The sequence below is a fragment of the Aethalodelphis obliquidens genome, unplaced genomic scaffold, assembly GCF_003676395.1.
Source record: "Aethalodelphis obliquidens isolate GAN/ISIS:26980383/991018 unplaced genomic scaffold, ASM367639v1 scaffold7, whole genome shotgun sequence".
In the NCBI taxonomy this organism is placed as follows: Eukaryota; Metazoa; Chordata; class Mammalia; order Artiodactyla; family Delphinidae; genus Aethalodelphis; species Aethalodelphis obliquidens.
In genome coordinates, this window is record NW_020837951.1 from 7940890 (window position 1) to 8082427 (window position 141538).

The 141538-nt window shown below is 48.7% G+C and overlaps 5 protein-coding genes, 1 long non-coding RNA gene, 1 other non-coding gene and 1 pseudogene across 12 annotated transcripts in view; 4 read left to right on the forward strand and 4 right to left on the reverse strand.

The window, feature by feature from the left end:
• The window catches only part of TTC16 (tetratricopeptide repeat domain 16), a 12775-nt gene extending 3606 nt beyond the window's left edge, over positions 1-9169 (reverse strand). The window contains 11 exon segments of the mRNA XM_027104787.1: positions 24-195; positions 356-498; positions 1018-1183; positions 2850-2991; positions 3372-3616; positions 4268-4482; positions 6660-6789; positions 6889-6989; positions 8205-8348; positions 8524-8614; positions 8942-9169. Of these exon segments, the coding sequence (XP_026960588.1) occupies positions 24-195; positions 356-498; positions 1018-1183; positions 2850-2991; positions 3372-3616; positions 4268-4482; positions 6660-6788 (1212 nt within the window). The 5' untranslated portion in view covers position 6789; positions 6889-6989; positions 8205-8348; positions 8524-8614; positions 8942-9169.
• Positions 8885-12176, forward strand: PTRH1 (peptidyl-tRNA hydrolase 1 homolog). Its single transcript, XM_027104107.1, has 6 exons — positions 8885-8929; positions 10363-10488; positions 10877-11096; positions 11361-11460; positions 11610-11676; positions 11744-12176. The coding sequence occupies exons 1-6, from the start codon at positions 8885-8887 to the stop codon at positions 11921-11923; spliced, it is 738 nt and encodes a 245-aa protein (XP_026959908.1). The 3' UTR covers positions 11924-12176.
• Positions 12122-18106, reverse strand: CFAP157 (cilia and flagella associated protein 157). Its single transcript, XM_027104788.1, has 9 exons — positions 17934-18106; positions 15716-15987; positions 14904-15057; positions 14204-14471; positions 13718-13848; positions 13369-13519; positions 12816-12979; positions 12468-12654; positions 12122-12193 (listed from the first exon to the last, which is right to left on the reverse strand). The coding sequence occupies exons 1-9, from the start codon at positions 18104-18106 to the stop codon at positions 12122-12124; spliced, it is 1572 nt and encodes a 523-aa protein (XP_026960589.1).
• A 5893-nt stretch (positions 18107-23999) lies between these two features.
• On the reverse strand, positions 24000-95639 carry STXBP1 (syntaxin binding protein 1). Of its 2 annotated transcripts, none has more exons than XM_027104793.1 (19): positions 95470-95638; positions 60393-60442; positions 58641-58722; positions 55176-55252; positions 54141-54219; positions 52902-53005; positions 51066-51214; positions 49223-49307; positions 48079-48209; positions 46502-46609; positions 45347-45407; positions 43940-44005; positions 43226-43306; positions 40926-41064; positions 40089-40198; positions 38955-39056; positions 36889-36974; positions 33454-33608; positions 24000-25953 (listed from the first exon to the last, which is right to left on the reverse strand). In XM_027104793.1, the coding sequence occupies exons 1-19, from the start codon at positions 95504-95506 to the stop codon at positions 25871-25873; spliced, it is 1785 nt and encodes a 594-aa protein (XP_026960594.1). In that variant the 5' UTR covers positions 95507-95638; the 3' UTR covers positions 24000-25870. The 2 variants fall into 2 exon arrangements, with proteins under 2 accessions (XP_026960594.1, XP_026960595.1); XM_027104794.1 differs by lacking the exon at positions 24000-25953 and adding an exon at positions 30749-31830 and having other exon boundaries at positions 95470-95639.
• On the reverse strand, positions 60958-61029 carry TRNAQ-UUG (transfer RNA glutamine (anticodon UUG)). The gene has a single exon. It is a non-coding gene; the product is annotated as a tRNA-Gln (tRNA).
• On the forward strand, positions 94532-104209 carry LOC113619675 (uncharacterized). Of its 2 annotated transcripts, none has more exons than XR_003432493.1 (3): positions 94532-94803; positions 99526-99619; positions 104077-104209. It is a non-coding gene; the product is annotated as an uncharacterized LOC113619675 (long non-coding RNA). The 2 variants fall into 2 exon arrangements; XR_003432492.1 differs by lacking the exon at positions 94532-94803 and adding an exon at positions 98870-98938.
• A 1083-nt stretch (positions 104210-105292) lies between these two features.
• LOC113619399 (transcription and mRNA export factor ENY2-like) lies at positions 105293-113861 on the forward strand (annotated as a pseudogene).
• Positions 113862-134086: 20225 nt separating this feature from the next.
• The window catches only part of NIBAN2 (niban apoptosis regulator 2), a 51359-nt gene continuing 43907 nt past the window's right edge, over positions 134087-141538 (forward strand). Inside the window, exon 1 of one of the 4 annotated variants that reach the window (XM_027104799.1) lies at positions 134087-134372. In XM_027104799.1, the coding sequence (XP_026960600.1) occupies positions 134318-134372 (55 nt within the window). In that variant the 5' untranslated portion in view covers positions 134087-134317. The remainder of the gene's footprint in view (positions 134373-141538) is intronic. The other 3 variants (XM_027104796.1, XM_027104797.1, XM_027104798.1) reach the window with 3 other exon arrangements.

The following is a 141538-nucleotide window of genomic DNA, read 5'->3' on the forward strand; positions in this document are numbered from 1 at the left end:
GCCCCGGCGTACAGCCCACTTACCTCCTTCTCCCCGGGGGCCTTGGCTTCTTCCTCTGGGCCTTCTGGCTGTGCCTGCAGGGACTGGTGAGTGGCCTCCAGCTCGTTGGAGGTCTCGAACAAAGGCTGCTCCAGCTTCCACGAAAGCTGCAGGGCCCGGGCCCTCTGGCGCTCTAGTTCCCGCTCCTTGAGCCGCCTGACAAGCCGTGACCCCAGAGCGCTGGGTAGGCCTCCCTGACTCACCCCACCATCCCCAGGACTGGATAGCGGCCTGAGAAGGCGATTAGGGCCAGAGGTGCCTTGAGCCCCAACCGTCCCCCAACTCTGGGCCCGCGGGCCCTCCTGGAGAAACTTACCCCACGATATCCTGAGGGGTGCCGGCCTGCAGGCTGTGCTCCACCACCCGCTCCAGCTGCAGCCTGGCCAGGTGGGCCACCTGGCTGTTAAGCAGCTCCTCCACTGACAGGCCGGGGAAGAGGTTGGCCATCAGTGGCAGCAGCTGTCAGGAAAGAGGGTGACCAGAGTCAGGTGTGGGCCAGGACAGGGGGCAGATGGTGTGGTGCTGCCCTGGCAGAGGAAGGGTTTACAGATTGTTGTTTTTTAAAGGGCTGGACCTTTTTGCCCCAGAACCATCAGGACATCTTGAGAAAGGAACTGTTCGGTGAGGGAGTGCTGGTGGTGAGCCTGACCCGTGGCTCTGGAGCCAGCCAGATAAGGGTGTGACCTCGGAGCTCCATGACCTGGGCCAAGGGAACTGACTTCTCTGAGCCTTACCCTCTTCCCTCTATGAATTGTGGGGTGATGATAATGTTACCTGTCCCGTAGGTACTGAAGAGGGTTAAATGGAGTGACGTAAGCTGAACTGGTTAGAACAGTGCCTGGCACATAGTAAATGCTCCAGCATTAGCAGCTCTTATTACTGCTACGAAACCAGGTTTCTTTTAGGGACAGGGAGTATCTTTAGGTGGCCAGAGGTACTAACTCTGGAGCCCACCCTCCTGGCCCAGCAGGCACACACCTTCGGTTGTTTGGGGTCAAGGAGCAGGACAGTGGCAACATCCTGGCGGGCCCCAAAAGTGTTCTGCGTGAGCTGCCGGCTCCTGGTGCGGTACAGGTAGTACTGGGGCTTCTGGGGGTTGTGCTGGATGGCCATTGAGAAGTGGTTCTCTGTCTTCTGGAACTGCCTGCAGGACACAGCAGGCCACAGGGTGCTCTGAGCTGGGCCACCTGGAGGATATGGAGGCTCCTGGACCCCAGTGGGGAGTTTGGGGAAAATCAGGCTGGTCTCTGCTCCCTGCCACCACGCCCCTCTTGATGGACCCAACACTTAAACATTAGTGTAAGATCCCAACATAAGTGGACATTTTTATGATCCTGGAGTAGGAAAGGCCTTTCTGAGATGTCATAAACCCAGCAGCTAAAAATGAAGAAATTAATTTGACTATGGTTAAATGCCATTATTGAGTAGCAAAAACACCACAAAAGAAAGCAGTAAATAGTGAATAATATTTTGCCATAGAAGGCAGATGATAAGCTAATTTTCCAGCCTACAAAGAACATTTATAACCAAAAACAAATTTTTTTTAAATGAACAATTTAAGAGCAAATGGGCAAACAATTTGTGCAGGCCATAATGGCCAATAAACACACGAAAGATGCTGTCCTGTGCTCACAATTTAAACATGCAAAGTCAATCCACTGCAAGAGAGCCTTTTTTTGCCTACCCGAATAGCAAAGTTGAAAAATAGTCTTAATACCCTGGGCTAGGGAGGTTTGGGGAAACCAAGACTTTCCTTTACTGGGGGAAGTTTATATTGGTTCATTGTTTTTGGAGAACAATTGGGTATTATCTTTTAAAATGTTAAATTTTCACACTTTTTAACCCAACAATTTAACTTCCAGCAATCTAACTACAGAATTACTAGTATGAACGCATGAAAACATGTCTTGGGTCTCATTGCTGCATTATTTATAATAAAAAACTGAAAACAGCCCAAATGCTCATCAGCATACTATCGTCTAAAGAAATTAATTGTGGTACCTCCACAGAATGGAATACTTTGCAAGCAATAAAAGAGAATGAGGTCGTCCTATATGTAATTGCCATGGGAAGTAAAAAACCAAGTCAAAAATCAGCTTAGTGGACTTCCCTGGTGGCGCAGTGGTTAAGAATCCGCCTGCTAAGGCAGGGGACACAGGTTCGAGCGCTGGTCTGGTAAGATCCCACATGCTGCAGAGCAACTAAGCCCATGCACCACAACTACTGAGCCCATGTGCCGCAACTACTGAAACCCACGCGCCTAGAGCCTGTGCTCCACAACAAGAGAAGCCACCGCAGTGAGAAGCCGGTGCACCGCAACAAAGAGTAGCCCCACTCGCCGCAACTAGAGAAAGCCCGCGTTTAGCAACAAAGACCCAACGCAGCCAAAAATAAATAAACTTACTTTTAAAAAAATCAGCTTAGCATGATCTCACTTTTGTAAAATGATAACAATTGTTAACATATGCATAGAAATCTATCTAGAGGACTCTACCAAACTTACAGGGGAAGAGGGAGGCGTTGGGACATAGATATTAGAAGGAACTTTCATGTTCTAAGTTACATGTTACTGAATACTTAAGTTTTTTTAATAAAAATTGCAATTACCATAACAATATTCACATAAAAAATGAAAGATTTTTACAGAAAACTTGAAAAATAAAATAGATATTTAGGAGACAACTGGGAGAGCAGAGGCATCTCGACCCCAGGATCCCAGCCGACCGGCTTCACTCCAGACTCTTCTGGCCCCTCCCGCGGCCTGGTCCGCCCCGCCCACAGCCCCCGCCCCACCCACAGTCTGCGCGCACCTTCTCCTCTGCTCGCAGAAGCCCAACTTCTCCTGCAGTAGGTCCATGCGCAAGTGGGCGCCCTCGTCCTTCGGACTCAGCGCCAGCGCCTGCTGGTAGTCCGCCTCAGCAAAGGTCAGGTTGCCCAGTTGGAAGAAGCAATCTGGAGACCGGGGGCCGGGGGCGGGGGCTGAGTGAGCCCCGCAAACCCACGGCCCAGGAGCCCCAGCCCAGCTGGCTCCACCCCCAGGGGGTGGGGCCTGCAACGGGGGGTGACACCCGCGGTGATGACACCAGCGGGCGGTCGCGGGCACCTGCAGAGGTTTTCCGTGCCTCTGGCCACCTTCTTCCAGCTGCCTGATCCCGAGCATTTTGAAGGGCTGTAGCCAGATTGTCTAAGGCAACGTTTCCCAAAGTGTGTCTGTGGGACACTGAGAATCCGCTTTCCCTCCTTCCCTCCTCCCTCCCTCAGGGCCCTCAAGCGCCCAGCCCAGGCCTTGGAGGGGCAAGGGGCTCACACCGGGCTGCCCGGCCCCCACTCACCCCCGCGGTTGATGTAGAGGCCTTTCTCCCGCTGCTCGTCCTTGAGCGCCTTGCTGAGCAGCAGCACGCTCTCCTGGTAGGCGCCCTGCAGGTAGCAGTGCACGGCCAAGTCGTTGTAGGCCAACAGCAGTTGGCGCTGCGCCTGCTGCACCAGGTCCTCCTGGTGCTCGGTCATCATGTCCAACGCCTTCAGGAAGTCCTCCACGGCGGAGTCAAACTCCCGGAGCCGTCGGTACATAATGCCCCTACGAGGGAGGGACATGAGGGCCAAAGTGCGCCACCGACGAGGGGTGTCCCAGAGAGAGGCTGCGGCTCTGGGCCCTCTGACCTGGGGGGAGGGGCTCCCACCGCGCGCACTAAGTTTGGCCCGTGGGGCTCCTGGATTGCTACTTAGATAGCCAGCTAGTCACTGGTAATTTTACTTTTCTTTAAAAATAGCTTCCCTCTTTCTTTTTGGGAGCTGTGTGAGTGCCAGCCTCTATGCTAAGGCCTTTTTGTACACAGGACATTTTACCTCCACTGTTTATATGAGAAAACCCAGGCTCAAGGAAGTGAAATGGCCCAGAATGAGGTGGTGGGTCCTTGTGGGGTGGCCCAGATTCAAACCCAAGCCTCGTCCACTGAGCTGGGCTGAGCCTGCCAGTGTAAACTGCTCAGCAGGCCCGGGGATCCAGGATTCCAGGGTTAACAGGCTGCTGCCTGCCCCTCCTCCAGAGGCAGTAGCAGAGACCACCTCCCATGATCCCTTGACCCCGATGGGGAGTAGGGAAAGATTGTTAGAGGCTAGATGGGGAAACTGAAGCCTGGGGAGGGTCAAGGGCTCTCCTGAGATCACACAGCACATCTGAGGCAAGGCAGGGCCTGGGACCCAAGACCAGCATCTCCCCACTCAGTACCGGAAGAGGAAGAGGCTGGGGTCCAGAGGGTTGTTCTCGATGGCACAGTTGATACACTGCAGCGCATGTTGCAGCTTGCCCTGCACGGCTAGGACGCCGGCTTCTTGGCGTGCCTCTTGGGCCTGGCCCACCAGCACCTTGAGCAGCACCTTGGCCTGTGGGTGCCTGGGATCCAGTAGCAAGGCACTGTGCAGGTCTTGATGGCAGAGGCTGGGCTGTGGGGGACGGGGGGGGCAGGGATGGCATCGGGGTGCAGGCCAAGCTGAACCTGCCCTGTTCAGTGTGGGGAGGCAGACCTCCAGGCCTGTAGGGGCCTTTCTCTGGGCAGGCCAGCACCATGCCACCCATCTTCAGTGGCTCTGCATTGCTTTGTGGGAAAATCCCATCTGAGGCTCCATCCCCACTGGCCCCTTTCTAGATATGACCTCAGGTGAGCCAGGTCCACCGCAGTGGTTTCTGCTGTAGAATGAGGTTACAGATGCCTCCTCCTTGCAGGACTTCTGCAAGGCTCACTTGAGGAGGGGGGAGGGTGTGGTCTCCTGACTGTGACTGTTGTGTCCTCCCTATACTCCCCTGTACACCTTCCCCGATGCCCCTGACCTTTAAGCCCAAGACAACTCTAACAAAGAACAGATTCAGGCCTGGGCATGAGCAGAAAACATCCCTAGGCAAATACCTTCTCTTGGGTGAGCAGGTCTGTCAGTCAGTCAACAAACAGTTTTAGCAAGCACCCCATGTCCTATAGGGTAATTGGTTGGAGGGTGAGTGAGGCAGTGTAGACACCAGGTGTGAGTGGAAGTCGGGAAGGGGAAGATGGCCGAGGCTGGGGCAGGGCTTTGGAATAGATGGACTTGAGTTCAAGGAGAGCACCACTGTGACCTTGGGCAAGTTACCCAGACCATCTGGACCTGTTTCCTCATCTGTGAAAAGAGGGCAGTGGGTTTTGTCTACCTCAAAGGGTTACTGCCAGCCTTAGAGATAAACATGAGTAAAGTGCTTAGAACGTGCTTAGGCATCGCAGGGAGCAGCTGAAATCCCAACCATCAGAAATAATTATCAATAGTTACTAGTCTCGGGACTTCCCTGGTGGCGCAGTGGTTAAGAATCTGTCTCCCAATGCAGGGGACACGGGTTCGAGCCCTGGTCTGTGAAGATCCCACATGCCGTGGAGCAACTAAGCCCATGCGCCACAACTCCTGAGCCTGAGCTCTAGAGCCCAAGAGCCACAACTACTGAAGCCCACGTGCTGCAACTACTGAAGCCTGCCCGCCTAGAGACCGTGCTCCGCAACGAGAGAAGCCACCACAATGAGAAGCCCGCGCACCGCAAGGAAGAGTAGCCCCCTGCTCGCCGCAACTAGAGAAAGCCTGTGAGCAGCAACAAAGACCCAACACAGCCAAAAAATAAATAAATAAATGTATATATATAAATAAAAAGAGCAATAGGAGCGTCTTAAAAAAATAAAAATAATTACTAGTCTCCTACCTTTGAAGGAGACTCTCCCACTGACTCACCTGTGGGACACAGAAACCCAGCCCCCAGCATAGGGAGGTTCATGGTTGCAACACCCCCAGGACACTCCGCCCAATCCAGCCCATCCCATTTACCCCATCCTGAGGTTCCCCCCACCCCACCCCCAAGCACCCAGGCCAGGCTGGAACACCAGGCATTGTTCTGGATGCCTCCGTTTCCCTCATGTTCACTGCGCCCCCCTGCCACCAAGTCAGTCTCGGGTCCTGCTTCCAAAGGTCTGTGAACTTGCCCCCTCCTTGCCACCCTCATGGCCATCCTCCTCGAGCCCCACTCCTATCCAGATGGATGGTACCCAGGCTTCCGGCCTCCAGGCTTGCCCCTCCCCCCAGCCCACATGCCCCCTGGCAGCCAGAAGGCTCTTTCTAAGGCCCACTGCCCCAGGGAGCAGCCTTTTGAGGCTCCTTCTGCCCCCCAGGAAGAAGTCAGAGTCCTCTGGGTTCACAATACCCTGCCCATCGCTCTCTCATCCCTGCAGTCCCTCCTCCCTTGTGACCCCAAGTCTCATATCTAAGGGAAGCCTGGGTGCCCCTGATGGTGCTTCACACAATTGGGAAGTCATCCTTTGTGTAATTATCCGCTTGGGGACGTCTCCCCTGGGCTGTGAGTTCCGTGAAGGCAGGGATGGCAAAGGCCTCTCACCTTGTGGTTTCCGGGGGCTTGCATAGGCCTGGCACAGAGCCAGGGCTGAGTGAGGATGGAACAACTACCCGACTGGGCCAGTGCCAGTTGGGGCCTCTGCCTGGGGAGGACAGGGCCCCCACCACAGCTTCGGGGCTGGCCGACAGCCCAGCCGCCTCCTGTCATCGCGGCGTCCAGACAAGGAGGAGGTCCACCCCCCTGCCCTGCCCCCCCGCTCTACCTGCTGGAAGAAGTTGTAGAGCCTGGCCCGGAGGATGTAGACATCGGCATTGGCGGTGCCACACTCCACCTCCTTGGTGACGAATGAGAGGCATTCACGATGCCGTTTGAGGGCCAGGAGACAGGCCATGCTGAGGGCGGAGGGCAAAGGTGCTCTGTCTGCCGGGTGAGAGGGACAGGTAGGGGACGCCAGGGAGGCAAAGGCCAGCAAGGACAGCCAGGGTGCTCACCATCGATAACGGAAGCAGAATTTCTCAGGCTGGAGCTCAGAGGCTTGAGAGAAGACGTTCAGGGCATCCAGAAAGGCGCATTGCTCGAAAAGGCACTGGCCCTGAGGACACAGAGAGCAGTCACTTCTGCTTGTGACCCCGGCCTAGCAGCACCCATGAGTTGAGGGATGGCCAGCATTGGGGTGGAATGACAAGGGACAGGGACAGAGCCCTTTAGATCTGGGAGAGACTTTAAGAGATAGAGACACAGATGGAGAGAGATCCAGAGCTGGGGAGACAGCAAGAGACAGAAATACACAGTTGATGACAGAGAGACAGCAATACACACAAAGGAACAAGGAAAAATAGAGAAAATCTGGGAGGTGGACCAGAACAGCAGATCTAACAGTAACAGGCTCCCACCTGCACAAGGGCTCCAGGTGCCAAGCCCTGTATTAAGAACTCGAACTCAGGGAATTCCCTGGTGGTCCAGTGGTTAGGACTCGGCACTTTCACTGCCGAGGATGTGGGTCGGGGAACGAAGATCCCGCCAGCTGCCCAGATGCAGCCAAAAAAAAAAAAAAAAAAAAACCCGAAAAACAAAAAACCTGAACTTATCTCACTGGGACCAGCTAACATTCCCCTTTTAGATGAAAGAACTGAGGCTCAGAGAGGTGACGTGACCTTTCCAAAGTCACACAGAAAGAGGACTGGACTCAGGACCCCAACATTCTGGTTTTAAGAATGTTTCTTTTTCAGAATTGAATAATTATTGACATTAAAAACAAAGGCATTAAATTTGTCAAAATGGAAAAAAAAACCAGGACTTTGTTGGGATTTTATGGTTTAATACCATCTTTGTTTTGCATTGCAAATGGGGGGCACTCTTACCTTTTTAGTGCTTAGAGCCTGTGGACTCTAGGCCTGTGCTGCCCCATACAATAGCCACCTGCTTCCCATGGCTATATAATTTCAAATCAATTCAAATTAAATACAATGTCAAAATTAGTTCCTCAGTCACACTCGCCACACTTCAACGTCTCAACAGTTCCACGTGGCTAGTGGCTACCAGATCGGACAGTGATCATCGTCACTACTGCAGAAAGTTCTACTGGACAAAACTGCAAAACTGTACCCAGCCCTGGTGGTAAACCAACATGGCAGGCGGGAGAGCTCATTAGCGGGGCAGCAGATGGGGACACAGACACAGGGACACGAAGGTCCCTAGGGAGTCAGGGCTGGTCTCAGGAACAAGGAAAGCCCCCCAGAGCTGGAGGAAGAGTCAGCAGGCCAGGGTGTGAGGTGGGGCCTTGTGGGCCTGGGGCAGCCCCAGGCACCTTCAGGTAAAGCACCAAGGTGAGCCGCTCCAGGAAGTCCGTGTTCTCTGGCTGGGAGGAGTAGGCCTTTCGAAGGTTCTGGGCGGCCGAGGAAAAGTCGCAGAGCTGGATGTAGGCCTCGGCTCTCAAGGCATAGAATTCTACCTGTGGGAGAGGGGACCCAGGCTGCCGTTCCCCTCCCCACAATCCGCCCTGAGGCTTGACACTCAGCTACCACAAGGACTTGGTGGCCCTGAGAGAAGAGGCCAGGCAGGTGTGACAGCGAGGGGTGAGTGTGGGGCCAGCAACTGCCTGTGCCCACCCAGGCCGTCCCCCTCACCAGCTGGGAGTCCAGGTGGAGGCCACGGGAGAAGAACAGCACGGCCACCTCCCAGTCTTCTTGCTCCAAGCACTGATGGCCTCGATGGTAGCTGCAGGGGGAGGGGGCACAGGTGGAGGGGCTGGCCCTGACTTGGGACCAGTCCAGGGCATACAGCTGGGGCTTCAGGAACGGGTTGGGAGGAGGGGGACTTGGGTAGGGAGACAAGAGGGGTAGACAGAGACCCAGGGAAAGGAGGCTGACATTCTTGGAGCTCATCCGGGCCAGCAGCCTTTTATCTGCTGAGGTGGAAGAGCCCTATTATACAGTTGAGCTCGCTGAAGCTCAGGGAGGGAGAGTAACTGGCCCAAGGCTGCAGAGCATGTCAGTGGCCATGCAGGGTAGGAACCTGGGATCCCATGGCAAGGTAATCACTCACTACTCCCTGACTTTGAGGGGCACCGTTAACCCTGCAGCCTTTGGTTTTATATCATCAAAGTTCCGGAACACCTGGCTGGTCCCGAAGATGTGCTGTAGGGTCCCCTTTGGCACTGGAATCACCCATGGCTTTGGGATGTGCTGTGAGGGAGCCTGATCAAGCCCCAGAGCATTCTGGAACCAAGAGACAGCAAGCTGGAGCAGGCCTCCAGAGACAGCCCCCACTCCGCTTACACGCTCTCCTCAGGTATTTTACAGGATGGAGGAGGGGTGGAAATGAGGCCCGGTAAGAAGCACGATCTGGGGTCTGGTGGCACTCCCACCCCTATTCCCCTAACCTCTCTCCAGTCCTGCCTCTGTCACCTATGGTCAAGGTCTCACGCTCACACTGGCCTCTGCCCTCCTCCTGGTCCCCCTCAGCTCCTACCTCCAGCTACTGACACCCAAAACTCTGCAGCTCAGGCCCTGCCCCAAGCCACAGGCCCTGGGGGTCCAGCAGCTTCTTGCATATCCTGTGGGACCCTCACACTCAGCAGGCCAAACTGAGCACCTCACCTGACTTCTGCCCCAGGTTTTCCCACAGCGGTGAGTCCACCTTCTCTGCCAACCACCCAAGCCAAAGATCTATATCCCATCAGTCCTTAAATCCTGTCTATCCCACTTCCTAAAGATCTCTTAGATCCCTCCTCTTCTCTCATCCTCTCATCTTGGCCAATGCCATCTCTGGCTATATGCCAGCTCCGGCCACCCCTCTGACCTCCCCACCAGCCACAGCTCCTAAGACCTCTGCTCTCTGCACAAGCAGCCTGGGACTTTATTGAATCGCACAATTGATCTTGCCTCTCCCGTACTTAAAACCTTTCTTGTGAACCCATACGTGGTCTCTTCTCCCCCGACCCTCTGCCTTTGCCTTAGCCTTCTCCCGCACCTCTCTGGACTCTGTCATGAGGCCCCTTCCAGGAGGACCTCCGGGCCTGGGCGGGCTCCCTCGCGGCCCTCACTTGCCTCCCGGCACCCACCCCTGACGTTGCTAGGCATCATCTCCAGGACGCCCACAGGCTCCGCCCCTCTAGCCACGCCCCCGGAATTCAAGGACTCCACTCCCTGGAATCCAATTTCAAACAGAGCCGGAAGGAGGTTAGCAAGTTTTTATCAGCTAGGGAGGCCGAGGTCTACAGCGGGAAAAGACTTGCCGGGTTTCGAAAGCGAGGCAGGGCCACAGCGGGGGCCAGAATACGGCTCCCTCCTCCCAATCCGGAGGTCAAACAAGGACTCCGCGAGCCCCACGACAAACCCCTAGGACTCGGTGGCGCGGCCCCGGGCAACTCGCGGGGGCGCCCGGCCCCGCCACTTCCGCCCCTCAGAAACATGGCGGCCGCGTGGCCCGCCCCGGATTGGACGCTAATGGCCGCCCCTGGATAGGTGGCGGCCGCGATTGGCCGAGGGCTGGATGACGTCAGGGGGCGGGGTCTGGGTCACGAATTGGGGCCGCATGGGGCTGTTTGGCCTCTCGCGCGCAGGGCTGTGGTTGAGTTGGGCCATGAGTCGGTGCGTTTTGGAACCCTGGCCCCCGGGGAAGCGGTGGCTTAGTAGAGTGAGGGACGGCAGCGTAGGGTAGCCATTGTCTCTTGGGCAAAGCCCCCCCGCCCCACTTCCCTGTCATAGTTTTATCAGAAATGGGTCCGATGCTCGGATGGGCTCCAAACTTCCAGGAGTTCCGCTCCTGCACTGGGGTGCCCTGCCCGTCCACCCCGGGGGCGCCCGTTTCCACTCGGCCTTCTGGAGTCGCCGGGGTTTCTTGGGCTCCTCTTCGTACCCCGAATCCACTCTGGCCCAGTTTTCCGTTTACCTTCCTCTGCTTTGGGTCCCGGAGGGCGCTGTGAGAAGGCGGATGGGGAGAGTTGTCGGGCCTTAGTTTCCCCGGTGTCGCCCGCAGGTGGCCGGCCTGGGGAACCCTGGACTGCCCGGCACGCGGCACAGCGTGGGCATGGCGGTGCTGGGGCAGCTGGTGCGGCGGCTACGTGTGGCGGAGAGCTGGGCGCGCGACCGGCGCTGTGCCGCCGACCTCGCCATGGCCTCGCTCGGGGATGCCCAGCTGGCCCTTCTCCGGCCATGGCGGCTCATGAACGTCAACGGGCGCAGCGTGGCCTGGGCCAGTAAGTTGAGGGCCCCAGGGGTGGGCCGCCCGGGAGGGCGCAGGGGCCAGCGAGGGGATTCTGGGCTGCGGCAGATCAGTTCACCTGGATCTCCAGGTGCCTGTTGAGCTCCAATTGCTGCCTGGCCTTGGGTGATTGTGAGAGCCTCAGTTTCTTCATACATGAAGTGGGGTTAATTGCGGCCCCTCCTCATGGGAGCCTTGAGTCGGGACAACCCCCCTGGGCAGATCAGCGGTAACCGGGGCCACCGTTTCCCTGTGCAAGCGGAGCTGTTTGGACTGACTGCTGAGGAGGTCTGCCTGGTGCACGATGAGCTCCACAAGCCGCTGGGGAAACTGGCTCTGAAGTTGGGAGGAAGTGCCAGGTGAGGCCCTGAGCTGGTCAGGGTGGGGATAGGGAAGCTGGCCTCCCAGCTGGAGTGGGATAGGGGTGCCGACCCCAGTCTCGGCAGGGGATGGGGTGAAGGGTGCTGACCCAAGGAAGCACTAACTGCTCCTCTCGTATCCCTTGAAGGGGCCACAGTGGAGTCCGTTCCTGTATTAGCTGCCTCGACTCTAACATGAGTTCTGCACTGGGTCGGGTGGGCCGGCGCAGGGCCCCCGACACTCCTCATCAAAGCTCCCTGGGCCCCTCTGGCTCGCCCACAGGCAATGCCACGGCTGCGGGTGGGCATCGGGCGCCCGACACACCCAGACACAGTGCAGGGCTACGTGCTGAGCTACTTCGCCCCTGCTGAGCAGGAGCTGCTGCCTCCATTGCTGAGCGCCACCGACCTGCTCCTGGACCACATCCGTGAGCGAAGCCAGAGGCCTTCGTCCAGCCCCTGACACCAGTGGACTTGGCTGCTTGCCTGACTGTCGTGCCCACACACCCAGCCACGTCCACAGAGGTGCCACGCCAACCTGTGGTATCTGTTTTTTATATAACTCTTCTCTGGGCTGCCCCAGGCTGCCTGTGGACGGAAGCGGGAACTGTGGCCGGAACAGGCCATTTGGGGGATAGGAGGTTGGTCTTCTCTCTGTGTCCTACTTAGAAAGTAGGGAAACTTTAGGAAGACTAAACTTTTTGAACCTTTTTGGAGAACCGGAGGTATGGATCTGTAAGAATAAAGATGCCAGCTTGGAAGCTGAGGCCTACTCGGGGGATTCCTGTGGTCCTGGGCCACAGGACCCAGCAAGCCCCCCTCCCAGGGGATGTGTGGGCATGTCTTAGCCCACTGAGGGCTTGCCACACCTTTCTTCAGTCCATTTTACAGATGAGGAAATGGAAGCTTAGAGGTCCAGCCACCTCCCCAGGGCCACACAGCTGCAGCACGGCAGAGCCGTGATCTGCACCCAGGGCTGGCTGCCATCCTGCCTCTGGCACCCTCACCTCAGGGCTGCTGTGTGCCCATAAGTTTCCCACACGGGTGGTATGTGAGAGCAGCCTGAGGTCCTCAGGGTTGGGTGGGATGTGGATCCGTCGAGGCACCAGGCCCAGGTCCCCTAGCTGGTAGGGTGTGATGCTGGACAGCTGCTGCAGCAGAGGCGCTGTCTTGAGTGGCTGGGTGCTGTACCGCCTGTGGGGAGAGGGCTGGTGTCATCACCTCCATTTCATAGATGAGGAAGCTGAGATTCAGACAGGCTCTGGTGAGCCAGGTTTCGGGCCCAGGCTCAGCTGAGGACAGCCCTTGGACAAGTCCCATAGCTCCTTCCTCTGAGGTCACACAGGGTCACTCACCGCTCCTTTGGTGGGCCACAGGACTGGCTCTCCCGGCGGGGGGCCACAGCCATCTGGGGACTCAGGACCACGGCCGAGCTGAGCATGACCAGCAGGTGCTTCAGCATCTCCTTGCACTGCAGCCGGAAGTCATCGAAGTCACCATCCTCCTTGTCGGGCTGCATCTGCCGGTAGGGGTGCGGGCGGGCCCACGAGGTCAGGCCCTTCATGGCCCCAGCACCCACCTCTGGGAAACTCCAACCGCAGTGCCTGTTTCCTCAGTGTTCCCTGGCTGTGGTGGGATACCCATTCTCCAAATGGGAAGACTGAGACCCGAGGCCTTCCAGGGCCTCAAGAGGACTCCATCCAGCTCCTTTGAGACCTTGAAGGGGTCTTTGAAGTGCAGAATCAGAAAAGGACAGACTTGCCAGGAATCTCACAGGGAATAGGCGGGGCGCCTGGCCTGGCCACCTCCGATGGCCCAGTTATCATCTCCGATGGCCCAGTTATCTTCAAGCAGTTTCTGTCCTTGGCTCCATCTCCCGCCCCCCACTTTCACCCACTTCCTGTTCACCTGCACAATGTCCTGTAGGAAGGCGGTGGCCTGGGCCAGGGCTGTCTCCAGGCTCGCCCGAACCTTCTGCTCTTCGGCCAGCTCCTGCTGTAGCCGCTGCCCCTCGGTCTGCTGACGCTCCAGCTGCAGGTTCAACTGTTCTCTCTGGCTCCTGGGCCCGGGACCAGGACAAGTCAGCCTCCTCCCCATTCTAGGGTGAGGGGCCCTCGGCCAGCCCCGGGCCTCAGCCTGTTTGACAGATGAAGCCTCAGGGCCCCTCTAGAGAGGGGGAGTCGCTGGCCCATGTCACGTGGCCACAAAGGGAGGGGTTCCCACCTGCTCCCGCCGCCTGCCCTTGTGCGGGCCGCACCTCAGTGCTTGGTTGTCCTTCTGCAGCTGCGTGAGGCTCTGCTCCAGCTGGCTCAGCAGGAGACGCAGCTGCTTGGCCTCTGCCGTGCCCTGCTGCAGCTCGCGGCACTTCTCCGTCAGCATGAGGATGATCTGCAGTGTGGGCAGGTGGCCGTGCCCTGGGCCCACCACGGGCCCTCAGCCAGCCCCGCTCCCCCGGAGAGGCCCGCCGAGGCCCTGGGAGCCCAGCACCCTCTCTAGATAGCAGCTGGGTCCCCGGGGTTGGGTTCGACTTCAACCAGTTATGGGGGCTTTAAACCAAATACAAACCAGAGATGGGGCCAGAGCCCACACAAGAAGGGCCCGATCGCCTCACAGCTGCCTCCCTCGAGATTTGGCCCCTGGGGTCCACCCCTGAGGGGCTGTATTTGCCCTGAGGACAGGGCCCCTAGGGTTCCTTCCTGCTCTCAGTGCCAACCACCCCATGATGCAGGCCTGGAGGGCACACCTTCTGGTGGCCTCTGCTGTGCCTGGCCATGACCTTCTGGGAGTTCTCCAGCAGCTCCAGCTGTCTGCACAGGTTGTCCTGGTCGCCCCTGAGCTGCTCGTTCTCCTGCAGCAGCTGCATGCCTTGGCGGGATATCTTGGCCAGCTGCAGGGTCATGGTGTTGTTCTCCATGATGGCCCGCTTGGTCGTGTCCCCCATCTGGCTCGTGGCCACCTTGCGGAACTCAGTGGCCACCAGGTTCACGCGCTGGATGATCTCCTTCTTCAATCTAACGGGAGGGGCGGGAGTTAGGGAGTCGGAGAGAGTGGGTACAGGCACCTCCTGCCTACGTGGGGGTCCCCAGAGCGCCTAGATCTCTACATTCTCTCCCCCAGGAGGGGACAGGGCCACAGGCAGGAGGCTTTTTACTGTAGACCCTTTGTACCATTTTGAACTTGATCAATGTAAATATTATTAATTATTAAATAAGTAGAAGTTAAGTCACAAAAGGTGGCAAAAGGAAGTCCAGGGATTCTTCCACACTGGTGTGAGAACTGGGAACCGTTTCTTCCCTCCACCGTAAATCAGCCAGGGTTGTGAGCAGCAGCAGGTCGGGGCGTCAAGGAGCTAGTGCAGCCCCCCAGTTAGCAGCCGGGGCTGTCAGAGGTCTGCGGCCCGGGCTGTGCTTGGCCCCGGTAAGGCCCGGCACCGGCCTGCCCACCTGTCCGCGTCCAGCACCGACTTCTTCTCCAGAGTGTACACGTAGTCCTTGTGTTCGTTCTCCTGCTTCCGCAGCTGGTCCTCCAGCAACATGAACTTCTCCATGACCTCCTCTTTCTGCAGCCGGAACTCCTCCAGGGCTGCCAGCTTCCCCCCTGCCCCACCGCAGGGCACAGGCCTGGTGAGGGGCCGCCTCGGGAGGGCAGGGTCCCAGGGGTCTTGAGCAATGATGCCCCTAAACTTGACGATCCAGTAGGGCCAGTCCCCTGTCCCCACACATGCCACGCATGGTCCTGCCCACCTTTATGGCTTAGTCTGGAATGCTCTTCTCCACTAGTCTTATAAAGCCTGGGGTTCAAGGAGCCTCCCTTGACACCCTCCTCTATTCCCATCTCATGAAAGTGACAGTGACAACAGTCACTGAATTTGAACACCTTCTCTGGATCAGGCACTCATGCTGTCATTGAAACTCACAACCACCCTTGCCAGCTGGGTGACCCTGGGCAAGACACACCCCCTTGAAGTGCTTCCTCACCTACAAAGTGGCCGGTGGTGAAGGGATTTCCTGCCTCAGGATTGCTTGGACAGTTACCATGGAGGATACACGTGGGAAGCAGCACGTAGCTGTTGTTACTCAAGGTAGACGTATTATCCCCATTTCCCAGGTGAGAAAACAGGGTCAGAGAGAAGTGCTAGCCCAAGGTCACAAAGATAGTCCGTGGGAGAGCTAGGGTTAGAGACCAAAGAAGCAGAGCCTTGGATTCCCCACCCCCGTGGCGTGTGCCCCCAGGCTCGCCGGCCAGTGCCCCTCACCAAGGATGATGTTCTCAGTGGTGAGCTGGTCCTTGGTCTCCTGGAACTCGTGGCGCACCTGGGCTAGCTGTGCCTCGAAGGCGTCCTTCTCCATCTCCTTGGCCAGCTGCAGGCTTTGGAGCTGCTCGTTGAGGTTGGTGATCTCATCCACCCGCTGGTTAAGCGTGCGCCTGAGGTAGGCCACGATCTCCTTCTTGTTGTTGGCCAGCTGCTCAAACTCCTGGCGAAACAGCTTCTCCTGCACAGCCAGCTCATCCCACTTCTGCTGGTACCTGAGGCAGGTGCGGGGCAGAGGTCCAGGGAGCTGGACAAGCCAGGCCTCCATGCAGCTAGGCTGCTCCCTGGACCCTCCCATATCAGGGCATTTGAGGTTCCAGCCTCATCTCCCACTGTGCCCCCTGATCAACGCTTGTGACCAAGCCAATGCCTGTGCTCAGCACTTTACGTTCATTACATCACTAGAATGTAAGGTCTGTGAGGGCGGAGCCCCTGTCTGTTACATTCACAGCTGTGTCCCCAACACCGAGGACAGTGCCTGGTACGCAGTAGGTACTCTGTGTTTGTTGAATCCACAACAACCTGTAAGGAAGTAAGTACTATGATGATTATACCCATTTCACAGGTGAAGAAACTGAGGCGCAGAGGGATGAAGCACCTCTGAGTTAGTAAAGGGCAAAACCAGAACTTGAACCCAAGTCAGTCTGACCCCAAAGTCGAGGCTCTCAACCATGATGCTTGCTGCTGGCTCTGCGCCCTCCTTAATACTTCCGGACTTTGCGATCCCAAGCCTTTGCACCTGTGATCTTCCTTATCCTCCTCCATTGAGTGAACCCCTGTGTTGTTGCCTCAGTGGAGTCTTCTTGGCCCTTAGCAGCATTTGTGGCCCTTTCTTTGGTGCCCTCCTGTAGGTTGACCCTTGTCCCACTGGGAAGTCAAGAACTGACCTCCTCCATCTCTGTATTTTGGTGGCCTGGCAAATAATAAGTACGCAATAGACATCTCCCAAATACATTCCATCTGGTGTCTCAGCTTGAGGGAAGCTTGTGCATTTTTAAGAGTATCACGTAAACAATTTTTTGGTTTCCAAAGGAATAATTGATAGAAGTTATTTGGAAAGATGTTTTACTTCACAATTGACTCAACCAGCATCTTTTTTTTTTTTAAGCCGCACTGCGCGGCTTGCAGGATCTTAGTTCCCTGACCAGGGATTGAGCACACGCCCTCGGCAGTGAACGTGCCGAGTCCTAACCACTGGACTGCCAGGGAATTCCCACAACCAACATCTTTTGTATGGCTACTGCACACAGGGCAGTGCAGGGTACAAAGCTGAATGACCTGATCTGTGGAGCAAGGAGGCAGCCTGGTGTGGTGAAGTCAGGGGCCAGGGTTCACATCCTGGAGCCTCTTCTTTGGGGTGCCTTCCTCTCCCTGAGCCTCAGTCTCCCCACCTCTATAATGGGGATGACATGAGGGCCTCTCTCATGGGACCATTTTAAGGACGCGGTGAGCGCCAGCACAGGAGGGTCTCAACATCAGCTGTGAGTACCTGCAACATCACCTGGGGAAGACCCTCTGCCTACTTGTCACCAAAGGGGTGTGTCTTTTAAGGGTCACCCTGAGACTGGGCTAGTGCATCATAACTGAGAGGAAACCAGTGTAAAAATAAGAAAAGTGGGCAAGTGAACGTGTCTCAGAAGAGTTAGAGAATCCCCCCTGCACCCACCACCACCCATGTCTCACAACCCTCCTCATTTACATTTGGGGAAACTGAGGCCCAGCATGGACAAGTGGGCTTAGCAGCTGGGGAAGCCGGTGGGGCCCACAGATCAGGGAATCATGGCACAGGCTGGGGGGAGGGGGCAGGCAGAAGGAGGGACACGTGGTCACGTGCCTGCCAGGGGGCTGCCATTTCCAATTCATCCCACTGATTGAACTCTGCCACCCTATAAAATGCATGGTCCCACTGGGCAGCAGTGAGACACGAGGGAGTGGTGCTTGCCTGGGGTGGGCTCGCTCTGAGACCCCGGAACTCTGGGGGCTGAGATGGAGCGGGAAAATCCATTTTGCCTCAAAGTGTTACCCAGGAGGAAACTGAGCCTGGGGTAGGATGGGGTCTGGACATCCCATGGGAGTCCAGGACATAGGTCTAGGACCCCCTGGCTGAGCCTGCACAGCGGCCAGCTCTGACCTAGCAGGACCACCCTACCCGCCCACCCACCGGGCCAGCCTGTCCTCCAGGTCGCGGATCTGGATGTGGTAGAACTCCCGGATCTCCTCGCCTATGGGCATTTCCATGGGCTTGTTGGCCAGGCTGGGATCCTTCTTCCCACCCTTCTTCTTCTTGACCTCGGGTTCCTTGGCCCCCTTGCCTGCCTTCTTTTTGGGAGCCATGGCTGGGTGGCAACCACTACTCCAGGGCCCCTTTAAGAGGCCAGGTGGTTGCTAAGGAAGTTGGTCCCATACATAGCAACAAGCTGAGGCTGTGAGGCAAGGCTTAAAGGGACCTTCCCTCCTCCTGGCGAGGCTGGGCTTCAGAGACCAGCCTCCTGCTCCGAGGCCAACGGCGTCACAGGGGCCCTAGGCCTGGGTGTCCCAGGCCATGGCATCTCAGAGATCAGGACGCCAGGCTCACAGGACGTTCTTTTGTGGAGACCCCTCCTTCCCTCAAGTGGAAATAAGTGACATGGGACTATTAGAGCGAGTCAGGGCCCTAGAAATCACCACCCTGCCCCTTTGTGCCCATTGGGAATGGGAGGGACTTCTGCAGAGCTCCCTCCACCCCCACCTCGCTCCGGGTCAAGAAGCCCCTCCCTCTGAGCCCAGCTTGTTCATTCTTTGGCGATGCAGCTACACAGCAAAATCATTCTCTCAGTTCACCCGAAGCCGGGTGGAGAGGCAGTATGGTAAGAAATGGATGTTTTCTGTCAGAGGCTCCCACGCTGGGGTCCCAAGATGTCCCAGTCCAGAGGCTGGTTCAATTTTCCACAAAGCTCAGGGGACGTGCGCCATCTGCCCCGTGCTGACCCGGGCAAACAAAAGCCTATTCTGTAGCTCTGGTCTGGGGTGGCAGCATCCTGGGTCAGGAGGGCAGTCGGTGACTGTTTGGCAGATGCCCTAGCTGGCAGCCATGTGCCCCAACCAGGCTCTGGCCCCTTCAGGCTACTTCTCCTGGCCCTCATCTCCAGCCAGCCACGCCTGCATGCCTGCTGTGTCCACCCAGCGCTTGTGAGCCGAGGGACTCCCTGGGACAGTGGCCGGGTCCTGTCTATCCCTGTTGTCCCAGGGCTCGGCAAAGGCTCAGCACTTAGCAAGAGATGGCTGCTGCCCCTCCCTAACAGTCGGACGGCTGGACGAGGGGCAGCTCAGTGTTACTTCAGCAACTGGGGTTGGTTTGAGCAGCCAGATCTTGTAAACAGTGGGATCCTTGGGATGGGTGCAGGAAGACGCGGAGGTGGGTGTTTGGCAGTGAGGCAGGCTGCAGCGGTGGCTGGTTAAAGCAGGCTCCGGTTCGGGTACTGTTTCTCACATCCCATGTAAGAGACATCTTACATCTTGGGCCAGTGGCCTGAGCTCACTGAGCTGTAAAATAGGGAGACCACGTTGTGGACTGAAAGTGACCTTGTATGTGAAGTACATGGTGCAGGGATCTGGCCCAGGGATGCAGTAGGCGCTTAGTAAGCGGCAGCTGCTGTTGCCATCAGCGGAGCAGGTGGGTGAAGCTCCAGCCTGCTCTGTGTGTGAGCAGCCTCTGGGATTTCCAACATCCCAGTACCCCCAGCCTGTGGTGGTCTGTCTTTCCCAGAATATCTGTTCCCTGCAGGCTGGGGCAGCCCTGGGAGGGCCGCCACACTTGTGCACGGGCTTCAGCCTTTGCACAGACTCACAACAGTGCAGCGAGTCCTGGGACTGCAGACGGGGTGACACCGAAGCCCCAGAGAGACTGACCTGGCCCAGCGCCCGAGACCTGGGGCCAGCAGGGGGGCTGCCCCTCTAGCCCAAAGCAATGCCCCCAACTCCGGCTGGACACCGCCCTTCCCCCACCTGAGCAGGGCATGGGGGGCCCCAGAGGAGCCCAGCCCAGGCAAAGCTTCTCCATGGTGCCACCCCAGTGCCCTTCCTCGTCACGCCTCTCAGGTTTCTTCCTTCTTTTACCCGAAGCACATCTCAGGAGTTAGCTCTGGGTCCCCAGCCCAGTGGGACAGCATGACCAGCAGCCCCCTCAGGCTGCCTGGAGCCCACAGAAGGCGTCAGCTTTGGGACCTGTACCCCCTCCTCTGTTAGCACCAGAGTCGCCCCTGGGGGTCGCCGGGGCCAGGCTTATAAATGCACTGCACTCACATGGCAAGAGTGACCAGTAGGGCTTCCAGGCCAGCCTTCCAGATGGTGGGGTGGGGAAGGAGATGCTCCAGGTCCAAGGATATCCCTTTCTGGGGCTTGTTTGGAGAGCCTTCCCAAAGCTCCCTATTCTGGGACCCCAGACTCGTCATCTTCCCCTGGGACACTTTCTCATGACTGCTTCTGTGTCCTGCTTGGGAACTGGTGTTGGTGGCCCGGAACTGCTGGAGCTGCCAGACGGCAAAGTCCGGCAGCCGCTCCGGCAGCCAGGTCTTCTGATAGGAGTGGGTACGGCGCACAGCAGACTGCAGCGTCAGCCCAGGGCAGTGGCCCGTGGACTGGGGGCTCTGCCGCCTCTAGGAGGTTCTGCAGAGAGGAAGCCCAGCCCCGAGGGAGACTGCCTGAAGCCTTGCCCACCTCTATGGAGCACACAACATGAGCGATTCATTCATTCAGGGTGTGTGTGTGTGTGTGTGTGTATGTGTGTGTGTGTGATATAATACCACCCACCACTAGTGTAAGCTCACGAGGACCCAGTCTCATTCGTGGCTACATCCCCAGAGCCTAGGGTGAAGGCTGGCACATAGTAGACGCTCAGTAAATATCTATTAACTGAGTAAGACAGCCTGCAGCCTGGGTGGGAGTTTGGAATGGCACAGTAAAGGAGCTCGATGGACCCTCCCCCCTGCAAAACCACAATTTAATTGGTGAAGATTATTTTTTAAGAAAGAAACAAGCATTTAAAGTGTCTGGAGGTAAAAATAAACTTATTTACAAAACAGAAGGAGTCCCAGATGTAGAAAACAAACTTATGGTTACCAAAGGCAAAGGGGGGGAGGGATAAATTAGGAGATTGGGATTAACATATACACACTACGATATATAAAACAGATAAAGAATAGGGACTTACTGTATAGCACAGGGAACTCTACTCAATATTCTGTAATAACCTATATGGGAAAAGAATCTAAAAAAGAATGGGCATACATATATGAATAGCTGATTCACTTTGCTATACACCTGAAACTAACACATTGTAAATAAACTACACTCCAATAAAAAATTTAAAAAATAATAAAGTGTCTGGAAATTGTTCTAAGGGCATACAGTAGATGCAGAAACATTTATGAAAATCTACAAAATCTCTGCAAGAATGAGTCGTGGTATTTGAGCAATGACGTACTTCATTATCAGCTGTGATATATAGTATTACATATAATAATATGATAATATGTAATAATAAAGTATATATACATATTTACTTTTTGCCCTGGATTTCTGGCACAGGGCTCCTAAAACCCTTGAAATTTCCTGAGTGAAAGGAGTGTCTTTTGCTATTCATAACAAGCCCCTTTCCACATACCTGAGTTTATTAGAGGGTTAGAACTTTCAGCAACTACCAACATTTAACATTTAACATTTATTTATTTATTTTGGCTACACTGGCTCTTAGTTGCGGCATGTGAGATCTTCATTGCGGCACGCATGTGGGATCTACTTCCCCGGCCAGGGATTGAACCCAGGCCCCCTGCACTGGGGAGCACAGAGACTTACCCACTGGACCACCAGGGAAGTCCCCAGACAACCCTGTTTAAATCTAGGCTCTGCCATGTACCAACAGGGGAACCTTGGCCAAGTTCCTCTGTCTTTGTGCCTTTGTTTCCCCACGTGTTAGTTGGGTTAATAATGACATCTAACTCCTAGAGTTGTTGAGAAACTTCAGCAAGATACGTATAAAACACTCATGTCTGGCACATAATAAGTGCTCAATATACATTAACTACAATGAGAATTATTATCTATATGATTTTGATTCCATGAAGCACTTTTAAGCCACTGATTCATTGTGTGATTGGGGCTATAAGGCAACACATCCATCCTCTCCAACACCATCCTCTCCTCATGGGTAGCCACTATCCTGACTTGGGTATATTTGTCATTCTCATGCACGTTTTTACACAGTTACATCATAGGTATCCATAAGTATTCTACAGTACTTTTTATGAGGTTTAAAAACCTTACACATTCTGTACGTATTCTGTAACTTGTTCACTCGACATTAAGTTTTTGGGGTTTATTCATGTTGATATATGTAGGTCATGCATTTTGAACTGCCTTAAGAGTAGTCACTGATTGAATACACAACAGTGTATCCATCCTCTAGTTGATGAACATTTGATTGTTTTTTTTTCCAGTGTGTGTGTTTACTCTTTTTCCCCAGACTTGGCTGAGAATCATAATCACACCATCAACACTGACTGAGTGCTTACCGTACTCACTGTAGGACCAGCTCAGCACCGTTCCTCCATGGGCATCACTCACAGGAGGGGACCAAGTCCCTCATCAAGGTCTTGTGGAACGAGGCCCAGGTGGATGTGACCCTGATGCCAAGGTCTGTGCTCCTAGTCACTCCACCATTCTGCCTCCCAGGAACGAATGCCTGGTGTCACCGAGTGGGTGTACAGGCCCCTCAGCAGGGTCTGGCTGAGACCCACAGGCTAGACCTGAAACTCCAGAAAGGCAGAGGGACTGGCTGCAGCTCACAGACTCTCCTGGTTTAGGATCGCCCAGTTACGGATTCAACACTCTATGCCTTGGTTTGTTGCAGAATACCCAGCCCATGCAAGAATATTTAACACTACTGGAGACTTTTTGGAGGAATGGTCTGCAGACTCCGTTTGTGCTGGGTTACAGGAAAACCAGGACTTCTTCCAGGAGCATAAAAAGGGCCATGCTTGTTTGCCACTGGGTGGTGGTGGTGAGGGGGTGGAATGGAAAGAGGCGCCAGAGACCCCGGGTCAAACGATGTCAGGAACAGTTAGAGAGACTAACAAGCCACTACCGTGGGCCTGGCGCGGACACACGGCCCCGGGGAGAAGGAGCAGACAGCACTGGCTTTGCTTTCATGTAAACTCAGTTTAGAACAATTTAGAATTGAAGAATTCTGATCTTGGATCTCACTCCAAGGCATTCTGGGTACCAGTGAGGCAACTACTAATTTAAGAAAATGAGAGTCTGATGCTTTCCTGCTGGAGTGAGCTTTGTGACACGCGGGATCTTAGTTCCCCGACCAGGGATCAAACCCATGCCCCCTGCAGTGGAAGTGTGGAGCCCTAACCACTGGACCGCCAGGGAATTCCATTCAGCTCCTTCATCTGTAAAATGGGGAGAGCACCCACCCAAAAGATAAGGTATACAAGGGGGCCTGACAAGGAGCAGGGACTCAATAAATGTCATCATTACCTCCCTTACGGCAAGTCTCACCAGACAATAGCCTGGCTGTGGAGATGCACCTTCCGCCAGCTGGCCCTGACTTGGATTTCTTAACAGTATGAGGGAGATCAGAATTTGAATGAGAGGGTGACTGGGGACAAAAGGGTAGAAACGGAAGTTCCTACAAAGAACCCCACACCCCTGCGCCCAGTATTCTAGCAGGTTTCCAGTATGACTCCAACCCTAACTTAAGGGTCCCCTCCCCACTGGGACCAAACTCATCACAGTCTCTCCAGGTCACCAACAGGCTTCATGACCGGCAGGATACACTTTTCAGATCTGGAAATAAGTTCATCCGAAGGCTAGATGGTGTGGCGGCAGGAATGGAGGAGGACAGCAGTAACGCAGATAAAATGACCTCATCACGTGCCCGAAATGCACTGGTACCACATGCTCGAGTGGGGCGCCACCTGCCAAGACAGAGACATTCTATATACAGAGACACAGGATGCTGGAAGAACTGCCTGGTCTCAGGCAGTGTAGAACACACTTCATGGATCGTCTCCAGACTCCAGGTAGCTCTAGATCCTAATGCAAGTAACAGTGAATGGATCCGGAAGGCTCCGAGCCACAGCCAGGGGTGGCTGGGCTCCTCCCCAGTGGACCACTGACAAAGCCTTTCTCCTTCCGCTCCCCAAAGTAAAACCAGGCCGCGAGTCACCCTGGACACCGTGAATGGGCGCTGATTTATTTATTAGACTCGAGTGCTTTAGTACAGAACAGTACAGAGATGATACATGTTTGTGCTTCAATACTTTCAAACACTGAGATTCTGATAATTTCAAGGTGAACAAGTTTCAAGACAGACTAGCTTTTTTTTTTTAAATATCCTTTTGATAAATTATTTTTATATAAATAACAGAGAAAGGAAAACCGACATGTCGGACAAACAAGGTCCTGAAGCATGAGCATCGATCGTTTGGTCAAGGGCAGGGGACAAAACAAGCAGTAACAAGAAGAAACAAACCAAGGCAGGTCCCTACAGTCTGTCCTAAGGAAATGAGATCTTGTAAGGGGGGGAAGGGAGACAGACCTGAAAACTAATCTGAGTGCAAAGGGGAGATTTCAAAGCCTTGAGAAGAGAATGCCACGATGCATCTAACGGGGCGGGTGAGGAGTATATTCTGAAAGGGAAGCGAGGGCCGCGGAGAACTAGCACACAGCACGTTTGCAATGACGATGCCACAAGACAGTAATATACACACACGGTTTGCAGGGGCTAAGGGGGTGGGTGGGGGTGGGCGCGGGACATTTTTGTGACTTCCACTGTTCATTATAGTTCACAACAGCAGCAGAACAAATAGTGCGCTCCCTTCCGGAGAACGAGCTGCTGAGTCCTGAGGGCGACGAGACGTCCTTCCTGCATTTGCTTCTTTAATGTCTGCATCAGAGCTAAGCCTTATACAGCTACGTTTTTATACAGAGAATAAAATGATCGTTTTCTCTTACAAGCACGACGACATATGACCCCACACTACACAAAATAAAGTATTAGCAAGTATCTTAAACGGAGGATAACCTGAGTGGGGTCAGGGTCTGGATAAATCCACTGGGCTACTCTTCAGGTGGTTTGAAGTGTCAGGGGCACAGACAGTGCTCTACAGGAAAGGGACCTCTGACCAGGAGCCTGCGGAACTCACTCTGCTCTGGTTCGCTCTACCCAGGCTGACCCTGCTGAGAGCAGCTCTGTCGGGGGTGATGCCTGGGGAAAGATGGCGTCTGGTCTGAAGGACCAGGTCTGACTGCTTCTCCAAGGGACCCAGGTCCCCGATGGGAGCTTGCTCCTCACTCATCTGGGGACAGTGACAGACCACAGAACAGGATCACAGCGCTGCGGCAGCGGCCAGGGAGGGAGCCACGACAGGCACCCAGCCTGACTTCCCGTGGACGCCCCCAGCCCCTACCTCCAGCACGGGGGAGGGGGGGAATGAGCCCCCTGGGGAGAGCAGAGGTCGACTCCAGCTCAAACCTCTCGAGATGTCACCTGAGCTTCACTTCCAAGCTTATCTGGATGAGAGCTGGCACTGAGGGGTAGGAACTGGAGTGAAGGTAACAGATTAATCCTCAGTTTAAAATACTCCAAAAACGGACATCTCAGTGATTCCCAACAAGAACAGGAACAATCCCAAACGGGTTTTTAAAAACACCCAAACATCTACCTTCCCATACGCAAGCAATGTGCACACGTCACGCTGGCTTATGTACAAGGTCATAAAATCATGGCCAATGGGGAGCAGGTGTCCATTCATCATCCTAAGCAGTTCAGAAACCCTCCAGCAGCGCGTCCCTCACACCGAACATCTCCAGGATACATCTAGAAGGTACTCTTTTTTTAAAAAAAACACAATGCATTATTTTGTTTCAAACGAGAAGAGGGCATCACCAAACACGAGAACGCAGCTGGCGACAGTGCCGGCCGGGCGTGCAGAGCTGGGGCAGGCGATGGAGGGAGAAGGGGGTCAGCAAAGGAACCGAGGCGGTCAGCGGTGGTCAGGGCTGCGAGCACTCTGGGGAGAGGGTTCGTTGTTTGGAGGCGTGGCTTATTTTTTAACTGCTTATTTCTTCGTCTGTTTTATTCAGTTTCTTCAGCGTGTCCAGCAGTTTCTGTGGGGTGAGAATGTGCGTGGATCCTGGAGGAAGGCAGAAAAGACCGTGAGCTTGCCAGCTCCGGTTTCGAACACTTTCCCCTTTCCTGCCCTGTTCTATCCCCAGAGCTGTAGCCGTGCCCCCTCCCCCACCCAGATGCAGGGAGGGGTTGGGGACTGGGGTTTGGGGCCTTGTCACAGTAGGCCTGGGAGGCATGTGAGGGCTGTGGATAAACAGAACACACCCTCTGGCTTGGGCAGGGTTCCGGGCTGTACCAAGGAAGAAGCCCGCCTCTCCATCAGTGCTCAGCGCTGCCGTCTGCCAGGGGACAGGGCAGCTGCACTTCTAATTCTCTCCTGAACTCAAGGTGAAGCCAGGGAGAGAAGTTCCAAACCACACAGCCGGGGAAGAGGCTGGGAATGGGGCAGGGGTCAGCAGGGGGGACTGTGTGTGGTAAGAGTGGTGCAGGTAGGGAGGAAGAAGTGGACGGGCAGAGCCCTGGGGGAAGCCACTGCCTTCCGGGAGCCCGCTGGCTGGGACTGCGTGGTGGGAGGGACCTCAGGTGTGAAGGGGGAAGGGCCGGGGTACCTGAGGCCTTACCTTGCAGAGACCGCGCATTGTAAGAGGTTAGAAATGCTTGCAAAAATTTAAGCTAATGGAAATAGATATACTTCTACTGCAAAAAGAAAAAAGAAAACAAAAAAAAAATGAAGTCCTTTTTCATAAGGAGAGAGAGAGAGATCTCGTAAGTGCAGTAAAAAAAGATGCATGGATCGTGTGGTTTGGACATGGACTTAAACAGAACAGGAGTGACTGGCGCGTGAGCATGAGGCCTGCATGCATGCAGCAGTAGGCTTCAAAGAAAGAGATCCCGAGAGAAGAGAGAAGAGAGAAGAACTGAACAAAAGAGACCCGTACTTGAAAATGTGCCTCCCTGGAGATGCGGCCAAGTGAGTGGGCCTTCACATGAGGAGGGGACCAGAAACCATGGGATGCCAGATTTTCCACCCTGAGGGCAGGCAAAAGAAGGCTCTGGCTGGCTTGCTGGGAGTGATTCCAAATACCAGGGTCCCTATGCCTTTGACCGCTACTTGCTCAGCTGACCTGTGACTGCTGGCACTGCAGCCTGGAGCCTTCCTGGTCAGTCCAGACCAGGAGAACACTGGTGAAGCCCTCTCTGGTGTGAGAGGCTTCTCAACATCCTGTTCTCTGCAGCTCAAGCCCCAGCCCCCACCAGGGCCTGCTGAGTGAGGAACCAGTCCCCAGCTACTTCCCCGAGGTGCGGAGTGGGATGCCCTGAGAGTGCAGCCTGCGCCAGCCCCTGCGCCCAAAGCTGACTCATTCTGCAGACTCGAGGCTCCTTTGGCAAATGTGACACCGGTTTCAGCAGTGTGTCCCCCTCTCCCCCGAAGACACTCATTTCTGTGACCTTATCAATCTTTCTACTAGTCCTAAAGGTCACAGGCTGCTCCACAAATGAGGAAACAGGGATAAACGTTACCAAATTCTGACCAGAACCACTGGCACAATGAAAGCCTTCCAAATCTCAACTCGATGCAGCAGTTTGAGTGTCTATACCTGAAAGACAGCTGCTGGGAACTCCGTGCGGGGGATTAGCTTGGGGGCTACCTAGGTTAAGGCAAGGCATGTGCCAGAGAAACGGTCCCTAACGTCCTCCCTTGCCGCCAAGGTGTCCCCTACCCTTGCTTATGTGCAGATTCAGGACTTGGAGGGAGGCCAGAAGGAGGTGAAGGAATCCACGCTTCAGAACTTCCGGATATTATCTGATTGCTGACCATCTGGTGTTCCCAATCTTTGACCGAAAGCAGAAGACTTCCAGGACCAACAGTATCAGGCAACAGTCACGGTCCTGGGCCCTAACTATCAATACCTGGTCTCTTGAAAGGATGCAGACCAGCTGGTGTTAATCCGAATCACCTGAGGGCCAATTCTTGCCACGCAATCAGCTGTATCGCTTCAATACCCTGGTCAAGCTTTTCACCACCACAAACATTGCAAATGTTCTCACTTGAACCCACGTGTGGCTGACCATGTAGGCCCTCTAGAACAGCAAGTGGGTTCTACTGCTCTGAGGGTCCCTCTTATTCTACTTAACTGCAACACTGAACCGTGAACGGTGGTCTCCAAAACAAAGTCATCCAGACTGTCAAAGCTGGGGGCCAGACACACTGACCTCTGCCAGGACAAAGTCCTTCCTTCCTCACGGACGCTGCCTGAAAACCACAGGAGTTCCCACAGATCAGCTGGTCGAGCTGTTCTGGCTTTGGCTGAAACAGTCCTGCTGACTCAGACTACTGAGGGCAGTACCGGTGAACGACAGGTTTAAATTGGCTATTTAAGAGCAGCCCAGGTGAGTTTGATGATCTGCCAGACGTGGAAGACAGTGGTCTTGCCCACCCACATCCAAGACGCCCAGCGTGGTGAGGCGTGTCCGCGGCACAGCCAGGCCCAGAAGCCAGGCCACTGCTCTCAATTCTGGGGGCCCTGTGGCTTCCTGCCCCAGGAGGGGATGTGTAAGGGAACGCTGAAAAAGCAGCTGGGCATTGGATCAGCTCTGCGTTCAGATTCAAATCTGAGTCCCACTGAAAAATGAAACTTATCTGACCCCGATCTAGAATAAAGCAAAGTACGCAACATAATAATAAAAAAAAAAACTCTCCCGTGTTAAGTGCTCTGTAATAGGTCTAAGCCAGCCTTTCATCAGCTCCTGAGGCCTCCTGGACATTCCCTAATGGTCAGTACTTTTAACATAAACCACCTAGAGCACCGAGGTGAAGATCTAATCAAAAGATTTCATTTCAGGGATTCCCTGGTGGCGCAGTGGTTGAGAGTCCGCCTGCCGATGCAGGGGACGCGGGTTCGCGCCCCGGTCCGGGAAGATCCCACATGATGCGGAGTGGCTGGGCCCATGAGCCATGGCCGCTAAGCCTGCGTGTCCGGAGCCTGTGCTCCACAACGGGAGAGGCCACAACAGTGAGAGGCCCGCGTACCGCAAAAAAAAAAATAATAAAAGAGATTTCATTTCTTAGACAGTTGAGAGAAATGATGGATTGATTAGTGGGCACTGAGCCAAGGCTTGGTGGCATCTGTGCACTTCAGTTATCCATGCCCACTCCCTTCAGCCCAGCCCTGGGGAGCCAGCCTCGGCTCCAGGACAGAGAGGGGCCGGGAGGAGAGAGCGGGGCCAGGAGGATGGAACACAGCACTGGTACCCACACAGGGCCCACCGCAGACGCTCGTTCACTGCTGAGCAGGGGAAACCCATCCCTTAAAAGCTAAGTTCCTGCAAACACCAATGTGGGGGAGGAGACCACCCAGCCTCGCTAACGCCCTGCAGCGTCCTCAGCTTTGGTCACCTGGACAATCGCAACAGAAGTGGGCAAGTCGGAAGGCTCACCTGCTTTCTGACCTCCCTGGTATGAGGGCTTTGTGCCTCACTTTTTCTTAACTGAACTCTCTAAAATCCAACACTGTTCAACAAAGCATTTCAGAAGCCAGGAGCAAACAGCCAGAGTCTGTTCGTGCTCGCTCTGCTCTGATGGCAGCGGAGGCCTCTCTGTTGGTTGAACATAAAACAGAGGAAGCAGTGTGCAAAGAAGAGGCATCTTCCAAAGCAGGGAGTCCCAGAATGAATCCTAGCAGGAGCCCCTGGGGTCTGGGTCTGTGATTCTTTCTGACTCTGCAAGTGGTCTGTCATTGCTCATTTGTCCTTTGAGAAGCCTCGAAATACATCTTGCAGCAAACGCCGTCCACCTACCTGCCATCTGCACAGGAACCAGATGCCTCTGATTACGAACCTACCAAGGTGCTGCTGAACAACGGCTGTTTTTTAAGTCACTTTTATTGACCACCCAGTGGCCTCGCTTTCTAGGGTGAAGGCAGCCTGGGCAGGATGGCAGGTAGCCCGGGGCCACAGCCAGCCCCGCCGTCCTGGCTCACGACCACTTGCTGCTTCTCATCTCCCTACTGCCCTGGGGCAGCTACCTCCGGCCCAGGCCTCCGGTGCAGACCTTTAGAGCCCTTCGTGGATGGAGCTTATTCTCTTCAAAAAAACAAGCACACTTCTGATGTTACCCAGCCAGGGTTCTGATGTGCATTCCCCCAAGGGTCGCCAGAGAGTGTGCCAGGGTGCGTAGGGCTGCCTGGTTTGAGCCACCAACGGAACGACTGCATTACAGAGCCCGAGCAGCCTCGGGCCCTGCCATCCAGCCGCCCTGTGTTCTGTGTGCTGTGACCCAGTGGGAACGGCCTCCCCCAGTCACACAGGTGCTTGTGGCCAAGCTGAGGCTAGAGTCCATGCCTGTCCGCTGCTCACTGACAGGTGACTCACACTCTGTAACTCACAGGGCCACGTTTCAGCCCGGGGTGGGGGTGGGGACATTTCTAGGGTGCATCCTCAACAGAGTAGACGAAGTCAGGTACGCAAGACGTGGCCTCATCACAGAATGTGTAATGAAACTAAAGAATGACTAATGGTGCAGTGAGGTCTTCAGGGTCAGTCTGCCATCTGAACAGGTCAGGGGAGATTTCCAGCACAAAAGAAGGGTGGAAAGAGAGAGGAAGGAATGAGCACAAGAATAAAACCTGGGTAATCTGCCACACTGACAAGGGGTTCCCGGGTAACTGAGATAAAGGCACAAGCATGGTGGGAGAGAAGACGCTCTTTAAAAACAGTACATAGGGCTTCCCTGGTGGCGCAGTGGTTGAGAGTCCACCTGCCGATGCAGGGGACACAGGTCCGTGCCCCGGTCCGGGAAGATCCCACATGCCGCGGAGCGGCTGGGCCCGTGACCCATGGCCGCTGAGCCTGCGCGTCCGGAGCCTGTGCTCCGCAACGGGAGAGGCCACAACAGTGAGAGGTCCGCATACCGCAAAAAAAATAAAAATAAAAAATTAAAAAATATAAACAGCACATAGCGTGGAGAACAGATTTCTACCCAAAGGCTCTCAATCTGACCAGGAAACTCCAATGAGAGAGAGGGGTATGATTCTCAACTCTTGAAAGGATCCACAGGAGAATTAAAATAAAAAGCAATTACTGAAAGAGCAAATGACTGTTAAGTGCTGTTTTTCCCAGAGGAACAGGAGACATGAGCTCTTTCCACCGGTGGCTGGCGTTCGCCATGTACAAGGTGGCTTATGACCCCATCACCCCTTAGAAATTGTTCCTCAGGATAAATGTCTGTCCTGGGAAAAAGGTATTGACATATCTAACTACCACTGACTGGGAGTCTACCCTAACGCCCTCTGCCAAGCTTTCCTCATGATCGTGTGCCAACTGGCATCTCCACTGGAGTTCTGCCTTGGACAGGACTGTCCCCTGAACACCTGTTGGTCTCACTCTCAAGTTCCCACACCACATCACAACCTGGAGGCTGCCTGGTGTTCTCTGCCTTGTGCCCACAAATTCACCCCGGGACCAGCAGGCTGGGGCACAGCGCCTGTGGCATCCCTCCACGTCCAGCTCCCTCTGGAGGACTGTGCACAGCAGTTGTGATTGTCACTGGTCTAAAGCCCAGAGGGCTGCAGCTGTCTGACTGGGCGACAGGTAACCCAAGGCATGAGCGAGCTGGAGCCCAGTGGGGCTCAGGGTAGGGTTGGTGAGGGCAGCATCGGACACATTTTCAATCGGTGTTAAGAACTGCAAGCATTTTCTCGTTAAAAGAAATCAAATAAATAATAAACGGAAAAGGGAAAAATAAAGAGTGACGGAATAAATCAAAGAAAACCCTTCGGAGTGGAAGAGTTTCTTTTCTGTAATAAGCTGCTTTTACTTTGTTTCTTTGGCTCTCACTCCATTGTTGGAGCCTGATCCTCAAAAGATACCCTAGAGGACTCCCGGAAGTCGGGGTGTCTCAGGTCCATGAGAAATTTGGTGGGAGTGAGAATATGAGTAGAACCTGCGGGAGAACAGAGGCCGGCTGACTGCTTGAACAAAGGTACGTTACCGGAACATGCCAACTTAGGCCTACGTTTTATGCAGCCAATGAGGTGCGAGAGAGCGAGACGCACGCGCACGCGCGGAGCACACGCCGTGCACACGCGGCGCATGCGCACATGGGCCACGAGGACGCCCGGCATGCACAGAGCGGGCGGGGCCACACAGCGGGCGTCAGCGGTCTGCACCAGGCCTCTCCACCGATCCGCAGGGGCGACCCTGTCTCCCCGGGTCTCCACCTCCCAACAGGGAACCTCGGGTCGGGCCAGCGTGGAAGAGGGGGTTACAGCGAAGCCTGGCTGTGACGGCTTCTGCCCAGGAAAGCTGTGTTTCAGCAGAGAGTTAGCCAACACGCTCATGCAACACGTACGCAAGCAGGGAACACCGAGAGCTCTGGCACAGGGTCCCACGTAGCCAGAAAGGAAAGAACACAGAGGGAAACGGTGACCAGACAGGGGAGGCTTCAGGGAGTGGGGAGGGGAGGGGGAGGTGCGAGCTCCCCAATGAATGGTGGTATCTGGAACGCAGGTTGTGAAGACAGTGCCAGCTCCATCTTGATACACCCAGGAACGGCCACATGGACTGGTCTGCAGAACCTGCTCACTCTGAGAGCTTGGGGGGCACTGCGCCTTGGTCCCCCCAAAGTGGAGGTATAAAACTGACACATCTTATTGAGATCGGGGCAAGGGCGGGGCCCAGCCAGGGCAGTAGGTGCTGATCACCTCTTGCCAATCAATGTTAAGAGGTACTCTGGGCAGGTGCAACTCCATTTTGTTAAGGGCAAGATGGGACAAAAGGAAGGCATCTGGAGAAAGCAAGATTTTTCTCAGCTCACTCTTCCTCTTCCAGCCGAGAAATTGGAGAAGCTCCTGTAGTCATGAAAAAGGAGAAAAATCTTCTCCTGCTGCCTTAAGTCAGCTCTTATAAGTTGCTTCCTTTCTTCTGGAAAGCCAGCAGGAAATAACCAGAAGGGGTATGACAGACCCTGAAGTAGCAGGAACTGGCTGGGGGAACCCTCAGCAGAGCGCAGGAGTCAGGCCAGTATGTTTCAGGCAGTATCTGCTCTCACTCCTCGTCTGTGCGTCTCCAACTGACAGGTAAAGGAGCCGGTAATCATTTACCGTCCGTTCACTGAGCGTCTTCTGGACGTGAGGCTGGAGGCCAGGAAACTGACACCACCCTACCCCCCACCCCCCAGCCCCGGGCCAGCACCAGGCCTAGCTCAGGCTGTAAGTGGGTGCTCTTAACCCCGTTTTCGTGGGTAAGGAAATAACAGCGTGGAGAGGAGAGGCACTTTCGAGGTGACCCACGTGGCAGTGGCAGAGCAGGAATATCAGCCTGGGTCTCTTGGAATCTGTGACCAGGCTCTTCCCACCACGTGGGGCTGCCACTCATCAAGAGACACAGTGCAGACATGAGGAAGGAACCCTTCGCTCGTCAGCGTCTGCCGTCCACAAACATGTCTAGAGACTTAAGTTTTTCAGGGGCAACAGAGAACCGAAGACAGAATGAAACACCAAAGCATGGAATGGAGTCCAAGTGCAATGAAGCGGTCCCTTCCCTCTAGAAAACACGCCCCACTCACCTATGAGCACTTCCCACTTTCCGTTGGCTTGGGTCACCTCGTAAGCACAGCGCATCTCATTCAGGCTCACGCCCCCCAGGATGAAGATGATGAGGCGAGGACCACTGCGGTACTCCCCTGGGGCCTTATTCTTATGCCAGTGCCCATAGCGGGCGCTGGGGCAGGAGAGAGGGGGAGGGAGAGGGAGAGAGAAAGATATTAACCATGTTTATCTGCATCCACAGCATTTATACTTCATACCTCCGTGACGTGTTACACAATTATTCTGTACACCAGTGACCGAAATAGAGTAGATGCTTAGCGAGTGTTGGCTGAACTGAACTGCAGTGCAAATTATCAAGCACTTTGGCTGCCGGGAGAAGAATCGCTATGAGCGCCTGTGCTGTGACCCCGTCATGCAGGCAACAGACGGGTTCAGATCGGCTTTAAAGCGGGACGTTCAGCAGCTTCACCCGCATGATGTTGGTGCCGGTGTCTCCCCCGAGTTGTACAGTTCTGGGCTTGTCTGGGACACTCTGCTGGAGGGAGCAGGGACCACAGAGTCCAGGGCCTGTCTGCAGCCGGCACATTGATTCACTGGACAGACGTGCACCAGGCGCCTCACTGGGCTGGGGCCGCCCCAGCACCGAGGAGCTGACCTGAGTGACATGCGGCTCTTGCCAACCAAGAGCTCAGGCTTAACTGGGGCGGGTGGGGCGAGGAGGGTGGCAGGAGGATGGGGGTCTGCATCGCGCCCCAAGGAGAGGAGCTCAGTGCCGTGGGAACAAACACGGGGGAGGGACTTCAAGTGCCGACTGGGCATCACTGGGGAAGCCTTCCTGGAGGAGGTGACACGGAGCTGACTCCTGAACGACAGGCATCTCAGGGGCAGGACAGTTCCCCAGGTGCCCCCCCACTCCTGGCCCCGGCTTCCCTCAATGGGCCTTCACCTTGTCCTTGGAAACAATGAGAAATTGGTTGCTTCCAGGCTAAGAAAATGGGGAAAACAAAACAAAAATCAAAACAAAATGAGGGGCCATCTCTTAAGAAGATCATATATATTTTTTCTTGTGTGGAGGATTACGTTGAGGATTTTAAAGTGTTAAATCAGCCTTGCATTTCCTCAAACCCTTCAGCAAGATGCATTGCTCCTTGTATATGCCACTGGGTTTAGTTTGCTAATATTTTATCTATAACATTTGCCTCTCTGTGCTTGAGGGAAGTTTTATTTAATGCCATTTTCAGATTTGCTTTTAGGATCATGTACCATAAAATAAGTGGGAAAGTTTCTTCTCTCTTTCTGTTATCTGCAAATGTGTTCATGTTGAGTGGTTTCTTCATAAAATACCAGAAGAATTCACCATTGCATCCATTTGGTTGGGAATCTCTTTTGTGGAAGTTTTAAAAGTAACTAAAAAGTTAATAGGGGTCACTGAGTTTCTATTTTTTAATTGTCAATTTTTGCAATTTATAAAATGCATGTGTCCATGTCATCTAAATTATCAATTAAATTCGGATAAATTTGAAACAGAACGAGGAGAGCAAGTCTTCTCTGAACAGTGGAATCTTTACCCTTCTTCCTGACTTAGGACAGCATTAAAGCCACTTTCCACATCACAAAGGCCAGCCCAGAGGACCTCACAGTCACTTCTTTTTGCCTGTGCAATCATGTTTGTCTGCCGTTGTCAACCAGCCTGGCTGTGGTACTGTGTGGGATTTTGTATTTCACGCCAATGCTGGCAATAAACATTTGGCCTCCACTGGCGTCATGCAGGCCTGAGAGTGACGACAGAAGGGGGGGCGGTGGAGAGAGAAGACGGGCGGGCAAAGTACTAGTATAGTAGAGGCACATGTATTGAAAAGTGTTACCCTGGGAGCCTGGGCCACACACACGAGGGAGGCAGAGAAGAGATTCTGGAGGCAAAATGTGTGCCTAGTGTTGAGAGTCCCAGGGACTGGCTGTGGAGATGTGGCCTGCAGAGCATAACAGGAAAAGCTTCTGGATGAACATGGCAAGGTGGTGAACAAGAGCAAGAGCTTTCGAAAACATATGCACAAGGCCTCATGGGTGGCCAAGAAAACACAGAGGGCTGGAGAACCCAGAGATGGAAGCATGGATTGCTGTCTGCCCACATCTCCAAGCTGAGAAACATCTGAGCATCACCAGGTACGTGGCAGAAACTCAACAGACCCAAGGCATCCATGTTTCCATCATCTATGTTTCCATCAAGGAGGAATCTGAGAAATGTGGCTCTATGCAGATGACGTATTCATCCCTTTCTTAATTACTAAAATTAACTAATGAATGAAAAGTGAAGACAGAATACACCAAGTGCCTACTCCATTCCAGGCTCTGTTCTAGGCACTGAGGATAAAACAGACACGAATCCCTGCCCTCAGGAGGCTGACATTCTAGTCGGGGGAGACTGGCAGTAAACAAGGTAAATACTAACAGCACACTAAGCGGTGGTGTAATCTATGGAGAAAAAGCAGGGAAGGGAGACAGGAAGTTGGGGTGCTATAATTTTTTCACTATTTTCTGTAACACTTTATTGAGAAATAATTCATGTATCATACAATTCGCTCATTTAAACTGTGTAATTCAGTGGTGTTCAGTATAGTCACAGAATGGTGAGCCATCACCACAATCAATTTTAGACCATTTTCATCAACCCCAAAAAGAAATTCTGTACCTATTAGCAGTCGCTCCCCATTCCCCAACCCTTACCCCCATCCCCAGTTCTGAGCAACCACCAATCTACTTTCTGTCTTGAGACTAGCCCGTTCTAGACATTTCATATAAATGGAATCATAGTGTGTGTGGGCTTTAGTGACTGGCTTCTTTCACTTAGTGTAATATTTTCAAGGTTCGTCCATGTTACAGCATGGATCAGTATTTCATTCCTATCTTTGGCTGAACAATATTCCATTGTATGAATATACCATGTGTTTTTTATCCATTCATCAGCTGACAGACATTTAGGTCATCTCCACTTTTGAGCTATTAGGAATAATGCTGCTAGGAAGACTGGTGTACTGTAATTTTAAACAGGGTGGTTAGGGAAGATGGGAGAAGGTAACAATTTATTAAAGACCTGGAGGAGAAAAGAGGTGAGCCATGCAGAGATACCTGGGGAAAGATCATTTCAGGCAGAGGGAAAAGCAAGTGCAAAGGTCCTGAGGCAGAAGTAAGCCTGGTGTGTTCGGGGAAGAGCAAGGAGGCTGGTGTGGCTGAAGTGGGGGAGGAGTAGGGAGTGAGGGAGGAATGGGAAGCCAGGGGCTGAAGGGCCTCATGGGCCGCTGCAAGGACTTGGCCTGCACCCTGGCTGTGACGAGAAGCAGTGGGAGGGTTCTCGAGGGTCGTGAGGCGTCACAGCAGGACTGCCGTGCGGCTGCCGTCCAACCAGACACGGTGCCGCTTGCTCCCTGCTCGCTTGCTCAGGGACTTGCACTCACCTGACCGCGGTGGTGCTGAAGGAGGCAGAGGAGCGGGTGGAGATGTACGGGTAGTGCTTGGTGTCAAGTCTGTCTTCAATGGTGTCCTGGAAAGAAGAGACACAGCTATCGACCGGCCATCTCTTTGCAAAGGGCTGACGCAATCAAGGTAAGACAATTCGAAGCACAAGTCACTCAGCCAAAACCATGGCCAGCTTTGCAACAACCAGAGCTCCCCTGTCCGCTGCCCACTGCTGGGCACCTGACGCTGAGCTCGGAGCGGGCGGACCAGATGCTCCATAACCAGCAGATACAATGAGATAAGTTTGTAGGTCTGCTCTTGAAGAGAAGTTTTTTAAAAAAACCTGCATTGGGCTTCCCTGGTGGCACAGTGGTTAAGAATCCGCCTGCCAATGCAGGGGACATGGGTTCGAGCCCTGGTCCGGGAAGATCCCACATGCCACGGAGCAGCTAAGCCCATGCGCCACGACTGCTGAGCCTGCGCTCTAGGGCCCCGAGCCACAACTACTGAGCCCATGTGCCACAACTACCGAAGCCCACACACCTAGAGCCCGTGCTCCACAAGAGAAGCCACCGCAATGAGAAGCCTGTGCACCGCAACGAAGAGTAGCCCCTGCTCGCCACAACTAGAGAAAGCCCAAACGTAGCAATGAAGACCCAACGCAGACAAAAACAATAAATAAAATAAACTTAAAAAAAAACCCGCATTATTTTTTCTTGCTTCTCTTCCACCCTTTTATGTTCCATGTGAGGTTATAAATGTCGCATCCTGTCCAATAAACTCCTGACCCTTGCCATCCGTCTTGAAGACACTAGGCATGGGCAGTCTCTCAGGCAAGCTGAGGCCTTACAGCCTCAGTTTCCCAAGGGCCTAATTATCTGGTGGGTGGATCCAGCTACCCACCCCCTGCTGCCGAGAAGTCTACACTCCTAACAGCTACCGTGTGAAGCCCACACATGTCTCTTTGGGGGACTGGGGTTGTGGGGGGAAGGAAAAGGGAGCAGAGAACAAAGGAGGGAATGAGACAGAGCGGTTGATCCACTCTGCCAAGCAAAGAAACATAATTGGTTTCAAGATGTCTCATGTTCACCCATCTTTCTGGTTTGTGGGTTTTAAAAATAGAAAGCTGACTCACTATATATACTTAAAATATATTTATTTTAACGTACGATTCAGTGGGAACACATGGACTGCTATGAATTAGCAAAAGGATCCTGGCCAAGACCTTTCATTCTCTGGACCCCAGTCCTGTCCTCCTGTCAAGGGCAGGAACTGGAAAGACCATCTCCAATTCCCACCCCAAAGCTCCCAGGGTGCGTCAGGAGTCTACACAGGGTTTCCTCGACCTCGAGCTACAAGAAGGGGAGGAAGGGACACCGCTGGGCTACCTGACTTTCACAGATACGAAACACCTACTATGCGCAAGGCTCGGTGCCAGAGGACACGTCAGGTGAGGGCACAGGACCAAGGTCTAAAACGATGAGCCAACACAGAGAGCAGCACACACATGTAAAGAGCATCCCTGACACATGCTGTGGGAGTCCAGGGAGGCCTCTGTGGTGCTGGGTGGTCAGACAGGTGGGCCAGTGTATGAGACTTTGCAGGAAGGCAGGATTCAGGAGGTGGAAAGGAGAGTGAGAACTCCAGGCAAGGGATAGCGCTGCACAGAAACACGATTGGCAGGGTCTCTGGCTGATGTGGGGGCTGAGGGAGGGAAGCAGCGGGAGAGGAGGACGGGCTGGGATCTCTTTCCAGAGGCCCTCCCGCCCTGCTGCATCCTTAGCGTGGCACTCCTTACTCACAGGACCTTCAGGTGCTGTGATGGGTTTGGTTCCTTCGGCTGCAGTACCATTGAGGGGTCTCTACTGTGGGGCTCAACAGTGTGGATCTGAGGATCCACATCTGACGGTCTCCTGGGGCTGCTCTGCACGAACCCTCCAAGGCCTGGGTGCAAATCCCCGGGTGTCACCCCCACCCAAGGGCAGGGGAGGCTGAAGCCCCCAGGCCTCAGGTGCAGAGCCCCGGGCCCAGCTGCCCTCGTGCCCTCGTCTCGGCCCACGCTGACCTCCATGATGTCTTTGATGATCGGGGTCCATCGTGAGAGCTGGTAGGTCTGCTCGCTGATGCGCTCCTTCCGCTCCGGTTTGCTCCTGCGACGCAGCGTGGACTGAAAGCGAACACACGAGCCGAGGCTCCGAGTCAGCGCCTGGGCCTGCGAGGCCTCGCTGGCCCCTGGGCTCCCTTCTGGGAGTCCGTCCTGGCAAAGACTAAGAAGTAGGGAGCTTTTCCTGCAAAAGCCCGGACGATGCCCCGTGGGCTCCAGCCCAAGAACCTGGAGCAAACTTGGTTCTTCAAAGCCAGGAAAAATGGCAAACGTGGGTCAAATGGATAAGTGCCATTTCTTACAAATGCAGGGAGTTAGTTTGTTGTCAATTATAGGAGAAAATACTGCTTTGGTGTGGCTTTGATTTTGCTTCAACAGCACGGGAGGCACTGAATGAATCATCTCTGTTCTCATTTGGTCCCTTTGTGAACAAGGGCCTGAAAAACGCCAGATCGCCCCCAGTCACAGGCCTCTGGTCTGGTGGCTCCGGAACAAAGCTTTTGACTCTAAGATCCCACAAGGAGCACACCTACAGCCCTGCTTTACCAGCACGGAGGCGTGAGCTGACTCCCTGCAGGAAGTGGGGTGCCTACAAGCAAGGTTCCTGGCGGGGGGCTCTGAAGAGTCCTGGAGCCCCCCGCCAGGCCTCTTCCAGAGCTCATTGCTGGTCGGGCCCCCCACACCTGACCCCACTGGGTCCTGAGTCATTGTCAGAGAAGCAGACCCAAAGGTGGCAAGGCGGCGTGGCACTAAGCGTTGTGTTCGCAACCTCACAGAAGATGCTGAGTCTAATGTCCTACAGCAGAGCCAGGCTGACTCAAGACTCGTGGGACAGGGCTGGTATGACTCCCATTTGGGGCGGGTTCACAGACACAGCTCAGCGTTGTGACTGCGTGTGCCTCCTCGATGTGCCCGCCTGGGCTCCTGGTGCTACGCCTTGATTGTATTTATACCTCTACACCTGCATCCCTCTGATTTTATGTTTTCTCTTTCTCAGTGTTGAGTGTGTGTACTGTAAGCTGCCTTAAGTCAGTCAGGGGAGAAGAGATGAGAGCTGCCGTCTCCCCCCTGCCTCCCCCCGAGGCGGGTGCTCACGTCCGTGACGATGGGCACCCCGAGGTGGGCCATGTTGGTGATGATCTCACTGTCCTCCGGGGGGATCTGGGCGTGCTGGATCAGCTTGTTCAGGTTTTCCTCGGTGATGCCTGCGAGAGCAAAAGCCCGATCGCCACACCAGCCCCTGGACATCACACACTGAGAAGCAGAGCTAAGTGCCTGGGGGGACAGTGCCCCTTTTCCTCTTCAGGATTAGTGGGAACCAATCCGCTCATGGCATCAAGGTTACTCTAAGACGAGACAAGATCAGGACTCAAATTCCACTCTAGCCTACAGGCTGTGACCATCAGCAGCTGCCCTTCATGGTCTACATTTCCATCCGTCTCCTGCTTCTCAGCCGTCACCACCACCCCTGGCCCACATCACAGTCAGCTTGGACAGGAGAGCCTCTGTGTCCATCTTTGGCACAATGGACACCTATGGACACTTATAGGCAGCAGATGTGGGTTAAAATCAGTTATTTAAAGGCACAGATTACAAATGTGGGGCAAGTTAAAAGTATCTAGCAGAAATGCTCTAATAAGCTGGCCATAAAGCCAATAGACTCTCCCAGCTGTCCCCACCCTGTCCTCTTCGAATTACGCTGTCCCTTGGACTAACTCCAGAATCACTGGGGGATACTCAGCCTCTAGTTGCAACTGATCTGCCTACATGACATTTCCCCAGATGTAAAGAGCCCCTCAGATCTTATTAAACACCTCTTTCCTTCCCTTTTCCTTGTCTTTTACAGTTTTCCACTTTGTTCTCTCTCTCCCAGCTGCCTCATTTTCCCCAAGAAAGGGCCTATCGCCCTCCTCTGTATCCCACCGTTCCTACCATTCTTCAAAAAGATGTAGAGAAGGATGATGCGGATTTTGTCGTAAGTGCTGACATTCGCGTCCAGCAGAATGGGGACAATGGCTCTCATGGGGTCCTTGATCTTCTCCCCTTCAGCATCCGTGCCCATCGCCAGGTCCTGCAGAAAACACACCGTGTTGACCCCATTTCTGGCAACAGTCTGGACAAATGGTAACTATTAGAAAACTGGTTATCCATAAACGTCTGGGATGTTTAGTTTGGTTGGGGGAAGGTCTTCAGCAGGTGCTTATCTCTCAATTAATTAATCAGAACGGGGGTAATCAGCACTGGTGTCTACGGCATCGGTGAGAACCGAGGAAAGCCCCAGGCTTCGCTTTCCAAAACCAGAAACCACGCTGATTTGCCATCTTGTTTAAAGGCAGGCTGTTCCCTCCAGGTGAGTTCCAGTGTACGTGTGCCAATTCCTCAGGGAAAGCCTCAATCCTGGTAGGTCCTCAAGAGGGACAAAGCCCTACAGAGGGATCGGGGCTTGAGGGGATGCACTTCCCACATGTGAAAAGCTTAATATTATAAGGTGCCTCCACCTGGCTGGACTCTTTCTGCTCCACTCCCTGTGGCACGGAAGGCTGTGCCCGCTGAGTTTTAACTACTCTAGGATTTTAACCTCTGTTTTTAATCTTCCAACCACTTTCAGGGAGAGGAGGAAAAAACATGGGCTCCCTGCAAATCCCACTGAAGGAGATGAAGGGGGAGGGGGTGCTAAGAGTGGGACTGAAGATAAAGAGTGAAGTAAGCACGGTCTATGGCCCCGCCCTCGCAACTCAGGCAAGAGGCGGATCCATTCTCAACAGGCCCGAGAAAGCAGCACATCAGTGTCAGCAAACCAAGAACGATCTGGTCTCGTTCTGAGACCAGCAGCTGCAACTTTCTCTGCAGCTCTTACAGAGGCTGCCGGAAGGTTGCCTTTTTTCTCTAAAGATCCCAGGAGTCCGTAAGGAGCATGATCTCAAGCTCGGGCCTCTGCCCAGCCTGGGCCAGAGGAAGGTGGGGCCCCTCTCCAAGGTCCTTTCCCAGCTCAGCGCAGCCTCAACAGACATCTGCTCAGCAGGACCTGGCTCTAACACTGTCTCAGAGTCAGATTTAATGTGACTACATAGCACAGGGAGATCAGCTCGGTGCTCTGTGACCACCTAGAGGGGTGGGAAAGGGAGGGTGGGAGGGAGGAGATATGGAGATATATGTATATGTATGGCTGGTTCACTTTGTTATAAAGCAGAAACTAACACCAGTGTAAAGCAGTTATACTCCATTAACGATGTTAAAACAAATAATAAATAAATTAATTTAAAAAAATTTAATGTGACTAGTTCAATGAATACCACTGGGCACTTCTGGAAAAATGTAAACTTCCAAGGATGAATCCCAACTGCATTTGCACCGTTCGCTCTAGGGATAACCTATCTTCTGGAGAGTCAAGTTCTTTTGGAGAGGACACCTTGTGTTTGCAAACATCACCCATGAAATTGATGAATTTCAGCAGGGCTACTTCCCCGTAGGAGAGAGTCCATGAATCAGGGCTGGTCTTACAAACCTAGCTGAGCCTGTCACATCAAACCAGGAGATTTAAATCTTGGCCTCACACTGAGAACTCGAGTTCTTTTTTCTGTGAAGAGGGACCTTTGGCTGAGGCTTCGGCGTCGTGGGATGACCTCCCCTCCCTTAGAAGCTGACCCCGGTTGAGAAATGTTATCATGTGTGAGGAATGTGGTGCCAGGATTAGTGACTCGACACGACACTCCTGGAAAATGTGGCAGCTTTGTTATGTCCCTTTGCAGACGAGGAAAAGAAAGCAGAGAGAAACAAGCACGTCAAACGAACCAGTGACAGGGACAGAACTCCGATCCCAACTGTGATCAGGGAGGCTGTGGGAGAATTTCTGACCTTCGGCTGCCCTACCCACTTTCAGCCTCTAGGTCTCCAAGCTGGTGTGGCTACGGCAGAAGGGAAAGACATTCAGGATACAGCCTTCAGCCAGCCCTGTCAATGTAGGGCTCAGCGCTGTGTACCTCTCTCTTCTGCCATTCCAGGGAGCCTTGGTAAGTCAGACATGCAAAATCCAAACGGCATGGCATTCCAGACCAATCTAGTCCCTACCATTGAGCGTGGAACTGCACTGGCTCCAGAGAGTCGAGACAACACGATCTAGCAGGCTTTCCCATTTCTATTTCCTATGATTCTGCAGGGTGTTCAAGGTCAGATGTTAAAATTCAGTTAAGCAAATAGATGGGCCTGGCGGAAAGAGAAGGAAAAGGCCCTACCTGTTCCACCCGGCAGAGTTTGTCCACGGTGCCTTGGTAATGCTTCATGCAGTCCTCAGCAAGGTGCAGGTGGGTCGAATACTAGGACAAAGCAGAGAGCGTGTGGTCAAGGGATCACTCGCTGATTTGCGCAGCATCTACTAACCACCTGCTAGGTACTGACACAGTGCTAGGCACCAAGGCGTCTCCAGCCTCATAAAGGTAATGAAATATGCGTTCAAGCAGTTCACAGACGCTGCTGGGTAGAGAATTGTGTGTGTCGGGAAGAGGGACAGACCACCTTCTACGAGAGTCAAGAGGAAGGAGAAATCCTTTATGGGGGTGGGGTGGGGTGATGGTTTCACAGGCACCCACAAATCCTTTCATACTCCTCCCTCCAGCAGGTGGCGCTCAATCCCCCGCGCCTTCGTGTGGATTTAGTGACTCGCTTCTAAGGCGGAAGCGATGTGTGACTCCCAGATCATTGTGACTTCCTCCGAGCTCTCCCTCTCAGGCCCATGGGGTGAGGAATTGGAAGGATACAGAGAGAAAAAGATGAAGAGGAGAAAAGAAAATCATGGGAAATGACCTGTCTATCCCAACCTTTCATTGTTTTCTAATAAAAACTGAAGATGACTAAAAACCTGTGGATTTCTCTGAATCAGCAAGGGTAGAGGAGCCTTTTTGCAGCTGCTTATACTCACGATGCGAATGGATCGTTTTGGATCGTCATACCTTGCTGAGCTCTTTCTGGTACTGGGGCATTTTCTTCAGCATCTGGGACAGGTCCCGCATGGTGGTCTATGGGAAGAGGGAAGCACACGGTCTCACTCCAATGGCCCCGAGCTAAGAGGGTGGGCAAGGGGGGGTGGGCGCAGGACAGGACAGCAGCCAGCACCGGACTCCCGAGTGCTCACTCTGTAACCCCCCCAAATGCATCTGTTAAACACAAGATCACGTGTGTTTAGATTACCACCTCTCTGGCTCAAAAAATTATTGATCCAAATACCATGACTGTGTTATAGGCGGGGAACTGACCTCTGAAATCTAGCAATTATGTTTTATTTATTGGACTAGAAAGTTACTGAGAACATAATTCTTGCCAGGAAAGAACAGTTTTTCGTCTGCATGCTGCTTTTCTGCATACTCAGCTCAAGCAATCATGGAATCAATTCACATTTCGTCTCCGCAGAAAGGACGTAGTTGTGTAGACAGGTAGGAAGAAGGGAGAAGGGAAGAGAAGGCTGGAATCTGCATCCTGACAGGTGGAAGGGCTCTGCTGACTTTCTAATTGGGTGACCCACCTAATCCCATTCACGTACCTAAAAGAAATGTATTGAATGACTACTACATACCAGGCACTTTTAGGTGCTGGAGATACAAGGACAAAAAAAGGATTTCTGCCTTCATGGAGCTAACACTGAGCAGAGGAGCCACGCTAAGTGAGTGGATTAGCACTCTTGGAGGGAATCATGAATGTGGGTGCAGAGCAGAGACACCTCCCTAGTCCTGGCTCAGAGAAAACGATGCCTGAGCCGAAGGAAAGGGACCTCATAAGGCAGGGCCGAGGCAAGGAGCACAGGCATGGCTTGAGCAAGGCGATGGGGGCAAGGAGGAGGGAGGCAGAGATGAGAGTCTGTGGGGCCCAATGACCTGGGCGCTGTAAGGCGTGTCCACGGTGGGGCTTGATTCTACTGGAATCAGGAAATCGCTTAATGACCCTAAGCCAGGGAGCAACACAGTCAGAGCGGCATTTCTCCTAAGAGGAGTAAAACACCTCTGATAAACAGGCAGGAGGAGGAGAGGCCCAGGTGAATTCGGATATAAATTCTAATGCTACCACAAGCTAAAAAAGGTTTTAGCAAGTTCTTCTGGCTTAAAGTGAATCATGATCCAGAACGGTAAACACTAATCTTCAGAGTAACAAGGAGAAGAAGCTCTATAAATATCAAAAGGCGGGGGGTTCAGATCTCAATTTTGAATCCAAAAATAAGACAAAATGGTACAGACGAAAAGAGGACCATGACCCCTCTCAGCCCCCAACTTACTAGTCCCGTGCTGAGGAGGCATCTTCCCCACCCCCAGAGAGAAAGCAGGGATTTCTGCTTTCTCTGGAGCACGGGAGCCTGAGTACGGGTTTACCTTCTCTCCAGTATTCATTCTCTTGCTGGAAGAAAAATCCTTCAGAGAACGGGTGACTTCCCTGGAAGACAGAAGGAGGCAGCTAAGCTTCAACGCGGCACCAAGTGTCTCTATATGATGCTATAGGAGTCATGCAAGATTCCTCCTTTAGGAATATGTGGCGGCTTTTCTTGCCCATAACGCATACATCTAAAGTGATTTTCTAAGAGGAGAGACAGATACATCATTTTCCTAATACTCTAAACCAGGGGTCTCCATAGTGGTGTGTGCAAGACAACTTGAGAGCAGAAAAGAAAATGTTAGGACATCTATTTATATAATTTTACTTCATCCTTTTCAAATTTATGTTTTTTGTATACGCTATAAAATATGCATATTAGTACAATAAAGCATCTATTTAATGCATGAATAAATTATATACTGGCAATGTGAATTAACATTTTTCTAAAGTTGAGTGATCCAAAAAGTTTGGAAACTACTTTTCTAAACAACAGAACTATCCCAGGCTGTAATAGTTTCTCACTCTTCCTTGTGAATTTCCTGCCGGATAGCACCAACTCAGCGTAGCAGAGTGTGTCTTTCTGCAAAAGCAGGCTTGTTATCTACAGTTTAAAGGTCTCATTAAAAACTTTCCAGTGTTAGAAACATTTTGAAACACTTTCAGAGCAAGGTACTGGTTTAGCACACGTATCAGTAAATACATCAAGGCTTGCTCAGAAATTTTAGGTATGACAACAGGGAGGAAGGGGACACACCAGCTATATAAACGAAAACTGAACTGTATGTAGTGGAGTCCGGATCCTTCAACAGAACAAACTGGTTTCAAGTGTTTAGTGTTTATAAAGCATCTTACTGAGAGAGCTACAAATGCTTTCTAAAAATCCTAAAAGCAACCCTAACACAGAATGGATTTTCTAACTTCATGAAGTCGGTGTAGCCTGAGCTCAGATATCAGAAGGGGTTCATCATCACCGGTTAGCACGTTGGCGACTTAGCAGAAGCAACGAATTCATGCACTGGTGAGCTCTGGTCAAGTTGCCCAGAGAACGCACACCGGCAACCGACAACTGTGATTGCCCGTGTCGGTGGGGTGAGCCCTGGAGCCTGGGGCAGGGCTGGCCGAGGCTAGGGGAAGGGCACAGGGTGGGCTCTTACTGGGACACCTCCGCGATGTGTTTGTGGCGCAGCGCTATCCAGAGGTCGTCATCCTCGTCCAGGAGCACTTCCTTCACCCTCGCTTCTCCAATGCCGCTCGTCTCATACCTGGAGAGGAGACGTCCCACAAAATTCATCCAATCCCCCTGGTTCAAAACAGGCAGATGGGGCTTCCCTGGTGGCGCAGTGGATTAAGAATCCGCCTGCCAGTGCAGGGGACATGGGTTCGAGCCCTGGTCCTGGAAGATCCCACATGCCGTGGAGCAGCTAAGCTCGCGAGCCACAACTACTGAGCCTGCGCTCTAGAGCCCGCATGCCACAACTACTGAGCTCGCGAGCCACAACTACTGAAACCCGCACCCCCTGGAGCCTGTGCTCCGCAACAAGAGAAGCCACTGCAGTGAGAAGCCTGCGCACCGCAACGAAGAGTAGCCCCCGCTCGCTGCAACTAGAGAAAGCCCGTGCACAGCAACAAAGACCCAACACAGCCAAAAACAAATAAATTAATTAATTAAAAAAAAAAAAAAGTAGAACTCCTCGTGGAAGGAGCAGGAGAAAAACCAAACAAACAACAAAAAATAACAGACAGATGTTCACAAGAATCTGTCTGAACATCAAGCAAGCACCCCAACCATCTGATGTGTCACTATCTGTGTCAGGTCTGCTGCATCTAAAAAGGCTAATGGTTTCTTAGGCAGAAAGAGACCCAAAGGTCTAATCAAAGTCAACTGACTTGAGGTCCTGGTTTAAAACCCCCAGGGTCAGTTGATATGAGCTCCATCAGAGCCACCTGGCTCAGGTGTGAAGTCAGGTTATAGGTGGGTTCAGAGGTACTTGAAAGGGAAAGGCGAGGATCACACTTGTTCCTGGTTGAAAACGGCCTGGGACACCATCCTCAAATGTGTGGGACCTAAACAGCATTCTGCAGCTGCCTGCAACTGGCCCTCAGCAAATTTTCACATGTGAAATCATGAACATCTAAAGGAAAGCAAGAATTACAGGTACCAAAGCTGAGATTCAGTCATATTTTTAGAACCTTCATTTTGAAACAACTATCTTTACGGTTAATGTTATAAAATAAAGGACATGAGAACAATATAGCCTGTTCCCACAGAAAGAAAAATAAGTTTTTAGAGACTGAGTTTCTGATGATTGCTACCGAGAAAAATGTTGTTTATAATGAAGCAAACTGCAAATAAGATTCAGTAGGAAAATCCTGTTGATATACTTTATTATCATCATATTTCATGATCTGTAGTTAAGAAGTTTCAACTCTGAATAAGATATGCTCTGACACACACAAGTCAACATATTAACACACCCAAGCCAGCTGTGAACTGAGGCGACATGAGCTGTGAAATAAAGATCGAAAGTTCTTGTTCTCTTTGAAAGGGAGAGGAGTTTCTGGCTGGTGGTGCAGCTGGACTTTGGGAACTCACAGAAAAGCTCGTGGGCTTATTAGCAAGACTGTATCAATGCATCGGATTTTCCTAGGATTAACGACATCCTTTTTCTTAAATTAGAGGTGTGTTTGGTTCATTTGAAAAGCTGCAGTTACACCGGGTGTGTGTACTTACTTGTATACATCATTTTCAATCGGCAGCAGGTCGTAACTCATAGCCTGAAAAGTCAATTCATGAAGGACGGGGGAACTGGGGTCGAAACCGCGGTCCAGGATCAGGAGCTGGGAGCGTGCCTTGTCTGGGCCCTGAAGGAAGGACACAGGGAATGGTTTCATGAGCCGCCCCATACAACTCCCGCTTCTCCGACTAGCACAGCTAACCCTCCTGTGAAAAGTGGCAGCAGGATGTAAACTCTGACTCAAACAGCACTAAGTCCATTTACTGCTGGACAAGGACACCAGCACACACCATGTGAGAATCCAATGTGCATATTTCATAATGAGGGCCCTTTGATGCAGATCCAAAACTGTGGCTGGGGTCTAAAGTGAGCTTACGAAGGGGAGCACCACCTATGTTCAGCTATAAACAGGGTGACCCATCATCTAGCCGGCCTGGGCCTGAGGGGGTCCCCAGAACCTGGGGCTGTCAGTGTTTTTTTTTTTTTGCGGTACGCGGGCCTCTCACTGTTGTGGCCTCTCCCGTTGCGGAGCACAGGCTCCGGACGCGCACGCTCAGCGGCCATGGCTCACAGGCCCAGCCGCTCTGCGGCATGTGGGATCTTCCCGGACCGGGGCACGAACCCGTGTTCCCTGCATCGGCAGGCGGACTCTCAACTAGTGTGCCACCAGGGAAGCCCTGGGCTGTCAGTTTTTAAATCAAGATAGTGATGGGATAGTTCTGTGTCTTGATCGCAGTGGTGGTTAACATGTATCTACACATGTGATAAAATTGCACGGAACTGCGCACGTGCGTGTGCACACACACACCCGAGCACGTGTACTAACTAGTGAAATCTGAATAAGGTCTGGAGATTGTAGCAATGTCAATCTTCTGGTTTTGATACTGTTCCACTGAGGGGGTCCCAGGAGGCAGGGCTGTAGGTGCTAACACTGGGAAAGTCCCAGCAAAGAGAAACAAGTTGGTAGCTCAGCTACACTGAACAGAATCTGTATTGCCTGCCCAAGGGCTGGAGCTCACTGCGCAGGAACAAGGGCGCTCACACACACTCTGTGAGCAAAGGAAGCCAGCTGTGCCCAGGCTGCCACACGGACACTGTGGTCGCTTGGTGAGAGAAGCACGTGGGCCAAGTAAGGCTTACCTCCCCCATTGTCGGGTCATCGGCTTTGTACGCGTCGAGCTTGTCCTGGATTAGCTGAGCCAGCAAAGCATTGTCCTTGTATTCCCTGACAAAGGAGGAGGGACAGAGGGTGAACGGCCCTGCCCCAATGGATGACACTGTCTGCCCTCAGGGAGGAAGGCAGGACAGAGCAGGAGGGTCAAGGGAGACACAAGCTTCATCCGTACTGTTCTTTTACAACGAGAGTATGTATACTCACTTTAGACGTATAATTTAAAAGGACAAATAAAATACTTAGCTCGGTGCCTGGAACATAAATGATTTTCTAGTTCCCTTTAAAAAAACCAAACTATCCAAATGGAAACAGAGGGAACATTTCCAAGCAGCTCCAGACGAACCACCGCACTTCGGCAGAGGGTCCGAACCAGCCATCCTTTTCCCATGATCAGGCTGTCTGAGCCTGACCCACCTGACTCTCACTTCCCTTAATTCAAATTCCCTTGGACCCTGTTTTGTTTTGTTGGAAGTGACGTTTCTGCCAGCAGAGCCGGACAGATACAAGTGAGAGCCTGTGGACCTCCCGCCTTGTCTGAGCTGGGCAGCGCTTCCTGGGCTCCTCCTGGCGATGTTTATCCTGTGGCTGCTGCCTGCCCCCTGGCCACGCTCAGCGCAAAAGCAGCTCTGCTCCCAGCCCTATCCCTCCAACGAGTGAACCCCGAGACCCCATTTCTTAGCTTCCACCAGGCTTCTGTCGGTGAGGACCCTAACGGAGGGGGGCGTCGTCCCATGGGCGCACATCCCTGCGGACAATGCGGTGAGGAGCATCCTTGCACCTCCTGCTCAGACCCTCCATTCCTCCTGCTGTGCCCTCCGCCCTTCTGGCTTCTCCCTGGGGGACTGTGACTCCCACTCATGCTCCCAGCCTGACACTCCCACACCACTGCATTCGCTCCCTGTGCAAATCCCCCAGAGGCTACCCAGTGATAACCACTGAAGGGCATGATCCCGAACTTGGCATCCAAGGCCTCCAGAGATGGCTTCACCTGGCCCCACTGCCCACACATACACCGCGCTAGACGACCAACCCTCCCCAAACTTGCCCTTTGTTGTCCAACGTCATGCTTCTGCTCATCCCAACTGTCCACACGAAATGCCCCCTGCCCCTCACTGATCTACTGAAATCCGAACCCGTCCTCCGGGACTGAGCTCAGATGCCACCTCTGCTCTGAAGCTGTGCTCGCTCCTCTCAGCTCAAAGGGCCCTCTCCCTGCTCTGGATGCCCAAGCCTACGGCCTGCACTGTCCTAAGGCACTGGTCTCACAGGCCTACATGGTAGGTGTGCTCATCCTACCTGCCCTCCCAGATCAGGGGTTTCTAAGCGCAGGGGCTGTGTCTTCAGGTTAAGTCCGCCTGTGAGACCAAAGGCACTCTCCAAAGGCACTCAGCACACAGCAGGTAAGTGATAAGTGAATGACCTTATCAAATCTGAGAAATGTGTCCTTTGGAGAATTATTCTCCTTGTATTTTATCTTACTCTGAAACATCTTTGGCAAGGTGGGTATTTGATTTTTAAGGTTAGGAAGAGATGAAAAATTGTAGGAAACCTGGATTGTAGTTACAGGGGGTTCACATTTAGTTATTCACTAACTGAATATATGTATTTCATGCCCTTTTCTGTATGTATTGGTATATTCCACAATAAAATTTAGAAAAGAGCAGAAACACTGGAAAATAATTATAAATGGAGACGCTCAAATCTTGACCCTCTGGAGACAACTGCCAGACGAATGGCAAGGCCAGAGGAAGCTCCCTGCTCGGGGACACGTGGGGGGGCCACCGAGGGCAGACTGGGGCGCAGCCTTACCCCCGATACCGCACGGCCGGGTACTCCTTCAGGGTGGCGCACAGAGTTGCGATCTGCTCCGCCAGGCGCTCCAGGATCGGATTCTTCATCTGAGCCTTGTGGGGACTGTAGAAGCTTTGGAAAGAGTCAGCAGAGTCCAAGGAATACACCTGAGACGGGGAAGAAATACATATATTTCCAGAACAGTGGACTGTCATATTCATCCAGAATGGTGAACCGTCAGAGTTTTTTCCAAGCTGGTAGTGAGGCTGGGTGTCTCAGGTTTTCATTTCTTCTACAAACACGGCTTGGGTGTCTCACTTGGGACTGTTAGTGACCAAACCATTACTGCCCTCAAGGAGCGTGCAATCTTGCAGGAAGAGGCAGACAACAAACATAATGAAAAGTAAATTTTATGGTATTTGAGAAATGGGTACATGTATGAGAACATAAGAAGCAGGGAGAGAAGCCCACAGGATGGACAGGGAGGACACGAGGCCTCCTTGAGGAGGGGCTGCTTGAGCCAGGGCTTGAAGGAGGTGCAGGGTTTCTCCCCAGCAGGCGGCTCCCTGAGGGCCCGGCTGGTGCCAAGGCCCTGAGGCAGGCGTGTGCCTGTGTCTGATGACCAGTGAGGAGCCCAGGAGGAGAGCAGGGGAGGAGGTCCTGGCACACCACACGGGCCATTCATTATAAGTTTGAATAAATAAGGGACAGGCTAGAAATTGTGCTGTGACTGTAGCAAATAAAGGAGCTCTGTATGGATTTAATAATTTGCTATCCTCATAGTATGTTCTAAGCATTTTTTTTTCTTCTTTTTTTTTTTTGGAGGGTCCTAGAAGACTAAACTTCCCTCTTAAACTATGAGGCTACCAGCTATCAGTATTCACTCAGAATCTCTATGAGGTAAACTACCCTGATCTGGAAAACCTGAGGTTTTAAAAAAAGGTTATTACGTTTCAAAAATATATGAGAAATATAGTATGGTTGAATATGGTAAAGTTGGATTTTGTTCAATCCAGGTGGTGACAGGGCTCACATACAGGAAAAGAATTCCTGCCCTCAAGCTGAGATTAAGCTTTAGGCCAAGTGAGAGGGCAAAGAGACTGTCTTTTTAAAATATTCACACTCTATTTTTTCCATCTCTTCTTACCCAAGAATCGGTCACTCTCTGGCATCTAGAAGCTGATCTATAAAGACCCAAAATGCCACAATCATCTCTCACCTCTACAAAATGCACAGAAGTTGTGTTATTTTTTGTTTCTTTGCAAGGAGGAGGCATTTTAACAAATTTTAAAATACTAAGGTATAAATTTTGTATGTTCTCTCATGATCAGCTTCACCTTTACTGGTTTAACGACTTTGTTTTTTTCCAAGAGGAGAGGTTTTGGCACTTGAAGCGTTAACAGCTCATGACGAAGGCTACCATCTGTTCCTTCCGCACAGGACAAGCTGAGGTTATCTCTCCATTAAAAACAGTCTCCTTTGCAGCAAACGGGTGTTGTCTGACCCCTGCCCCACCCCTCCTCCCAAGCTCTTTCTGGATTGGCTACTTTTTGCTTAGTCAAGGAGTCAGCCAATAGGAGTGAACAATGTGAGTGAGGATGAAATGAACACTAAGAAGGGCAGGATGGCTGCAGAAAGTCAGAAATAACTGGAGACTAACACGAGGGCATCTTGGGCAGACCCCTAAGGACTACTGTTGCCATTACATAAACGTCCGCTCACGACGCGCCATTCGGCAATCCCCTCCCCCACTCTCTCTATTGCACCCCTGCCCCACCCTCTCGCACGTGGCCAGAGTTCCTGCGAGAAGAGCCAGGATGTGGGTTTTCTAGGCCCTCCCCCACGCAGCCTCACCTGGGATTCATATGGGAGAAATGCAATGTTGATTTCCGTCAGAGTTCTGATGACTTTGGCTGCTCGGGATTTTACCAGTTCGTTAAACAGGGCGTCTGGACACGCTGCCAGAATGACAAGGACAGTAGGTTGTTTTCCTGCCCATTTGCTGGTTCATTTCAACATTCGCACGTGTCCAGGGAATTCTTTATTTTAGTAGGATTTAAAAAAGGTAAACAGAAGGTTCATCCTACCAGACAACCTACTACCTCTAGGGTATAAAAGGAATACAAAACCACCTACAAGGCCCTCAACGTATAACAAAGAAACAAATGGCAATAAAGACTGAGATATTGAGAGCTAATAAAAACTATTTTCTGACATTAAGAAGAAGAAGAAAAAGAACCAAGAGAGATCAAAAAGGGATCAGGAAAAGGCCTATAAGATAAATAAACACCACACATCTGAGATACTTATGAAAAATAAAATAAGTAAAGAAAAATAAAATCGTTGGGAAATGCGATGCAGACATTTCCCCAGGGCCTCTAAGGAACTCGGCTGCACAGGAGTCCCACTTGGTGGGGGGGGGGGGGGGACCACGATTTCTCATGACTCTTCCGGACCAAACAGTTTCAGGTCCCCAGAAATGTGTCATTGGTTTATTATTACTAATGCCATCTACCTGCTTTCTTTGCCACCCGTCTTCAAAGAGTATAAAATTATTCTTTGCAAGAACCTTCCCCCAACTGCTCAGTGGTGAGTTTTGTGGGGTTTTCCCCAGAGAGAACACAGGGTGAACTGCTATTATTGTGCACTCTACACTAGGTTCCATGCACAAAACCTCCACAAAGCAAGAAAACAGATTCTAGGACAATGATACACTTCTACCTGATACAAATACCACCAGATCAGAGTGTCTTTGTAGTTGAAAGGTAGATGGAAACACACTGACGTTTATAGTGATATCTGGAAGTCTATACAATGAAACACCAAGGCTGGCATCGGAAAATTCTTCTCAGCATTGAACATGCTAGACCTTAGAAGAGGAGCTATTTTTTTAATCAGGAAGGGACTGCATGACATAGTAGGTTTGTATTTGTGGGCATTTATTTTTATCTCTTATGCAATTTGTCTTCTGAAGAGAAAAAAAAGATCAGGACAAAAGTGGGAACCACCCATTTCTTCCCTGTTGGCCTGGCTTGGTTGGGGTAAGTCTGGCTGTGCAGGAAGGCCAGGGCGGCAGCTGACAGCTGTACTCACAGTCAGTGAAGAAGACGTGCGCAGCCCGGTACTTGGCAGTTGGTGGGTCCTTAAAGTCACTGATGAGAGAGTGGACAGACTGTGGAAAGGGAACAAAAGGGAACTGAATCTAATTCTAGAAGCAAATGGAACCTACATCTGAACGGAGTCAAATCCATGCTGGCTTCAAGCTACATGCACAAAATAGCAAGGGATTTCTGATGTATAATTCTAACTTATGTTCGGCCATAACTGAGCTCTGAGGATTTAAGATTAGGATTGTTTCAGAGTTTAGATGAACAAAAGCCTCCCTAGCTCATTCCAAAATGACAGCGTCCATTCTTTGGACCCTCCATAACTTGGGTTCCTAAGAAGAGACCCACAAAAGAGGTCAGAAACCTACCAGGAGATTCATTGCGATGAAGTTCTAGCAACTTAGTTGCATCTGCAGAAACTCATACATAAGCCAGTTTTCAAAAATGAAAAGAAAACATGAAAACTGGGGGGAATTTACATAGATTAAGACATCTAAGACAGAAGCAAGAAGGTGGGCCTTGCTTGGATACTGATTTGAACCAACCCCCCAAAATGATAAGACAGGTAAATTTGAACCCTAACTGGATATTGATGAAATAAATCTGGGAATTCCTTGGTGGTCCAGTGGTAAGGACTCTGAGCTTCCACTGCAGGGGACCCAGGTTCAAACCCTGGTCGGGGGAACTAAGATCCTGCAAGCCGCGTGGCGAGGCCAAAAAAAAAATCTGAAAGCATAAAATACCCAAGTTCTGGAGGCCGATCACTAGATAAAGTGATCTCCTACCTAGAAAGCTAACACGAGGGGAAATCGAGATTGGTCCAGCCTGGCTTTTGGCAGAAAGCTTAAGGAATGTACTCTTCACTCCTCACCGCACCCCACCTTCCCCGTTGGTGGATTGCATGCTTAAACAGAGCAGTGTGTTAAATGCGTGCTTAACCCAGAACCATCAGACATGGTGCCACCCAGACACCAAGCCAGCACGTGTAACCTCAGCCAAAGCTCTTCTGGGCAGGGTTTACCTTCTCAGAGGGAGTGATGAGGTACACAGCTTCCAGGCTGGGGAGCGGCTCTCGGCGCTTGTTGATGTCTTCCACAACTAGACAACAAAACAGCGGCCCATGGTAAATAAGAAAACAGAACTGGTGATCATAAAACTAGAAGCCATAGAGAGAGGCCACCTTCAGACTGGTGCAATAAAAATCTACAGTGGGGGGAGGAAAGACTCAACGCCCCTTCCCCAGAGTTACCACGTTCCTCTGTCTCACGAGGCTCAGGTGGTAGAAAACCTGAAACCTTATCACACTAAATACTTCCTATTTCCCATTTCAGTTTAAGTAAATTCCTTGATCTAGTCTTTTGCCTCTTCCTTCAGTTTTTTCTCATCTGTCCTAGATAATCCCAATTCCTTTAGAATTTCCATGTTGGCTTGTTTTTCAACAGTTAGATCGTTTTATCATTTTCCTTTGTATATCAAATGAAGACATTCCAAACATACCTTCTGTATAATACTGTTCCTTTCAATAGTTCAAAGACTAAACATCAAATTTTGTTAAAGCAAACCATGGGTGTTTGGTTTGCTGGTTTCTTTTACAGTATGTCTGCTACTTCATCTGCTGGGGAAAGAAGACCTAAGTCATCATCTCACTAGTCACCTGATAAAGCTTAGGATGCATCACCTATGCTACACTGTCCTCTGGTACAGAGCGAGCAGGAAATCGTACAGTGCCATTCTTCCTATGCAGGTGATGTAAGCAAATAAAAGCATCCCTTTAGAAGTATCCCTTGTAACATTTACAAAGACTTTTCACCCCAAACAATGTTCAAACTAATACCAAAATCTCTCAACCATCTACTTTACCAGGGGTTGTAGATTTTTGAATTTCATAGGCCAATAATACTTCCCCCCCCACAAATATTTGGGGGTGGCTAACACAGGCTTGCTGACTTTTAAATTTTGCAAAGTAAGGACATTTAAAAAAAACTTCTGGGATAGGGAAGAGTCTGTGGGCAGGAGGAGAGAGCTGAACCCTCATCTACCACAGGAAGTCAACAGATAATGTCTAACATGATGAATCAAGCGATACTCCTGTAAGCACTTATTTAGAAATATCAAAAAGATAACCAGAAGAAAGAGCAGAGTGGCTGCCTCTGGGGTGATGGATCCCAGGGGATGGGGGAGGAAGAAGGAGGGCAGGACGGTGCTGCTTCTTTGTTAGAAGCTCATTAGCTACATTTGGCTTTTTTCCTATATTTGCATTTTTTGCCTTGATAGAGGAAAAAAAAGTTTTAAAAATTCGGTGAGGAAAATAACTTTGTAAGCGCGAAACAGGGGCAAGTCCGGTCTTGGATCACTGAATGACGCAAAGTCACACCAAAAATTACGTACTCCTATTTACAGGACTATGTTTTTGGTGATAGATAAACTAGATTTGGAAATATGCTTTTATTTTATTTCTTTTTTACCTTAAAAAAATTTTTTTTGGCGGAAATGTGTTTTAAAAAATGATGAAATCACCAACCTTTAAATTACATTCATCTAGCTTAATGAAAACCTCAACCCTCCTTGCTCTTCCTCCCGTAATTGTGGTATGGTAGTAATTTTGACAAAGACCAGCAGTAGTCTGTGGGCCACATACCACATAACAGTTCTCTCCAGGGGAAAAAACTGGGAGCTGCACTGCAACAGGTATGTTCCACCCAAAGTTTTTTAGGAGGAAAAACAAAGGTTAACTTCCTTGTTTGAAATAATACCTCAAAATAGACTGCTTTTCCATCAATGCTGTTTCACAGATTAAACTACATGATCTCCCCTGAAAGGGGCTCCTAAGCAAGACTTGAGCTGCACACAAATGTGAAAAAGAGCTGGGGACAGCAGCCAGGAGGGCTGTGTCCTAGTCTCAGGTGTGACACTGGCCAGTGACCTTGAGCAGGTGATTTAACTTATTTCAAAAACCTATTACCGTGAAATTCTAAAGCACATTCCAAAGAATGAATTAAACATAAATATACAAATAATTATAAAGCAAATGCTGCACAAGCACCACCCCAGTCAGGCCACAGAACCCATCAGCACTGCAGAAGTGCCCTCCTTCACCCTCCCTCATCACAATTTCCTCCCTTCCCCCCAAAGAGAACCACCATGGTGACATGAATGGTGATCACTTCTCTTTGTGGTTAAGACTCACTTGTCCCTGCATTTCAAAGCAGTAGAGCTTAGCTCTGCCTCTTTTTGAACATTACGTAAATTAAAGCACATTGTTAAGGATGTACCTTGCTTCTTTTGCTCAACATTGTTTATCAGATTCGTTTGCATTTTGGAACGAGCCAGTAGTCAGAGTTCGTTCCTCTTCTTTGCTATGTATCAGCAGTACTCTGCTGTGTGACTATTCCACAACTTATTTTACCATTCTACTCCTGGTGGACATTTTGGGTGCTCCCACTTTGGGGCTACTATGAGTGATGCTCTGTGAGCATCCCGGGCGCACACACCTGGGTTGTCTAGGACACACATCTAACTGCAGATGTGCTGGCTCGTAGGATCTGCATGCCTCAACTCTCCTAGACTCTGCCGAGTGTTTTTCAAAGTAGCTGTACCAACTGACATGTGTCAGATCGGAGTTCCCATTTTTCTATATCCTGTCACTTGGCATTATCATATTTTATTATTATTATTTTTTACATCTCTGTTGGAGTATAATTGCTTTACAATGGTGTGTTAGTTTCTGCTTTACAACAAGGTGAATCAGCTATACATATACATACGGTCCCATATCTCTTCCCTCTTGCGTCTCCCTCCCTCCCACCCTCCCTAGGCATTATCATATTTTAAATACTCCAATCTGAGTACACAGCAGTATCTCACTCTGGTTTTAATTGCATTCCCCTGACCACTACTAAGGGGGCCAATTTTTCACGTATTTATTGGCCATTTGGATTTCTTCCTTTGTTAAGTGCCTGTTTAATTCCTTTGTCCATTCTTTTCTATTGGGTGGCCTGCCCTTTTTTTTTTTTTTTGATTGAGCCTTCCTTTGGCATCCTTTCACAGATACTTAATGGGCATCTAACACTGGATTGGGTGTGGGGGATTCAATGAAGAACAAGAAAGCCTGGGGTCTCTCTCAGGAACTTATGGTCCTACCACCCAGGTTGTTGGAAGATCTAAAGTCAAGCAAGATAGGGCCTTCCCTGGTGGTCCGGTGGTTAAGAATCCACCTTCCAATGCAGGGGACACGGGTTCGATCCCTGGTCAGGGAACTAAGATCCCACATGCCGTGGGGCAACTCAGCCTGCGCACCACAGCAAGAACCCACATGCCACAACAAAGACCCGACGCCTCCAAAAAAAAAAAAAAAAAAGAATGTGGTTTCATGAATAAAAATTATAAAAAAAAATAACGTCAAGCAAGATAATAACAGATAGGGAGGAGAAAGAACACCCTAAGAGAAGGCTGAGTGTCATGGGAGGGCAGAGGGAAGGCCGCTCACTTGTTATCCCCTCGGTCATGATGTCTGTCATCTTACAGCAGGAGGAAAGCATCCTCATGCTCAGCTGATCCACCACCAGCACCTGGAAACAAAGGGAACAGTTTACAGCCTGACGGGCACCTGCTATGATTATCTCCTCCGCTGACCCAGTCAGACTTCAGAAGGAGCCTGGAAACGCAAAACTCTGAGTTATCCATGCTCCCTACGGGGCCAGAAGTTTGCCGAGAGACATGCTAGCTTTTATTTCCCCACCAAACCTAAGCTTCTAGCAGAGTTTGCTCTCACTGATGTGACTTAATATTTTAAAGTTAAAAAAATTAAAGTTTTTTCCATGACAAAGAAAATACTCATAAAAATGCAAAAAAAGAAAGAAAAAGAAAAAATTCATCTACAGCATTCACACTCGGAGAAATCCATGTTAGAGTGTATTTTTTCAGGGCGTAAACTTTTTCTTAATGGGAGAATGAACACTAGTGCCACATTTATGGGGTGGAAGGAGAGGACTTCGTTGCAGACATCATCGGGATGGACCAGCACACGTGTCATCCTGGGAGCAAACTCTGTCTCAGTTCAGGTGGGAAGAATAAGAACGTGCCGTCCTGGTCTAAAAGCTTCATACCTGAAATTCTTCAGCCAACCTTTCCTTTCTCCATTCGGCCCACAGTGGAGAGAGGGAGCTAAAACAAAGCTATTTCTCCTATCCTTCTTCAAAGATAGAAACCCAGGCAACAGGTGCTGGAAAAATATGGGCCCGAAAGCATCTTGCTGTAGCACGAGGGCCAATCAGTTTTCATTTTATGAGGCAGCTTCCTCAAGGTTAGTTTAAAATTCACATGTCCACAAGTCCATTACTGATGGGAAGGGTAGGAGAGAAAGGCAGGCATAAAGAGTTCCCACAGCTGGCCTCCCACTCTGGGTATGAGGATGGATGCTCCGGCTAAAACGTAATCTCATGAGGTCAGGATGACACTTCAAAAGCCTCCTGGTACCAATCAGCTCTGCTGTTCCCAGGCCCGGTGAACTTTACTACAGGAAAACTCGGGAGCAAGAATGGTTGGCATAAGCCCTTCAACAACACACGGGGAAGTTCAAGTAAGACGGTGCGCTCTCCTGGTCACTGTGATGCCCGGTCCCAGACAACCAGATGGTCCTTCAAACAAAGACTTCCTGGATGGAGGACAGCACGTTTCCGACTTGCATCACCCACTGCCGGAACCGAGGCCATAATCAATTAGATTGACTTAAATACTTGTTTCAGGAACATGACAGTTTCCAGCATTGCTCTCAATGTTAAATGAATAAACAAACTTAGTTGTTTTGTCTTATGTAGCTACAGGCAGACGGGATAGGCCAGATGAGGGCTTTTCAGACTGCTGTGTGGGCTCCATGGACATGCTTTAGGGCCACCAGAGGGGCAAGAAGGGTCCCCTCTCGTCTCCCATAGCAAGCAGAATAATTCTACCTTCTACTTTACTCAGGTAAGATCTTGTTTGAATAAAAGAGTTCCACTTCTAGAATGCCTCACCAGGTGATCTTAAAGATAAGCTTTATGACCAAGAGATTTCCTAACCAGGATCGTATAAAATGGGAGGCACAGCAGATTACCTTTCTCTAGTCCAGAAGCTTTTGGTATCCTCTGGACACAGCAAAGGTCCTCATTCCCCGCCTACATGCCTCTCCCCAACTCTACTCCATTCTTGTTTTTCCCCATGAACTCACCTTTAAGGTCATTAATTGTGCTTTTCTACTTACCTTCCACTCTCCCTTCTTCTTTACCTTCTTTATCACATCATGCATGATCTCTAAAAAAGGAGAGAAAAAGGAAGGAAAGACAGAAGGAGGAAGGGAAGGGGAGAGGGAGGAAAAGAGAGAGGGAAGGAGGGGGGAGGTGGAAGAAAAAATCTAATGTAATTTCAAGGACTTCCAACCCCTGCCTATTAGACGAGGTCATTTTCCCTCCATAGGCTTTGTTCTCCTGAGTCATGCAATTCAACCAATCTGTCTACTGAGCCATAATCAATCCACCATAAAGACAGTTCTCTTCCTGCTTCCTTAATTCAGTTGTTCTCAAACTTTGTAGTCTCAGGACTCCTTTATACTCTTAAATATTGGGGACCCCAAAAGAGTGTTTGTGTATGTGGGCAAATATCTACTGACATTTCCTGTATTAGAAGTTAAACTGAGAAATTTTTAAAATATGTGTTAATTCAATTACAATAATAATAAACCCATTCTATGATAACATAGTTGCACTTCATTAAAATGCTATTTATATTTTTGTTTTTTTGGCTGCGTTGTGCAACTTTTGGGATCTCAGCTCCCTGACCAGGTATTGAACCTGGGCCATGGCAGTCAAAGTGCTGAGTCCTAACCACTGGACCACCAGGGAATTCCCAAAATGCTATTTATATTTTCCATAATAAAACAATTTTAGTGAGACTACTGGCATTGTTTTACATCTTTGCAACTCTCCTTAATGTCTGGCTTCGTAGAAGACAGCTGGGTTCTGCTTCTTAAATAACCTGCTGTGAATCATATAGCATCTGGAAAACTCCAGTGTACGTTTGTGAGAGAATAAGAGTGAGAAGGTAGATAACATCTTAGTCTTATTATGAAGATAGTTTTGACCTCGAATTCCCAAAAGGGTCTGGGGTTTGAGAACCACTGACTTAAGTGCATAAAATGCTATGACAATACCCCAGGGCACATGAGCCCCCGTCAAGCTCCAGAAACAGACGTGAAGAGCAGTTGTGATATCTTTCCAACCCTGAGCACATCTGTGGGATGCTCTCACCCAAAACCAACACTTTTGCAAGCCACAGTTTCTATAATGTCACACCACACACAAGTCTACCCGGTCATGGAGGATTCACAGGAAACAGCGCTCTGCTACTCTTTCTAAACCCAGATCAGCCACAGGCCTGGAAGGACTCAAGGCTAAGAGCTGTCATTAGCGAGTGTGCTTCCAGCATTTTAGGTCACCCTCCAGAGCACGATGGTTCCTGACTCTACTTCTGACTATCTGCAATAATCTGATGTGTCATCAAAGTGTTCTAAAATTTTTAAGAGCTCCTTACCTGATTATAAAAAAATACACACTCATTGCAGTAAACTTGGAAAACACAGAAAAGTACAAAGAAGAAAATACCATGTATTACTTGTATACTTGAAAAAAATCAAAAAGAAAAATCACTTGTAATCCTGCCAACCCCAAATGCATAATTAACATTTTAGTTTATTTCCTACTCGCTTTTCCCATGAACTTCTACATAGCTAAGATCATGTGGTGTATATAATTTCGTATTATGCTTTTTTTCAGTAAGAAAACTCATTTCTCCATGTTAATAAAAATGCTTCCTAGGATCTTAAATGCCTGCATAATAGCCCCTGGTTTAGTCAACAATTTTCCCAATAGCCATTTAGATTATTTCCCATGTTTCAGTGGGGTGAAAAACTGGGAACAAATATATCAAATAATAAGGCAGTGGTTAAGTCAATTAGGTTACATTTGTGCAACGGATACTACGTACCCATTAGAAATAATGATGTGGAAAATACCCACTCATTCACTCAATACCACTGTTTGCCAGTCGCTGGACCCAGCACCAGGGATGAACAACAGCAGACACTCTAGTGACAGAAGCAGACAAAACAAAACAAAAGGGCAATCATGGCTTCTCACAAATGCTCTAAGGTAAATAAATAAGGGCCGTGGTAGAAAGGAAAAAACCCAGTGTGGAGAGCTACCTTTAAGAGGGGATCAGAAAAAAAAAGATGAAAAAAAAACAAAAAAAAAAACAAAAAAACAGGAAAAAAAAAAAAAAGGGACTTCCCTAGCAGTCCAGTGGTTAGGACTCCAGGCTTTCACTGCAGGGGGCGCAGGTTCGATCCCTGGTTGGGGAACTAAGATCCCACATGTGGTGGGCAAAAAAAAAAAAAAGGGAGGCACAAAGGCTCGAGGTGGAAAAAGGAAAAAGAGCTTGACAGCTTCTTGGAACTGAAGGTGGTAGAAGCTGAGGCTGGAGGCCAGATCACAGGGGACCTTGACGGGAGTATGATTTTATCTGAAGGGCACCAGAAAGCCACCAAGGGTAGGGACGTCATCTGATGTGCAGTAGAGATGAGATTGGAGGGGGGCAAGAACTGAAGCAGGAGTACAGTCAGGACGCTTCTCAAGGGTCCATCCACGGCTGGTGGCAGTGGACATGGCGAGAAGAGGGTGAATTTGATATCTATTTGGACGTATAGCCAACAGGGCTAGCTGCTGAATTGGGTGTGGGGGGAAAGTAAAGAAAGGAAACAGGTAACTCCTAGCTTTTTGGCTTAAACAAAGAAATTGATGTAGAGACACAAAAGATTTAGAGGGAGGAAAGAACTGATCTGTAGGAGAATACAGAACATCCTTTTTTGATTAAAGATTGAGATGGCTAAGAGACATCCGAGGGGAGATACAGGGAGGGTAGCTGGAGCTTGAAAGACTGACTTTTAGCTACAGTTTAAAATCTGGGCATTATTACCACATAGAGGTAAGTTTGGAGAAAACCCCAAATGCTTGTAGGACCAGTAAGGTGGTTTGGAAACATGGTCTTTATTGACAAGCATTCTTGTGAAACAATAAGGATGAAGCCAGTCTAAAATGGGTGATGAGGAAGACAGACTATCTAGACAACTTTTTCAAGAGGTTTTCCTATAAGGTAGCAGAGAAAAGTATGAAAGCTAGGCAGGGTAGACAGAGAATGTGAAATCAAGGAAGGGTTTTTCTTTTTTTCTTTTTTTCTTTTTTTTGAAATGAAAGCTTTCCTTCAGTTATTTTTACTTAATACTAATTCTTTTTTTAAAATTATTTTTTATTTATTTATTTTTGGCTGTGTTGGGTCTTCGTTGCTGCACGCAGGCTTTCTCTAGTTGTGGCGAGCGGGGGCTACTCTTCGTTGCGGTGTGTGGGCTTCTCATTGCGGTGGCTTCTCTTGTTGCAGAGCACAGGCTCTAGGCACGCAGGTTTCAGTAGTTGTGGCTCGCGAGCTCAGTAGTTGTGGCTCGTGGGCTCCAGAGCGCAGGCTCAGTAGTTGTGGTGCACGGGCTTAGTTGCTACAAGGCATGTAGGATCTTCCCAGACCAGGGCTCAAACCCGTGTCCCTTGCATTGGCAGATTCTTAACCACTGTGCCACCAGGGAAGTCCTTTGTTTTTTTTAAGATGTGAGAAATTGGATACAACCCAGGGCCCTGGCAGTGAGAGCACAGAGTCCTAACCACTGGACCACTGGGGGATTCCCAATTACAGCATTTAAAAAAAATGGTATTGGCGATAAACCAAAAGAGAGGGGGAGATTGATGATGCAGGAGAGAGGACAGATCATTCAAAGACTGAGGTCCCTGAGGAGGAGGAAGGGGCTGGGGTCTGAGACACAGGAAGAGACCCTGACCTGGGATAGGAGGCAGGGCACCAGGTCCACCCAGTGGGGAGAGGCAGGGGACCAATGGTGGGCTGAAAGAGTGGTGGCAGAGGGGAGGGGCTTCCTCATTAGAAACAAGGTCACTGGCTCAGAGTAGGGACGGTGGTGCTGTATATGGAAGGTTTGAAGAAAGAGTATCACACGTCTTCCCAAAGATTGGGAAAGTGGATATCCTTTTAGTTCCCTGATGTACAGGGATCGAACCTGCTTCCCTGCAGTGGAAGCACAGTGTCTTAACAGAGGGATCACCAGGGAAGTCCCAAAAGGGGACTTCCTACAGAGATGTTTTAGCATTTCTCGACAGTTTTAAGGGCTAATTTGAGGTCCATGACCATAAATTTAAAGTAAAACCAGGCAGCTGAGTTGTGTGATTTTCTTTTTTCTTCCCCAGTAATGTTTGATTGTCCAGGTGTACGCCAGAAAGGAAAGACAAGTTGGTTTCAACTAGGGTTAGAGTTTCCCCAGGTGAATAAAACAGAGAGAGAAAATATTCAAAATACATGGCTCTGGGAAAAAGGTATGTTACAACTATTTTTTAAAGAATAGGGCTTCCCTGGTGGCGCAGTGGTTAAGAATCTGCCCGCCAATGCAGGGGACATGGGTTCGAGTCCTGGTCCGGGAAGATCCCACATGCTGCAGAGCAACTAAGCCCGTGCGCCACAACTACTGAACCTGTGCTCTGGAGCCTGTGAGCCACAACTGAGCTCGCGTGCCACAACTACTGAAGCCCATGCGCCTAGGGCCTGTGCTCTGCAACAAGCCACCGCAATGAAAAGCCCATGCACTGCAACGAAGAGTAGCCCCCGCTCGCCGCAACTAGAGAAAAGCCCTCGCGCAGCAATGAAGACCCAACGCAGCCAAAAATAACTTAATTAATTAAATCTAAAAACAAAAAAAAGGGGGGCTTCCCTGGTGGCGCAATGGTTGAGAGTCCGTCTGCCGATGCAGGGGACACGGGTTCATGCCCCGGTCCGGGAAGATCCCACATGCCGTGGAGCGGCTGGGCCCGTGAGCCATGGCTGCTGAGCCTGCGCGTCCAGAGCCTGTGCTCTGCAACGGGAGAGGCCACAACAGTGAGAGGCCCGCGTACCGCAAAAAAAAAAAAAAAAAAAAAAAAAAAAGGATATATGCATAGGAAAAAGTAGAAAATTTTAATGAAAATGCTATTTTTCTGTGGTAAGATTATGATCAATCTTTTAAGTGCCAATTTGTGCCTTCCTATGTCCTCCCAAGCTTTTTACACTGACCATGTATTAGGTATTATAATAGGAAAAATGCTCTGAAAGTAATGTGTCAGTGAACATCTTTGTGCCCAGGGCTTTTCTTTGCGCAAATTATTCTGTTAGGAGAGCTTTCTGGGTATGGAATGAATAGGTAAAGAGTATAAATATGCTGGGCTCTTGATAAATTCTGCTGAATTATTTTCCAAAAACACAATTTACACCCCCATCAGTATTCTGAGTGGCTCTCCAAAATAACATACTAACTGATAAAATAATACCTTGAGGTTTGTTTGCTAATATGACAGTGGATTAAAATGGTATATTTCACTGTCTTTTTTGTATTACCAAGGATGAACATGTTCCTTTTTTTCTTTTTTTTGCCATTACACACAATTAATTTAAATTCACTGACTTTAAATTCAAGTCACCTTTTGATAGGGGAAGACAGAGATATAATCAGAAAATCAAAACAAGGATCACAAGTCCTAAAGACTGGGAATACTGGTGCAGGTTCAAGCCTTCCTGCCTAGTGATTCCTGTTCCAAAATTCTCAGGGCCTGTATTTGTTGTGGGCATTGTTGTCAGCCAATTCTAATCCTGCCCTACATTTTTCTAATCCAATACCGAAAAGGAAACAAGGATTAGAGCCCATTTTAGCATTAAGAATCAAGTAGGTTGGGCTGCTTCCTCCCAAATAAGCCCTGACAATCACATGTCAACTCCCTTGTACGTCCTCTTTGTGTGGAGAGAAACAACAAAGCCTTCTGAGGCTGGTGTAGCCGGAGGATCTTATTTCTGCATTCCAAACCATGCATATCTGTAGCCAAAATGTCCACTCCACCACCACCTAGCCTGTGTATATGGGGCAGCTTCAGCTTCTCCATAATCCTGAGGACCATAGCCCTGGTGGACTGTGCTTCCCTCATGGCCAAAAGGCAAGAAAGCAGATTCCTTCTCAACCACATCCTGGGTAACTCCCAAACTCAACAAATCCCTCCCAAGTCCTGAGAAACACAGCAGGTGGTCTAGATTATCTGGGACACCTTCAGATGCACCCAGTATACCAACTGAAGTCCCAAAGCGCAGGCTCTAGGGATAGCTGCAAACCCCTCCCCCACCCCCTGCTCCCCCCGGGGAGCCCTACTCTCACCGCCCTGGCACCCGTGACTGCCCTCGGCAGTGACACATGTCAGGGAACCTAAGCCTGTGGCACACCAAAACATCTGAAATAGCATGACTAATACTAGATGGGCTGGAAGCTTGGGAGAAGTGGGAGCATCACCAAAGTCCTCAAACCCACAGGGGATTCCAATATCCTGTGCTCTGTAGTCCCAGAGCTCCATGCTGCCCTGACACACGCACCAGGAGTCTACTGCCCAGACACCAGCATGAGAAGTGCCTCTGCTCTGCTGAGGGATTTAAGGGAGTGTAAACTCAGGCCACAGCTGCCCTCCTCTATGACTGAAATTCCCTTTCACAGTACAGGGAATTTCTAGTTATTCCAGCTCAATCGTGGCAGTTCTTCTGAAAGGCACCCTCTTAAATAAACCCCATTTGTGTAGGGTATAAGGCTAGTTACTCAGGCAAAGGTCACTCCCACCCTCAAGATTAAGAAAAAATGCCAAGGGAAGCACTAAAGTTAGATAGACCAGGGAAAATCCAGGTTCAGGCATTTGTTAGCTGTGGACCTTGAGCAAGTGTAAAACGTTTTAGGCTTCAGTTTTCTCATCTGCAAAATAAAAATTGTAATACTTTAGTGACCAGTTGTGAAGGTTAACGAGACAATATGCCTGGTAAGGTGTCTGGCACATACGAGGCACTAAATAAAAGGCACCCACTGTGATGTCACTATAAAAATATGTTATTCAGGGGCTTCCCTGGTGGCACAGTGGTTGAGAGTCCGCCTGCCGATGTAGGGGACATGGGTTCGTGCCCCGGTCCAGGAGGATCCCGCATGCCGCGGAGCGGCTGGGCCCGTGAGCCATGGCTGCTGAGCCTGTGCGTCCAGAGCCTGTGCTCCGCCACGGGAGAGGCCACGACAGTGAGAGGCCCGCGTACCGCAAAAAAAAAAAAAAAAAATGTTATTCATACTGACAAGGAAATAAGAAAAGTACAACACATCACTTCCACCAATCAAGATTTTTAATATAATGTAAAAATCCTATTAAAAAGAAATACATATTTAAAATACAGTTTTAAAATAAACACAAAAATATTTAGATAGCAAACTCTACGGGTATTTAACCAAAAACTTCTAAACTTCTCTGACCCACAATAAACTAGTGAATACTCTGGAATAACGGCACCAATGCACCAATGTATATAAATCTTAAATGTAAATATAAAAATGAACAGAAGAACCCTTATACCACTTCTGAGGAGACAGAGAGTGACCTCTGTTTATCTAAGAAGAGATGCATTAATGCTGAAGCACAAGTCAGAGCCCCCAGAAAGTAAGATATTTCACGTCACAACACAGACACAGGACTGTATTTTTAAGTTGCTATTACTTAACATCGTTCTGAGAATTCACTTAGACCAGAAAAGAAAACGAGGTATAATATTGGTAAGAAGGATGCAGAGTTATCTGCCTGCAGAAATCATGGGAATCAACTGAAAAACTATTAGAAACATTAAAACCTTTAGTAAGGTGGCAGAAACAAAATAAACACATACAAACCAAGAGGACTTTCACATGGCAACAGTAATCAGACTCTAGGAAGGCAGCTCCACTGTTTCCCAGTGCATACCGGGCTGGGACTCCATGCCCGGGCGATTCTACTCTACACGCTGCTGGTAATTCTGCTCTGAAGCAACAGCAAGCCTGTTCCTCTTTCCCTGACGGCAATTCAGATATCTGAGGACGGCAACCAAGCCTCTTTGAATGTCTTGCTCTGTGCTGAAGATACTCCTTGCTAATAAACAAATGCATCTACCTAGGTGGAATAAGTAAAGGTTACACAAAACAGGAGGAAATGGTTCAAATATTTGAAAACAAGCCTTCCCAGTACTCACAAGATCCTTCCCTTAGAAAGACCCATGTACACAGAAACTACTGGCAACTAATTACAAACCACTTTAATTTTTTGCCTTATGATGTTTTTAATAATATAGAAGTAGCACATTCTTGTTGAAAAATTAACAATAGAGGGCTTCCCTGGTGGCGCAGTGGTTGAGAGTCCGCCTGCCGATGCAGGGGATACGGGTTCGTGCCCCGGTCCGGGAAGAAACCACATGCTGCGAAGCGGCTGCGCCTGTGAGCCATGGCCGCTGAGCCTGTGCGTCCGGAGCCTGTGCTCCGCAACGGGAGAGGCCACAGCAGTGAGAGGCCCGCGTACCGCAAAAAAAACAAAACAAACAAAAAAAAAACAATAGAGAGCTGTATAGTTACAAAGTGAAATTTCCCTCCTTACCCCCACTCTTGAGGGGAAACAACCCCTCAGGGTTTAGGGGGCAGCCTTCCAGATCCTTTTCCATGCACATACAGGCAAGCGTGAGACTGTAAACACATAAACCCATGGCTCCTTGGCAGACGCCTGTGGAAGTAAAATAACTTTCAATGATTCTACTTCTTTGGTGCTTAAGAACACTTACACTGGAAAGAACTTTAGAGACCATCAAAGGCCAGAGTCTAGGTCCCCCATTTTCGGATTGAGATGCTCCTGGAAAACACAGCCATCTGGAGTGGGCAAGGCCACCAACTGGTCACTCCAGAGTGAGCAGAAATAGGTCTCTGGACCCCCATCCAAACGCTCTTCGCACTACACATACTGTCTCTCAGACACCAGCACAGACTGGACTCTGCACTTGAACCTGGGTGTGCTTTTCTTTGTTATATTGCAATGATCACCTTGACAAAGTAAAGCAAAATAACTCTGATGGGTTTTGGAGCCAGATGGTTAAGGTTCAAATCCCTGCTCCTCCACTTACTAGCTGTGACTTTGGACAAGTTATTAAATCTGTGTCACAGTTTCCCCATCTATAAAATGCGGATGGCCACACATGCCTCATAGAGTTACTGTGAGGATTAAATTATTTAAATTATTTAATGTGTGTAAAGCACTTAGTTCAGTCTTAGAATACTTAGCACTGTTGGCTCCCACCAGCACCATAGGCATCTATTTTAAAGGTATCTGACCTTCCTAATAAGGGAGAACCCAGTGATTTCTAATTGGTTTCTTTTTTTTTTTTTGTATTTTTGTGGTACGCGGGCCTCTCACTGTTGTGGCCTCTCCCGTTGTGGAGCACAGGCTCCGGATGCGCAGGCCCAGCGGCCATGGCTCACGGGCCCAGCCGCTCCGCGGCATGTGGGATCCTCCCAGACCGGGGCACGAACCCGTGTCCCCCGCATCGGCAGGCGGACTCTCAACCACTGCGCCACCAGGGAAGCCCTCTAATTGGTTTCTTATTACTCCTCCATGGAGTTTGTGATGTGTCTCCTGTTCTCCCGTTTGTTTCTCTCCATTCAACAATGATGACTTATTGAACACCTGCTATGTGCCAGACATCATTTCAGGCACTGGAAAGACCACAATGAACAAGCTAAACAAGATTCCTGCCCTAAGGTGCCTAAACCTGATGTGGAGGGGAGAGACAGCCAATACACACAGGAGACAAATAAGATCATTCTGGAGCGTGATAAGTGCTCAGAGGAAATTTTAAAGGTTAATGAACTAGAATGTGGCGGGGGTATGGGAGAAGGTCCTCTGAGGAGGTGATGAGGAGGAACCAACCCAGTGAAGATCTGGGGGGAGAGTTCTCCAGGCATGGGAAGAGCAGGTGCGAAGTCCCCAAGTCAGGATCAAGGATGGGACAGCCTAGGAACAGAGAGACTCAGCAAGCTCAGAAGAGGAGAGAGTGGCCCAGGCTGGTCTTTAAGGTAGCAACAACTGGCTGAGGACTCCACAAGTCACCCACTGTATTCAGTTCCTTGAACACTAAGCCTCATTCATTCACCTTCAAACATGACGACTCCCCCCGCCTCCCTGCACCCACCCTCCTGCCCCGCCTCTGGCATCTGGCATAAAATAATGATTCAGCAAATGCCCGCAGGATGAATGAACCCCCTGAGTGGCACAGCTAAGCAGTGCTTGCTGGGAGTGAAACGGGCAGTTCTGTTCAAGGCTGAGAGAGGTGACCCCACCCAGGAGCTCTCCTCAACCTCCCACACCGCCCTCCTGGGGCCACCACTCTCCTGACACCCACCCATCAGAACCCCCAGTTCAAAAGTCTCAGAGACTCTTTGACAGGGATTGCTAGGGAGAGAGCTCTCTCTATTCTTGAGGAACATGACAGGTAAACTATGGCCATTCCGGCCAGTCCAAGTTCACAAGCCAGAAGGATCTAGAAATGTTTTCCCCTTAACTCTGCTTATTCAAATTCAGCGAGGAGTGTGCTGTTATGTGAAGGTACAGATACACATGTTCATATCCAAAGCTTCTGCTATCCTAGCATTTCTCTATATACTAATTTTTAACCAGTGTCTGAGATACCAACAGCCTTAGCCTAAATACTTTTAAAAGCTCTTATTAAAGAAAAAACTCAATCAATAATTTAGTCCCAATAAGGAAAAAGTACCCACATTTATTCAAGACTTACTATATGGAATACATTGTCCTATACATTTTCCATGTATCCTCTCATTTAAAGCTCACAGCAACCCTCAGAGATTAATATTATAATCACTCCCATCTTACAAAGGAGAAAACTGAGGCCCAGAGAAGTGAAGTGTCTAGCAATTGCACAATAAAATGCCCATAACCACATGAAGTCTATGGAGGACATTAAAAATATATATATAAATCAATTTCTTGATCTCCAAGAACTTGCAGTCCTGTTTGGGAAAGCAGACAGTACTCCTGAAGCATAAAAGTCAAACAGCTAAACGAAGAGCTACCATATGATTCAGCAATTCCACTGCTAGGTATAAGCCCAAGAGAAATGACAACACAGGTCTACGTGAAAACTTATACACGAATGTTTATAGCAGCATTATTCATAATAGCCAAAAAGTAGAAACAACCCAAATGTCGATCAACCTGATGAATAAATAAATGTGGAATATTCAGACAATGCAATATTAGCCATAAAAAGGAACGAGGTACTGAGACATGTAACAACATGGATAAATCCTTAAAATGCTGTCAAAGAAGCCAGTCACCAAGGACCACAGATTGTGTGATTCCAATTACATGAAATGTCCAGAATATGCAAATCTATAGAGGTAGAAAGTAGGTTAGGGGACTTCCCTGGTGGTGCAGTGGATAAAACTCCACTCCCAAGGCATGGGACATGGGTTCGATCCCTGGTCTGGGAAGATCCCACGTGCTGTAGAGCAACTAAGCCCGTGCACCACAACTCCTGAGCCTGCGCTCTAGAGCCCGTGAGCCACAACTACTGAGCCCATGCACCACAACTACTGAAGCCCACGTGCCTAGAGCCCAGAGAAGCCACCGCAATGAGAAGCCTGCGCACTGCAACGAAGAGTAGCCCCCGCTTGCCGCAACTAGGGAAAGCCCACGCGCAGCAGCGAACTCAATGCAGCCAATAAGTAAATAAGTAAATAAGTAAACAAATGAAAAGAAAGTAGATTAGATTAGGGGACTTCCCTGATGGTGCAGTGGATAAGACTCTGTGCTCCCAATGCAGGGGGCCCGGGTTCGATCCCTGGCCCCAACGAGCCCACCTGCTACAACTTAGACCCAGTACAACCAAATAAATAAATAAATATTAAAAAAAAAAAAAGAGTTCACATGCCACAACTAAGGAGCTGGCAAGCCACAACTAAGGAGCCCACCTGCTGCAACTAAGACCTGGTGCAACTAAACATAAATAAATAAATATTTTTTAAAAAGGGGGGGGATTAGTAGTTGCCTAAGCTGGGGTATGGGGGAGTTGGGAGTGATGTCTAAGGAGTACGGAGTTTCTTTCTGGGGTAATGAAAGTGTTCAAAAATGGATTGTGATGATGGATACACAATTCTGTGAATGTACTAAAAGCCACTGAATTGTACAGTTTAAATCACTGAATGGTATAATGTGTGAATTATATCTCAAGGAAGCTGTTTTTAAAAAGTTATCAGAGAATTTTATATGAAAACTTGTAACTCAAATAACAAATGCAGTTTTGCTTAGTATGGAACTGTTCCATAGCGTCTTCATCTGAAGACAGGTACTCTGGCTTACCGCTATAAAATAGGTATGTAAAATTATAGCTTAATATAGTTTTGTATCTAAACTGTATTTTACAAAAGTGAGAGAGACCAAAATAGAGACGTCAAATTGTCAGGCGCGGGGCAAAAACAGGGTACCACTCCCTATAAACGGCTGCATGACAATTGCTTAATCTGAGAATGTTTCCAATGAAGTTTGCTTTTTTTGGTGGGGGGGGCCGGAAAGGGAGAGAAGGGAGGAGGTCACAAGCGTTAGAATGCGTGGAGATGGGTGAACGATGGCTTGGTTGCATTGCCCTGGTGAGCACACCCAGACATTGCATAAGACGCAAATGTCCAAAACGTGGACTGCTGCCAACATCTGAGGGGAGTATGTGATGATAAATGCCTGCTATCTGAGAAACCAAAACTTAACCTCAGACCCATAAAGATGCTGGACAGTGTTACAGGAATGACAATTCACTTTCTCTTTCATGGGAAATCCTCATTTTTGATCTTCCTTTCTCCCTCTTTCACAAGATTTATAGTCAAAAGGTTAAGGAGCTAGAAGCTCTCTAAAACAAAGCCTCCTGGACCTTGGAACTTTGATTAGTAAAAAGCAAATCTCAACCTGGGGACAAAAAGAGGTTAGAGATAGGAGTTTCCGGTTGTACTTTAGATGCAACAGTCACTTCCCCTCAGCTCCAAAAGAGCTATTTTCTTCTTCCTAAGATCGCCTACAACATGGATAAAAGGAACTGTGAAGTTATCAAATATACACAAATAGAAAAATCAATCAAAAATGGGATCCAAAACAATTCATCTCTTTTTCAAATCAATAGCTTATAATAGTAAATACTATTTGGTTATATTACTATTTTGAAACAAAAAGACCAAAGACAAAAAAAAAAAAGGTGAAGTGGCAATTAATCTTCCAGGACAGAAAGCACCGTTTCTCATAAGCGTTGTTGAATAAGACTTTTTTTTTTAAAGAATAGAGTCTAGAATGAGGGCCATTTTTGTACAAGAGAGTGATAAGCATGCAGTTATTTGGGAAGCATTTTACATTTGAGAAACAGAGAGAGAGAGGGAAAGGGAGAGAGAGAGAAAGAAAACACACTGCCCTCATGCATTACCAACAGCAGCCGACCTTATCTGTTAATATTCCTTTTCAGCTGCCAGCTTGTACCTGTTTCTCCGCAAAAACCTTGTCCTCTTCCTATATAGACTCCATGACGACTGCAGTAATTCCTCCTTGAACTGCAGAAACGGAGACTAGGTATCTATCTAGATCCTGGCAGGAACCCAAGATGTGGCCAGTATCTTAAACTGGTACATGTAGCATTGAATGGCTCCAAATCATATTTCTTGACTTAAATGGGAGTGTCCCTAAGGACTAAAGGGTTAGGCAAAATACACTTTGGAAAAAAGGGGAAAAGAGTGTTTCATATAATTGCAGAAACCCAGAGCAGACAAAACATGGCCGAGTCTAGCGGTTCTCAAAGGGGAGTGATTTTGCCCACCCACCAACCCCTGCCGGGAACAATCAGCAATGTCTGGAGGCGTTTCTGTTTTTATTGTTTATTTTATTTTTTTTTGCGGTACGCGGGCCTCTCACTGTTGTGGCCTCTCCCGTTGCGGAGCAACAGGCTCCAGACGCGCAGGCTCAGCGGCCATGGCTCACCGGCGCATAGGCTCATACAGCCCAAGAGGTTAATAGTGCTGAGGCTGAGAAACCCTGATCTGGTCCATTTTATAAAGAAACTGAATCTCAGAGAGATCAAGTAACTTGTCCACGGGAGCGGTGGTAGAAATTACCGTACTTCCAAGGTCCAAGATTCTGACCAGCCCAATCTGTTCTGCTCTAGGGTTTAACTTGCTACACGTCTTCAGGTCTCAGCTATTTAAAAATGTGTAATCTCACACAGGAAGACAAGGCCACAAGCTCAGCCCCCCTCTGGAAGCATCAATGCAGCCATTCAATAGGTGTCCAACTGACACAAGACAAAAGCCTCAGGGAAGCTTCCGGAAGGCAGGAAGTACTCCCCACACCCACACGGCCCAACACACACAAAGGTCTAATTTCAGGAGGGCTGCTACCTTTTCCCAAATCCAGGGAACTGGTTACAATAAGATGCCAGGAAAAGAAAATATCCTGTTGGGATTTGGGCTCAGATCAAGCACAGGAAGAGGGTGGGGCCCCAAAGAGAAGAAACATTGAAAATCCAGAAGAAATGGCTGAGTTTGTGCAAATTTTCACCAAATATACAGACTGAGTGATCTTCTCAAGTCAGCCTTCCATACTCTAGAGAACAGATTTTGCTTTTTATGTTTTCAAATTGGCTTATTAGTTCTGCAATCCCATTATTTTTTGTTTTCCGTTGCCTTGGCTGGGCTAGTCCGCTTTCCACTTCGTTCTGTTATTTCACATTATGTCCCATTTGAACTCTTGGTTCATCATTTTTATGTTTGAGAGTGCTTTAAATTGTTTTCCCTGTCCCTGTCTTCTTCTAGAATAAATCCTTTACCTGAGCCTTTATGCCATGCTTCTGTCATTTTTCCATTTTCCATATCAAATGTTCACAAAGTTCCTGTGCAGAGTTCTTTTTTTTCCTGTTTTAATCACCAGACCGGAGGCAATTCTCTCTGGCCGTCTATTTGTAACAAAATGCATAGGTGGGCTATTGTCCCCTCCTCATTTACCTAGGCATTATTTGAACATTGCCCTCAGAATATGAGTTGGTTCTGTGTTGGGACAGTGGCCTTTGCCCAGACTTCCGCTAGGGGATGGGTACGGGAGAGCTGACCGGTGAAATCTGTCTCTCCGAACTGTATAATACAGCGAAAAGTTCTGGGCCAAAGACCACCCCACTGAGGGTGTATACTGGAATCTAGGAGGGGATACCGCGGATCAGAAACAACGACCTTGGGCTTCACTTGATTTCCTGCTTCAGAGTGAACTAATGAGCTAATTCAGCATGAAATTCCTGGATTTGGGATGTCCCAAATATTTTTTAACCTGCCTCTGTCTAATCAGGCTTTTGTTTGCTGCCAAGACAATGAGCCCTAGGGCTCTAGCAGGCTGTTTCCATTCTCCTTTCAGCAAGCAAGCAAGAAAAAAGTGGCCCAAAAAGCCTGCTGTTTTGCTATAAGAAACTAGGCAAACTAGGGTGTGGTGGTCCCCAGCCTTCGGCTGGTGGCCACTCCCCCGCACCCCCGTCTTCTTGGAATGCAGTTCTTACAAAAGATAAAGTCTTAGGTTTTTTTTTTTTTCTTTTAATTTGCGGTATGCGGGCCTCTCACTGTTGTGGCCTCTCCCGTTGTGGAGCACAGGCTCCAGACGCGCAGGCTCAGCGGCCATGGCTCATGGGCCCAGCCGCTCCACGGCATGTGGGATCTTCCCGGAGCGGGGCACGAACCCGTATCCCCTGCATCGGCAGGTGGACTCTCAACCACTGCGCCACCAGGGAAGTCCTAAAGTCTTAGTTTTAAATGCTGAGTCTTATTTTCTACAATTGATGTGTGGTAACTGACTCAGCAAGGCCTGGGAAAGTTGAATCCACCTGAAGTGGACTCCTAAGCCAGCAGCAGGGAACACTGAAAACCCATTAAGTGTACATGGTAGAATCCTCAACAGTTTCAGGAGCTGGCAGTGCCAGGTACCTCTGGAACTTAAAAGAGTGGGAGAAGGTATAAGGCATGTTGGTAGAAAGGAATTTAAGAAGCAGGTACATCTAGATCCCTTCTTCCACTTCCCATCACTGGGTGAATGTCCTTCTCCCAACACAGAAGAACACTACAAGTTTCCTCGTCAGAGAGCGTAGTGTGTACAGGACCTCTGGACTGGGCACAGGAGTCCAGTCCGGGACTGTGACTCTCACCTTGAAAACAGAGGGACAAATGGCTATATGTATGGATTGTTGAGAACTACCCTCCATCCCTTGGCCCTCTTCTTCCACTCAGACCCCAGAATTCTGGCAGCCAGACCTTTACCTACAAGGAGAAAGAGACTTCTTTGGTGAATGGAGCCCAAGAAGAAAAACCCAAAGATACTGACCTTGGGGATTCCCCAACAAACAGCCCACCCAGACCAGGCCCATCCACAAGGTTGGAGCTCCCAAGCCGTGTCTACTTCTCTCATTTTTAGTCACAGCAGCTAGTCAGGGTTTGCTATACATCTGAGAAAGTTCCTATACGGAAAATAGAGACCAAAACAAATGAAGCAACAACAAAAAAGCATGGAGGAAACAGACTATACAGAGTTTTGTTTTGGTTTTTTAAAGACAGAGACATAAAATAAGATACCACATGCATGAAACAAGAATAGAGAGCTATAAAAAAGAAAATTTCAGGGCTTCCCTGGTGGCGCAGTGGTTGAGAGTCGGCCTGCCAATGCAGGGGACATGGGTTCATGCCCCGGTCCGGGAAGATCCCACATGCCGCGGAGCGGCTAGGCCCTTGAGCCATGGCCGCTGAGACTGCACATCCAGAGACTGTGCTCCGCAACGGGCGAGGCCACAAGTGAGGGGCCCGCATACCACAAAAAAAAAAAAGAAAATTTCAGAGAGCTATTATAAAATTTTGAAGAACATGACAGCAGAAATTTTGAATTAAATAGGAGGGTAAGGCAAGAAATAACAAGTGCTGGCAAGGATGTGGAGAATAGGAAACCCTAATACAAATTTGATGGGAGTGTATATCAGTGCAGGCACTATGGAAAGCAGTATGGAGAATTCTCAAAATATTTTTCACATTAGATGTTAATTTAATATTTAATTAGTTTATAAATTCATATTTAATATTAAGAATACAACTATTATATGATCTAGCTATTCCACTTCTGGTATTTTTTTTGAATATTTCAAAAGTATTTATTCTTGGGAGTCTACTGCTAAGTAACATTGAATTCTCTTCTATGGAATATTTTGATATATTTATATTTTTCAGTTAAATATAAACCTTAACTTTTTTTTCAAGTTCTTTTACACTATAAGAATTGCCTCTCCTCCAATTTCTTTTTTTTCTTTTGACATTTAAAAGCTCTATAATAGTGAAATGATGGTTTTTAAAATTTGCATAAGTCATATCCATTCATGGCTCATGTTTCCCTTAATATACATTCTACGTTAGCATCAAACCAATGCAATAAAAACTCATTAATCCAAGCCCCATTCATTTTAAAGTCAATCTCCACTAATGACCTCTTACTTCTGCTTGTTTCTTTCCTCTCACCTAGAATTCCTTTTGGTTTTTTTGAATTTTTGAATTTTATTTTATTTATTTATTTATACAGCAGGTCCTTATTAGTTATCCGTTTTATACATATTAGTGTATATATGTCAATCCCAGTCTCCCAATTCATCACCCCAGCACCCCCCCCCCGCCACTTTCCCCCCTGGTGTCCATGTTCGTATTATATGATCTAGCTATTCCACTTCTGGGTATTTAACCAAAGGATACAAAAATGCTAATTCAAAAAGATATATGCACCCCCAAGTTCAATAACAGCATTATTTACAATAGCCAAGATATGGAAACAACGTAAGTGTCCACTCTATTAACAGATGAATGTATAAAGAAGATGTGATTAATCAACTATACTCCAATAAAAACTAATTAAAAAAAATCAAATTAAGAATCTGCCTGCCAATGCAGGGGACACAGGTTCAATCCCTGGTCTGGGAAGATCCCACATGCCATGGAGCAGCTAAGCCTGTGTGCCACAACTACTGAGCCCACGTGCCACAGCTACTGAGCCCATGTGCCACAACTACTGAGCCCACGCACTGCAACTACTGAAGGCTGCGCGCTCTAGGGCCCGCGTGCCGCGACTACTGAGCCCACGTGCTGCAACTACTGAAGCCCGCATGCCTAGAGCCTGTGCTCCGCAACAAGAGAAGCCACCACAATGAGAAGCCCACACACCGCAACGAAGAGTAGCCCCTGCTCGCCGCAACTAGAGAAAGCCTGCGTGCAGCAATGAAGACCCAACGCAGCCAAAAAATAAATAAATAAAATTCAAAAACAAACAAACAGAAAAGGAAGATGTGGTATACATATACAATGGAATACTATTCAACCATAACAAAAGATGAAATCTTGCCATTTGTGACAACATGGATGGACCTTGAGGTTATTATGCTAAGTAAACTAAGTTAGATGGAAAAAGACAAATACTGTATGACTTCACTCATAGGAGGAATATAAGAAACAAACCAAATAAATGAACAAACCAAACCAAACAAAAACAGACATGTAGATACAGAGAACAGAGTAGTGGTTAGCAGAGGGGAAGGGGTGGGAGGGAGGAGGGCAAAATGGGCAAAGAGGATCAACTGTAGGGTAACAGATGGATAACAGACTCTAAATTTTTTTTTTTAATTTTTGGCTGCATTGAGTCTTCACTGCTGCGGGAGGGCTATCTCTAGTGTGGCAATCGGGAGGTACTCTTTGTTGCGGTGCACGGGCTTCTCATTGCGGTGGCTTCCCTTGTTGTGGAGTACAGGCTCTAGGTGCGCAGGCTTCAACAGTTGTGGCACATGGGCTCAGTACTTGTGGCTCACGGGCTCTAGAGCACAGGCTTAGTAGTTGTGGCACACAGGCTTAGTTGCTCCATGGCACATGGGATCTTCCCGGATCAGGGATGGAACCCGTGTCCCCTGCATTGGCAGGTGGATTCTTAACCCCTATGCCACCAGGAAAGTCCCAAAACTCAATTTTTGGTGGTGAGCACGCTGTGGGGTACACAGAGGCAGAAACATAGTGTTGTACACATGAAACTTATATAATGCTATAAACCAATGTTACCTCAACAAAAAATAAATTTAAAAAAATTCAAGGGTGAAAAAGAGGGAGGCAACAGGACAGACTTCTGGGTTGACAGGTCATTCATTCACCAAAGGAGCAGGAGAAAGATTTATCATTTTGGAAATGTTGGTTGAAAAAATAAACAAAAAATGTATAAAATTAAATTAAATAGAAGGGTTGGAAGATAAAGCTGAGGAAATCTCCTGGAAAACACAGCAAACAGCCAAAGAGAGAAATAACTGAAGAGAAAAGATAAGAAAATCAGAGGACCAGTCCAAGAGGTTCAACATCTGAATAGTAGGAATTCCACCAAGAGAAAACTGAGGAGAAGAAATCATTGTGAAATTATTTAAGAAATTTTCCCAGAAGTAAACAGCATAAGTTGCTAAACTGAAGGGGCCCAATGAATATCCAGCAAACTGTGGCCCATGGGCTAAATTAAGCCTGCCGCCTGTTTCTGTACAGACCTTTACACTTTTAAAGGGGTGGGAAAAAAGAAGAAGTGGCAGAGATCATATATGAACCACAAAAACTGAAGTATTTAAACACAGGGCCCTTTATAGAAAAAGTTTCCTGAACCTGGTCTTGCACAATGGATAAGAACAGACAAATACCAAGGCAAATTACCATGAAAGTACAGAACAGTGGGGACAGAGTGAAAGTTTCAGAGGGGACGACATGGGATATGTACAAAAGATCAGGAAACCAATGGTTTCAAAAACTTCTCAAAGGCAACACTGGAAATTAAGATGACAGTAGAGCCATGTCTTCAAAATTCTAAACGCAAACAATTTCCAATGTAGAATTCTACACTCCTCCAAACCGTCAATGAAATATGAGGGTAAAATAGATATTTTCAGACATGCAAGGTCTCAATAAAATTACCTCCCTTTTCTCAGAAGCTCCTGGGAGATGAGCTCCACCAGAACAGGAGAGAGTAAACCAAGAAAGGAAGACACAAAATACAAGAGACGGGACAATTCAAAACAAGAGAGGTGAGAAAAATCCCAGGAGGATGGTGAATGGAAGTCCAGGGTATTGGGGATGCACTAGAGGAAGATTGCCAGTCTCTGCAGGAACGTGGCTTTATTTTTACCACATGTTTACCACGTCCAGGGCTCATTATTCTGTTGCATAGAACCAGGTTTCCCTGTCGCCTCATTTCATGTAGTGCAGATCTGCTGGTGATGAATTCTTTCAACTTTTTTGAAAGTGTTTATCTTGCTTTGTTGCTGAGGGATATAGTCTCTGGGTATAAAATTCTATGCTAATATTTTGTATCTTTCAGTCCTTTAAAGACAGTGCTCTGCTGCCTTTGAGCTTACATTGTTTCTGACAAGAAATGTGCTGCCATCTTTATCTCTGTTCTGTACATAATGTGTCTTTGCTCTCTGGCTCATTAAGCATTTTGCTTTTTATCACTGCTTTTAAGCAGTTTTGGTTATGATGTGCCTTGCTGTAGATTTCTTCACGTTGCTTATGCTTGGGTTTCATTGGAAGTCTTCGATCTAAGAGTTTATCGTTTTCATCAAATTTGGAAAATGTTCAGCTAATATTTTTTCAAATATTGTTTCTGACCCCCCCATTCTTTTCACCTTTATATATATTAGGCTCCTTGACGTTGTCTCACATCTTGCTGATACTCTCTTGTTTTTATTCCCCCAATCTTTTTTCTATGTTTCACTTTGAATAGTTTCCATTGCTTTGACTTCAAGTTCACTAATTTTTTCTTCTGCAATGTCTAACTTGTAACCCTAACCTTTAATAAAAAGCATTTGTGTAGAGAGATAAAAACAAAGATGGCAAGAGGTTAACCATTGTGAAATCTAGGTAGAAGATAGGTGGGTAATCATTACACTATTCTTTCAACTTTCCAGTATGTTGGAAATTTCTCTTAGTAAGGGATTGGGGGGCAGAGGAAGAATGAGTATTACCTCTCTATGAGAAACCGACCAGATCTTTCAGTCTCAGCGAAAGCTCGAAAAAGCTTATTACTCTAACTAGAGTTTCAAATTCCTTAAACGGTAAGTAGGAGAAAGAGACAGAGGACACCCCATGATGCAGTCAAAACAGTAAAGTTCAAGGTGACCCCTTTCCCCAAGATTATGTGAGGGAAAGTAAACCAGAAAACTCTCGGTGGCCACATGATTGCCTCATCTTAAAATCCTGAAGTACTTTTATCCAAAGGATGATGAGATCTGTCGACTGAGTAATTTTAAGGGGTTCACCTCACAGTAGTCTATTGTTAAAAGCCTATAGTGTGAAATTCACAGGGAGCAGAGGGGGACTCTTGTTCAGAGCCAATGTTTTATTTTCTTCAAATCCCTAGCAACTAGTACCGACAATATTGATGTGTCCAGAGACCAGGGAAAGGCCTCTTTGCTTCAACTCCTGGCTACGCCAATGCTCAGAAGATGGGTGAAGAAAAACTACGAGAGAAGGTCAGCGAGCCGTCTTCACCCTGTCACTGCCAGAGTAGGGGCTCTGAAGATCATCTAAGTGTAAAGGTTCTTCCTTTCCCCCTCAGCTGCCAAACAGAAGCAGCTTTGTTCCTACTGCCATTAAGGAAAGTTCACGAGGATCATCTGAAACTGGATTAGAATTAGCTGGGAAGTCCCGAGCTCCCTCTAAACACAGTACAAGCAGCCTTCCCGCCCTTACCATTGTAACACTCCTAGCAGCTTATCCTTGTCATTGTGAATCTACGCTGACACAGGACATAAAAATAATACTGCTTGTCCCCAACAGCCATGGAGAAGGAAGATCTGCCAATGCCATTCATCCAGCAGACTAGTACAACCTACTTCCTGCTCCGGATGAGGCTGGACTAGATGCTCCTACAATTCTTCCCAGACTGAAGATTCTATGATTTGATGGCATCTTTTTTTTTTTTAATGGGAGTATAGTTGCTTTACAATGTTGTGTTAGTTTCCGCTGTACAGCAAAGTGAATCAGCCACATGTATACACATGTCCCCTCTTCCTTGGATTTCCTTCCTATTTAGGTCACCACAGAGCACTGAGTAGAGTTCCCTGTGCCATACAGTCTGTTCTCATTAGTTATCTACTTTACGGATACGTCCGTAGTAGTGTATATCTGTCAGTCCCAATCTCCCAATCCGTCACACCACAACCCTACCCCTACCGATTTGATGGCCTCTTGACACAGCATGATACCCGAAATCCTCAGAGCCTTGCACTATGAGTGGCTATAATCATTTCCTCTTTCCTCCTCAAAACAATCCTGAACAACAAGGTTCAGACAGGCAAGGACTGACTTTAAGACACAGGGGAAACACCACAGCAAGAGTAAGTCCTGAAAAGTTTCCAACTGCCAAGCCCCCCAGCCTAGAGACTGGAGGCTCATCACTGAGTGAAGGCTCAGGCTTGCTTTGGGATGATTTGAGGGTGCACCCTGGGAGCCACAAAATCGTAGACACTGCTCTGCTAGCCTCCCTTCCCTCCTGACTCTCAAACCTGCTGGCTTCTCTTCCTGTACCTGGCTGTAAATGTCTGTGTCTCTCAAGGGTGAACCCAGGCCCTCTTCTCACCCTGCACCCTCTCCTCTGTGATCTGACTCACTCCTTTTTTTTTTTTTTTAATTTTATTTAATTTTTGGCTGCATTGGGTCTTCACTGCTGCATGCAGGCTTTCTCTAATTCTGGCAAGTGGGGGCTACTCTTTGTTGCGGTGTGTGGGCTTCTCATTGCAGTGGCTTCTCTTGTTGCAGAGCATGGGCCCTAGGCACGTGGGCTTCAGTAGTTGTGGCTCATGGGCTTAGCTGCTCCACGGCATGTGGGATCTTCCCGGACCAGGGCTCGAACCCGTGTCCCCTGCATTGGCAGGCGGATTCTTAACCACTGCGCCACCAGGGAAGCCTGCGACCCACTCTTGACTCTTTCCAACACCTGATGACGCCCCAACCCTAATCTCCATCCCAGACCTCCTGCACATCTGCCCTTAGACAGTCCATAGGCACCAGAAGCACAACGCCCGCAAAAGGAAACGTTCCCCAGCAAACCTGCTTCTGCTCCTTCTTTCATGTTTCAGTGAATGTTGCGGCCTTCCAATAGGTCGTCAAAGCTGGAAAAGTGGGAATCTTCCCCAACTCCTTCTCCTCACTCTCTGCTCCAATCAATCACCATAACCTGACACTTCTACCTCTGAAGACTCCTTCAAGTCACTTTACTTCTCGCCACCTGCCACTACTTCTCCATCCCCCCCGCCACCACCTCCAGCCTGGACCACCACCATAGCTCCTAATTGAACCCTCCATCCAGCCTCCACACAGCAGCCAGAGGTCTTTCTAAGCCATGTCTCTCCCTGACTTAAAGCCTTCAGTAGTGTCCCAGTGCTCCTGGAATAGGGATAAAGTTCCTTCACAAGCACAGGGAAGCCCCGGGCACCTCTCCAACTTCTCTGTGCATACTCCCTTGGCCCCCAGCTCCAGCCAGGCTCCAGCCTTCTCATTTTCTTGCCAAGCCTGGATATTTCTCTATGTGACTTACTGTCCCCCATGCCCCATCACCACCACCCTCCTCTTGGCCAGCTTCTCCACATCCTCCGGGTCTCCCTCAGCCTCCCTCAGTACCCAGGCCTTGTGGGGTGGGGCCTCCACCACGTGCTCCAACATCACCACACCATAGTGCCCCTCTCAGGGCACTTATGGCAATGTATTACCATTACCTGTCTGAATCCCACTAGGACCAGGTCTCCTTATACACCATTACATCTGCAGCTCCCGCACAGCTTCTCGCACATAGGAATGACCGCATAAACTTTGGCTAAATGAACAAAACCCTTGGTCCCAGAACCCACCAAAGCATGCTGAAATGGAAACAAGCCATAATGTATGGTCCTGGGTTTCTCTGGCATCTCAGAAGTCCTCCAAACAAGGAGTGACTGCTGGAGACTGATTCAAACCCATCTCTTCACAGCTAGGCTCCAATGATTTTTTTTTAAAAATTGTTTGTTTTTCTCTATTTTTCTCCACATCTCTCCAAATTTTTTAGCTCCCAAGAATAAAATAGGCTCTCCTAGTGCAATAATTACTTAATATCTCATTTACTTCCTACGAGGTCAGCTGTTAGGCCAAATCATTAGTAGACTTTTGAAGTGAAATACCATCAGCATGTAAGAAACAGAAAGAAAGGAATATTGGAGATCTGCCCTGTGAGAGCTTGCAATTTGAGCCATTAGCAGTTATTCTTACTTTGGAGCCCCAAAGACATATATTAAGATCAGATCGGTGTATATCAGAAGCAGATTGCTTTGTTTTAACCAACGCAAACTTTCCCAAAGAGGAATGAGCAGGCAACAGCTGGCTGTTATCTGGTGATTACTAGATCCTGTGTCTATCAAAGCTATGAGCAATTTGTTTCCTCGACTCTGCTAAGGACTTACTCATAACCTTGAGCAGACAAACTTATCTCGGTAATTATATCTGTAAAGTGATAATAACTCCTTATAATGACTCATTGTTTTCTGAGCAATTTTTTTTGATTATTATTTAATGCAAGCCTTCAAAGAATTCTGTGATGCTGGGATTAGAATTTCCAATTGAAAAAGATGTTAACTAACATGTCCAGGTCACCCAGCCACTAGGGGTTGGAACTGGGACTGTCAGCTGGATGTTCTGACTTCTAGCCTAGAACTCTTTCCACTCCACAACACTGCTTCGCGCCGACTTTTTTTTTTTTTTTTAATAATAAAAAAAAAAAGCCTGGGGGGCTTCCCTGGTGGCGCAGTGGTTGAGAGTCCGCCTGCCGATGCAAGGGACACGGGTTCGTGCCCCGGTCCGGGAAGATCCCACATGCCGCGGGGCGGCTGGGCCCGTGAGCCATGGCCACTGAGCATGCGCGTCCGGAGCCTGTGCTCCGCAACGGGAGAGGCCACAACAGTGAGAGGCCCGCGTACCGCAAAAATAATAATAATGATAAAAGCCTGGGGACAGAAAGCAAGTAAAACTCATACTTGCTGCAATTCAGATGAAGTCTTGGCTATCTCGCCCTAACTTCAGTGCTAGCAACAGCCCTTCACAGGAGAAACTGATTGAAGTAATCAAATCAGAGGCTCGCCTTGGGGACTCTCCAAGCACATCTCACAGAGGCGAGCCACAGGACTGGGGTTCACAATTTATGGCTGTTGAGTTGCCAGTGATAACTTCACAATTTGGCCTGACTACTCCACTAAAGAAAAGATTCTTCATTAGCAGCCAAACCCCTGTTTGTCTAAGAGGTGCTATGTGCCAAAAACACCAGAGGGAAAATCTTTTAGTGCATATTCAGAAAGCCCTCTTTGGATCCTGTGGTAGATAAGCTCTCTTACATCTGATGGGTGACACATGGATGATCCCCGAGTCGCAAACTGCTTCTCATCGAAATTTTATCCCAAATTAAACTACTTATCACCCTATCATAAGAGTGACATTTAGTCCAAAACAAAGAAGACTGTGTTTAGAAATAAACGGCAAGAATACTGCATATTAAAAAACTACAGGGGGGCAGTGGAGAGGGGAGGGTGGGGAGCCTCTGGGATTCAACCAAAGCTGTACTCAAGTGACAACTCATATCCTTAGATGCTTTTATTAGAAAAAAGTTAACCAAGCATTTGATTCAAGAAATTAGAATAAGAACACACACACACACACACACACCCCACAGAAGAAAGAAACTGAGTTTTTTAAAAGACAATTAAAATAGACAAATCACTACCAAGTATTTCCATGAAAATAATAATACTAACAGCGTAGAATGAGAAAAGAGATCACAACTACCGACACAGAAGATATTTTTTAAATTATACAAATCTAATTTAAAGTTAATAAATTTGAAAATTTTAGGTTGAAAGGCCTATTTTATACGAAAATATAAATTGCCAAAATTGATTCAAGAAGCTGAAGACTGAATAAATAAATCATAATTAAAAGACTGTCAAATATTTATCCTCTTCCCCCCCAAAAAGCAACAAATTCAAATAGTTTTATGGATAAATCATTCCTAACATTCAGGGAAAGGAATGTCCATGTTATTTGATCTATTCTGGAACATGCAAAAAGATAAGAAACTTCCCAATTCAGTTAAGGAGAGACAAACTCTGATGCAGAAGATCTGAAAAAGACGGGAGAGAGGAATTATACACACACACACACACACACACACACACACACACACATATAAAATACATAGTATTCAGCTGTTCATTCCAAATATTTCTTGAGTGCCCACTGTGTACCAGCATTGTTCTAGGTGCTGGGGATACAGAAGTGAACAAAACAAAGGCTATGCTCTCACAGAGCTTACATTTTGCTGGTGGAGACCAAGATTAAAAAAAAAAACAAAGAAAACAGTAAGTATGAAATGTCAGATTTGACATGGTGAGGGGGATGAGAAAGTAGGGGGAATTTCAATTTTATATAAAGTAGTCAGAGGAGACCTCACTGGTGAGGTGGCATTTGACCAGAGACCTAAAGGAATTAAGGGAACAAGCATGCAGATATCTGAAGGAAGAACATTTCAGACATAGGTAACAACAAAGGTTCCTGAGGTGGGAACATACTTGGAATGATCAAAGAACAACAAGAAGGCTCCAGTGCTAATGAATATAAACGTAAAAATAATAAGTAGAATTTAATAACACTGAAAAAGAATACTGCATGTCTAACAAGTAAGTTTATCTCAGAAATGCAATGAATGATTGCTCAATATTATAATGAATTAATTATATTACATTACTAGATTAAATAAGAAAAACTATATGATCATTTCAAAAGAAACTAAACCAGTAGCTAAGCCTGGTTTTAAAAACAAAACAAAAACTCTTAGTAAGCTGGAACTAAAAGGAAGTAATTTGGATGTCAACTTCCTTAGGGAAGCTTTCTCTAACGTCCCCAGACCTACACCAGACTAGTGCCCTGTATCATTCCTTTGTAATTCTCATCACAATTATAACTAACAAATTATTTTTATTAACTGTAAGACTACCATATTAGAATCCTTTTGAAAAATGAGGTGTTTCAAAAATATGATACTTTTAATTAATAAACTAGGAATGAAGATACAATGTGACCATTCAAAAACAATTTTTAAAATATAAATGAATTGTCTAAAAGGACACAGGATGAGAGTTATAACAAGAATAAGTAGTTTTTATTAAAAGTACACAGAAAAGGGCTTCCCTGGTGGCACAGTGGTTAAGAATCTGCCTGCCAATGAAGGGGACATCGGTTTGAGCCCTGGTCCAGGAAGATCCCACATGCCACGGAGCAACTAAGCCTGTGCACCACAACTACTGAGTCTGCACTCTAGAGCCCACATGCCACAACTACTGAAGCCCATGCACCTAGAGCCCATGAGCCACAACTACTGAGCCCACATGCCTTGAGCCCGTGCTCTGCAACAAGAGGAGCCACCACAATGAGAAGCACGTGCACCACAACAAAGAGTAGCCTCCACTCGCCGTAACTAGAGAAAGCCCACGCACAGCAACGAAGACCCAATGCAGCCATAAATAAAAATAGAAATAAATAAATAAATAAATTTTTAAATAAATAAAAATGGGCAAAGGGTTTGTGTAGACATCTCTCCAAAGAATATATACAAATGGTCAATAAGCACATGAAAAAATGCTCAACATCACTAGCTGTTAAGGAAATGCAAATCAAAACCGCAATGGGATACTTCACACCCACTAGGATGGCTATAATCAAAAAGACAGATAACAAAAAGTGCTGGTAAGGATATTATGAAATAGGAGCCCTCATACACTGCTGGTGGGAATGTACAATGGTGCAGTCACTTTGGAAAACTGTTTGGCAGTTCCTCAGAAAGTTAATTACCATATGTCCCAGCAATCTATTCCTAGGCATCTAACCAAGAGAACTGAAAACACGTTTCAAAAATAATAAGTATAACATAAATTCCTCCAATCCATGAACATAGTATATCTCTGCATTTATTTAAGCTCTGCTAACTTTCATCAGTATTTTGTAACTTTCAGCACACAGATCTAGAACACATTCTTTTAGATTTACACCCAAGTATTTCATGGTTTTTGTTCTACTATAAATGATACTATTTTAGATTTCAATTTCTAATTGTTCATTGATAGTATATAGAAATACAATATATTTTTGTAAATTGACATTGTGTCTTGCAACCTCGCTAAACTATCTGCAATTCTCCTTATCATACAGTTGCTCCCTTATTTGTGAAGTTAAGAATTTTTATTTTCACATTGCAATACAGCAAAGAAACTAGAATATTAAAAATTTGTTAAAACATCAATTCTCCCCAAACCAATCTATAGATTCAAGACAATTCCAAACAGAATCCCAGAGGAATTTTTTAAATAGAAATTGACAAGCTCATTCTAAAATTTATATGGAAAAGCAAATGAACCAAAAGAAGCAAAACAATTTTGAAAAAGAAAAACAAAGCTGGAGGACTCACAATATCCGGTTTCCAGTCTTACTTTAAAGCTACAGTAATTGAGTCAGAATGAGTGTTAGTGAAAGTATACATATAGGTCAAGAAATAGAACAGGGAGTCCAAAAATAGACCCACCCAAACATGGTCAATTGATTCTCAACAAAGAACAAAAACAGTTCAATGGGGGAAAAGGATAGTCTTTTCAACAAATGGTGCTGGAACAAATAGACACTCACAAACAAAAAAATTTACATATATACAAAAATGAACTTTGATCATAGCTCACAATATATAAAATTAACTCAAAATGGATCAAAGACTAAATATAAAGCCTAAAACTATAAAACATCTAGATGAAAACACAGGAAAAAAAAAACAGAAAATTTTTGTGAACTTGGGTTAGGCAGAGATTTCTTAGATAGGATACCAAAAGTACAATCCATAAAAGAAAAAATTGATAAATTGGACTTCATAAAAATTAAGAACTTCTGCTCTCTGAAAAATACTGTTGGGCTTCCCTGGTGGCGCAGTGGTTGAGAGTCCGCCTGCCGATGCAGGGGACGCGGGTTCGTGCCCCAGTCCGGGAAGATCCCACATGTTGCAGAGCGTCTGGGCCCGTGAGCCATGGCCGCTGAGCCTGTGCGTCCGGAGCCTGTGCTCCGCAACGGGAGAGGCCACAACAGTGAGAGGCCCGCGTACCGCAAAAAAAAAAAAAAAATACTGTTAATAGAATGAAAAGACAAGTCACAAACTGTGAGAAAATATTTGTAACTCACATATCTGATGAAAGAAATGTACCCAGAATACATAAAGACCTATCAAAACTAAAATAATAAGAAAACAGACAACCCAATAAAAAATATGCAAAAGATCTGGACATTTCACCAAAGAAGATACACAGATGGCAAATAAACACATGAAAAAATGCTTAACACTATTAGTCATTAGGAAAATGCAAATTAAAATCATAAGACACCACTACCTCTGAGAATGGCTAAAATTTTTTAAACTGACAATACCAAGGACTAACAAGGATGCTGGTGAAAAATGTAAAACGGTATAGCCACTCTGGAAAACAATTTGACAGTTTCTTATAAAGTTAAACACACACTTATCGTACAACCCATTAATCCCACTCCTAGGTATTTACATATCCAAGTGATATGTTCACACAAAACCTGTGACTGCTTCTAGAAGCGTTATAGAAGCATTTGCAATTGCCCAGAAAGTGAATAACTCAAATGCCCTTTAGCTGGGGAATGGAGAAACTGTAGTACATTCGTACAACAGAAGAGTAGTTGGCAATGAGAAGGGACAAACTACAGATATATGCAACATGGATGACTGTCAAATGCATTATGCTAATTTAAAGAAGGCACATTCAAAAAGCTACATACTGTATGATTCCATTGATAATGACATTCTGGAAAAGGCAAACATATAGGAACAGAAAACAGTTCAGTGGTTGCCAGGGCCTGGGGGTGGGAGGGCAAGATGACCATAAAGGGGCTGTACAAGGGAATCTGGGGGATGATGACCTGTTCTGTATTTTGATTATGGTAGTGACTATATGACTGTATGTAATGGCTGAAATTTGAAGAACTGTTCACTAAAAAGGGTAAATTTTACTTATGCAAATTATACCTTAATTTAGAAATGAAAAAATGCAACATGTATTTAATATATTTCAAAATATAACACTTAAATTATCTGTATGCTAACCAAAGTTTCTTTACAAAAAAAGTGTAAGAATGAATGAAAACTGCTTCAATGTAGGTGTCCTCTCAACTTCTAAAACATCCTATGACCCAGGACTCCATCTGAAAAAGCTATGTAATATATTTAATACACAAATTGAAACTACATTCTTTTCCAAAAGAATGTGATTCTTATAAACTAACATGAGGAGAAATTGCTAACAGCGAGGAAACAAGAAAAACAGTACATTTTGTAATCCTTGCATCTTTGAAACACACTGACAAAACTTCAGGGAACGAGTAAATTTTGGATTACAACATGGATTTACATAATTGAAACATCATCCATTAACATAAACTAGATAAAACAATATCTCGAAAAAAATGAAATTTTCGAGATTGAGACTGAGATATATACACTAATATGTATAAAATGGATAACTAGGGCTTCCCTGGTGGTGCAGTGGTTGGGAGTCCGCCTGCCGATGCAGGGGACACAGGTTCGTGCCCTGGTCCGGGAAGATCCCACATGCCGCTGAGTGGCTGGGCCGGTGAGCCATGGCCGCTGGGCCTGCGCGTCCGGAGCCTGTGCTCCGCAACGGGAGAGGCCACGGCAGTGAGAGGCCCACGTACCGGAAAAAAAAAAAAAAAACTAATAAGAACCTGCATAAAAAAATAAGTGAAATTCTAAAATTTAAAATAAATGAAAATTGATGACTAATAAGAACCTGCTGTATAAAAAAATAAATAAAATAAAATTCAAAAATTATTTTAAAAAAATGAAATTCTCGGGCTTCCCTGGTGGCGCAGTGGTTGAGAGTCCGCCTGCCGATGCAGGGGACACGGGTTCGTGCCCTGGTCCGGGAAGATCCCACATGCCGCGGAGTGGCTGGGCCGGTGAGCCATGGCTGCTGGGCCTGCGCGTCCGGAGCCTGTGCTCCGCAACGGGAGAGGCCACAACAGTAAGAGGCCCATGTACCGGAAAAAATAAATAAATAATAAATGAAATTCTCCTTTCTCTTACAATCTCTTTGCAAAGTCAACAGCAGAAAAAAAAAAAGAAAGAAAAAAAACTACATTTTATAGAAAGAAAAGAAAAAATAAGTGAAGAAATGAGTAGAACTGGAAACAGAAGTTGGGTCAGGTTACAAATCATCCATATATTCTTCAGGTCTATTCTTCCATTTTCCAGCTCATTTGTACCTCGTTCAAGAAGTTTACCGAAGACTCCACTTTCTCCCCCAAAACCCTGGCCCCCCAGGAAAGAAGTATTCTACCTCTTCTTGAAATCCTCTAACATTTGTACTGAACCTCTTTGTTGATCTTTTCATAATGATAATATTGACTGAATTTACTGTGTGTCAAGAACTGTATCAGACGCTATACCTGCATTACCTCATTTAATACTCATAGAACCACATAAGGTAGGTGCTATTATTACCCATTTTATAGATGAAGAAATTGAAGCACAAAAGGGTTCCATTATTTACCAAAGTCACACAGCTAATAGTGGTAGATCAGAATTTTATCCCAGCTAGTTCAAATCCAGAGCCCATTCTCTGAATCGCTATACATAAAGATTAAGTCATTCATCCAACATTTAAGCACTAACTCTCACACTAAAGACAGACTTAACAGAAAAACAAATATCGTATCTTAACGCACATATGTGGAATCTAGGAATCTAGGAAAATGGTACAGATGAACCTGTTTGCAAGGCAGAAATAGAGACACAGATGTAGAGAACAAACATATGGACACCAAGGGGGGAAAGGCGGGGGTGGGATGAATTGGGAGATTGAGATTGACATATATATACTAATATGTATAAAATAGATAACTAATGAGAACCTGCTGTATACCACAGGGAACTCTACTCAATGCTCTGTGGTGGCCTAAATGGGAAGAAAAAAGAGGGGATATATATGCATATAGCTGATTCACTTCACTGTACAGCAGAAACTAACACAACATTGTTAAGCAACTATACCCCAATTTAAAAAAGAAGAAAAAGAAAAAAAAGGAGTATACATATTCAAAAAAAAAACCAAACAAACCAGACAGACTTAAGAATAAGATGAGGTCCTACTCTCCCATGAAAGAGCTTCTGGTCTAGTTGGAGACCAACACAAAGAAGTGCAATACACTGGTTATACCTTAAGTATGTCAGGGGAGTGACAGGGAGGGCATCTCAGGATTGTCTGTGTCTGTCATAAGAGTGTGACACTGTGCCACATTTTAGTGTCCCTGTATTCCCCCATAATTCCTACCAGGCTCTGAACAAACCTTTGTTGAATGAACAGCTAACACCCATCTCCTCTACTTTTGTTGTGTCTGTACCTACCGCCACTCTAAAACTCAACTTAGAAAGATGTGACAGGAAGCCAAAAACTACATTTACCTTCCTCTCAATCATATCCTTAAGAACACTGATTCATTCCATGAATATTTATTGACTACCAACTATGACCAGCCACTGTTTTTGGTATGGGATACAGGGATGAACATATCAGATAAAGACCATTCTCTCCCGGAAGCAACATTCAAGTGGATGAAACAATCAAACAAGTACCAAAAAACAAAAACAAACAGACAAAAAACCCACCAACCAAAAAAACAAAAAATGAAACAATATCACTTCAGATCATTTTAAGTGCTATGAAGAAAATAAAATTAGGGAATATGATAAACAGTGATAAACAGTGAGGTGTTAATTTAGACCGGGAAGACCAGGCTGTGAAGATGACATTTAAACCGGTGCGTGTTGGTTAAAAAACATCTTTGTTTTACTCCTATTTTTAGAGGAAAAAGGCAAAGCTAGAAACTCCATCTGAAATTAGGAGTCAGAATTAACAGAATTCTTTGTGTCACTGACAAAGAATTGCAAAAATATTTTTTCTAAAATTTATACCTAACTCAATTGTTATAGAAGTAGAATGCTGTTCACACATTCACCAACTTTATGTAAAATTGGTTTGGTTTTATTTTTGTAAACAGTGGCTTTGCTTTATTTCAGGAAATAAATTTTGACCATATTGCATATTAATTTTTTTTTTTTTTGATACTTGCTTCTAAAAGTTGGGGGGAGCTACCTGCATGCACAAGGGTCACGGCAAAAGGATGCAAAAACGTTATTTCTGTAACACCTGTTTTCGGGATTTTGTTTTAAAAAGCACCTTATTCAAATATAACATTTAAAAGAATGTAACATAACAATCCACATTTCACACCCTTTAAAAAGCATACTGGAAGGAAATGGTATATCTAGAACAATGAAGAAAGTTATTTTTTACTAATGCTGCAAGGAAATGGACACCAGGTTTTTGAAAAATTAATTAACACTGATTTTGGCAACTCATTTAACTGCTCTGAGCCTCCATTTCTTTCCCAAGGGTAAAATGAGCGTGTTGACATTAAAGGATCCCTATGGGTCCTTCCAGCCCTAAACGCTTCGATTGGCCTTTAAAAATAGAAGGTATGTGATTCAGAACCTTTACCGCATGGGAAAGGCAGGTGATAATGATCGTGGACACTTTTTAAAAAACTTGCTCATTTGGGGGTTCAGTTTTTACAACAATTTTCTTCTGGTGTAATAGGTCAGATAAGGTTGTACAACTGGGAATATTTTCTATATACCAACGAAAGGAATAAGGAAGAAGAAACAATTATGATGCCTCAAAAGGACCATTACAGTCAAAAACATTTGACAACCAGAGAGAGCGAGCGAGAGGAATTGCTCTAATATGACAGAATCATTGGAAAGGAAACTAATTTCCACCATTTTTATTCTATTTCCTTTCTTATCCTCTCCCACAAAGTCCACTTTTAATTCTCTCAATTCCAAAAGAGGTAGCGAAAGTTACAGCAATCCTCTCACATTTTCTGTTAAATAAACAGCCGAAATATTGAAGAGGCACTATTTGCCCACACAGATCATCAAGCTTATTTAGCACTGGGGACGCCGTTTTCCAAATATCACCACCGTCAGAGCTCACTCCGCTGCAGCCCACACGCTCCACCATCCATTTTTTAAAATCCATTTACGTTGAGCCTTTCATCCAAACCCACGAACAACCATTTCCTCCCTGCAACAGTGGCTGGAACTGCCCGAAACCAAGCATCGGCTGAGTCCTGCGAACGGGGAGACTGCAGACTGCGGTGCTGGGCAGGGCCACTCCTCCCGCGCACACTAAAGCCTTCCTCGTCTCCCGGGTGATTGAAGACAGTTCAGGACCCTGATAAGACCCCGCCCTTGAAGCAAAGACCCAGGATCGGGAGGAGGAGAGAGGCGGCCTCAGCCCAGCAGAGCCAAGCCTTTGGAAAACAGGCTTCTCTCCAGCTGCCAGGAGTGGCCCAGGCTGGGCGAGTGGCGCGTCTGAGCCAGGGCGCGCGGAGCCGCTCCCAGGTGGGTCTCTGCAGCCGGGGACCGCGGCTCCGGCTCCCGGGAGGGAGGAGGAAGGGGGAGGAGGACGCAGGCCGGGATCTCGCTCGTCACGACTCACGAAGGAGGGTGGAAAAGAGGGAGGGACTGGAGAACGGGAAAAGGAGTGGAATCAAGGAGCTTAGGGAATAAAGGCGAGGAAAAGGAGAGAGGAAATGAGGGGAAGGTACTGGGAGTGAAGAATGGGGGTGCAGGGGAGGATAATGGACTGCAGGAGGTAAAGGCGAGGTGAAGGGGGAGGGATGGGGTGCCAGGGGTGAAGGGGGAGGGATGGAGCGATGGGGGTGGAGGGAGATGGAGGTAAAGAGGGAAGAGAGGGATAGGGCGAAGAGAGGAGGGGTGGGATGAAGGGTAAGGGATGGAGCAAAGGTGGGGGGGCGGAAGGGGAAGGAATGCGGGAAGAGAAGAGCTGGGGAAGAAGGGAAGAGGGCGCGGGCCGCAGGAGGCCGGGAGGGACTTCCCTCCGAGGAGGGCGGCGCCGGAATAACGGGACCCTCCCAGCCAGAAGCCCCGGGCCGAGCGGGGCGAGAGGCCAGCGCGGAGGCCAGGGCGCTGCGGGCAGGTACGGCGCCCGGCTTTTCCCGGGCAGCCGTAGCCGCCGCCTGCGGGGAGGACCCCGACTCCACTTACTCTCGCCGACCACCGCTTTGAGGCCAATGGGGGCCATCGCGCTGCGCGAGTCTCTGGGCTCCGAGCCTCCTCACGCGACGCCTGCGGACACCGCCGCCTCCCAGGGTCGGCGCGCTCTGCTAGCTGCAGCCCGCCGCCCTGCAGCCGCGCTCGGGATCGACTGACGCGCGGACTCGGCGCGGGGGCGCGGCGCGAGCCAGAGCGAGGCTACCGACCCGCCGGCGCGCGCGGGGGGGCGGGGCCGGACGGGGGCGGGGTCTCGCGCCAGCCGTTAGCGTCACCCGCTCGCCTCCGCCAATCGCACTGCGGCCCGGAGGCTCGGCCCCGCCCGCCGAGATGCGGCTGGAAGCGAGGAGGTCCCTGGCTGGTGGGAGAGCCACGCCCTTCCCCTCATCTCACGCGCCGCGCGCGGCCGGGACACCGCGCGCTCCCGGGGCGCCGGGTCCAAGAATCTTCTCCGCAGCCTCCGCACCTGAATCCCTGGCCTCAGGCTACCGACGCATTCCATCTTCCTGAAACGCCGCTATGGTCTGTCTTACCTCTTTCTGGGAACCTTACATCCACCCCTCACCCTCCCCACACCCCCGCCCACAAAAGGAACTCAGAAGCTAGATCTTATTACTAGTACCCACTCCCCAAAACGTAAGGTTTATCGACACTATCTCTATCTCTTTGGGTACCCATATCCATAAATCCACCATTCACTGAGCTCTTACATGCATCATCTCATTAAATCCTCGCAATAATTGGACATTATTTTTAATCTCCATTTTCAGATGAAAAAAAAAATAGGCTCGGAAACTGAGTACTAGATTTGCTCTCAGGTTGTGTTTCATTCATTAGCAAATATTTATTGTTCTCTCACTACTATATGTAAGCCACTGTTCTAGGCATTGGAGCTCCAGCCATGTACAAGGCAGACACCGATCCTAGTCTTTGGGCAACAAAAGTCTAGAAATATTTAGGTCCCAAATCGAATAGGAATATGCTGTGGGATGACTCTGGTCAGTATCTCCTTCCTGGAGTCCACATTTACCAAAGTGGTCCCAGGTCAGTTTTTGCTCGATTTAGTTGACAGGGGAGATTGCTTTTGAAATATGGGACAGGGCTCCCCTCTGGCTTCAAAGAAAAATGAGTTGAGCCAATTTAAAGTCAAAAAGGACAAGAGAACTGGTAGTCACAAAATCAATGAATACTCATTAAATTTTTGGAACAGCTCTGTGAGCTAGCTCCTTTATATTATTAATAAATATAATATTTTACAGATGGGGAAACAGACTCAGAGAAGATAAGTGCCTTGCTAGTAAGTGATAAAGATCTAATTTTAGACTCTGAATTCTGAACCATTATTTTATACTGAGCAACAACTAAAGAAGTTGAGGCCTAAAGGAGGACTTTCCTAAGGTCACACAGTGAACACTGGCCGAGCCAGGATGACGGGCCACGTGTCCTAGTTCAGCCACCAGCCCCAGGGCATGAAGATTTGACCATCTTCTCATCCTCAGTTCAGTCTACCCTAACAGAACCTTCATATGGCTTCCCAGAGAGGGAAAGTGTTCACCTGTCATCTCTTCATGTCTGGGCTCTGCCTTTTACCCAAGGAAGGTACTGATAGCCTTGAGTTGCATTTGGAAAAGGAGGAGATAGTTTGCAAATGTGAGGGGAACTAGGATGCACTTGTGATGCCACATGCTCCCTCCTTGACCCTCTGGCACGTGTCAATAGAGACTACCCTCAAGGAACCAGTATTCTAGCTGAGGAAACAGACAGGAATCAAGGAGTTACTGTTCTAATAAGTGCTGAAGCAGAAGGACAGAGGGTTCTGAGAGCAAATGACAGAGCACCTGACCCAGTGGACCAGGTAGGGTGCAGTCAGGGCAGGCTTCCTGAGATTAGTAAAAGGTAGCAAGAGGGGATGGGGAGAGTGTCCTAGGCAGATATACAGAAGGTGTCAGAAAGGAGTTTGACTTTTCCAGGAACAGAGAGGGACCAGTGTGACCAGAGGGAAGAGAGCCTGAGGGACAGAGTAGGAAAGAAGCTGCTAGAGGTAGACCTTGCTGCAGAACTCCAGGACTTTTGGGTGGCCTGGAACCTGCCTGGAGACCTCCTCAAAGGCCACAGAAAATAAAACATAGCAGCTCCTTATTTTCTGCGGAAGGATAAAAAAAGAAATTCTTTCCTGTGGATGTGTACCTGAGATGTTTAATAGGGACGGCAAAAATCAGAACAGATGTTGTTTTAAATAGGATGGTTGAAAAAGTGAGTAGGGTGACAGACTGTGAACTCACTCAGGAACCCCTGACTCAGGAGTGTCGGATTGGAATCTCTCTGGATGTAGAATGCAAGACCTGTTCCAAGACCTCTTGACATCTCTGAGCCTTGATTTCTCCATCTGTGAAACAGGGACAATAAAACTTCCAGGCTTCTCTAGAAGGGTGCCTCTGAGGACCCAGGGTGATGACCTGCACGATAGGATAAAATCCTCGCTCAGTCATCACACAGCACTATCCTTTGCACTGTATTCTTTATATGCAGTACGTTTGATACCCGCCAGGCACCACACAAAGGGCTCTCATGAATTTTCATCGAATTCTCACTATGGCCCCACAAGGTCGGAGCTATTTTTTTTTATTAATTATTTATTTATTATTTATTTATTTATTTTTGGCTGCATTGGGTCTTTGTTTCTGCGCGCGGCTTTCTCTAGTTGCGGCGAGAGGGGACTACTCTACATTGTGGTTGCATGGGCTTCTCATTGCGGTGACCTCTCTTATTGTGGAGCTCAGGCTCTGGGCGCGCAGGCTTCAGTAGTTGTGGCTCGTGGGCTCTAGAGCGCAGGTTCAGTAGTTGTGGCACAGGGGTTTAGTTGCTCCGCAGCATGTGGGATCTTCCCAGACCAGGGCTCGAACCGGTGTCCCCTGCATTGGCAGGTGGATTCTTAACCACTGTGCCACCAGGGAAGCCCCCGGTGCTATTATTATTACATTTTCCAGGGGCACAGGGAGGTCAAGTCACTTGCCCAAGGTCACATGGCTCTAAGAGCAGACCTGGGACTTGCGCTCCGACTTCCTGATGCCCAGAGGAGAACGTCCAGCGCCCAGGTGCAGCCGCAGTGCCCTGAGCTAAGGACAGGTTTAGATGTGTGGACCTCTTGCTGGGAGCGTATCAGCAACGGGAACCGAACCTCTTGGGAGTCGGGGCTCAGGCGGGTCCACTAACCCTTGCCCCTGTCCAGCCTGAGGGGGTCGGGTTGGGGGGCTGTGGCCCCTGGATGCGCCGGTTTGGTCCGCGGCCCCGCCCGCCCTCTGGGCAGGTGCGCTTGTAGCTGCGCATGCGCGGCCTGCAGCCTCTGCAGAACCCTGGTGCCGGCCAACTTCTGGGGGTGGGAAGAATCCTGTGATTTACGCTTCTGTCACGTGACGGCGGGGAGCTTGCTTGCGGCTTGGCCGCTGCGCCAGGAGCCCGGCAGGTGGGAGACGGATGCAGAACAGAGAGGGGAGAAGCTAGGGGGTCAGGGAATAGAGACAGGGAGCCTCATGGAGGGACAGAGAACGGGGGTGGGGGGCGTGCGGGGAGAGAGAGACAAACAACCCAGAGTAGGCAACTGGGCGGAGCAGGGAGAGACGGAAGAAACCGAGTACCGTGGCCTCCACCAGCCCTGATGGCGCGGACCAGCTGACTTGGGCCCCCCACGTACAGGGGCCTGTTGGAGAGCCCTGGGTGCAGAGTCTGGGCCTCTTCTCCGACAGTCTCGGGCTTGCACCTGCCTCCCTTCTGCTTTTAAGCTGCATCATCAGCTGCATTTTTTCGTGTTCACCCCCACCCCCACCTCCTGGTCTCTGGGCTTTTAGATTCTGCTGCATTCTTTTAGAAGAAGTTTCTAATGAATTCAAGATAATGTTAATAAGGTTCTTTACCTAGTACCGGGAACCTATTAAGGACCCAATAAATGTTAGCTATTAATATCATTAAAAATGGCATAACGAGTCTGAATACATCAGTGCTGAATACAGTTACAGAGCGTTCAGTCGGTTTCCTGTTTTTTTGCTGCTGTAGTTCACAGGCAGAGAATGAAAATGTAATTGTCTCCAGCTCAGCCACCCACTACCCCCCACACCTACAAAGAGCGGCAGGGCCTGGAGTGCTTCAGGTTGGTACATCCTTGCCGGAAAGAGTGAGTTAACAGTTTTTTGTGTTTGAGGTCGGAATACAATATGAAAAAGGCTTTGTTTTCAAAAGCGTAGGCTAGGTTCTCAAACTCAAAGGTGTGTAGGGGCCAGGCAGATGTAACACTACAGATGTGGCCAACGGCAAAGCACGTGCCTTGCGGGGAGTCAGGGCGGGGGGCAGTCCTTACTCAGTTCCAACCACTGGTTTACATGCAACGACCAAGGATCTTGATTGTAAACATTTCGGCATCCCCCAGTAAGTTGAAGTGTTGCAATGGATTAAAAAAAAATGTAGGGCTTCCCTGGTGGTGCAGTGATTGGGAGTCCGCCTGCTGGTGCAGAGGACACGGGTTTGAGCCCTGGGCCGCGAGGATCCCACGGGCCGCAGAGCAGCTGGGACCGTGTACCGCAGCTGCTGAGCCTGTGCTCTAGAGCCCGCGAGCCACAACTACTGAGCCCATGTGCCACAACTATTGAGGGCCACACTCGTGGAGCCTGTGTTCCACAACAAGAAAGGCCACCTTAATGAGACGCCTGTACACCATAGGGAGAGGCAGTCCCCGCTTGCTGCAGCTAAAAAGAGAGCCCGCATGCAGCAGTGGGAACCCAACGCAGCCAAAAATAAATAAATAAGTTTATAAAAAAAAAATTTAATAACACCACACTGGCTAAACAAAACACATCTGAGGGCCACGTCCAGTCCCCAGGTTACCTGCATGTAAACTCTGGGAGATTAATACCTCTTCTGGAAGGGGGAGGTTGGATTCCCCCAAGGCGCAGGTTCTGAGTAGCACTGACGTCTCTCCCATACACATGGAGTCCTGGAGCGCTCAGGGCTTTGGACAGGGGTGGTGGTGTGAATGCCTGGGCACCAAGCACTAGGACCTTCCCCCGTGGCCCTGAGAGCCAGGAATGCGTCCCTCTGCTTAGCCTGGCTCTGGGGCAGCAGATTAGGGCCAAGCACTTTTGAATGGACTGGTGAGCACTGTGGTGGCAGCCTCTGAGGACAGCTGTTGTGGACAGCTCAGTTTTGCCTGGACTGTGAATGTCCCATAGTCCTGATCCAGCCCAGGAACAAGGACAGAGCCACACAAAAATACCATCCAAGGGAAGTTTAGCAACCTCAGACAGTGGGGGCTTCAAGCGAGTTTTTTTTTTTTTTCCGGTACGCGGGCCTCTCACTGTTGTGATTCTCCCGTTGCGGAGCACAGGCTCCGGACGCACAGGCTCAGCAGCCATGGCTCACGGGCCCAGCTGCTCCGCGGCATGTGGGATCTTCCCGGACAGGGGCACGAACCTGTGTCCCCTGCGTCGGCAGGCGGACTCGCAACCACTGCGCCACCGGGGAAGCCCAAGCGAGTTTTATTTAATTTAGAGAAATAAAGAAATATGACATTGTTTACACCTTGGGTATCAAAGAACAATTCATGCCTTTTATGTGTTAAATTGCCATGGGATCCCAGGGGAAGAAGTTTTCATTACAACTGGAGAAATAATTTGGTTTAGATGTGGTTTGTTTTTGGCCAGTGGGGCCAGAAAGCTTCATGGAAGAGGTGGCATTTGAGCTGAGCCTGGAGGCTGAGAGGAGAGAGAAGATCAAATCCAACCAAAGAAAAGAGCATAAGCCCACGGTTAAACTGTGTGCGAGGCACCCTGGGGTGCCACAGCAAATAGAAACACAGTGGAGTATTTTGGAGAGAAACACAATGATGCTTATCATCTGTTGGACACTGTGGAACCTACTAGCTGGAAGTAGTTCACAGTTTCAACATTAGACTGCTACATTTCTTTCTATGACGTACATGTCTTTGAAGCTGCGTTTTCAGCAATTGATGTGGGAGAAGAAAATAACTCATGAAAATCAATGTGGAACAGGAGACTGAGGGTGTTAATGTCTGATGTGGTGGATTCTAAGGTCTGAGAAGGTGCACATATCTTATTAGTAAGGAGTGGTGGTTATTTTCAATTTATGGGTACTGTTTTTTCAAATGGCTACTAAGTTGTTAGGATATAACAGAAGTTGTTTGGTCCTGACTACTTCATAAACAGAGCTATTAGGTATTTCTTTGGGTCTGGGATGCTATGAAAACATACTGAGACACAAAGGCTGCCACGTTTGGAAACCTCTGGCATAGGCAAAGTGTGAATTCATTAATTCAGCAATATTTATTAAGCACCTACTGTGTGCCAGGCACGGTCCTAGGCATTGCAGATACAGCAATGAACAAAAGAGAAAACTCCCTGTAGATAAGAAACTGACATTCTAGAGGGGGAAACACCATAAATACATAAATAGTAAATTATATAGTATGTTAAAAAGGTGATAAATGCTATGATGATAAAAATAGAGTAGGGTGATCAGGATTACCTGATCAGACTAAGAACCATGGAAGGGATTAGAAAGATAAGTAAGGTGATTGCATGCAGGATTAGGCTTGGGTGGGGGTTGGAGAGAGATAGATTGCATTTTAAAGGGGATAGGCAGGTTAGACTTCATTGAGAAAACGTTGGATATGAGGTCAAAGTCAGGAGTCAGCTCTGGGCATCCCTGTCAGCACATACAATGTGATGACTCCAGGAAGAGTGACTCACATGACCCAGGGGGTTAGGGATTGGTCACGTAAAGGACACTGGGAAGAACTCCAGTTTAAGGCTGAGTGAAGGGAGCAGAGACCAGAAGGAGGCAGAAAGGAAATGGTCAGAGAGGTACAGTGTGAGCCAGGAGCGCAGAAAGACGGCATAGCTAACAACACCTCATGCCCCAGGGCTCTGACTAAAAATAAAAAACATCGGTGGGTCTGGTCATTGAGAGGTCACTGGTGACCTGGGCAAAAGTCAGAGTGCAGACAGGGAAGGACTGACTGAGAGGAGCGGGGGGCTATCCTCCAAACTTCTCCAAAAAGTATGGATTTATCTTTCTGCAAGGAAGACAACAAAGAGGAAGGGAATGGCTGGATGACCCACAGGGGATCAGAATCAAGCGAACTTTTTTGAATAGGGGGAAATCTCTCTCTCTCATTTTTAAATGAAACTTTAAAAAAACACAGAAAAGTAATAAAGCAAATTCCCGTATACTCCTTCTCCAAGAGTAAAGAACAGTAAAGAACAGGATTTTGTTTTAGAAAAATAGATCTGATTATATCAGGCGGATTCTTTTTCCTCCTGAAACCCCACTAAAATACTAGCAGGGGAATTCTTAAAAAGTTTAAATCCACGAGGACACAAAGAACAGGAAGAGAGGCAACGGGAGATGAGAGATAGTGACAAAACTTTGGAAGATGAACAGCACATGGTTGAGGGTTGATGAGTGAACAGAGAAAAGGAGGTGGAAATATGAACCTCCAGAAGGAGACTAGCCACTCAACCACGGAACCTTGGAAAAGTTCAGGAATCATTGGTACCAGGTACTTCCAGAGGTGGGAGTGAAAGGATGGGCTGAAAACAAAAGACTGGTAAAGAAAAGGATGAGTCAGACCACCAGATCCCCTCCACCACCCTGCCTAGTCAGGTGACAACCCCTCCCCAGCAGAATGGTAAACTATGATGATGGTGACGATGATGGTGACATGGTGATGGAAGCAAGTATATATGGGGCATACTGTGTGTCAAGCACTCTTCCAAGCTCTTCACATATATCAGTTCATTTAACCCTAACAGTCACCTGTGAGGTATTTACTATTATTATCTCCATTTTACACACGAGGAAACTGAGCCATTTGTCCAAGGTCACACAGCCAATAAGTGATAGGGCCAGGATTCAAACCCTGGCATGTGGGAGGTAAGGATAGACAGTAGAAGTCAGTGAGTACTCCTGTGGTTTGGACTCCATTTGTGTCTCCATGAGAAGCCATGAGGATGGGGATGGGAGGGGAAGAATATAACTGAGATGAATAAAAGTAGCACCACCCCCTCGGCACCCTGATGTGCCAAGTGCTTCACGCACAATATCTCTTTTAATCCCCTCCTCAAATCCTATGAAGTACGTATGATGATTTATATCCATCTTATAAGATGAGGAAACTGACACGTAATGCATTCTGGGGCACATAGTCAATTTCTGGGCAAACCAGGATTAAATTAAAGCCAGGTATGTCTGAGCCCAAAGCCTGAGCTCTTAACCACAGAGCTCTGTTCATCTCTAGATTTCAGAGCCTTTTTGAGCCAGCCATGAAAGTATACACTATGAGTCCATGCATATGAGGTTTCAGGAACAGTCTAATCTATGACAATAGAAATCAGGATAACAACTATCTCTTGGAGGTGGAGAGCAAAGAGCATTGACTGGGAAGAGAGATGTGGGAGGCCCTGGGTCTCTGGAAATAATCTGTGTCTTGATCTGGGTGGTAGTAACATGGGTGCATATTTATGTAAAAACCCACCGAGCTGCTCACTTAATTATGTCGTTTATTGGATCTTACACTTCATGTTTTTAAAAAAGGCTTCCTGGAAGACATGGCATTTGAAGTGAAACTGGAAAGCAGGACTTCCCTGGTGGCACAGTGGTTAAGAATCCGCCTGCCAACACAGGGGACACGGGTTCGAGCCCTGGTCTGGGAAGATCCCGCATACCGCGGAGCAACTAAGCCCGTGTGCCACAGCTACTGAGCCTGTGCTCTAGAGCCCGCAAGCCACAACTACTGAGCCCACGTGCTACAACTACTGAAGCCTGTGTGCCTAGAGCCCGTGCTCCACAACAAGAGAAGCCACCGCAATGAGAAGCCCGCGCACCACAACGAAGAGTAGCTCCTGCTCGCCACAACTAGAGAAAGCCTGCACGCAGCAACAAAGACGCAATGCAGCCAAAAATAAATAAATAAATTTATAAAAATTTTAAAAAAACCCAGAAACCTGGAAGCAGTTTAGACGATTATTATAATCATATATAAAATGCTTACCATATATCAGGCATGCCACTTATTGAGTGCTTATGATATGTTAGACACTGTGCTAAGTGCTATACTTATTATTTTATTTAATCTTTACAGTGGTCCTGAGGAGGTAAATATCCTGCCCATTCTACAGATGAGACAACTGAGGTTTCAAGAATGCAGTGACTTGCCTGGATCACACAGGAAGTGGCTTAGCCAGCCCAGGTTTGTCTTGTCAACAAAAATTCAATTAACAATGAAAAAGGAAAAAGAGAATTTTGTTCAAGCCAAACTGAGGGTTGTAACCCAAGAGAGAGACTCTCAGAAGCTCTGAGAACCATTCCACCTGTTAGAAGTCAAAGGCACAGTCATATACATTTCTAAGACAAAGGATCATACATCAAAATGACATACTGACAGTTTACATAAAGTTCATCAAAGGCGTGTAGTTCAGGTAAGCACAAAGTGAGCCGTAGGTCACCATGACCCCTTACAGAGTTGGGAAAGAATGCCAGTCTTCTAAGAAGTCACATTGCTGGCATCAGAAGAGAAGAAAAAAAAATGATCTCCACAGTCAAGTAGGCACTCCCATCTTTGAGGAGGTCTGGTTAATGCAAAATGCAGATGCACACTGCACACTGCAGGGGAGGGAGGAGGCCCAAAGTGACAGAGAGAGAATTTTAAGTTAAAATTTTCTTGTCCTGCCTTAAAATGTAAATTTTATTTAATCAGCCTGACCCCCAAGTCTAAGCTCTTGGGACCACCTGCTCCCACCTCTCCGGCTCCATGGAGGTGGTGGGACTTGGGTTACAGAGGATGAAGGAGGAGAAACCAGAGATGGCTCTGAGCAGAGGTGGAGGGTGCGTGGTTCCTTGCAAAGCTCTGTAATTAATTTTGTTTTGTAATTTTGTTTTATTTTATTTTATTTTATTTTTTTGACCGCGCTGCACCGCATACAGGATCCTAGTTCCCGGACCAGGGACAGAACCACACCCCCTGCAGTGGAAGCATGGAGTCTTAACTACTGGGCCGCCAGGGAAGTCCCTGTTTTACTATTCTTAAAGAGAGCCCCCCATATGGTCAAAGCTTCAGGCGCTGGCTCAGAGGGTGTCTGGGAGAACAGTTGCCCCATCATTAGATTGCAGAGTGTCACTTAGCAATACCTTAACCCCCATCCCAGCTCCTGACAAGGTGCCCTGAGGTCCTTCTCATCAGATGCACCCCTCTAGCACCAGTGTCTTGTAAAGCAGACCCTGAAAAGCTCTCAATAGCCTGAGAAAAGCAGGGATGCCCGGCCCTCCCTATTCAAACTGAACACAGGCTGTCTTTCTGGCCCCTCCAGCTTCTTGCCTACTCTCCGTGCCCCTCCTCCTTCCATCTCCTTTTGTCTACTGTCTTCCCACCTCGCTTTTCCTCACTCGCCCCTCTCCCTCACAGCAGCTGCCTTCCCACCTTATTCCACAGAGAGTCAGGGCCAAGAGCCTTCCCCGCCCTGGTACAGACTGAGCAGGACACTGAGCCTTGGGGGAACCAGGAGTCCAGCACTCAGGGTCCTGCCCTGTTGGGTCCCCAGCCAGTCACTTCTTCCCTTTGGACATCAGTTTCCCCACTTCCCATTTATGCATAACCTGGGTCCCGGGCTCCTTGCCCTGAATCACACCGGCTGCCTCTCCCTCTCTCTGAGTCAGGAAGCAGGTAGACAAGGGGGTCCACCTTGGGGACCTGACTCCCTTCTCACTACCTGCCCACCCTGGAGGTATCTCAGGTGCCGTCACGGGGTCAGCAGGGGAGGCAGGCTTTGGTCCTGGGTCTGATTGTCCAGAGGCTCAAGGTTTACTGCCCAGACTTTTAGGGCATCCCCATGTGGGGTCCCTTAGTGGGGTCCTCAACCCCCAAATCTTTCCCTCCCTCCCTTCCAAGCTGTGACCCTCCCCCAGCTGTTGATAAGGCCCTCCTTAAATGCATCCCAGCCGTGCCCTGCTTCGAGCAGATGTTTAATATACGAAACAAAAATAGCAGTTATTTTGTGGAATGGATCCCCAACAAGCTGAAGCCATCTGTTTGGGGCAACCCACCCTGGGGCCTAAAACTGCCTGCTGCCTTCCTTGGAAGAGCACAGCCAGCCCAAGGGCAGTCTGAGCACATTTATAAGCAGCTCTCCGCCCTGTTTTGTTGAAAGGCTGCAAACACCCCCTGTGCCCCTAGTCCTCCGGCTGATGGGGCCTCACGGAGGAGGAGAGGAAGCAGGACTTTGCATTCTGCATCCTGGGTTACAGCTTGCTTTTTCTTCCTTGACATTTCCTCTGATGCTTTAAAAAAAAAAAAAACCAAAAAAAGCACCACCAAAAAACCTCCTTTACTCTGAAGATGAAATCTCCTGCCGTGGGCACTCTTTCTCTAAAATCCACTTCTCACCACCCCACCACCCCTATTGCTAACCCAACTTTTGAACCTCGTCCTGCTAAAAGAGTGCCTGTCTCCTTCTTTGAAAAGCAAGTTCAAATCCTCTGCCATTGCTATGCCCTTCATCATTCCTAATTCCTGCATTTTCCCCTCTGACTGCTGCAGGGAAATCCTGGAATGATGTAATTGGACTCCAGTGGGGTTGGGTTTTGTGTATTTTTTTTTCTTCACTTTTCATCACCCAGGTAACACAGTACACTTTTATCGTTAAAAGTATCTCAGGACTTCGCTGGTGGCACAGTGGTTAAGAATCCGCCTGCCAATGCAGGGAACACAGGTTCGAGCCCTGGTCCGGGAAGATCCCACATGCCATGGAGCAACTAAGCCCGTGTGCCACAACTACTGAGCCTGCACTCTAGAGCCCGTGAGTCACAACTACTGAGCCTGAGTGCCACAACTACTGAAGCCCGCACACCTAGAGCCCATGCTCTGCAACAAGAGAAGCCACCGCAATGAGAAGCCTGTGTGCAACGAAGAGTAGCCCCCGCTCGCCGCAACTAGAGAAAAACCCGCAGGCAGCAATGAAGACCCAACGCAGCCAAAAATAAATTAATTAAATAAATAAATTTTTTAAAAAAGTATCTCAGTAAGGAAATGAATTCTTCATACTAAAACCACCTGGGACACAGTTAAAGTTGTGCTCAGAGAAAAATTGATAGCCTCAGGGTTTCCCTGGTGGTCCAGTGGTTAAGAATCCACTATCCAGTGCAGGGGATGTGGGTTCGATCCCTGGTCGGAGAACTAAGATCCCACATGCCATGGGGCAACTAAGCCCACGTGCTGCAACTACTGAGCCCATGAGCTCTGGAGCCCGCGCACCACAACTACAGAGCCCACACACTCTGGAGTGCACCACAACTAGAGAGAAGCCTGCGTGCCGCAATGAAAGATCTCATGTGCTGCAACTAAGACCCGATGCAGCCAAAAATAAATAATTAATTAACTAATTTTTAAAAAGAAAGAAAATTGATAGCCTTAAATACTTTTATTATTTATATTGGGTTGGCGAAAAAGTTCATTTGGGTTTTTCCGTAAGATGTTACGGAAAAGCCCCAACGAATTTTTGGCCAACCCAAATAAAAGCCCCAAAGCAACTGAACCAAATATTCAACCTAAGAAATTAGAAAAATAGCAATAAAATAAAAGAAGAGGGGAGAATGAGATAAAAGCTGACAGAAATGATATAGGAAAAAATATGAAAAAGATAAATAAAATTTGTTTGAAAAGACAAAGAAAATGAGAAAAATCTTAACTAAAGGCAAGTCAAAGCAAAGAGAGAAAGCAAAAATATGCAACTTTATCCAAAGATGACATACAGGGAATTCCCTGGTGGTCCAGTGGCTGTCTCCACGCTCCCAATGCAGGGGGCCGGGTTTCAATCCCTGGTCAGGGAACTAGATCCCACATACCACAACTAAGAGTTTGCATGCCATAACTAGAGATTCCACATGCTGCAACTAAAGGATCCTGCACGTGGCAACAAAGATCCCACGTGCCGCAACTAAGACCCAAGTGCAGCCAAATAAATAAATAAATAAATATTTTGAAAAATTTACAAAAAAAAAAAAAGGAAGACCTACAGATGGCCAAGAGGCACGTGGAAAGATGCTCAACATAACTAATTATTAGAGAAATGCAAATGAAAACTACAATGAGGTATCACCTCACACCCGTCAGAATGGCCATCAGCAAAAAATCTGCAAACAATAAATGCTGGAGAGAGTATGGAGAAAAGGGAACCCTCTTGCACTGTTGGTGGGAATGTAAATTGATACAGCCACTATGGAGAACAGTATGGAGGTTCCTTAAAAAAACAAAAATAGAATTACCATATGACCCAGCAATCCCACTACTGGGCATATACCCTGAGAAAACCATAATTCAAAAAGACACATGCACCCCAGTGTTCATTGAAGCACTATTTACAATAGCCAGATCATGGAAGCAACCTAAGTGTCCATCGACAGATGAATGGATAAAGAAGATGTGGTACATATATACAATGGAATACTACTCAGCCATGAAAAGGAACAAAACTGGGTCATTTTTAGAGAGGTGGATGGACCTAGAGACTGTCATACAGAGTGAAGTAAGTCAGAAAGAGAAAAACAAATATATATTAATGCATGCATGTGGAATCTAGAAAAATGGTACAGATGAACCTGTTTGCAAGGCAGAAATAGAGACACAGACATAGAGAACAAATGTATGGACACCAAGGGGGGAAAGGAGGGGTGGGATGAACTGGGAGATTGGGATCGACATATATACACTACTATGTTTAAAGTAGGTAACTAATGAGAACTTGCTGTGTAGCACAGGGAACTCTACTCAATGCTCTGTGGTGACCTAAATGGGAAGGAAATCCAAAAAAGAGGGGAGGTATATATATATATGTGTGTATATATACACACAAACACACACACACACACACAAATATAGCTGATTCACTTCACTGTACAGCAGAAACTAACACAACATTGTAAAGCAACTATACCCCAATTTAAAAAAATATGCAACTTTAGGAATGAGAAAGGCAGGATAAACACAAATATGGATGTCATTAAAGTAATGATTTAAAATATTGTGGTAATAAGTTGAAATAACCAAAGGAAATATGATTTTTCAGCAAAATATAGACTATCAAAATTGAGCTAGGAAGTAGAAAATTTTAACAGGCTAAGAACCATGGAAGAGATTAGAAAGATAAGTAAGGTGATTGCATTCTGATGGAGAAATGTTTCACATATTGAGGTACGGGGACGTCATTTTGGCTTATGCATGCTTCACCCTGAACTTTGTGTGAAGTAAAACAGCTTGACTCAAGGCCTGTCAAACACACACAGTACATCTACTTTCATCGTTAAGGTTAAGAATATCTGTGTGGAAAATGACAATATGGCATTCATGCTGACACTCACTTGGGGATAAGTTTCCCTTCCCAGACACCAGGGTCCTGCTGTCTCGCTGTGTACACTAACTCTACCTCTATTCAAACCTTGAAGGAATGTAGTCCGTTCAAGGTGATGTATGTTTTTTGTTCTGTAAGGCAGAAAACTATGCTGGAACCATGCTTCAATGGAGCAGTCCTCAGACCTACTGAGAGGCTTCTCCCGGGCTTTCATCCTCAGCTTGGCGCGAATCAAACTCTTTCCTGTTCTTTATTATGGATTGATTATTGATGATTTCTGTCAACATTGCTTGGCGTAGGCTGCAGGATATCAGAGAAACCCACCAGTGGTCACGTGGGGTCTACTTTGGACCAGCTCTCAGTACCAAGCACAAGCCCCTTGAGCTCCAGGCTTCACAGCACCCTTCAGGTGCTTGGGTGAGTTCTTCCTGGTATCTGACCTCATTCTGGACAGTTCTGAGTTGTTTTTAATTGAAGTAAAATTGATTTACAATATTGTGTTAATTTCAGGCGTACAGCAAAGTGATTCAGTTATACATACATATATATATATATATATATTCTTTTTTTTTTTTTTTTTTTTTCGGTATGCGGGCCTCTCACTGTTGTGGCCTCTCCCGTTGCGGAGCACAGGCTCCGGACGCGCAGGCTCAGCAGCCATGGCTCACAGGCCCAGCCGCTCCGCAGCATGTGGGATCTTCCCGGACCGGGACACGAACCCGTGTCCCCTGCATCGGCAGGTGGACTCTCAACCACTGCACCACCAGGGAAGCCCTATATTCTTTTTTAAAAAATTATTTTCCATTTTAGTTTATTACAAGATATTGAATATAGATTCCTGTGCTATACAGTAGATCCTTGTCGTTTATCTATTTTATATATGTTACTGTGCATCTGTTAATCCCATCAGACGGTCCTGAGTTTTATCTGAGCTGTTAAAATTTTAAGACTTGGAGTCTTAAGGGAGTACCAATACAATTCCTGGGTGGAAGGGACCTAGGAGGAATTTCCTAGGCAGGGACCTGGGGGGGATTTCCTACACAGGGAAATCCTAGAAGGAACTTTGGAGTAAACTGGGTTGGATGGCCTTATTTAATTTGGCTTAAATTGGAAAGATTGTGTACATATGGTCTGAACAAACTATTTGACAACAAAACAAGAAATTGAACCTATTTGTCTCTGAAGAAAAGGGATATTTGCTCCTTGTGGGCACAAGGTGTCCTCAGGCAACTAAGAACCTAGTGGAAGTATCTGAGGATTAATCCTGGTGATGAGTAGTGGTCCCACAGGGAAACCCATCATAACACTTTAAGTTATTTACGGCTCTCCCAGGGACACGCACACAAACTGGTCATTCAGTGCTCAGAGCCCCCGCTCTGGATTTACTGCCAGCTAGAGAAACTGAGATGCAGAAGAGCAGAACCAACTCAAGGCTGACACCTTGAGGACCTAAGCTCATAAGCAGCACACTTCTGACCTTAGAAATTGTTCAGACTTTATAAAAAGACAAAACTGAAAGAAAATGGGAAATCGTGCTTCTAAAGCTGAGCGGCTCCCGGACGGGCAGCCACCCACTGGAACTCCGACTGGCTTCATGTACAATACCTATGAAGCCCGTACATGCAAGTACTTGGTAAAATGGGAAGATCTAACAAAAGATAGCTTACCTCTTTAGTGGTCAAAATGGGGGAACGCTCGGGCTTCCCTGGTGGCGCAGTGGCTGAGAGGCCGCCTGCCGATGCAGGGGACACGGGTTCGTGCCCCGGTCCGGGAAGATCCCACATGCCGCAGAGCGGTTGGGCCCGTGAGCCGTGGCCGCTGGGCCTGCGTGTCTGGAGCCTGTGCTCCGCAACGGGAGAGGCCACAACAGTAAGAGGCCCACCTACGGCAAAAAAAAAAAAAACTCAATTGGCATAAAGCTCTTCTATGAGTGCTTCTCAACCTTAGATCTTCACCTCTTGGTAAACATCAGCTGTCTCCTTTTGAAATAATAGCAGGATGGCTTATGTGAATGCATGAGGGACTATATGAACCAACCTTACTCAAGGGAGATATATTACATTGTTGTCAGGGTCTTATTAAGGCACTTAAAGGAAATGACAAGTTGGTAGGTAATTTCTTTCACAGTGAGTTCTCAGGAGTCAAAGACCTTAAGGATCATGGATTATAACCTGGAGATTTTTTTTTTTTTTTTTTTTTTTTTTTCGCTGTAGGCGGGCCTCTCACTGTTGTGGCCTCTCCCATTGCGGAGCACAGGCTCCGGACGCGCAGGCTCAGCGGCCATGGCTCACGGGTCCAGCCGCGCCGCAGCATGTGGGATCTTCCCGGACCGGGACAGGAACCTGCGTCCCCCTCATCGGCAGGCGGACTCTCAACCACTGCACCACCTGGGAAGCCCGTAACCTGGAGATTTTGTCTATTGGAAAAGACATCAAATAAAAGATTCTTTGCAGCCATGTTGGAAAGGACCTTATCTGGTATTAATCCATGCACTGCCAAACTAAAAGGCATAGACTCGTGGATTCACATCTCTCGTTTAAAAAAGTCCCCTCTCCAGTGGTTAAGAATCACCTGCCGATTCAGGGGACACGGGTTCGATCCTTGGTCCAGGAAGATCCCACATGCTGCGGAGCAACCAAGCCCGTGCGCCACAACTACTGAAGCCCACATGCCTAGAGCCCGTGCTCCGCAACAAGAGAAGCCACCGCAATGAGAAGCCTGCGCACCTCAACGAAGATTAGCTCCCGCTCGCCACAACTAGAGAAAGCCCACACGCAACAATGAAGACCCAATGCAGCCAAAAGTGAATAAATACATTTATTTAAAAAATAAAAATAAAAAAGCTCCCTCCACCTGAATGGACTTCAACCCCTGTTTCTGACACCCAGCTTCAACGGACAAGCACCACCAAGCAAAGACGAGAAGAAAATGATAGCAGTAGCAGACAGCTAACCCAAGAGTCTGGAACAGGCCTGTAACTCCCAACCTTGTCAATACTTTTGGACTTTAAAAAAAAAATATTTGGGTTTCCCTGGTGGCGCAGTGGTTGAGAGTCCGCCTGCCAATGCAGGGGACGCGGGTTCGTGCCCGGTCCGGGAAAATCCCACATGCCGCGGAGCAGCTGGGCCCGTGAGCCATGGCCGCTGAGCCTGCGCGTCCGGAGCCTGTGCTCCGCCACGGGAGAGGCCACAACAGTGAGAGGCCTGCATACCGCAAAAAAAAAAAAAATGTTTGTTTATGTGTACATTACCTATACTCTTGACCTCATTACAGTCACAGTCAACAAGCCTTCTCCCCTTTCCCCCATGTTTTCTTTTTTTTTTTTTTTTTTTTTTTTTTCGGTTCGCAGGCCTCCCCCGGCTGTGGCCTCTCCCGTTGCGGCGCACAGGCTCCGGACGCGCGGGCTCAGCGGCCATGGCTCACGGGCCCAGCCGCTCCGCAGCATGTGGGATCCTCCCGGACCGGGACACGAACCCGTGTCCCCTGCATCGGCAGGCGGACTCTCAACCACTGCGCCACAAGGGAAGGCCCCCCATGTTTTCTTTAATCTTACAGCTTCTCCTGGGGTCTAGGTCTGGGCAGCCAAAGAATGTTGTAGGTAACGGTCATCGGCGCAAGGGTCATTTCGTTGCTGGGAAGGGACGGCCCTTGTCCGCGGTGAGTGGTTAGCAAGGTGAACAAAGATGTGCAGATAAGAGCAGCAATTAACCAAAAGTTGATAGAGAAACTGGAGAAAGAGAACTCCTCAAAGAGTTACTGAGAGCTAAATTAATTGAATGTGGCTGGAAGGATCAGTTGAAGGCACACTGTAAAGAGGTAATTAAAGAAAAAGGACTAGAACACGTTACTGTTGATGACTTGGTGGCTGAAATCACACCAAAAGGCAGAGCCCTGGTACCTGACAGTGTAAAGAAGGAGCTCCTACAAAGAATAAGAACATTCCTTGCTCAGCATGTCAGCCTCTAAGATTGAATTAGATTGTGTTGTTTTGTGGTTTTATTTCTGAAAGTAAAACTTGCCATAAATTAGGAATCAGTTTCCCAAAATGAAATCCTTTTTTGTATGATGGTATACAGTTTTCAGTAATGATGTATACAGTTGTATTGATTTTTTCCCCTAAATGTGTTATTTTAATAAATATCTCATGAATGAAAAAGAAAAGCTTCTCCTAATTTCTCTGTTGTCTTGCATGTGTATAGTTCACTGTCATCCTTGGAAAGGCAATGTTATTGTACAAATGTCACCGTCTCTTGCCTCCTCTGGCTGGATATGCTGGATCTGTCACCATTCCCCTACTGGGTCCTTTGTAAAATATAATGACCCCATAGTTGTGCCCATAACCAATTTTACCACTATGCTTAGCTTCACTGTGACTCACAGAAAAGAACTCTCAGATCACTTACCACGTTCACATCTTTACCCAGTCTTCTCCTGTCCCTTGCTTCTTCCTGACCCCACTAGAAACAATCCCAAAGGACACTGGGGGGCCCACATGTAACCAATCTGATGCTTATGGCCATGATATTAGTCAAAATGTCTTCACAAAACATTACAATTTGCAAGGTCAGTGCCACTTATTTCTCTTTCCCATCCTCTATACTTACTGACAACCTGTTATAATAAGGCTGATAGCAAATATAATTCTCCTTTATGCAATGGGATTAGAACTTGACATACTTGGATTAACGGAGGGCTCACTGCTCTTCCTACTTGTAAGGTCAATTTGACTGATTGGAAACTCCCATATACTAACCCATGGTTAGAAAATTTTGGTTACATACCTTCCAAAAAAGACTCAACACCTGGAGTACTATGTGCCTCTAAAGGATTTATATTTGTTTGTGGGTGTGATAACTGGCCCCGGGCACATGAATGTTTAGACAGTTGGAGAATGGGAGGAACCTGCCTGCTGGGATATTTGACTACTCTAATTACTATCTTGAAATTGCTCACTGGCTCAAACTCTAGCCCTGATGATCACAGCAAAAAACAAAAACCAAACAATCCATAAAACCCTCTCATTGGGTTTCCCTGGTGGCGCGGTGGTTGAGAGTCTGCCTGCTGATGCAGGGGACACGGGTTCGTGCCCCGGGCCGGGAAGATCCCACATGCGCGGAGCGGCTGGGCCCGTGAGCCATGGCCGCTGAGCCTGCGCGTCCGGAGCCTGTGCTCCGCCACGGGAGAGGCCACAACAGTGAGAGGCCCGCATACCGCTAAGAAAGAAGAAAAAAAAAAAACCCTCTCATTAGTTGAAGACTACCCTGATAAGGATCCCTCTGAATAGGAAGGTAACAGCTGTGTCCATTCTCAGGGATGTGACCTCCCTGCAGGATTCAGAAGCCAATATAACGACCCCCTCAGGGTTTGGGGCTCTTGGCTAGGAGTTGGTACAACTGACCTAGAAGTGATGATGAGAAATCTTACCCAAACCATCAGTAAGATTGCCAGAGCCTCTGCAAGAGCTATTAGGGACCAACAAAGATCTCTAGACTCTTGCTTATGTGGTACTTGACAGATGTATTGCTTTAGATTATCTCCTTGCTGCCCAAGGAGGTGTCTGTGCTGTTGTTAATACTGCTTGGTGTACTTGGATCGATACCTTGTCTCAAGGAGAGCTTGAAATTAGTAAACTGTAACCTTGAAAAAATCCTTCAAGGGCCCTCTAAATTTGTGCCCAGAGTTCCTTTTTTTTTTTTTTAATTTGTTTTATTTTTGGCTGCGTTGGGTCTTCGTTGTTGCGTGTGGGTTTTCTCTAGTTGTGGCAAGCAGGGACTTCTCATTGCAGTGGCTTCTTTTGCTGTGGAGCATGGGCTCTAGGCGTGCGGGCTTCAGTAGTTGTGGCGCACGGGCCTAGCTGCTCCACGGCATGTGGGATCCCCCCAGACCAGGGCTTGAACCCGTGTCCCCTGCACTGGTAGGCAGACTCCCAGCCACTGCACCACCAGGGAAGCCCGTGCCCAGAGTTCTTAATTTTAGTTTTTGTACTATTTTTAGCTGGCTTCCCTCAGAAATAGGCAGGTTTTTTTTTTTTTTTTTAGGCAGTTTTTTTCACTCTGCTTTCCAGACAATTGTCATTGTCATAATATGTATTATTAATCTTTTTCTGGCTATCAAACTACTCATGACATGTATCTGCTTGCTTTAAGTCTACTGCTAATAGCACAGGTAAAATGCTTATGTGACAATTTGATATAATTGATAATACATGTAACCTGTGTCTCCCAATCAGCATATATCTCTCTGCCTTTTCACTATATCTCATTAATCGCCACAGTGTAGATAACTAGGCAAATCTATATACATTAAAAAAAAGAGGCCTAGCACTGAGGGACATGAGGGATCCGGAGCAGGCAGCAAATCACCTGGAATCAAGGGACAGATATTTTAATCATTAATGCTTTCTATCAAAAGATTTGTGATCAAAATGGGAAATGATGGGGAAATTTTTCACATATTGAGGTATAGGGAAGTCATTTTGGCTTATACATGGTTCACCCTGAACTTTGTGTGAACTAAAACGGCTTGACTCATGGCCTGTCAAATGCAAACAGCACATCTACTTCAACAATTAAGGCAAAGAATGTCCCTTTCAAAGATAAGGATAAATAACTCCCTTTCTATGAAATGCATGTTAACATTCCCTTGAAGATAAAGTTCCCTTCCCAGACATTCAGGTCCTACTGTCTCACTGTATACATACTAAACCTTTCTCTTTTGAAAACTTGAAGGAATGCCCTGTCAATTTGATGTATGTTCTTTTTTTCTGGTGAGGCAGGAGACTGTGCTGGAAACCATGCTTCGATGGAGCAGTCCTCAGAGCTACTGAGAGGCTCCTCCTGGGTTATTTGTCCTCAGCTTGGCTCAACTCAAACTCTTTTCTTTATTATTGATTATTGATTATTGATTATTTCCATTGACAATTGCAAAAGACTCCAGGTCAGTAGAGGACAAACTAACATTAGTGCCTCCTAAGAAGATGCAATGGGAAATAGACAACATCAGCTATGTAGTGTTATAGTCCGAAATGTTCAACCTAAGTCCAGTCATGAAGAAACAGACAGACAAATCGAGATGGTGGGACATTCTGCAAGAAAATTGATCTGGACTCTTAAAAAAAAATCAAAGTCATGAAAGGGAAAAATAAAAGGTAAAACTGTTCTAGGCTAAAAGATAAAAGAGATATGACAACCAAATGCACTGGGGGGTCTTTGATTAGATCCTGGAGTTTAGAAAAAGCCAGTTAAAAGAACACTATTTGGACAGTTTCAGAAATCTGAATATAGGAAGTGTACTAGATAATATTATTATATCTAGTTCCTGTTGGGTGGGAAAATGGAATTTTCTTGGTTAGGACAATGGAATTTTGTTTATGTAGGTAAATGTCCTAAATCTTAGGAGATACTTTTTTAAAAAATGTAGTCAGGACTGAAGTGTCTAATGTTTGCATTTCACCTTTCAAATAGTTGAACAAAAAATTTTTAAGTGTGTGTGTGTGTGTGTTTGATCCAGAGAATCAGGGCCACTATGAATGATATAGAATAAGGGGTTGGTAATAGGGACTAGATCTCATGCAATTGTGGGTGCTGGTGGAACAGACTGTGCAAGCCCTCTAAACCTGCCAGTAGTTGGAAAGGAGAGATGGACGTGAAGTTGGGGAGAACAAGGACAAACTGAAGCTCACACCTGTCTCCCACCCTCTCCAACATCAATGACGCAGGTGACCTGCAGGAGAACTGGTGTCCTTACCACAGAGCTGTACACATACTTGGCCTGGGACTCAGAGAAACAAAAGGAGGCAACCTAGCAGGAACCAGGGAGGCTACGGGTCTGCCCCCAAAGCAACAAGGCAAGTTAGCAGGTCAGTGACAACCACATGCCAGCTACAGAAGAGCCTGAGACCTTTCATCAAAGTGCAAAGCATAAAAAAATGCCTGCTCCCTCCAAATCTTGAGCGAATTAACTTTATTGCCAACCTAACTTGGAACCACTCAGGGGAGAGAATTCTAGGAAACTTGGTTCCAGCTAAGTTAAGATGACACATTACCAAGTAGAGCATGTGTGTGTGTGTGTGTGTGAGAGAGAGAGAGAGAGAGGGAGAAAACATGTGATAAAATATTAACAATTGGTGAATCTAGGTAAAGAGTGCTGAAGTTTTTTTGTAGATTTGAAATTTTAAATAAAATATTGGAAGTGGAAAAAGGCACCAGGCCCAGATGGTTTCACAGCTGAGTTTTATCATAGGAACATGTAGAAAACTCCCAATCCATTTTACTGGCATATCCTTAGTACTAAAACATAATTTTTTTTTTTAAAAAAGGAAAACTATAGACCATTTTCACTTTTGGGTCTCCCCCCAACCCCCAGAAATAAGAGATTTTGTCACTAGGAATACAGTTAACTTAATTCATTACATAAACACATTAAAGGAGAAAAAACATGGATAATTTTTAACCAGAAAAAAACATTATTTAACATTGAGTGAGTGCCTATACCATGCTATACACATTAAGAACGCTATAATGGTTTGTACAGTAGAGCTTCTGCCCTTCAGAAACTCACAGGTTTCTTGTAATTGAGTGTTCAACCAATCAGAGGATGTAGAGGCTGAAATTGGGTGCTAAAGTGAAAACAGTTACATTCCAAATGGTGTGGCCTGATGAGGGCAAACGAGGACTCAGGGCTGAGACACTTGAGCTTAGAAATGAAATTTGAGCTCCTAGCCCTTTACAGACAGGAAAACTGAGGCCCAGAGAGGAGAAGAGACTTATTCAAGATCATAGATTGCCCATCCCGCCAGGTCAGCATCTACTTTAATTCCACAGATCCGAAAAGCAAAGGACTAGCAGAGACTATTTTCTAAAACCAGGCTGACCTCACCACCTGCAGGTAGCCAGCAAGAACCCCAGGACCCTGCGGGCCAGGACGAGGGCGATGACATCTGTATTTTTCCTTTTGCCCCAGGCTCCAACGTGGCTCAGCAGGCACTGTTACGAATCCTGGTTTTGTTTAAAATTTTGATATTTTGCTCACTATGGAATTTTTGGCCCTAATTTTGATTTTTAAAATATATTACATTGAACTATTATTTGTCTTGAGGACTGAGGTTTTGGCGCCCACCTCTTACACTGTGCACCCTAGACTAGTACCTCATTTGCCTCCTGTTCCCCTCACCTTATATTCCTAAAACTGGGAATCTTCAAACTCATCCTCATTTCCAACCCCCCCAACCCAGCACTGGCATCTCACCAGGGGACCTCACCTCTTCTGTAAGACCACAGATAAGAACACCCTCCCTCCCTCTCTCCCTTCCTTCCTTCCTTCCTTCCTCTCTCCCTTCTTTCCTTCCTCTCTCCCTTCCTCTTCCTCCCTCCCTCTTCCTTCCTTCCTTCGTTCTTGGTTCCTTTATGCCAGGTGCTAAGTTGACAGGGAGTGTCTTTGCTCTTAGGCAGTTGTCAGGTAAGGAGGCATCCAGAAAATAGAATAAAGTGTTACAAGAGCTTTAAATGGCCAAGAGAAGAAGGATTGTGTCGGGGCTCATGGGAGGAAAAGAATCTGGACGGTTCTGTGCCAGTTCCCATCCATACCTGCTGCCTCATCTATGTCTGAACCACAAATAACAAGTTATCAAGTGCTATGTGCCCAGCAATATTCTACAAGCATTGGCTTATTGGATCAATAGACACCCCTGTGACAGAGGTGCCACTTTTACCTTCATGTCCAAATGAGGAAACTGAGGCTCAGAGAGGTAAAGCCCGCATACTGCAAAAGAAAAAAAAACTGAATTGTAGTTATGTAAGGGACTATCCCTCTGCTTAGGAAATACACACTGAAATGTTTAAGGGTAAAGAACCATGATGTATAAAATCTACACTCAAATGATTCAGAAGAAATTATATGCACACGTACATATGCATGTGTAAATGTTTTACATGTATATACATACATGTGTATGTGCGTGTGTGTGTCTAAAATCCCATACTATGTGTATATATCTATATATTCTTATTATGTATGTGTATATAGATAGATTCCTATGATATGAAATACAGTTTAATCTGTGTAAAGGATATACAGGTGTCCTCTTTGTACTTTTTTTTTTTTTTTTTTTTTTTTGCGGTATGCGGGCCTCTCACTGTTGTGGCCTCTCCTGTTGCGGAGCACAGGCTCCGGATGGGCAGGCTCAGCGGCCATGGCTCACGGGCCCAGCCGCTCTGCGGCATGTGGGATCTTCCCGGACCGGGGCACGAACCCATGTCCCCTGCCTCGGCAGGCGGACTCTCAACCACTGCGCCACCAGGGAAGCCCTGTACTACTTTTATTCTTGCAAACTTTCTGTACGTTTGAAATTATTTCCAAATAAAAGGTTTCAAAAATTGTTCATAAACACGGTGGAATACTGCCCACCATAGAAAGGAAACTTGTAGATACACACAACACCTCGGAGTGTGTGCTGAGTGTGATAGGCGGGATGCAAGAGTGCACATTATATGACAATTCCATTTCTTTGCAGCTTAACAACAGGCCACAAGGATCTTTGGTGACAGAGATTAGAATAATGCTTACCTTTGGCGGAAGGGGGAACTAGGTGGGTTTCTTGGTCTGGAAATGTTCTGTATCTTGATCTGGGTGGGTGTCATGTGGGTGACTACATATATAAAAAGTAACAAGCTATACATTTAAGATTGTGCAATTTACTGTATATAACTTCTACTTAAAGAAATATATAAATAGTAATAATAAAAGATCACTCTAGCTCCTGTGTAGAGACCACCATAGTGGTCCAGACAGCAGAGAAACTATTTGGGAGGCTGTGTCAAAGACGGGGGTGATGGGGAGGGAGGATCAGCCTGGGGGAGCCACAGGTGGATTGAAATGAGAGAAAGAGGGGTCTTGAGGGTGAGCTCTGGTGGACCGACTGGGCGGTGGCACCAGTGACAGAGATGAGAGGTCTGGGAGAGGGGCGGGACCGCTGGAGCCCTGCCCAGTCTGCATTTCCTGGGGTCCTGCAGAAGTTGGATTTCCCTTCACAGTGGCATCCTGGTCACCACCAGGGGGCAATGGGTTCCTTTGTGACCGGCATGGCAGCCTGAATCCTGGAGAAGAACTGTCTGCCCCTGGGAGCAGCTGTGGAACATGGTGCCCGGATGGCCTCCAAGCCACCAGGACACTGTTCCCCTTGCAAAAGAATCTTGAAGGATGGGGAGGGAAGGAAATTAAATCCTAAAACCCTAGAATCTGAAAACTGTGACTCCAGCCCTTCCGTGGTCCTCATGTATCAGTGGAGCCAGGCTCCTTAAGACAGTCACAAGGTCTTGCTGCCCGTGCTGCCCCTCCAACCCGCCTGCCTCGACTCAACCCCAGCCCCTCCTCGGGGAAGAGAGGGGCTTCCTGCAGTGCACCCTCTCCCACACATGCTGTTTCTGCACCCTCTCTCCTCTGGGCATCCTACACATCCCTCAGGGATCATTTCTTCCAGGAGTCTTTTCTGACCCAAAATCTGGGTTTGGCTTGCCCCCTCTACTTCTCCCATCATACCCCTTTCTCCCTAGATTTTATTAGTCAATCTACCTGTCTGATTCCTCAACTCATCTGTGGCTCGAAAGCAGGGCAGGGCCTGGAACGGGCTTCCAGAGTATACGTTGGATGAATGAAAGAATGTATGAGTGGGTGAATCTAAGGTGGTAAGACAATAGCATCTCCATTCATCCATCTGGTGTTTTAAATGTGGATTCAAGTATGGACACTTCCACTTATGAGCTGTGTGACCTTGGCAACCATCTTAAACTCTCTGGGCTCTAGTCTCCTCACCCAGTTATCAAAGTTATTGAACAGATTCAGTGATAGGATGTTATGTCAGTCCCTTAGCTTAAAATCTGCACATAGTATACACTCAATAAAAACAAGACGATTTTTGTGTGTGGTTTAAAAATGTAAGTACACGCACACGTGTGTATTTAATTATATCTTTTTGAGATAGGCTATATCATAAATTGTGAGCTAATGCCAGGAGTGAAAATGGGAGAACAAGGTAAAATTTTTTCATTTTGTACTTAATATGTTTCTGTAGTTGAATGTTACATTAAACATGTTACAAAATTTAAATGAAAAATAAAATCCAATAAACATATGAAAGAATACTCAACATCATTACTTATTAGTCATAAGGGAGATGCAAAACAAAACCACCATGAGCTAACCCTACTCACTACCAGAAAGGCTAAATTAAAAGGCTTGACTACACCAAATGTTGGCAAGAATGTGGAGCAACTGGAACTCTCATACATTGTTGGTAGCGGTGTAAATGGTACAGCCATTCTGAAAAAATGTTTGACAGTTTCTAGTAATAGGCATACTTACCCTATAAACCAGAAATTCGACTCCTGGCTATCCAGTCAGCAGGAGAAAAATATATGTCCACAAAAAGACTTGTATGCAAGTGTTCACAGCATTTTTATTTATAATAGCCGAAACCTGGAAGCAACCCAAATGTCCATCAACAGGAGGATGGGTAAACACTTTGTGGTGTATTCATACAGGGGAATACCACACAGCAATAAAGGAATGAACTACTGATAGAAATAACAATATGGATTAATCTCGGAAACATAATGTTGAACAAAAGAAGCCAGATGCAAAAGAAGATGTGTTGCATTGTTGTTTAATTCCGTTTACGTGAAGTTCTAGGATAAACAAAACTGACTTATGGTGATAGAAGTCAAAATAGTGGTTACCTTTGGAGGAATGTGGACTGGCACAAGAGAACATTCTGGGGTACCGGAAATATTTTGTACATTGATCTGGGTGACGGTTATACCCATGTATACGTGAATAAAAATTCTTCAAGCTGTGCACAGATGTTCACAGCAGCTTTAACTGGAAACAACTCAAATGGCCATCAATAGGTAAATGGATAAAAAACTATGGTACATCCACACAGTGCAATACAAGACAGCAATAAAAAGGAATGACTATTAATACACACAACACCATGGATGAATCTCAAAATAATGAAGCTGAGTTTTTTAAAAAGTCAGACAGAAAAGAGTAAACTGTACGATTCCATTTATATATAAAATTCTAGAAAATGCAAACTAATCTATAGTGATGGAAATCATATCAGTGGTTGTCTGGATGCCTGGCAGGTGGGAGAGGGAGGGAGGAATTACAAAGGGACAGAAGGAAACTTTTGCGGTTGATGGGTATGTTTCTTATCTTTATTTTAGTGATGGTTATACAGACGTATGCAAACTCATTGGGAATTGTGCATCTGACATATGTAAATTAGGCTTCAAGAAATAAAAAAGAGCGGCTTCCCTGGTGGCGCAATGGTTGAGAGTCCGCCTGCCGATGCGGGGGACACGGGTTCGTGCCCTGGTCTGGGAAGATCCCACATGCCGCGGAGTGGCTGGGCCCGTGAGCCATGGCCGCTGAGCCTGCGCGCCCGGAGCCTGTGCTCCGCAACGGGAGAGGCCACAACAGTGAGAGGCCCGCATACCGCAAAAAAAAAAAAAAAGAAAAGAAACTGTACTTCTGACCCTCTTTCCCAGATTGGCACTTCCAGCCTCATCTGTGTCCCACGGGATCCTTCTTTCTCACCTGAAGAAACCCCCAGAGAATTTCAACAAATCAGCGCTCTGCAGCTCAGCTGGTGCCCTTGGGATGCATGGCTCTTTACAGCAAAGCTGTTCCATCCCTCACAGCCCAGCTCAAACCTTACCTCCTCCACCAGGAAGCCCTCCTGCCTTGTGCCACAACCTCCCAGTTCAGGGCTTCCCGGAGCTTTGGCTCAAAGCTCTATCATGTTACCTGCTACTGTCCACCTCGTACCAACAGAATTAGAATCCAGTGTAGACCACCTGTCTTCCACACGAGATGCTGACGGTCATCTAGAGCAGCTACCATTTGATGGGTATGCCAGGCCCTGGACCAAGCACTGTATGTACATTGTTGATCTCATTGCTTCCCTACAACAATCCCTACAATGATAGGGATTATTAGCTCCATTTCACAAAAACTGAGGCCCGGGATGGTGAGAGCCAGTTGGAGCCAGTCCTCATGGCCATCGGAAGGTTGAAGAATATCTAGACTCCACTCCTGCTCCCCTTGAGGGCAGCCACGGGCTTTCTTGGTGGGCAGAGAGGAAAGATTTGGCATCTTGGAAGTTCTTCAAAGTGACAGGAAGACAGCTGAGAGGGAGAAAGTCTCCCTGTACTTTATATTTATTTATTTACTTTTTTAAAGGAAGACTTTATTTAAGACTATTGCAATAGGAGTTATGACTATTGCAATAGGGGAGAGAGATTGGGCTCATTTCCTGCAGGTTACTTCATTTAAAAAAATTTTTTTTGCTGGGGGGGCTTCCCTGGTGGCGCAGTGGTTGAGAGTCCACCTGCCGATGCAGGGGACACGGGTTCGTGCCCCGGTCCGGGAGGATCCCACATGCCGTGGAGCGGCTGGGCCCGTGAGCCATGGCTGCTGAGCCCGCGCGTCCGGAGCCTGTGCTCCGCAACGGGAGAGGCCACAACAGTGAGAGGCCCGTGTACGGCAAAAAAAAAAAATTAAAAATAATTTTTAATTTTTCTTTACTTTTAATTTTATTTATTTATTTAATTAATTTCCCTGCAGGTTACTTTAGGCCTTTTACCTTAAAGTTTTCCAGAGCAGGAAATCCTTGGTAAAAGTAGGCAGCATGGGTAGAGAGCAGGCACAGGAAGGCCTTTTCCAGTGGCTTTGTGTTCTTATTAAACTGACTCACATTTATAGTCATGGGCCTTTGGCAGAGGGCTGGAGCAGGAAGGCTCCTGATTAAGGGGCTCAGACACCTTGGTTCTGCCTGGCTTTGCCAGTGGCTAGTTGGGGAGCAATGAAAATTTCTGTGTGTCAGCTTACCCATCTGTCAAATGGACCCAGTTTTGTCCTACCAGTGGGGAGTAGGGCTTTGGGGTGAAGGAGACCTGAACTGGAAAGCTGGCTTCCCGACTTCTCACCCTTGTGACTGACCTCAACTCTTTGAGCCTGCGTTTCTTCATCTGCAAAATGGGGATAATATTAGTGCAGCCCTCATGGGACTGTCAAGAAGATAACACATCCAAAGTCCTGGCCCCTTGCCTGGCACGTAGGGGTCACTTGGTGTCATGCCGATGTCATTACCATCATTATTACTAGGTATCAGTGCTAACGTCAGCTTCACTCCCTCGCCAGGGAAGGTTCGAGCCTAGTTAGTGAGACAATGTATCTTAAAACCACCTCGAAAACTGGTCGGTACTTCTGCAGTCAGCAGGATCCTCTCCACAACCATCTGGGCAGCAGAGGGGTCTCAGCCCCGGATTTAGGGGCAGGGGAGGATTTTGCTCCTGTGTAGGACTGGCCATCTCGGTGGAATGCTTGGCATCCCTGACCTTCAGGTATTAAATGTCAGTAGACCTCCTCCCACACCTCCACGGACACCAGACATAGTAATAATGAACAACACCCCCTTACACATATTTCCAAATGCCCCTGGGAGGAGGGGGCTGCCTCCTCGCCCAGAGCTCCCTGCACGAGTGTGCAGGTCAAAGCTTTTATAAAGGTGTCTGGTGGATGGGGTGATGCAGCCTGTATCAAGCCCATGCTGCACTTGCCAAGCCGGCTAGGGCCCTGGCACGAGACTGCCCTGGCCTGTTGTCACTGGACTTTGCTAATTCTCACAGAGGTGCCGAATGGGGTAGGATGGCGCAGTCCTGAAAGCTCCCTGCCCCTGGGTCCCTGACCAGTCCTTACTCATGCGTGCATTGGCAGGGCCCACACAAAAGCCCAGCTCTGGGCTCTCCCCATTAAAGCTGTCTCCCCCTCCTCCACCCACCCTCCTCTTGGGCCTCCTCTGTTCCTCCCTGTGCAATGGCTTCTGTCCTCCAGGCTGTGCCCCCCAGGCTGTGCCCCCCATGAGGACGTCTCAGTCAGCCCTGACATATTCAGGCACTCAGAACCCAGGATTATTCTCATTCTATCTAGAAGACCCAGAGGACAAAAATCAGCAAGACTTAAGGGAGAAGGGAAGGAGGGCCAGACTGGGGTGGAGGCGGCCCCACCCCGAGAAGCCCCGCCCAGCCTCACCACGAGCTTAATCCCTCAGAGGGCTGGGGAGGCACGGCCAACACTGCCATCCAGGCCAGGCTCTGAGTCACCAGTTGGTGAGAGGCAGCTTTGGCCCAGCAGGAAACCAAGCTTGACATGGAGGGGGTTGGGCGGAGGCTGGTGGAGCCTGAAACCCCTCCTGGCTGATCCTGGAGGAACTGGGGGTGACTGTCAATGCTGGCTCAGCAGCCAACATCTCTCCAGGGCCTGCCAGGAAGTCAGGAGCTGGCCAGGCTCGGGGTCCCTGTGCTTGGAGGCTCTCACCCTGGAGGGTGGGGTGAGATGGGAGTGTAGATTTGTGCACAAGTTACCACGACACAAGGGGTTCCTGACAAGGGACACATGACAGGCACGTGGCGAGTGTCAGGGGGTTGCTGGCTGCTACAATCATTTCATCAGGGCAATTTGTCACCATGTGTCAAAAGCCTCAAAAGGAGGTTTATACCAGCCATTTCACTTCTAGAAATATATCCTCAAAAGGTGATTAAGAAAACGTGTCCAGGGCTTCCCTGGTGGCACAGTGGTTGAGAGTCCGCCTGCCAATGCAGGGGACGCGGGTTCGTGCCCCGGTCCGGGAAGATCCCACATGCCGTGGAGCGGCTGGGCCCGTGAGCCATGGCCGCTGAGCCTGCGCGTCCGGAGCCTGTGCTCCGCAAGGGGAGAGGCCACAGCAGTGAGAGGCCCGCGTACCACAAAAAAAAAAAAAAAAAAAAAAAAAGAAAATGTGTCCAGTCATAGGTAAATAGTTTTTTGAGTCCTACAATGGAATATTAATTATACGGCCATTAAAATTAGTAGGATAAACAATTTATTCTTCAATTTATTTATTTATTCAATTCTTTTTAAATTAATTAATTTATTTTTATTATTTTTTGGCTGCATTGGGTCTTCATTGCTGTGGGCGGGCTTTCTCTAGTTGTGTCAAGCGGGGGCTACTCTTCCTTGCGGTGCGCAGGCTTCTCATTGCGGTGGCTTCTCTTGTTACAGAGCACGGGCTCTAGGCACGCGGGCTTCAGTAGTTGTGGCACGTGGGCTCAGTAGTTGTGGCTCACAGGCTCTAGAGTGCAGGCTCAGTAGTTATGGCGCATGGGCTTAGTTGCTCCGCAGCATGTGGGATCTTCCCGGACCAGGGCTCGAACCCGTATCCCCTGCATTGGCAGGTGGATTCTTAACCACTGCGCCACCAGGGAAGTCCCTCACGTGACATTCTTAAGTGAAAAACAAGTGGGTGAGTAAATAGTGGGCATAGTGTCTGAGAACTAGATGAACACATAGGAATGGGTTTGGAGGGATGGTAGTGTTTAGCACGATGTATGATCGTTCTGACACTGGCAGAGCCGTGTGTGGGCCCTATCTTTACCTCTTACTTGTTGTGTGACCTTGGATAGGTCACTTCACCTCACTGAGACTGAATTCTCTTTCCTTTAAGATGAGCGTCCCCTCAAAGGGCCTCCTTGACAGAACTGTAGTGAAGGTTCAATGAGGCAGAGGGTATAAAGGCCAGAGCTGGGTGCCTGCAATGAATGGGAGCTTTCATTCCCATTTCATTCCCATGGTCTTCATCATCTAGTTATTATTTCTCACTCCCTGCCTATTTGCTGGCACTTCAACACCCCCTTATCCGACTTTGGTGCTGTTGGGTCCAACTGGGAGTCATGACCGGTGGAGGTGGTAAGCACCCGTTTCTGGAGGAAGGCAAGCAGAGACTCTGTAGAAAGAACCAGGCTATCAAATGGGGAGTGAAGTGGGTGTGGCCACGGCAGGCATGCACATAGGCAAGTCTATGAACAAGCCTGCTGAGTCCCAGGGACCAGGTGGGTGCCCACCGTCACATTCCCCTCCAGTGCCCACGACTCACCCAAGCTACCATTATGTCTGACACTAGGGATGTTGTGTTGAACGAGGACATTCCCTGTCCTCAAAGAGGAAGAGCTATTTAAATGAGTAATCACACACAAAATAATCATGAATGTGCTGACTGTGACTGTGACGGAGGGAGTATGGGGCAGTGGGAGAGGTGGGGAGCTGAAGGGTCGTTTTAGCTGAGGTCTGAAGAATGAACGGTGCAGGGTGGGGCAAAACGGGGAAAGGGAATCAGTGTGTGTGGAAGCTGTGACGTAGGATAGACCATGGCTAGGTTGAGGATGTGAAAAGTCAGTACAGCAAGAGGAGGGCAGAGGGACAGAAGAGATGCTGGCAGGAGCCCTAAATGCCATGGTTAGGGTCTGACTTTATCTCCAGGACAGTGGGAGCCACAGGTTTTATTTTTGGCCGCGTGGCTTGCAGGAGCGGGATCTTAGTTCCCCGAACGGGGATCGAACCTGCGCCCCTTGCAGTGGAAGCGTGGAGTCTTAGCCACTGGACCGCCAGGGAAGTCCCAGACACAAAAGGTCTGAAGCAGGGGAATGGCATGGTCATCTTTGTGTTTTCGAATCCAGCTGGCTGCCCAGCAAGGAACAAATGGGAGGCTGGAGGCAAGGAGGCCGAAAGGGCTGGGCATTCAACCAGGTTGGTAGTCACGGGGGCCTGGACTTGGGTGTGGCGGGGGAGTTGGCCACCAGAGGAGCAAGAAAGGACTTTAGCTGCCGGAGGCCAGGTGACAGATGGAACGGACTGCAAGCTGCATCTCCTTCCATCACCCAACAGTTAATAAAGAGGGGAGGTCTGGGCGGGGTGCCAGGGTCCCTTCCGAACAACGAACAACGGGCCATGCCAACTGGATAAACAGTGGTGGACACATGATATTCCTTAAAAACAAGATCCTGATTCACTCACACTCCCTGTTGTTTACCAGAGGTGTTTGTTTTTTTTCTCCTGGGCTATTTCAGGTCCGACAGGTTTGTGGGGAGGGAAGAGTTGGGGCTCAGAGCCAGCTGGGAGGGAGAGGGACTAACAGGGCAAGGAAGGGACCTCCCCCTTCTTACCAGACCAGGAAGGAGCCTGGCCTGGGCCCAGCTATATGTTCTGGGGCAAATCCCTTCCCTTCTCCAGGCCTTTGTCCAAACTCTGGCTCTGATCTTCTGGACTCTCCCTTTCAAAGTAAAGTATTCTTATTCTTCACCTTTGGGTTCTTGTTTCTAAATGTGCTTTAGGGTGGGATGGGGTGGGGCAGCCCTGCAGGAAGGCAGCTTGGCGGAAGCCACTTCCTGAAGGACTGATGAATCAGGGTCTGTAGGTGGCATCCTTGGCCTGGCGGGGGGTGGGGGTGGGGGCGGCGTGGTGGGGGGGAAGGCAGGCCCAGCATGTTGGCCGGGGTGGGGGTGGGGGTGGGGGGGAACTTTCCCTCTCTGCTCCAGATCTGGACCATTCCTATCCTTTGTCCACATGCCTGTTATCTTCCACCAGGTTCTGGGGCCTGGGCCAAAGAAAGGGTGTGGGAGAGCCTGGTGGATAGAGATGGCACCCAGAGCCCTAGAAAAAGAGCAGAGACACTGCCCCCCCCACAACCTGCCCCTGCCTTGCAGAGTTGAGAAATCCTTCCTATAGAAAGAGCTCTTAAAAGTTAATAAGAAAAAAGATAGACCTTCCAATAGAAAAGCAGAGGATATGAATAATAATAACCACCCACAAATAGCCAAAGAATGTATGAAAAGATTCTTTATTCAAAACTAAAAACTGAACACTGAAACAGCCTCAAGTATAAAGGCGGGGGTTCCCAACCTTTTAGAGTTGAGAAACTCTCCTGATGTCTAACTTCCTGGGACCCTTTCCTCTTCCTCATATGGTGCTGATGACTATAATCATTTTTCTTTCCTTTAAAAAAGAAATAATTCTTCCCCCACCCAAAGATCATAACTGGCCTGGTCTGATTTATTACCTTATAGTGGAGAGTTGAGAACTTTTTTTTTTTTTTTTTTTGCGGTATGCGGAGCACAGGCTCCAGACGCGCAGGCTCAGCGGCCATGGCTCACGAGCGCAGCCGCTCTGCGGCATGTGGGAACTTCCCGGACCGGGGCATGAACCCGTGTCCCCTGCATAGGCAGGTGGACTCTCAACCACTGCACCACCAGGGAAGCCCCGAGTTGAGAACTTTTAAAGAATTTTACGATCTTCCCAGAATAAAGTTAAAAACCCCATGTTCTGGATGCTTGGGGAGACTCCCATCTCGTCCCACCCATCCATGGCAGAGGACCCTCTCTCTTCTTCCCTGCAGGAGTCTGGGAATAGCCCTCAGGCCCTGGGACCCGTAAGGACTCGTCACCCTTGCCTTTTCTCACACTGTCACCTTTACCTGGCATGACCTCTCCATGCCCACCTATCTATCTAGTGTTTAAATAAGGATTGCTAAGTGCATACAATGGAATACCATCTTTTAAAAATCCTCACAATTGGTGATTCTTCCAACAAAGTAGTTGCGAGGACCCTGTGAGATGAGGCGGGGAACGTCTGGTGTGATACCTGGATGTGGTACCCACTCCATAAATGGTAGCTATACCTGGGTCTTCACGGAGCAGACTTCTTGCCAATCAGGTCTCAAAGTGTCACCTCCTCCGAGAGGCCCTCCCAGATCACCTTCCTAGGTGGCACCCCCCCACACCTGTCACTCCATCCCCTGGTCCTATTATATCATCTTAATGCTTAGCACTCCCTGAAGCCATCTTATTTGTTTATTATCTTTCTCCCTCCAGCTCTGTGAGCACAGGGATCTTAACTATCTTGTTTACTGATGTACCCCCAACACCTACAATAGCGCCTGACGTAGCAGGTGCTCCGTATATTTGTTTTTCATTTTTATTTTTAAAATTTATTTAATTTTTTTGGCCCTGCTCTGTGGCTTGCGGGATCTCAGTTCCTCGACCAGGGCCACAGGCAGTGAAAGCCCGGAATCCTAACCACTAGGGCACCAGGGAACTCCGTTTTTCATTTTTATGTTTTTATTATTTTTAAAAAATTTTATTTATTTATGTTTTGGCTGCGTTGGGTCTTTGTTGCTGTGTGCGGGCTTTCTCTAGTTGCGGCGAGCGGGGACTACTCTTCAGTGCGGTGCGCAGGCTTCTCTTGTTGTGGAGCACTGGCTCTAGGCGCGCGGGCTTCAGTAGTTGTGGTGCACGGGCTTAGTTGCTCTGTGGCACGTGGGACCTTCCCGGACCAGGGCTTGTACCCACGTCCCCTGCATTGGCAGGCGGACTCCCAACCACTGCATCACCAGGGAAGTCCCTGTTTTTCTTTTTTTTTTTTTAAAGAAGATGTTGGGGGTAGGAGTTTATTAATTAATTAATTTATTTTTGGCTGTGTTGGGTCTTCGTTTCTGTGCGAGGGCTTTCCCTAGTTGTGGCAAGCGGGGGCTACTCTTCATCGCCGTGCGCGGGCCTCTCACTATCGTGGCCTCGCGGCCTCTCTTGTGGAGCACAAGCTCCAGACGCGCAGGCTCAGTAATTGTGGCTCACGGGCCTAGTTGCCCCACGGCATGTGGGATCTTCCCAGACCAGGGCTCAAACCCATGTCCCCTGCATTGGCAGGCAGATTCTCAACCACTGTGCCACCAGGGAAGCCCCCCTGTTTTTCATTTTTAAATCAACTTTATTGAAGTAGAATTTACATACAATCAAATGCACCCCCTTTAGGTTGTATAGTTTGATGAGTTTTGACAAATATGTACACCTGTGTAACCGTCAAGGCAAAGACCGTTTCCATTCATCTCAAAATTTTGGCCCTGAGTTTTTTTGCGGTCAATTCCCCTCTACCCTGCTACATTTTTATGTGTGTGAATTGAACTAATCTTGAATTAGAGAGGACTGGCCCTAAGGTCTGGGGAGAGCTATTCACATGTTTACAATGCCTTTCCGCTACTACGATCTTGTTTGTCTCACATGTGAGGCCATGGGTGCTCAGAAAGGCTAGGTGGTGACATGTGACAGAGGGTCTTCAAAGCCAAGAGGGAGAGCCCTCTGGGCTAGGGGCCTGGCACGCTGGGAAGTGTGTGGGTGCTCCAGGCTCACAGGCCTGTGTGCACCATGGAGCCTGGCAAAAGGCTGGCTTGTGGCCCCACCTCTACCCCAAATGGCCCAGGCCTCCAGGCCAGCTGAGGCGATGCCCTGCGGTGTTCAGATGTCAGCTACCTCCACCTACCCACTTCCCAGAGCAGAGCAGGCCTTTCCAGTCCCTATAGTTTGGGCCATGGGAAAAAGGAAATAAGGCTAGCGGCACCACTGGTGGCTCAAAGAGAACCAGACGCTGGGTGTCAGCTGACTTGGCCTCTGGCTGGGTTCTGCCTCCACCTTGCTGTGTGACCTTGGCAAGTCACTTTCCCTCTCTGGGCCTCAGTTTCTGTCTGTAGAAGGAAACTAATAATCTCTGCCAGCTGGACTTCAACTCCACCTGATAGTTCTCTGCTGCGTGAACACATTCTGCTCTTCAAAGCCTGTGCCTCTGCCTGTGCTTTCCCCACTCCCTGGAATGCTGTTCCTCAGTATCTGCTGTCAAAATTCTGGTTTTTCCAACTTGTAGTTCTGGCACTACTCCTTCTGTGATTTTCCTCAAGACAGAATGTTCTGTTCCTTCCTCCAGTTTCTCTATGCTCTCGAGGGCAGGGACTGTAATGAATAGTAGAATGGTGGGTTCTGTCTACTGAGATGACCCATCGTGTGCCAGGTGCTGTGCTAATCACTCTGCTATCTCATTTAATCCTCACAACAAAGCATCATTATCCTCAGTTGACGGATGAGGAAACTGAGGTTCGCAATAATGCCACTTGTCCTGGGTCCCAGAGCAGGTAGGACAACTTGCATCCTCTCTTTTCATCCCCAGCGTCTTGCAGAGGGCCTAGCGAGCAGGCATGTATCACTGAACACATGAACAGTGCCTAGATCAGCGGTCCCCAACATTTTTGGCACCAGGGACCGGTTTCGTGGAAGACAATTTTTCCACGGACTTGGCAGGGTGGTGCGATGGTTCAGGTGGTAATGGCAGTGATGGTTCAGGAAGTAATGTGAGTGACGGGGAGCAGCAGATGAAGCTTCGTTCGCTCCCCCGCCGCTCACCTCCTGCTGTGTGGCCCGGTTCCTAACAGACCACTGGCCTGGATCACATTAGTCAACTTCAAACTTACCTTCTGTGGCGTTGACAGGACTGAAGCACCCGTGCTCAGTAAAGTTAATTTTTATTACCATCATTTTCTGCCTATGTCACACTTACAATAAGAGCTGTCCAATTACAGGGTGGGGCACGCTGACAAGTTAAGTACTCAGTCACTGGAGTAAGCAAGCAGAAACTGGGTCACTCTTGCTATGCAGTACAGGAGGTCTGAGCATCAGCGGCCAAAGGATGACCTCTGCTACCCCAGTCCATGATTTGGGGATCCCAGGGGTTAACCTGTCTCCCCTACCGGCTTGGGGGATAGTGTGGGTAGAATTGAAACACATTCCCCTGCTACATGTGACCCAATCAATGCCCAGCCCCGCAGGCCCGGTACCCAAAGTCCATGCTGGTCCGTGGGTTTTGAATCTGAATCTTTTACAAACTGTAAAGTACTTTTTTTTTTTTCTATTTCTAACTTGCCCTGTCTCACAAACCACTTCCCAACTGAAGTACCCATATGCCGAGCCTGAAGAATGTCCGCGTGGCACTGGGACCAGGGGTGCCTTTGGGCCGGAGCCTTGCCTGCCACCTCCCTTTTCCCTGCACTATTGTGCAAGACAGGAGGGCACACCTTCTGGGGCAGGTCGGATCAAGGCCAGGGAACTTCCTGAGGGCTGGCGGCGGCGGGCGGGGCTGGGGGCAGGGGAGCAGGGGCGGGAGGAGTGCGCCTAGGCGTCGCCTACCGGTCCCCTACGTCCTCCTCGGCGTGATTCTCTTCCCAAGCGGGTCGGGGAGGGGGTGACACTCAGGCTGGAGCCCCCCAGACACTCCCGTCCTTTCCGATGCCCCCACCAGCCCCATCTCTTTCTTCGTTTTGATCACGGTCCGGTGCGCCTCCCTCTGCGTCTCTCCTCGGTCTCCCTTTCTCCGACCTTCTCTTTGTTTCCGTCTTGCGGGCGGTCCCGGCATCCCCGGCCCTCTGCCCCGCCCGCCAACCAGCCCGCCAGCCCTCCAGCCCGCCAGCCTGCCAGCCACCGACGAGGGGGCGGGGCTCAGATCCGGGGGCGTGGCCTGGCGGGGCGGGGCGGGCGCGGTAGGGCTGCTGGGCCACGGGCTGGGGCGCGAGGCGGAGGCGGTTCGCGGACTGACGCTGCTAGAGCCGAAGCGCGAGCCGGGCGAGGCCGCAGCCAGGGGCGGCAGGAGCGGCGGGAGCAGGGCTGGTCGGCTCCATGGCGCCAGTGGCGCCCGTCTGAGCAGCGCGGGCAGCGGCAGGCGGCGGCCGGATCGGGCCGCGGCTTTTACGCACCATGGGGGACGTGCTGTCCACGCACCTGGACGACGCCAGGCGCCAGCACATCGCAGGTGAGTACCGCGCAGCGCAGCGCGCGCAGGGGGTCCGGCGGGGAGCCCCCGGCCACGCCCCCATCCCGGCCAGCCTGCTGGGGTCTCGGGAGAGTCAGGCCCCGGGCAGGGCGGGAGTGGCTGGGGGACCAAGACTGTTGTCCAAGCTTGTTTCTTCTACGTCTGAGCGCCCCTTCCCGGCCCCTTCTGAGGCCGCCCTTCCCCCTCCTGGGGGGATTCGAACTCCCACCCACCCTTTGGAGCCCGGTCTCGTCGGATCCCCCAACTCACTACCGCAGTCGAGCTATGGGAGGGGTCGCAGCCTCCCCTTAACCTTGGGTATCCCCGCGCGGAAGCGGTCCAGGCCCACTCGGCCAGCGTGTCCTGACCTTCCCTAGCTGTCCGAGTCCCCCACTCGCCCTGGCCCCAGCCCCAGTACACGTGGCCGAGGCTTCTAGGGGATTGGCCCATCAAGGCCTGAGACTGAGCCTGGGGAGTGGGCTTAGGATAGATAGGATACACAGGAGCGGTGGGTCAGAATCCCTGTCCTTGGACTCCGGCACAGCAGGGTGCTTCTGCTGCCAGCTTGTTTAGGGGGCTGGTCAGGACGGGAGCCCAGCCTCCTCAGCCCCCTCCTTCAGCCGTCTCTGCACAGTGGCCACTTCTCAGAAGGGCAGCTGCCCCCTCCCCCCTCCCTGGGGAAGCCCAGGGACTGCAGCAGGGTCCTGGGTTCCTCCTCCCCAAAACTCAGAGAGTGGAGAGAGAGGGTGAGACCCTCTGGCTGCCTGGGAAACTCAGTTCTGCGTGAGGCTGCCTGGGTGGAACCCCAGCATCTGTTTCCCAGCCATGAGATCTTGGACAAGTCTCCTAATGTCCTGGCCCCTCACAGTTTTCTTCTCTTCGAAATGGGGTGAATGATTTCTTCCTTATTAATAGACTTAAGTGAGCTAATTCACATAGCTTGCTTAGCACAGCCTGGCATAGAGGAGACCCCAGTGCGTGGGGTGCTGGTCCATGTAGGATGGAGGGGGAAGCGTATGGAAAGAGGAGGCTGTTCCTCTTGGTTGAATCTGCCTTTCTCTGTCTGGTGGACCCAGAGCACAGTGTCCGCCTACACTTATCATGATGTGTCCTGCAGTTCTCTAGAGTTTCAGAAGCTGAGTTCTGCCACTCAGACCCCTGGAGAACAGAAACCAGGGGTCCCTTAACGCCGGGTTCCCACCCCAGCTGGGCACAAAGGTTTGTCCTGTGACTGTGGTTCTGGGCTCACGACCTGAAATTCCCCTTTGTGCCAGGCCTGGGCCCGGGGCCAGTGGTGAGGGTGATGAAGAAATGAGTCAGACCCTCTCCAGCGTCAGACCAGCAGGGGGTTAAGTCCTGGAATACTTGCTTGTAGGACAGGCCTGGACTCTGGGAGGAGGAAGGCCTGGGCGGAGTCTTCCTGTCCCCTCCCTGTTGGTGGCAGCCTCCTGGGCCTCTGTAACAGTCCATCCATTCACGACCTCCTGTTGGGGCCCCTCACCCGGCCTGGTTGGGGTGTGCTGCGCCTTCTTTGGTGGGGTTTTTCCTCCCTCCACACCCAGCTCTGGCTCTCCCCCTCTTCCCGCCTCCTGGGCTGAGAACTGCCACTTCACAGGAGAGGAGACTGAGGCCACAGAAGGTGAAGTGTCCTCTCCTGGACAGGGCTGGGTTTGTTTTGTGGATGCCAAGTTGGTGGAAGAGGGCTGTGCGCACTCAGAGCCTGCTGGCCTCTTTCTTCTCAACACTTCAGTGCTATTAATAACCCTCCTTAAATGCCTCAAATTCCTGGTCCAGACTCACCTGAGGGGGCTCCTGCAGTGCCGAGTGGGAGGGGAGGAAACCAGCGAGCCTCCAGCCCCCTCCCACAGAAGGGAGCTGCCTTGGATATCTCTGTTGTGGGGAATGGGGGTGTGCTTTGCCCCCTCCAGCGATCCTCGCATTGTCCTCACCCCACCCACGGAGCAGCTAGAGCAGCTAGCACTTTCCCGCAGGACAATTAAAATTCCAGAGCCCTTCCGACCCAGGGACCCAGGGCCGCCCCATAGCGAAGTCAGCTGTGCTCTGAGCTCCGAGGCCTGTTCCTGGTTGGGTTCTGTGGCTTGGCCAGTGGCTTCCCGAGATTTGCACCCGCCTTGAGGAGGTGAGCAGGTGAGTGCCAGCCTGCAAGTCCTGGCAGGGGTCAGGCGCGCTCCTGCCATGGTGCTGTTTTGCCATCACGGCGTCTTTCATCCTGAGATTTCAAAGCTCCTGGCAAGCAGGGGCTTGTTCTCACACCAGCGGCCCCGTGGGGCTAGTGGCAGGATGATTCTCTTCCTTCTTTCATGAGGGAGTTTGTGTGGAGGAAGAACCCTGGCCTGGGAGCCAGGAGGCCTGCGTAACCTAAGGCAGCCGCTTACTTAACTCTCTTCAGTCTGTTTCTCACTGTGACTGAAAGGGTGTCTTCCCTGTGGGCCATAGTCCCTTCCAGCTCTGAGGGCCTAACCATCCCAAAGTTTCCCCACAAATCTCCTCAGATTTGAGCCCCTCAAGGTCCCAACACTGACTCCACAGCATGTTAACTGGCATGACCTTGGGCCAGAATCTGAATCTCAAGTGTTCTTATCTGTAGAATGGGAATAATGAAACCTGGCCCAGTGCTTGGGGCATAGTAAGTACTTAGCAAACAACTGCCATTATTATTGAGATTGTTCTTTACTCTCTGTTCTTGAGAGTGACCAGGTGTTTGGAGTTTGAAGCAAGCAACTGTAGCTGTGGTTTAGGTCCTGTTTCTCTGAGGTTTGTCCAGTCCCTGGGGTCAGGGTTGATGCTGGTTTCTGGGATGCAAGAATCCACCTGGGTTTTTAGAAACCTTGATTACCTTCTGTGTTGGCATATGTGTGAGATGGCTGTGGGCTATCTGGAGTGGGTCCAGAGAGCAGTGAGGGGAGGACCCATATGACAAGGAAAGAACTAAGACGTGGAGAGGTGGGGGGTAGGGTTAGGCCAACTCACACCTTCTACCTGGCACAGAGGCCAGGACAAGAACAAGAGTGGAAGCGCCCACTGGCTTCTATCAGTGCTGTAAGAGGGGTTCTTTGCATATGGTCTGAGCCACGTAAACCAGGATGGAGCAGGTGAGGGAGTGAGCTCACTGTTGCTCGAGGTATGCAAGTAGGGGCTGGGTGCCGTGCCCTTAGCAGGAAACCTGGCCCTGCTTGGTGTGGGTCAGGGGGATGGGGGCTCTGCCTCAAGGACGGACTTGAAAGACTCAATCATTGCTCCAGAAATTCTGTTGATCAAGATGAAATTGTGGGGGCCAAGGAACCCCCCCCCCCCCGGCACACACACATACACACAGTGCCCTTAAGGTTTATTACCCAAGAGCGCTAGTACAGAAGTTTGCCAGGGCCTGTGCTCCTCCCTTCTGCCGGCCTCACCTTTCCCCTTGCTAATTCTTTTTTTAAATACCAGCTTTATTGAAATGCAATTCACCTGCCAGCCAATTCACCCACTTAAAGTGTACCATTCAATGGTTTTTTTGTATATTCACACAGTTGTGCAACCTTCTCCACAATCGATTTTAGAACATTACGTCACCCATCAGAGAAACTCTCCACCCATTAGTAGTCACCCTCGCTTCCCCCTCAGTCCTTCCCAACTCTAGGCAACACTGCTAATGTCGTCTGATTGCAAAAGTAACACACACGCAAGCAATGTGGGAGTGGAAAATGAAAAAAGCAGAGCTCTTCCATCTTCCCTCCCTTCAATCCCACTGCCCAGAAGAAATCCCTCAAGATTGGTGTGTCACTGTTTCCAAACGCCCATCTGTGTACATACACATTTAACTCTTTATAAAAAGAGGTGCAATTATATGTTTCTGTGGTTTGACTTGTTTCACTCAGTATATTGTGGATACCCTTCCATGTCAGAACACGTGAGTCTGCCTTCTTCTGTGGGTGGGTTTCTTTCTGTGCATGGCAAGGTTTATTTACCCAGACCCCTGTTAACCGACGTTGGGTTGTTTCCAGTGTTTTGCTAGTAATCACGGTGCTGCCTGAACCTCCTTGCACATATCCTGCACCAGGTTCCGGTGTCAGAGTGGCCTCAAAATGGAACTCCTGGGTCACGTTTTGATGTGTTGACACAGAGCCTCTGAAAAGGCTGTAAACTTTTGACACTCTCTCCTGACAGCATGTGGTACTTCCGTACCAAGTATTATCACCCCTTTTGACAATCAGATATGAAAAAGGGGGTATCTTTTTAATTTATTGAACAGAATAATTAATATCTTTCCTCCAAGTTGATTTTAAAAAACTGCCTTTCCTCATTCGGGCAGTGGTTGAAGGTCCCAGGAGTTTAGGGGTGGAGGGTCTGCCTTTGGCCACCCCCCCACCCAGGTGTGTGGCTTCCTGGATGCAGCCGTGGGCTTTTCAGGGAGCCCAGGCTGGCCGGAAGCAGTGCTCCACCACCCCCCCCTTCGCTGCTGCCCTTAGCCAAGGTCTGGGTCAGCCCCTGGGGGTAAAGCGTCTGGGGATTCTGCCCTGCTCTTGTGTCGTCTTACATAACGTGCTTTTGTTGGCGTTGACCCTGCCCTCCCCCTCCATCCAGCCTCCACTTGTCTGTTCCTTTCCCACTGCTGGGGCCTGAGCTCCGGACTCGCCTGCTCAGAGCTGCCTCCCATCTCACCCCTCCATCCTTCCCACACACGCTGCCAAAGAGACCTTTCTAAACCCAAACTGGGCCATGGGCCTCCCTTCCTGCCACCTGAGGAGCGAGGGTTAGGAGTCACTCACCACCATCCTGCAATAACTTTATTCTTTCGTGGTATTTCCCTTCTGTGTTTTACACGTCGCTGAGGCCATGACTCAGTTTGTGCCTCGCTCCTTGCACTAAACGATTCATAGTAAACACCGCTCCCAGGTCATCAGACCCTCCCTGGAAGCGTCCTCCAAAGCTACATCTGTTCCACCTGAGGCCGTCCATGCAGACATTTTTCTTAGCCTTTCCCCTAATGTAGGACGTTGCCATGCTCCACTGTGACCAAAGAGGTGGTTTTCAGGGGCAAACTGAGTCACTGTGTTTGTTTCCTTTCCCGCTCTCGTCAGCTTCCCTGCTGAAGACAGACTCATCCTCTTGCCCTACGCCCCCTCCCCTCCCCCCAGCCTGCTTCCACCAACCTGGGCATTTCAAGGAAGGCCCGTTCCTGGGAGGCCCGGACACCTCTGAACATCTTTCTTTGGGAGCCTGCTCAGAGGAGCTGCCGGTGAGCTGGGGACACGGACTGATGCCCGTGGCGTCTGGGTGTGACCACGTAGGTCCTGCCGCTTCCCCAGCCTGCAGCCTGCAGGGAGTCCACTGATTTGTCTCCTGCCTGAGGATGGTAGTTGATGGACTGCACTGCTCCCGGCTCTGAACCTGTAAGATTAGCCATCGCTTAACGGAGCACTTACTCTGTGCCAAGCCTTCCTTTGTTTCTCTGCATCTGCACCCTCCGCCTCCCTCCCCAGCATTTTACAGGCCAGTGGTTAGGGGTGCGGGGGCCGAGCAGGTTAGTGGCAGGGGCCGAGTGGGAAGAGCGGCATGTGTCAGAGACTGTCAGAGACATCTGTCCTCCCGTCTTTACTCGGCTGGACTCAAGTCTGCCTTTGGCCAGTCCTGCCCTCCTGCCGGCGCCCCGTCCTCCTCCGCAGGCAGAGCTCGTGACTCACTCCAGCCCTGGTCTCCTCGTAGCATCCTCCTGCGGTCGGTCACAGAAATTCCTGAGCTGCTTTTCCTTCCCCTGCCCCACCCCCACCGACTTCCCTGCCTGAGGAAGAAGGGTTTTCTGTCGAAGGTGCTGGGCAGAGTTTGAAGGAAACATGAAGGCAGATGCCTAAGTTTAAAACCCTCGAGGGTAGAGCAGAGCCATGCCCCTCTTCTGATAGAATCTTAGGGCCTGAGTCATGGAACACTGCAATCTTCTGATCTCCCAGATTTTAAAACTGGAAGAACAGGAAGTGCCCATCTCTCCAGGGCAGCTGGTTCCACCCCTGGGAACCATCTCGGTTTGGAGATGTGCTACCTCTGGCCCACAGAGGTGAAGGGACCAGCCTGGTGACACAGTGGATGGTAAGTTAGAAGGAAGCAGGGAGTCCAGAGGTCTGGGCAAGGCTGTGCGCTCAGGCTGCTTAGGTGCGAGTCCGAGCTTTGCCACTCGGTGTTTGAGGACAGGTTGGCCACCCTCTCTGAGCCTCAGTGTCTTCCTTCCGTTAAAGAGGATGAGAGTGCTGGCTTCTCAGGGCGTAGAATCAGGAGTGACAGCCCCTGCACGGTGCAGCACGGGGCTGGTGAGTGGTGAGAACACAGTGTGTGATAGCTCCGGGACACTACCTGGAGGGAGATGGGCCAGGTCTGTCCTGTAGCCTCAGACACCCAGACCCCTGCCATGTGTTCCAGGAAGTTGGCATGCCCCAGGTTGAGGAGCACCAGCCTGTGGCCCTGGACATCTGCAGCGGTCAGCAGGCACCTGGAGGGTGGTGAGACGGGCTGTGGTCACACAGGAGAGTCAGTCAACGGCATTACCTACTCTGTGTCCGATGTTGGGCAGGGCCCAGGAATGAAGGGGCAAAAGACAGATAGGAACACACCCCGCCTTGCCTGGCCACGTGTCCAGAATTATTTGCTTGATCTGGGTCTCGAGCCTGGTCCTGTTGACTTTTTGCTGTGCGACTCTGAACCAATGGCTATGCCTCTCCGTGCCTTTTCTTCCCATCTGTGACCCCCTAAGACCAGTATCTACTTATGGGAGTTCTCTGTCTCTGAAAACCTTTTCCTACTGGTCTTAGGTACCTTCTAAAGGCAGGGCTGGGTGGGTTTGGATGTAAGAAGTTGCGGGAGAGGGTCGCCGTCTGCATGCCTGTGAGAGCCCACAGGCATGTGATGAGCTCTTGCCCCAGACACACTTGGTCATCCTTTTATTCATTCAGTCAGTAGTTACTGAGCTCCTACTGTGTGCCAGGCACTGTGCTAGACACCAGGGACACACTGATACCCGAACTCTGACGCAGCCTCTGCCCATGTGGCGCTGGCTGGCTGGCTGTCCCTCTTCAGGGTGAGGAGTGTTCTCGAGGTGGGGGGCGGGAGGGGGGATCTTCAGCAGGAAAGTGTGAGAGGGGAACTGGCCCAGTGGCTGAGGGGGGGGGGGGGGG

Excerpts from the sequence above, each read along its gene's own strand:
- STXBP1 (XM_027104794.1), bottom strand. The coding sequence starts at position 95,506 with ATGGCCCCCATTGGCCTCAAAGCGGTGGTCGGCGAGA. Across the intron at positions 54,220-55,175 it reads TCATCACTCCCTCTGAGAAG|TCTGTCCACTCTCTCATCAG; the intron begins GTAAACCCTGCC and ends CCCTTTCCACAG. Across the intron at positions 39,057-40,088 it reads GGGTGCCCATCGTCACGGAC|TCCACGCTGCGTCGCAGGAG; the intron begins GTGAGCACCCGC and ends GTTCGCTTTCAG.
- CFAP157 (XM_027104788.1), bottom strand. The coding sequence starts at position 18,106 with ATGGCTCCCAAAAAGAAGGCAGGCAAGGGGGCCAAGGAACCCGAGGTC. Across the intron at positions 15,988-17,933 it reads CTGGAGGACAGGCTGGCCCG|GTACCAGCAGAAGTGGGATG; the intron begins GTGGGTGGGCGG and ends CACCTGCCTCAG. Across the intron at positions 14,472-14,903 it reads TCGGTGCTGGACGCGGACAG|ATTGAAGAAGGAGATCATCC; the intron begins GTGGGCAGGCCG and ends CCCTCCCGTTAG.
- PTRH1 (XM_027104107.1), top strand. The coding sequence starts at position 8,885 with ATGTCAGTGGCCATGCAGGGTAGGAACCTGGGATCCCATGGCAAG. Across the intron at positions 10,489-10,876 it reads TTGAGTTGGGCCATGAGTCG|GTGGCCGGCCTGGGGAACCC; the intron begins GTGCGTTTTGGA and ends TGTCGCCCGCAG. Across the intron at positions 11,677-11,743 it reads TGAGTTCTGCACTGGGTCGG|GCAATGCCACGGCTGCGGGT; the intron begins GTGGGCCGGCGC and ends GCTCGCCCACAG.